This window comes from Malania oleifera, chromosome 9, assembly GCF_029873635.1.
Source record: "Malania oleifera isolate guangnan ecotype guangnan chromosome 9, ASM2987363v1, whole genome shotgun sequence".
NCBI lineage: Eukaryota > Viridiplantae > Streptophyta > Magnoliopsida > Santalales > Ximeniaceae > Malania > Malania oleifera.
Genome location: NC_080425.1, coordinates 43,673,647 through 43,817,825, shown reverse-complemented (window position 1 = coordinate 43,817,825; position 144,179 = coordinate 43,673,647). Strand labels below are relative to the sequence as shown.

The window sequence follows — 144,179 nt, the reverse complement described above, 5'->3', positions numbered from 1 at the left end:
AATGATTTTAGTAATCCTTTGGTGGTTTGCCAAAGGTGAGGAGGTAGGCTAGGTATAAGCCAGACCTCATAAAAGTCCCAGTCTCACTCTCTCTTTCCCTTACTCTTTATTTTCAGCACATATAAATTGCGTGGATGATTTAAATTTCTAAATCATATATAGTATGTATATTTGGAAATCAAGTAAACTTAAATTATAATTTTGATTTGGGTTGCAAAAACCGAAAGGGAGTACGTTGGTTAAGCCATACTTTGCGGAATCCATACGGGAATACTTTACTTGGTTGACGTCCCAAAGATAAATTAACTAAGAGTTTATTTGAATTCTAAATTTTGGGAAGAGTGTGAATGTTTTCTTGAAAATTATTTTGAGAAAGCTAACTCATTATCAAAGGGATTGCAATAACAACAGAGATGCACACAAGTTGAAAAAGCTAAGAATTTCTATTAAGTTGCAACGTATATATTGATTGAATGTTTTATGATTGATTGGTTTGAATAGTGTGGTTAATTGAAAGGTTGATTGGTTACTTAATTGTTTAAGTACTTGTGTTGTGGTTGTGGATTGAATTTTGTTTTAAATATTTATTGTCTATTTGATGAAACAACAAGAAAACAAGAATTCATTTAAAAAGACTTAAAAGAGGTTAAGGATTCTTGAAGAGAATTAAAAGAAATTTTAAAACCTAATTCAACCCCCTCTTCTTGGGACTACACCTTAGTTTCAATTGGTATCAGAGCGGGGTTATAGAAAATCTTAATTAGTAGCTAAAAAAAGATCTTAATGGCTCACATAGGCATAGCTCCCTTTGGAGAGGGACAATCTTCAACTAGGCCTCCTATCTTTTGTGGACATAACTACACTTTTTGGAAAAAAAAAAAAAAAAAAAAACGAATGCAAATATATCTTCAAACTATGAATTGGAAAGTTTGGGTGGTTGTCATGGATGGTGACCTAATTCCCCTTAAACTAGCTTCTAGATGGAAAACAAGTTCTTAAGGAGAAAAATGATATGACAAACTTAGATTATAAGATGTTGCAAGTTAATTCTAGTGCTATGAATGTTTTATATTGTGCTTTAGATGCTAATGAATTTAATAGAGTAATGGCTTGCAAATTGGCTAAGGAAATATAGGGCAAGCTAGAAGTCACTTACGAAGGCACTACAAATGTTAGGGATAATAGGATTGATATGCTTACAAGCAAATATGAAGCTTTTAAGATGAACCCAAATGAATCTATAACTAGCATGTACACTAGGTTCACTCACATAATAAATTTCCTAAATGCCTTAGGAAAAACCTATAGTACCTATGAGATGATAAGAAAAATTCTTAGAGGGCTGCCACCTATATGGGAACCAAAAGTCACTGCTATAACGGAAGGAAGAAATTTGAAAAATGAGCTAATAGGTTCTCTCCTTGCATACAAAATGACAATGAATGAAAGGAGTGGAAAAACCAAAGTCCAAGAATCAATAGCCTTTAAAACCTTAAAAGAAAACTCTAGTAGTGAGGAAGAAATAGATGAAGATGAACTAGCCTTCATATCTAAGAAACTTGCAAAAATCCTTAGAAGGAAAAACAAATTCAAAAGAAGAAACCAAGACTCCGAATCGAAAGAAGAAGAAATCAGCAAAAAGAAATCCAAAAATAAAATCCCCCACATGTTATAATTGCAACAAAGCTGGACATATAAAACCGGAATGTCCACTACTAAAGAAAGAGTTTAAGAAGAAAAATAAAAATGTCATGAAAGCCACTACTTGGGATAGTACAAGTAGTTCGGAATATGAATCAAGTGACCAAGAGGTTGCTTATACTTGCTTTATGGCTTGGGAAAATGAGGAAACCTCCTCATCCAAATCCTTAAATAATTCTTGTAGTGATTCATCAAATGAATCCAATGATGAGTATATGCCATTTTATGATGAATTACAAAATGATTTATTCAAAGTAAATAAGATGCTAATCAAAGTAAATAAACAAAACACATCATTGAAAAACAAGAATGATGAAATAATGAAAGAGCTAGAATCAAGTAAGATTGCTGAAAATGATAAAGATTCAAAACTCAAGAAAATAGAAAATAAGTATGATGCTACAATAAAAGAATTAGAAGTTAAAAATCTTGCTGAAAAAGAAAAGATTTGAAAATTAAGAAATTAAACAGCAAGAATGAAAAGATGATAGAAGACCTTCGATCCCTATCCTCTATAGAATATGAGAAAGATATATATATATATATATATATATATATATATATATATATATTTCTGAATTAGAGGATAACATTAGAAAATTATCTCAAGAATTATAGAAATCACTAAAGAAGGTTGATAACAAGAAAGACATTGAAATAAATGATCTCAAAAATCAAATTAAAGATAAAGAAAAAATCATTTACAACTTCACAAAAGGAAAGACAAACTTTGACAAAATGATAGGTTCACAAAGGATGAACTTAAATAAAGAAGGTATTGGTTTTAATGGGGTTGAAAATAAAAAGAAAAAGAATCTTTACATGGGATATTTTTCAAAAGCATTCAAAGATTATGCTAGCACATCTTCTAATGCCTACACTAACACCATATGCTATCAATGTAAGAAAAATGGACATATAAAGTTTAAATATCCATTGAAGAGGAAAGGTGTGAAAACAAAACAAATATGGAGAGTAAAAGAAACATCCCTTATGAAACCTTCTGGACCCAAGAATGTATGGGTACCTATATAAAAAGCCTTGTATGAGACAAATAAATAACATTGTTGGCCAAAATCATAGGACGAATCATACAAGCTTAAAATAGAGAGTTTTAAAATTTGGAAAGAAAATTCATATGAAAGCAAAAATCATACAAGCATATTACATGAATATTTTGATAAGAAACATTTTAAGAATGAGAGATACTTGAAGAGAACTTGAGCAATATGACAAAGCAAATGAAAATGAACTACATGTTGTGCTAATTTGCTATATACTATATGTATGATCATGACTTGACTCATATTAATAATGTATGACTCATTATATTGCAAACTTGAGCATGATTATGAAGCTAAATCTTGATATAAGAAGTATGGAGTTTGAGCATGAGATTATTGAGCATGAGCTTGAATATTGATATAAAATTAATTTTTGACTATGCATGCTAATAATGAATCAAGTGGATAAATTTGTCTTGTGCTGCTCTTTATATTGATATACATGAGCTATGAATGATATTTTTGATATCCATGAACTATGCATGATGTGATATTAGCTTTGGTATCTATAAAGTATTTTTGGTATCATATTTTAAAAATTTTAATTGGTATCACAATTTAAAAGGCTCAATTGGTATCACAAATTGATATTTAAGAATGATAAGCATAATGAACTCATGAGCATGTTATGATATTGATGATAACATGATATTGGTATTTGATGATTGTGTTCATGAGAACATACAGGATATGAATCAATATATGAAGCATGGATAATAAACTTAAAAGCATAATTGGTATCAAATCTAAATATATTAAATTCAGGGGGAGTATTATGACTTATTACTTGTATTATGTTTCTTCCCTAATTATTAAATTGGAATCATGGAATAAATAATTGGTATCATGAATTATTATGCTTGCTGAAGTTTAAAGTACTATACTCTTTATGGTTGCGCTCATAGCCTTAGCACTTAAAGTCTTACTCTTTTTTATTAATGTCGAAAGGGGGAGAAGTTTTGGGCAGCAAAAATTAAGCAAGATATTAAAAATTTATGAGTATGATATATATATATATATATATATATATATATATCAAAAGGAGTATAATTACTTGATGTTGATTGATATGGATATTGAATAATGTGATTTTGATATATGAGCATGATACGTGAAAATATTTTTGAAAATGACCTCAAGATTGAAAAAAAATTGTTAAGATGGTGCTTATTGAAAGAGGGAGCCTTTTTAAGGCTTACTCAAATTTTTGCTCCTTGTTTGTCATCATCAAAAAGGGGGAGACTGTTGGCCTTACAAGGTTAAAATCTTGTTATCTTGTTTTGATGCTAACAAACAAGTGGAACTTAACATATTTGTGTGAGTGATGTTATTTCAGGGCTTATATATGAGAACGCAAGGTCAAAGTACTCTCAAGGATCAAATGAAGTTTAAAAGAGTCAAAGTATGGATTTAAAGATGATATTTTAAAGCTTGAAGAAAATGAGGACATGGATGAATTGTTGAAAGCCAAAGAAAAGTTAGAAGTCAAAAGAGCCAAAGAAAAGCAAAGTGAGAGAGCTCAAAGAAAGACAAAGCATGAAGACTCAAGTATCTAGAATGTGAAAAGTCTTAGGAGTCTTTATGTAAGTACTTTAATGTTTAAATATCGTTTGAAATATTTTGAAGCTCTTTAGGGGATTATATGGACTTAGATACCTATTTTAAAAACCTCGGAAAATGTTTTATAAAAGTATAAATAAAAAGAGAAAACCATATTTTGAATTGGAAATGAAAAATCAGAAAACAAACTGTTTAGTAGATTGAAGTTTGTGCTCAGAAGCCTGAAGTGGCAACTTCATAAAACTGAACTTTAAGTTCAGTCATCTGAAGAATAAGTTCAGTTGTCTGAAGAATTTTTGGTGAAAGATAGAAACTGGTAGAAGCACCTCATAAGACTGAAGTCTAACTTCAGTCGTCTGAACTCAACACCTCAGTCGTCTGACCCTTGACCTTGGTCATCTGACCCTATATCCAATTCAAATTTTTCAAAGGCTAAGGAACTTCAGAAGACTAAACTCGAAGGTTCAGTCATCTGAACACTGTTAATAGGCAAATTTTTTAAAAGTTTTGATTTTTAAATATCAGTTGCTTGTGCTCCAAATTTTCTAAAAACTTGGGAAATACTCCAAGTAAACTTGGGCAACAAAAAAAAAAAACTCTTGAATGCCTATAAATACATGGTTTTCCAAATCAAAACTAACCAAGAATTGAAAAATCTAACTGAGAAGTTGAAAGCACTCTTGTTCTTACAAAGTTCTCTTGCCCACTCATTGCAAATCTCTTTTGCTGAGATATTTTGAAGTGCTTATCCTTCCTCCTCTGAATTCCTACCGCTAATCCTTATCTAAGAAGGATATTGGTGAATTCTACACTTGAGCTTCATTCTATTTCATATTAATATTTTACATTGAAGTATATAGTGATGAACTTATACTAACCTGCTCTTTTTAGAGAGTGTTTCTTGTACACATAAATTGTTTTTGTTTTTCTTGTAGATTGACGATTCCAAGGATTGTTTGGATCATTGGCTAAGCAAGGGGATATTGCTTAGAGATGCGGGCTCTAGCCTAATTGAAGGAGTGACTAAGCATGAGGATATTGCTTAGAGAGGTGGGCTCTAACCTATTTAAAGGAGTGACCGAATGAGGGTACATCGTTTGGAGAGGTGGACTTTAGCCTACCGAAGGAGTGTGTAAACGGTGTTGTTCTACCCGGCAAAGGAACTAATTTTAGTAATCCTTTGGTGGTTTGCCAAAGGCGAGGACATAGGCTGGGTATAAGCCAAACCTCGTAAAAGTCCCAGTCTCACTCTCTCTTTCCTTTACTCTTTAGTTTCAGCACATATAAATTGCGTGGATGATTTAAATTCCTAAATCATATATACTACGTATATTTGGAAATCAGATAAACTTAAAGTCTAGTTTTGATTTGGGTTGCGGAAACCGAAAGGGAGTACGTTGGTTAAACCATACTTTGCGAAAACCATACGGGAGTATGTTACTTGGTTAACATCCCAAAGATAAATTAACTAAGAGTTTATTTGAATTCTGAATTTTAGGAAGAGTGTGAATGTTTTGTTGAAAATTATTTTGAGAAAGCTAACTCATTATCAAAGGGATTGCATTAACAACAAGGCTAAATACAAGTTGAAAAAGTTGAGAATTTCCATTAAGTTGCAACATATATCTTGATTGAATGTTTTATGATTGATTGGTTTGAATAGTGTGGTTGATTGAAAGGTTGATTGGTTACTTAATTGTTTAAGTACTTGTGTTGTGGTTGTGGATTGAATTTTGTTTTAAATTTTTATTGTGCATTTGATAAAACAATAAGAAAACAAGAATTCATTTAAAAAGATTTAAAAGAGGTTAAGGATTCTTGAAGAGAATTAAAAGAAATTTTAAAACCCAATTCACCCCCCTCTTGGGACTACATCTTAGTTTTCAGCTTTTATCCATTAGTAGGACCCTGCTTATCGTTGTTTTATCCTTGAGGTAGTCGATTTGGTGCCCCTTTATAAAAGAATATGTTAATTTTCTAGGAGTACCTTAACCTCATTAGAGCCAAGTATATATATTCACAACCTAAAGTAGATAGGGGTAAGAGTAGTATCTAATATACTTAAGTGTAAAGCTTAATTTGTATCCAACTCCACCATCAAAAAGGGGAAGATAGTGGGTTGGACGTGGATTGATCTAAGAGCAAACTTTGAAGCCCACTTAAAGGATGAGGATCCCTATCAACACTGGATTCTTGTCTAAGGGCGTGCCAATAGATGGGAAAGTTAGGCATGGCGATCGCTCAAACAAGATAGTTAAATCAAGTGTGGAATATACTCAAAAATAATAATAATAATAAAAGATTAAAAGTTCAAATCCACAACTTGTATTATTTTTTTGTATGGGGAAAACAAAGGGAAAAAAAACCCTAAAAGGTCTATGATAAAGAAAACAAGGGTTCAGGAGTACAAAAGTGTGTAGGTAAGGTAGTAAACTAACCATTCTAATGCCGGTGATGAGTCTAGTAAGTTTTCAAAAACCTACCTTCTTTGTCAAGCATCTTTCCTCAAAATGGAAACTTTCCTTTTTTCGAAAATGTCAACTCTCTTTGATAAATGTTTATTGCCTTAAGTAAAATCAAGGGCGACCCTTTCCTTTGAAAATTAGGACTTCGAGAAAGTTAATATCAATATATCTTATTTCAATCTAGGACTAGATTAGGTAGATGGGATTATTGATTGAATTTTGAATTAATGGTAATTATGGCCCCAATCACATGATTAAAATTAGAGATTTCAATGCTGACAAGGTTGGAAATCTCCTTATTGACATCCATTTTACTAGAGACTTTAAGTCAATCAGCCATTAAAGTATTTTTTTTTTCTCTTAATTAGCAATCAAGGTTTTGATGGTCTGATTGAGTCAACTTATTAATTGAAGATCTACAAAATCTCTGATTGTCAATCAGGTTTTAATGCCCTAACTAAGTCCACTCTTAATTGAAGACTTTTAAAAAAAATCCTAATTGATAATTAGGTTCTAATGCTTTGATTGAGTTAACTCTTCGAAGACTTGGAAAATCCCTAATTGACAATTAGGGCTTTAATGCTTTGACTGAGTCAATCCTTATTGAAGATTTATAAAACCTCTTATTGTCAATCGAGTTTTAATGCGATGATTGACTTAACTCTTAATTGAGGACTTTGAAAATCCTTGATTAACAATCAGGTTTTAATGTTCGACATATGTTACTTTAGAACTATTGAGTAGGGGAAGGCCCATGCAAGAAGTTGCAAGGGACAACCGAATCGATAGTGCTACAAGGATATAGGGAGACATTCAAACTATGGTATCGATTAGGAAAGGAGCATATGGTCTACATAACCAGGGTACACAAAAAAAGGTGGTGGGACAAACTAGAAGAAACATGACCAAATGAACCCTCTCTTATTTTTCCTCACCTCTAGTACAATTTTCCTAAGCCAGAATGTTAACTCTGGTGTAATCCTAAGAGGGAGGGTGAATTGGGTTTATTTTACTTCTTTAAGATTATTTACCACTTAATCCCTATTTCTAAATTTAACAAATTAATTGCAGGGGTTTGAAATTGTTTCAAATTATTATCTCAATAAATTCGATTTTACCTAATTAATTATCAAGTGCGTGTGGGGTTATTCAACATACACACATGCGAGATAGGTAATGAAATGCATTGCGGAAATTAAAAAGAGTAAGGGAAGAGAGAAGGCAAACACAATTTTTACGAGGTTCAGCCAACTTGACTTACGTCCTCGCCTTGAGCAATCCACTTAAGGATTCCACTAAATCCCTGCTTCTTTAACCAAGATGAAGCTTCCCCTAAATCTGCTGCTTACAAGAGGCACAACTTCCTCCTCACCTAGTTCACAACTTGAACCGTGATTACAATATAGAATTTCAAATCTGCAAAACAACTCAATATTGCTTCTAACGAAGCTAGTGAGTACAATGGAAAACCTAACACATATCCATATGATAAAACTTGAAACTCAATATGTATGTAATGATGTAATCATTATATGAACGATATGCTTCACAAACTTTCCCTTTGATCAAATCTCCCAAAATAATTATATAAGTAAGTGCTTTGGAGAATTTAGGGTTTTAGTTCAACTTACTAGATGCAAGAATACCAAATGTGATCATATTAAAAAATTGGTCTTGAATATTATGAAGATCTAAGTCCTTGCTATCCAATAATTTGTGAAGTTGAATCTTTGAATAAATAAAAGACTTTGAGTATTGCAAAGATTTAAACACTACTTGTCACAACAATATTTCTTACAAATGTATATTGAGAACCTTTATACTTTTCAATCAGGTAGATTTCACAATAAAAAAATATTGAGTCTTTGAATGAAAATAAGAACTTGAAGATCACCAAATATTCGATGTTTAGAAAATCCTTTCACAAATAATTTATATGTAACAACACAAAGATTTTTCTTGTTCAATAAGAGTAATAGATGTATGAGTATGAGATATGAAAAATCTTCAAGATATCTATATATTAAAAAATGCAAATCAATCCCTTGTTTACCAAACCTCAATCACCAAAGCTTGCTATCAAGATGTGTAAATGAAATCCCTTCATTTTGCTGAGATGATTTGCCCAAACTTGATGAGTATAAGTTGGAGTGCAGGCAATCGTGTTGCAATATGTTCAAGTTTCTCAATTCTATTTCACAAATTGGGGAACTATGTTTAGAGATTGATTATATAGGTAGCCTTGGCCTTAGGATAAGTCTTGACCATTGGATCAACTTGATTAAAAAATAACTCGCGTGTTCTCTCACCAAAGATCAATTTTTTAAACTTCCTGTAGGTTCAGATGACTGAGGATTAGGGTTCAGACGACTGAAGTTCCTTAAAGCTTTGAAAAATTGAACTAGACACAGGGTCATTCATCTGAAGTTTGGGTTCAAACTTCTAAAGTTGTAGGTTCAGACAACTGAAGTCAAGGTTCAGTCTTCTGATGTGCTTCTACCTGTTTCTGTATTTCTCGAATAAATCTTTATACAAATGAACTTAATCTTCGATCTTCTGAAGAAATTCTTCAGACGACTAAGCCTACACTCCAGTCTTCTAAAGTTGAATCTTCAGATGACTAAGCATAGACTTCAGACTTCTGGGTAATAACTTCGGTCTTCTAAATAGTACATTTTCTAGTTTTTTCATTTTAGATTCAAAAATCTGTTTTTCGCTCTTTCTTTGCTTTTTTATAAAATATTTTTCGGGATTTTAAAAAAGGTCTCTAAGTCCATAAATATTTCCTAAAGATTTTCATGAGATACATGAGTCCTAGGGTCAGTCTAGGGTATATTTTGAGCTTTAAATTAAATCATATGAAATATGTAAATACATTCAGTTCTAAATACCCATTCTCATGAAGATCTTGAACTTGCCACTTGCATCTTCATTCTTCTACTCTTTTAGTTGCATGGATTGTGCCAAGTTATATATACTTTAATCTTAATGGCTTCTATGACTTTCTAGCCTTCCTTGCATGCTAAATATTGTTCTTGTTCACAATCTCAATGCACAGATCAAATACCAAGAGATTTGTCATTATCAAAATAGGATTGGACTCATAGAGTCAACACAGAATATATCATGTACTTAGGGGAGGAGTCAATGGTGGAGGAGTTGTCGTCTTGTTTGATGAGAGCTTGCGGTTCAAAGCCATTGAAGAGAAAATTTTCGCCTAGGGGGGTATTCATCTTATGGATGAGCGCCCACCAAATTGAAAAAAATGTTCTCTTTGCGTGAAAAAAAATAAAAGAAAAAGTTTGAGTAATGGTCATTTTTATTTATAATGGTTTTCCTAGTTTATTTTCCTTTTCCATGGTTTTCTCTAATGGCTTTGGGTGTGACTGTTGGATTTATTCTTTGTAAGCATGCCTCATTTCAAATAAATGATCTTCCACATTTTTCTTGTATTCATGTTAATTTTTTGTTATTAATTTTTTCTTATGTAAATGGAAAAATAAACTCATCACAAAAAACACAACCAACTAAGGAACAAAATAGAAATAATTGCAAAAATCCCCGCATTGATTCATTCCATGGAGGGTGAGGCAGAAGTAGGATTTTTCGTCAAACTTCTAAGGTTAATTAAGCAGAAGAATACAGAGACACATCATCATGAAGAAACTATGAAAACAATAAATGTGGGAACCCAAGACACCCCACAAGAACTAAAAATTAGGACTACAAAAGATAGCTAGTTGAGGGAAGCCTTAATCTCCTTACTCCATGAGTTTAAGGATGCATTTGCCTGGTCATATCAAGATATGCAAATTTTAGATTCATACATAGTGGTTCATCAAAGACCCATTAAGTCAGGATGTAAACGTGTGCATTAGAAGCTCAGAAGGATGAAACCGAAATGGAAAATGAAAATAAGGGACGAGGTTAAAATAAAGTTTGTTGAGGATAATTCAGGATCTCTCACTACTTGAAATGGGTAGCAAACATCATCCCTATACCCAAGGAGGAGGGACAGGTTCGGATGTGCATCAATTATAAAGACCTCAATAGAGTTAGCCCCAATTACAATTTCCCACTACGCACATCAACATGTTAGTGGACAATATGGCGAGGCAGGGGTTGTTTTTATTTATGGATGGGTTTTCAAAGTATAATAAGATAAAGATGGGCAAAGAAGATAAATAGAAAACAACATTCATCACACAATGGAACACTTTCTACTATAGGTTTATGCTGTTCGAGTTGAGGAATGCAGGGGCCACTTACTAAAGGGCTATGGTCACTCTGTTTCATGACATGATGTACAAGGAGTTAGAAGTATATGTAGATAACATGATAGCAAAGTCAAGGGATGGGTAAGAGTATATTGTGGTTCTAAGGAAGCTATTCGAATGGTTGAGAAAGTACAGGTCAAGGTTTAATCCAGCAACGTGTACTTTCGAAGCTAAGTTAGGAAAATTATTGGGATTCATGGTTAGGCAGAAGGAAATAGAGGTAGATCCAACCAAGATTGAGGCCATTAAGCGGATGGAACCGCCTACCACTCAAAAGAAAATTTTTGGGATCCTGGGAAGGCTGAATTACATTACATGATTCATTTTCTAGTTCACATCAACTTGTGAACCCATATTCAGATTATTGAAAAATAAAAATCTAAGGAGATGGGATAGAAAGTGCTAAGAGGCTTTTGAAAAAATAAAGCAGTATCTGAAGAATCCCTTGATATTGATGCACTTAGTTCCAAGAATACCTTTAATACTATACTTAACAACATTTAAGAAATCCATAGGGTATGTATTATGCCAACATGGTGAGCCCAAAGAAAGGATCAGCCATCTACTATTGAAGCAAGAAATTAGTTATGCATAAGCTAATTACTCATATGTAGACAAGGGCAACCCATCGATGAAGGTAGTACACGCTTTACCACACCACGTGGTTGAAATCCCAAATGGACCCTCTTAAGTGCATTTTTGAAAAACCAACATTATCTAGTCGAGTTGCCAGACGGAGCATGTTACTATCTAAATAGGACATTGAGCATAAAATGGCAGAAGTAGTAAATGGACAAGCCATCTCTAACTACTTGGCATACCTTTCTTTAAAGAATAGAGAATTCACAGACATAGAATTCCCAAATGAGAATGTGATGACCATGGAACAAGGGATCAGTAACTAGAGAATGTACTTTGATGGCATCATTAATATCTATGGGAATGGCATAAGGGCAATTTTGGTGTCTCCCCATGAAGACCAAATCCAAATCACCATAAAGTTTAACTTCTTATGCACGAATAATATGGCAGAATAGAAGGCATATATAGTAGGGCTACAAGCCGCATTGGAAAAAGGAATTAGTGATGTAGATGTGCTTAAGGACTCAAATCTTATCATTTGTCAACCTAAAGGAGAAAGGAAGACTAAGGATTAGAAACTGATACCCTCTTAAAGGTACATAGAACAATTGATAGACAAATTTGATTCAATCACCTTCAAACATTTCCCCGCACTAACAATCAGTTCCTTAATACGCTAGTTACACTAGTCTTCATAATATAATTATTTAGAGAAGAGAGATTCAACCCTTATGAGCAAATGTAGCAAAGAATTTGGGATATTTTATTGCCTTTGAAAAGGAAATTGATGGGAAACCCTGATACTAAGACATTAAGCAGTATATGGTAGAACAAAAGTACCCTACCTATGTCTCGAGGAATGGTAGGAGGACTATATAGTGCTTGGCCGTAGGGTATTTTTCTAAGTGTGAATGTCCTATAAAAGAAAAGTTCATATATGATCTTGCTTCATTGTGTAGATGTGCCTGAAGCCCAATAGTCATAGAGGAGGTACATGGAGGGGTATGTTCAACTCATCCTCATAGCCACATACTAGCTAGAAGGATACTTAGAGCAGGGTATTACTGGTTGGCAATGGAATTTGATTGTGTAGAATTTGAGTGAACATGTTACAAGTACCAAATGTATGCCAATAAAATTATGGCTCCACGTACTCATCTCCATGTCATGACTGCCCCATGGCCATTCTCGATGTGAGAGATGGACATTATCGGACAAATTGTGCCAAAAGCCACGAATGGCCACTGTTTCATTATAATAGATGTAGATTATTTCATGAAGTTGGTGGAGGTCACATCTTATGCTAGTATCACTAGGAAGGTGGTGGTCTGATTCACTCAAAGGTAGATCATCTATAGATAGGGGCTTCTTGAACATAGCATATCAGACAATGCCACCAATCTTAAGAATAAAAATTATAAAGGACCTATGCAAGCAGTTCAAAATTCAACATCTTAATTCAACCACATATCACCTGAGATTAATGGTGCAGTAATACATTAAGAAGATTTTTCAAAAGATGACAATCATTTACCAAGACTAGCATAAGATGTTTCCTTTTGCTTTACATGCATACAGGAGCAATATCAGAACCTCTACTGGAACTGCCCTTTATCCACTAGTATATGGTATGGACGTAGTACTACTACTAGAGATGGAAATCCCGTCTTTGTGAATTCTAAAAGAGGCTAAAATTTCTGAATAAAAGGGGATTCAGAGTCGAATGGACTAGTTGAACCTCATTGGTGAAAAAAGGATGTGAATCATATACCATGGACAACTATATTAGCAGAGGATCACCCAAGCGTATATCAAGAAAGTATGTGATCGACACATTAAGGAATATTATTTGGGGCTGGAGAGAATCCCAGTAAACCAAAATGATCCTATGGGCAAATTCACACGTAATTATAAGCGCCCATATGTCATAAAAAAGGTATTTTTTAGGGGGGGGGTAGTCATTTTAGCAGACACAGATGGGGAAACATTTCATTAATTGATCAATTAAGGCATCATCAAAAAAATCTATATGCGACGAATGAGATTCTTGTGATTAGAATAAAACATTCTACGTAAAATAACAATCAATGAAGGATGAATATGTCTTATTAGCTACTTCCTTTTACGTTGACCCTAATAAAAATTTTATCCCTTGTTAACCATTTAGCTTGAATATATATTTTATTTCAATGGTCCTTAATTGCAATTATTTTTCTTTTTTTTTATTCTGCAACTCGACTTTTTGTGATTATACTCTGATTGGAAAAGATGAAATTATAATGATAAAAGGCATTCATTTGAGCTTCCTATCATCAAAATATCTCATTGCATAAACCCTCCTGAGCCTGAAACTTATTTTATGAAACTTGGGTCAAGGATCATCGAACATTAGGACATCTTTTTCCAAAACCCCTCCCATATTGGGGCAAATTTGTTTCAAAAGAAAAAAAAAGGGAAGAAGAAAGAAATAAAATAAATAAATAAATAAATAAGCTGAGAAAATAAATGATCAAGAATGGAGAATAGGCCAAAAGTTGAAAAGAGAATGCAAGAGAAGATAAACAAAATAAATGTCCTGAAGGAGTAGAAGTAGAAGTGAACCTTGACCATTCAAGCCACCTCAGATATTCATTCTTGAGCCTGCTATATCCTTTCTTGTTTTAGACCAAACCTTTACCCCATTACAACCAAAATAAAGCCCTCTTGGATGGGATTTATTATCTTCTTTCCACTCAAATCAAAATAATAAACTACATAAAAATTTTATCCCTATATGGGGTATATAAACAACCCATGACTCAAATAGCAGGTGTTGGCCTTACAAGGCTTAATATCCTATTTTTATGCTAACAAACAAGTGGATATTAACATGCTATGTTAAGTGATGTATTTTTAGGACTAAATGAAGAATGCAAGGTTAAAGAGTTTATGAGAGCTTGTACCTCAGATAAGGATGATTATATCAAGCTTGAAGCATGGATTTAAAGATTAAAACTTGAAGATCATGAGAGCATTGATATTAAATAAAAAGCTTCAAGAATGAAATCCAAAGTGATCAACATGGAAAGCTCAAAGAAAGATGAAGCAAGCATAAAGACCTCAAGGAATTCTAGGATTGAAAATTTGAAAGAGTCTAGAAAATTTCATGTAAGTACTTCAAAGAATTTCAATATGGATGCATGAAACTCTTAGGTTAATTTATTAGACCTAGATACCTTTGAACATACTTGGAAAATATTTTTATAATGTCAAAAATTGTTTCAAAAATGATAGAATCGGTTTTGGAATAAAAAGCACCAAAAAGAGGATTTCTCAAATGCTGTCAATTTTTCTACATCTGCATTGTTGTACATTTTTCTCCATAAAAAAGTATTTATTTTAAAATGTGTGGATTTTATCTTAGATTTCATTTGACACCAAGAATGTCAAATTTAGAGTTATAGAAAAAAAGTTGTGATCAAAATACTGAAGGGTACTCAAAGCTGACAGCTTGATAAACGACTGTCAAGAACTGGATAGTCGACTGCCAATGTACTTTGAGACGTCTATGCGTGTTTGGATAGACAACTGACACCCTACTTCCCCTTTGTTTTAACTGGACAGATGACTGCCCAAAATGGACAGTCATCTGCCACGCGGCTGTTTTGAATTTTCTCATTACGGTCAAATTTTTAAATGGGGTTGTTTGTGGCTCAAAACTTATGGAAACTTGGGAAATATTTCAAGCCACTTGGGGACCAAGTTACATACTTTTTAAAATCTATAAATAAGCCTCAAAGATCATTGAATCAACACACCAAGAATTCAAATTCTGAAAAAAAAAATTCAAAGTCTTTCTCAAATTGCTCTCAAATTCTCAAGGCTCTCTTTTGCTCTCAAGCTCACATACTATGCACGAATTCAATTGAGATTTTGTTCATCTTCTTCCACCGGAATTGTGTTACAAATTCTAAATCTTTCAATCATTGAAAGAATTAATAGGTGATATACTTCATTAAGCTTCAAGTTAATTTCGATATTGTTGTTTACTTTGAAGTATATTAGTTGTGTTGTAATTGGTGTACTAACCAGCTCTTTGAGGAGCAGGTTCTTTGTACACATCTATTTGATTTGTATTTTGTAGATTGAAGATTCCAAGGGTTTTTTGGATCGTTGGTTAAGTAAGGAGATATTGCTTAGAGAGGCGGGCTTTAGCCTAGTTAAGGAGTGACCGGACGAGGGGATATCGTTTGGAGAAGGCGGGCTCTAGCCTTAACCAAGGAGTGTTGTAAAGGTTTGTTCCGCCTATTAAAGGAACAGGTTTAGTGAATCTTTTGGTGATTTACCAAAGGCGAGGACGTAGGCTAGGTATAAGCCGAACCTCATAAAAATCTCTATCTCACTCTTTATTTCCCTATTCTTTATTTTCAGTACATATTTAAATTGCGTGGATGGTTTAAATTTGAAAATCATATATACTATGTAAATTTGGAAATCAAACAAACTTAATGTTCAATTTTGATTTGGGTTGCGGAAAACGAAAAGGAAGTACGTTGGTTAAACCATATCTTGCAGAAACCATACGGGAGTACGTTTCTTGGTTAAACACTTAAAGATAAATTAACTGAAAGTTTATTTGAATTTTAAATATTTGGAAAGAGTGATTGAATGTTGTATTGAACATCATATTAAGAAAATCCATATATACAGGGCTTGATTCAAATTTATATCTAGGGCTGACAACAAAAGCTTTATTGTGTTTGTGAAAGGATTGTTGAATATTAAATTACATTCTTCACAAGGTTTTCAAATTCATAATCACAGGGCTTATATAAACAAACAAACTATCTTAAGATCTTATATTACCAAAGTGCTGAATACTTTATATCTTGGTTTGGTTGTTTGTTGTTTAACTTGTACTTGGCAAATAAATTGATTGTTTGGCTTGAAGATTGTGTTTAATTGGTTGGTTGTTTAATTGTGTTATTGATTGGATAAAAGAACTAAGTTCTTGATTGATTAAAGAATTAAACAAATAAGTCAAGAATTGGTTAAAAGAAATAAAAGAAGTTTAAGGTATCTTAAAAGGAATTAAAAGAAATTTTTAGAATCCAATTCACCCCCCCCCCCTCCTGGGAAGCTATTCCTAATTTCAGTAGGTTCAATCTAAATCATTGAAGTCAAATAGAATTAAAAAGGGTGGTTTTGAGCTTGTTAATCCATTTTTTAGAGTGCTTTGAAACCCATGACCACGTTTCGTCCCAAACAAAGTCCTTCCCAAGATTGTTGTTTTATTTATAAGTTTTGCTCTACTTAAAAAATCCTTTATATGCAACTCTTCTTACACAACTGAGTTTGATTGGCCTTCGATCTTGTCCCTAGAAAATGCCAACCTTGGGACAATACCTAAAGGAAGCCTAGAGGAGTTATAAATATCTTGGCAAAGGAAGTGGGGGAAAGACAAACGAGGTAAATATTATCGATACTGGGGCAATTTTTAGATAGGGTTATCAGTTTCATCTATTCCTTTTGCGAAGGTTATCAAGAGGTAGGCAGGCATCCTAGTTGAATCTTGTACTCTCCTAACATGATTAATGGGGGATGACATGCAATTATTTTTGAATCCTATATTGCAATTGGTTTCTTTTTATAATGTTTCAAATCTCATTAGGCATATTATTTTAATTTTATTCCATTAAAATTTGTTTGACTACTACTCTTACTTGGAAAAAGTGGTGTATGGAAAGTCCATGGCTCTAGAAAGGTTCTCATAACAATGTCTACTTTTCAATTTTGGAGGTAAAAGAATGAGAGCAATGGGAAAAAATGAGGAAATTTTGCTTGAGTCTATTTCATTTGTATTTTGATAACATTTGAAACATGAAAATCCTTGTGAATTCATACTTTGTTTGCATCTATAAATAAATCTTGCTTATGTACGCATTTTTTTTTTTAACCAATCCCCTTAATGTATTGGCTCACTCTATTATGAAAAGAAAAGAACAAGATCGTGTTTTTAACAAAACCCAAGTCCACAATTGAGTTCTATCCTCCTACTTTTCATAATTCAGGGTCATCAAACCCTTGAAGAAAACCAATTCGAGTTTGCTAGACCCTTGAGGACATGCTATTTGAGGTTGTCAAACTCTTGAGGACAAGTCAAATCGAGGGTTTCTAGCCTTTTCACAATCCTTTAGTATTTTTCATTCCACTTTTTACACTTTTCTACTTTTGCACACATGTATTGCCTTAATGCATGTAATGGCTCCTAATTTCTTTATTTTTACACCAAGTCTTACCCAAGTGCATCTAATGGCTCCTAACTTCCATTCTTTTGCACGCAAGTCTTGCTACAGTGCATGCTATGGCTTCTAATTCACACACTTTTGCATAAGATACTTGCCTTAATGCATTAATGGCTCCTGATTTCTAGATTTTTATACCATCATGCCTAAGCGCATTAGCAACAGCAACGAGCATAGCAACTTAGGGCCATGGTCTCGAATACAAAGGGAGACTGTGTTCAAGGACAATAAGGGTTTAAAGGTCAAATATTGAGGATTTCATGGCCATGGCAACAAAGGGTGAATTTGCTGAGAATTCATGGCCAAATCTGGAGCAATAGCTGCTATAAGTCGTAGTTGTTGTATGGCCTTGTTTACAGCTGGTGTGAGCCCCTATTCATAGCAACCAAAGGTCGTGTTTATGGTTAGCACAAACCTTTTTCATAGCTGGATTTCACTCATGGCCAACCTATGCAATAGGATAAAAAGGGGGTTGAAGGGTTGCTTAGGGCATCAAAGCACATAAAGCTACTATGGTGACTATGGTTAAGGTGGCTATTAAAGTTTTCTTATGAAACCATAATATGGAAAAAGGCACGACAAGGGCAAGGCTAGTCCATGCAAACCCACTCTTTTGGCCAATTCAATCGGCTTTAATGAATTTAAGTCATTAGGAAGATTTTTTTTAGCTTGAATTCCATTAAAGTATTGCATCAATGGTTGGAAAATTAGAGTACTAATACTCTGTCATACATTTTCTTTCTTATAGTTCATGGCTTTTAAATAGATTTCCCTTTTATCGATATTTGTTTTCTTGGCTAATTATATATGGTTTTGATATTTAGGAATGCATGAAAGAAGGCTGAATTTTTAACTTGGTCTTGATTGCTTGGTATTTTCATTGCTCCAATAGACTCCTTTCATCTTTTTATGTTTTGGTTTGAACAAGCTCTATTATAGATTCCCCCTAGAATGAATGAAAGTGACATCAATAGGGGAGGATGGTAATATATAGGGAAACTTGGTAGAATCATCTCCTTTGGGTAATATTGTAGCATGCATAGGTGTAATGATATATCGAAGGTCTTTCATGTTGCATTAAAGAACCTTATCAAGATAGAATGTGATCAACGTAAGCATTATCAATGATATATGGTCTAGCATAAAGTTGAAGGTATGATTGTTAGGGATGCCTAGATTGCTTATACATACTTGTTATTGATGTTCAAATTGTCCATGTATGCTCCTAAATTGCTTATATTCCTTGATATTGCATTTTGTGTGTCACCAAGGGTAGTTTAGGGCTTCTAAACCTGGCTAATGATAGGATAATAAGGGAGATCTCACTGTATGGTGACCTCTCCCTTCTTAACCCTAACCAAGGGATAAGTGCTCTCCCTTTAAGCCATTATGGGTGAATGGGAGCCAACACTTGCACCGTGAAACTGAGAAGTTAAAGAAAAATTTAAAATTTTCCCATTCCTTAATAACCTTCCTTTTTCAAAAACACATTTAAATTCTCTCTCTATGCCCAATGATGAAGTTAGCAAGTTTTCCAAAATATTGTATTTTTTGGTCAAGGTGTAGAGACCCGGTGAATTATATCAATTAAATTAAAGAAAGAGAGAAAAAGGAATTTTTAAAAGGGATTTCAGCAAGGTCTCGTCAACAAGTGTAGAGTACTCTTCGGCAATAAGGCCTCTTGGAATCGTTGACGGGGACACGTGTCTCGTCGACGAGAAATTAGCGAGAGGGCTATTTTCGAGGCCTGAAACTCTTCGACAAGGAGTAAGTTTTCATCGTCTACAAATCTATGTTTTATAAATATACTAAATTTGGGTTTTCGCAAAGGATTTACATGCAATTTTGTCTTTCTATCTCCAACTTCATCTCCCTCCCCTTCTTTCTAGAAATTCGGCCTCATTTCATATCGGTTCGATGATCTGAAACCGCCACGCTACTCATGGGAAGTTTCTCTTCATATCTATAGGAGTAGATCGTTGGTTAGGCCAACTTGGGCACCATCTCAAAGTCTGGTTAAGTTGGTTATTTTAATATTTTATAAGGTATTTGGTATTTCTAGACTAAGGAAAGGTAGTAGATGGGAATATACTGAAGTTGTATTTGGGGAAATGTTGATTTTAGGGTGTTGAGCTGGGAATGCCACAGGAGTAAATTTAGTTAAGTATGTGGGCTTTTCAGTAGCTAGGTAAGCGGATAAATTAAGTCAGTTTATTTTTATGAAAATTTATTATTTTAAAACAGCATGTATTTACAGTAATTATGTATGTTATATCAGAATATTTAAGAGTACTGCCGTTGAACAGGAAAACAATTTTAAATTATTTAATCAGAAATGTATTTAGCTTAGGTATTCAGTTTAATACTATTTAAAACTGTGTGGCATGAGTATCATTTTACGAATATTATGTTATGTCAGATTTTCAGTAAAAGTATGTTTACAACAATTTTTTAGGAAAACCATAAATAATACAGGAAATTATGGTTTCATAATTTTATGATAAATAGTACAAATTTCAGTTCAGTATGTTATAATATGCTCGGCACAAGGCTGTGATTGATAGCCGACACAAGGCCGTAATTATGTATGTTATTTGGCGTAAGGCTGTGAATATGTATGATATGTCAAAATCCAGAAAAATGTTATCAATCTAGTTTTATGATAATTCAGTATATGTAAACATACTATATGTTATCAGAACCCGAATGGTTTAGTTTAGATCAGTATTCAGGGCTCAGTACTGTAACTATTCAGTTTAGTTCAGATTAGTGCTACCACACTTGCCAGTAGAGAGTGTGGGAGATGGATAGTCAATGTGGCTTCAGTGTAGTGTTGTAGGCACCACTCTTGCAGTCCAAAACAAGGTGGGGCAGGCCTATCGTACTTACAGACACATTTGACTTGGCAGTGGTCGGCCATTCATTGTCAAGTCCTGCATTTGGGCTACATAACCCAGTCTTAGGGGTAATACATGACATCAGCTAGCTATCCATCCTAGGTAATATTTCAGTTCTATCAGTTATAGCAAATGATTTTATTATAATTGAAAGTTAGTATGATTTAACATAATCATGATTATGTATGTTTTACCCAGTATCATATCACTAGTTTTTATCCAGACATGTGTTATTATTGTTTATCTATTATAGTACAAATATACTCATACCGCCACACAACTGATATTAGTTTATTTCCCTTACTGAGAAGTGTCTTACCACAGCTTGCAAAATATTTCATGGAATCTAGATGGACAAGTGGACCGAGCTTCGCGTTAGTAGAGGCAATTCATACTACCCGAGAAGGAGGGTGACTTACTGAGCTAGGGTCAGATGGTTTTTGGATTATGATCCTAGTTTTTCCCTTTTTCTCTTTTGGAGGTTGTATATTTATATTTACAAAAATGTTATGGATTATAGAAAAACTTTGGTAGTGTTTGTTGTGAATGTAATCTATGTTTTCCGCTGCTTAGGTGTCTGTTGTGTATAATAGGTGCATCCTTGGCATACATGGCTTCTGGTTGATTTTGCTATATCGGTATCTGGGTTATTATTAAGCATGATATTTATGTATGTGAGGAAAAATAATTTTATGGTAAAATAGGCAGGTCGTTATAGTTTGGTATCAGAGCCTTGGTTGCTAGGTTCTGTAGACTTTAGAATGCAACGGAAACAATATTAGAGTATAGGACAAAGGAATTTGAGGTTTTGTTTTGTAGTCTGGATGCAGGACTTCTATGATGGTTTATACGTCTGTCCTGGGGTGATGATTTCAGGAAAGCCATAGCAAATTATTATTAGGTTGGGTGTCTAGGTTGTAGGATTGAACCTTGAATTAAGATCAGGAATTACAAATTAACTAAGGATATGATATACTAGTTAGATGAAATGTGTTGGATATGTTATGGTAATAGGGTCCTAAAGCTAAGTTTATTGTGTTTTCAGGATGGACTTTGGAGGTGGTAGCGCACATGCAAGTGGTAGTGAGGGTGTTGGGCCCTCGGGTGCTGCTAGTGGCAACTCAGACAAAATATTATGTAGCGTGACTCAGCAAGTCATGCTTGAAATTTCTGGAAACCCTAAGGAGCATGGAGGTCTGTTTGCAGGCCACGAATGTATGATTGAGAAGTTTACAAAGATGAATCCTTCAGCTTTCTCAGGAGGAACTGATCCTGCAATCATTGAGAACTGGATGAAGGAGATTGAAAAGGTGTTGGTAGTGTTGCAATGTACTGAGGAGCAGAGGGTTATATTTGCCACATATAAATTGACAAAAGAGACCGAGAGATGGTGGACGGTAGTGAAACTCCTAGAGCAGCAAAGGTCAGTGCCTATAGAGATGACATGGGACCGATTCAAAAAAATATTTTTTGACAGATACTTTCTAGCCTTGTCCAGAGAAGCCAAGGTAGAGGAGTTCCTAAATCTGAAGCAGGGACAATAGACAGTGCAGCAGTATGCGACGAGGTTCATTGAATTGTCTTGCTTCGCCTCGTACATTATCCCGGATGAGATGAAGAAAGTAAGACAGTTTGAAAAAGGTCTGAGGTGATAATTATATAAGCAAGTGGCAATATTGAAACTGCAGGACTTCTTTTGAGTTGGTAGACAGAGTAGCTGTGGCAGAAGCTAGAGAGCAGATGGATGCTGAGGAACAGAAACAAAAAAAGAGATCCATGCCTTCAGGTTTCCAATAGGGATCCAGTTAAGATTCGTGGAAGAAGGGTAGCTACTATAAGGATCAAAAGCAGGAGTTGGGGAGCCATGGGATTCAGGGTACACAATTATACCCAGCATGTCATATATGTGGAAAGAAACACCCTAGAGAGTGTCATACCGAGCGAGGCGTCTGCTACCAATACAGGAAGACAGGGCATATGATGACGGACTATCAGGCTCAGGCTGGAGCTGCTCCCACTCCTAGACCTGCTCGAGGAGGTTATCAGGCACCCCGTAGAGGTCAGCATAGGAATACAATTTCAGCGAGAGTTTACACCTTGACGTCAAGTGATGCTGAGACAGCTAGTGATGTGGTGAGATGTATGATTAGCATGCTATCATTTAAAGTTATTGTATTGTTGAATCAGGAGCCACACACACGTTCATGTTTATCAGGTGTATTAGATTATGTGAGGAAGAAATACAGTTGTCAAACACCGAACTTTTAGTAACTACACCGACAGGGTCAGTAGTGAGGTGTAGTAGAGTGCTCTGAGGCTGTTCAGTTGATATTCAAGGGAAAGTCTTGCTAGTTGACTTGATAGTGTTGGACATGCATGGATTCAATGTAATATTTGGTATGGACTGGCTAGCAGCTAACTATGCTAGTATAGATTGTTGTTTGAAAGAAGTGATATTGAGACTTCTAGGAGGACCAGAATTCAGGTTCATGGGGCTGCAAGTGCAATCCCCGCCTCAGTTAGTATCAGCCATACATGCGAGGAGATTACTCCTAGATGGTTGTCAGGGATTCATGGCATTTGTAAAGGAAATGTCAAAAAATGAATTAAAGCTTACTAATACACCAGTGGTGAAGGAGTTTTCAGATGTCTTTCCAGACGAGCTACCCGGTTGCCTCCTGATCGCGAGGTAGATTTCTCTATTGATCTACTTCCGGGGATGGCACTGATTTCTAAAGCTCCTTACAGAATGGCTCCAGTAGAGTTGGGAGAGCTAAAGGATTAGTTGCAAGACTTGTTGGATAAGGGTTTTATTCGGCCCAGTGTGTCATGGTGGGGAGCTCTAGTGTTATTTGTAAAGAAGAATGACGAGTCTATAAGGATGTGTATAGATTACAAGGAAATTAATAAGATGACAATTAAGAACAGGTATCCTCTACCCCATATAGACGTTTTATTTAATTAGCTTCAAGGTACGCAGGTGTATATGAAGATTGATCTGCGCTTTGGGTACCATCAAGTGAAAGTTAGAGCAGAGGACATCTCCAAGATAGCGTTTCAGACTCAATATGGCTATTATGAGTTTTTGGTCGTGCCATTCGGATTGACGAATACTCCTACTGTGTTCATAGACTTGATGAATAGAGTTTTTCATCAGTATTTAGACTAGTTCGTTGTAGTTTTCATTGATGACATACTAGTCTACTCAAGGAGTTTTGAGGAGCATGAGGCGCATTTGAGATAGGTACTGCAGAAGCTTAGAGAAAAGAAGTTGTACGCAAAGTTTAGTAAATGTGAATTCTGGCTTGAGAATGTTGCATTTCTGGGGCATGTTATATCTGATGATGGAATATCTATAGATCCTAGTAAGATAGAGGCAGTGGTAAATTGGGAAAGGTTGAGGAACATTCAGGAGATCAGAAGTTTCTTGGGACTGGCGGGATATTACCGTCGGTTTGTAAAGGGATTCTTAGGACTATTAGGGCCTTTGACGCCACTGACCAGGAAGAATTATAGATTTGTATGGGATGATGAATGCGAGTAGAGCTTCCAGGAATTAAAGCAACGGCTCGTAACTGCACCAGTACTGACGAATTCATCGGGGGGTGATGGCTATGTAATTTACAGTGACGCATCTTTAAAAAGGCTCAACTATGTATTGATGCAACATGCTAGGGTTGTAGCTTATGCCTCTCGATAGTTGAAAGAGTATGAAATTAACTATCCTACCCATGATCTGAAATTAGCTGTAGTGGTACACGCATTAAAGATTTGGAGGCATTACTTGTACAGTGAGAGATACGAAATATTCTTCGATCACAAAAGTTTGAAGTACTTTTTCACTCAAATGGAGCTAAACATGAGACAGAGGAGGTGGTTAGAACTTATTAAAGATTATGATTACACTATTAGTTACCACCTAGGGAAAGCAAACGTGGTTGCTGATGCTCTAAGCAGGAAATTAGTGGGATCAACACTGGCAGCTATGGAGGTTCAGCATCCAATCCAGATGGATCTAAAGAGTCTCGGTACAGAGTTGGTAGAGAGTCATCCTCAGGAATTTATTGCCAACTTAGTGGTGCAACCTACATTATAGGAAATGATTAAAGCTACTCAGAAAGAGGACCTAGAATTAACAGTGGTAATAGCCAGAGTACGGGATAGTCAGGGAGAGGAGTTCAGTATTTCGGATGACAGGGCTCTAAGGTTTCACACTAGATTGTGTGTGCCTACAGATGCTGATATCAGGAGAACGATTTTAGAGGAGGTTCACAGATCTCCATACGTGCTTCATCCTGGCAGTACAAAAATGTATACAGACCTTCAGAAATTTTTCTAGTGGAGCGGCATGAAGTGGGAGATCGCCGAGTTTGTAGCACTGTGCTTGACGTGCCAACAGGTTAAGGCTGAGCACTAGAGACCGGAGGGTCAGTTGCAGCCATTTTTCATTCCGGAGTGAAAGTGGGATCACATATCTATGGATTTTCTTACAGGCTACTGTCGGAATTACATGGTCAGAATGCAATATGAGTGATCGTGGATCGTCTAACGAAGACTGTCCATTTCCTTCTCATTAAAATCAACTACTCCATGGACAGACTGGTAGAGATTTATGTTTAGGATATAGTCCATTGTAATGGTGTGCAAGTGTCTATAGTATCAAATCGAGACCCACGTTTCACGTCATGGTTTTGGAGGAGCTCGTAGGAGGCTCTGGGGTCTCAGTTATCTTTCAACACGACCTTTCATCCTCTGACACATAGGCAGACTAAGAGGATGATCCAGATTCTTGAAGTTATGCTACAGGCTTGCATGCTAGAGTTTGGGGGTAGTTGGACCCAATATATGCCATTGGTGGAGTTTGCGTACAATAATAGCTACCAGACCAACATCAAGATGGCACCTTATGAAGCGTTGTATGGAAAAAGGTGCCATTCCCCATTATACTGGGATGAGATGGGTGAGTGGCAAGTGGTGAGTTATGGGGCTAGAGCTAGTGCAGCAGGCATATGATAAAGTTTGACTCATCAGATATAGGATCAGTGTAGCTTAGGGCCGGCAGAAGAGTTACGCTGATACTCACCGCAGAAAATTGGAATTTGATATGGAAGATCACGTATTTCTAAAAATAGCTCCATTATAAGGAGTTAAGAGATTTGGAAGGAAGGGTAAGCTTAACCCTAGGTTTATTGGCCCGTTTGAGATCCTTAAGAGAGTGGGGTTAGTTTCTTACAGGCTAGCCTTACCACTGGTTTTGTCTAGAATACACAACGTATTCCATGTTTTCATGTTAAGGAAATACATCCCATACTCCTCCCATGTAATCATGTTGACCTTATAGGTCACGCCCGGTTTTGATTATGACAAATACTCATTATATCTAATGGGTATTTGAGATTATGTGCAGGAACCTAAATTGTCAAGATCATAATGCACATGCACATGGAGCAAATGAAGATTGAAGACCAATTTATATTCAGTGTTGTAATATATATCTCATTTGCAAAATTGGTCTGTAATAGTTAATTAGGGTCTTTGGTTTGTAATAGGCACACACATCACATGCATGATATGTTATGTAAGCTCAAACCAAGTATAGCCTAAAGTGACCTTAGAAAGACCTTAGGGCTTCAGTCGACCGACACCGAATTTTTTTGGTGTCTTTAAAAGGACCCAAAAATGACTCTAAGACACTCACCATTGTACCTATGAATGTTAGGCACTCGAATAGGGTTTGTGTGAATCATAATAGAACCGAAATGCACACTTTGTGCACTTCGGTTGACCGACCTTGGCAGTTCATTCTGCCCCAGTTGACCAAACCCAGGTCTAGGTCAATGGTTGACCATGTCCTAGTCGACCGAGCTGAATAGTTCAAATAGCCCTCGGTTGACCGAAACCTCCTAGGGTCAACAATTTGACCGCCTGGTCGACCGAACCCAAATTTCATTGCAACTGTCTGGTCGACCGAGGGTCCTTAGAAGAAATCCCAACTATTTGGTCAATCAAATCGCCCAGTTCAAAAAGCCTGGTCGACCGAACCTCGAGAGAATGAAAAATCACCTTGAGTATGTACATTTCGGTCAACCAAGTCCCAAGTTCAAATATGCCTGGTTAACCGAACCATATGAACTTCGATCGACCAAAAAGGTTTCTAGTCGACCAGACCTCTTAGGTTGCCCTGATTTTTTACCGTGGTTAAAATATTTTAAACAGGGTTAAACTTGCTAAAATGTCATTTAACTTTTCTAACTATCCCAACTATGTCCCCATATATTTCAAAGGGTGTCTATATATACCCCTTCATTTGGGAAAATTAGAGAGAGATTAGAATATTTGATTAGGGAAAATTCTCTGAAAATTCAAAAACCTATAATACTCATTTTCATACCAAAACCACTGATACTTGCCTTCTTTTATTGCTCATACCCTTTGTAAGTTAATTGAGTGTTTATCTTCAGAGGTTTGCTCTCACATTTGTATTTGATTGATTCAATTTTCTTGAGAACTAAACCTAAGTGTTCTTAGGGAGCTTCGTTCATAAGCCTATCCTAAGAAGACATGCTTAAGCTTTTGAGTGTTGCATTTGTGTTGCAATATCTTAGGAAGCTTGTATTTGTTTTCAGGTTGCAAAATCATTTTCAAAACATACTCAAATATCTTGTGTGATTTATATTTGACATATTTGTGAGAAGATATTTGTGTTTGTGATATTAATCTTTGTTGTAACATTCATTGACCTACATATCATTTGCTGAATACAAAGATTGGATATCTTTTACAAACCAAGCATATACATTGTTTGATATTTACATGCTTGAGACATCCTACTGATTGAAATATTTAAGACTTGATATCTTTGGATAAACTCGATTGATTAAATATCTTGAGATACAAAGATTTCTTAATTGATACTCTCACGCACTCATTACACTGATAGTAAATATATATCTGAGAGTTGAAATACTAGACCACACTGAGCTTACATATTAAATCATCTTGTGGTGTATTTGACTGAGCGCATTTGGGTACATATCTGCTTTACACGAAAGCACAATCACTGTACCAAATATATTTATTGAGAAAATACTGTTTTATTTCTAGGCGTGGCCTAAAGAGGGAGACTAACCCTTTGAAATAGTCCCAGATTGGCTTAAACCCGCTTAGGAAAGCTATGTGCGTCATCCTGTTAAGGCACGTAGGTTAAAGTTAGCCCCGCTAATTGACCTGGTTATAAAGGTTGAGGTCAACCCTATGCTAATTGACCTAGTTTATATAGGTGTCGCTCCACCCGTTTAAGTGAGCAAGTTATTGTGGTAATCCTTGTACTTGTTAACCAAGGCGGGGATTAAACTGCATTACTTACTTTCTGGTATACATTTACTTTACCTTGCACTAGATTGGCCATAGGGTTATGAATATACTAGTGTTAGGAGATTAACCTATGGATGAAATTTTAAAAATACCAATTCACCCCCCGCCCCCTCTTGGGATCACAGTAAAGCTAACAAATCAGTTTTGGTGAAATCAAGCTCAAGGATATTCTGATGTATGAGGAGATACGAGTGCAGATTCTAGACAGGAAAGAACAGGAATTGCGCAATAAGAAGATTCCTTTAGTAAAAGTTCTATGTGAAAATCATGTGGTAGAGGAAGCTTCATGGGAGCTTGAGGAGCAGATATGATAGAAATACCTGCATTTATTCAGTAGGGTTTAGCAGTAATTAGGAAAAGATGCAAATAAGTATGTAATGTCCCTTTTTTAGGTTAATCAGTACATGTAATAATATTTTGGTAGTAGGTATTATTTTGGTTTTAGGAGAATTTTAGTTTATGTATTTGTAATCTCCCAGGGCCTTGAATGTAACCACAGTATTCCTCCGCCATAAGTGAGGGTAAGTAATAAAATAAGTAGACCATTTTTCTTTAAAGGATGTTGTTGATACAAATAGTAAATTTTGAGGACAAAATTTTTATAAGGAGGGGAGAATGTAGAGACCCAGTAAATTATATCAATTAAATAAAAGAAAAGATAAAGGAATTTTTAAAAGGGATTTTAGCAAGGTCTCGTCGACAAGTGCAGAGTGCTCGTCGACGAGGACATGTGTCTCATTGACGAGAAATTACCAAGAGGGCTGTTTTTTAGGCCTGAAACTCGTCAACGAGGAGTAAGTATTCGTCGACGAACTCCCTTCATAGACTCATCGACAAGGTGACGAGTCTCGTCTACGAATCTGTGCTTTATAAATATCGTAAATTCGAGTTTCAGTGAAGGATTTACATGCAATTTTTTCCTTCTCTCTCTAACTTCATCTCCCTCCCCTTCTCTCTAGTAATCCGGCCTCATTTCACGTCGGTCCGACAATCTGAAGCTGCCACGCTACTCCTAAGAAGTTTTTCTTCATATCCGTAGGAGCAGATTGTTGGTTAGGCCAACTTGGGCATCATCCCAAAGTCTGGGTAAGTTAGTTATTTTAATATTTTATAAAGTATTTGGTATTTCTGGACTAAGGAAAGGTAGTAGATGGAATATACTGAAGTTGTATTTGGGGAAATGTTGATTTCAGGGTGTTGAGCTGGAAATGCCACAGGAGTAAATTTAGTTAAATTTGTAGGCTTTTTAGTTGCCAGGTAAGAAGATAAATTAAGTCATTTTATTTTTATGAAAATTTATTATTTTAAAACAGCATGTATTTATAGTAATTATGTATGTTATATCAAAATCTTTTGGAATACTGCCGTTGAACAAGAAAACAATTTTGAATTATCTAATCAGAAATGTATTCAGCTTAGGCATTCAACTTTAATACTATTTAAAACTGTGTGGCATGAGTATCATTTTACGAATATTATTTATGTCATATTTTCAGTAAAAGCATGTTTACAATAGTTTTTTTAGGAAAACCATAAATAATACAGGAAATTATGGTTTCATAATTTTATGATAAATAGTACAAATTTCAATTCAGTATGTTATAATATGCTCGGCACAAGGCTGTGATTGATAGCCGACACAAGGCCGTAGTTATGTATGTTATTCGGTGTAAGGCTGTGATTATGTATGATATGTTAGAATTCATAAAAATGCTATCAATCTAGTTTCATGATAATTCAGTATATGTAAACATACTATATGTTATAAGAACCTGGATGGTTTAGTTTAGATCAGTATTCACGACTCGGTACCGTAACTATTCAGTTCAATTCAGATTAGTGCCACCACTAGAGAGTGTGGGAGATGGATAGTCAATGTGGCTTCAATGTAGGGTTGCCCCCCTTGCAGTCCAGACTAGGGTGGGGCAGGTCCATCGTACTTATAGACACATTTGACTTGACAGTGGTTGGCCAGCCGTTATTAGGTCCCGCATTTGGGCTGCACAACCCAGTCATGGGGGATAATACATGACATCAGATAGCTATCCATCCTAGGTAATATTTCAGTACTATCAGTTATAGTAGATGATTTTATTATAATTGAAATTCAGTATGATTTAACATGATCATGATTATGTATGTTTTACCCAGTATCATATCACCAATTTTTATCCAGACATGTGTTATGTATTGTTTAGCTATTATAGTACGAATATACTTATACCGCCACGCAACTGATATTAGTTTATTTCCCTTACTGAGAGGCGTCTCACCCCAGATTACAAAACATTTCAAGGAATCTAGATAGACAGACAGACCGAGCTCCGTGTCAGTAAAGACAGTTCATACTACCCTAGAAGGAGGGTGACTTACTGAGCTAGTGTCAAATGGTTTTTGGATTATGATCCTAGTTTTTCCCTTTTGGTATTTTGGAGGTTGTATATTTATATTTTACAGAAATGTTATGGATTGTAGTAAAACTCTGGTACTGTTTGTTGTGAATGTAATCTATGTTTTCTGTTGCTTAGGTGTCCACTGTGTATAACAGGTGCATCCTCACCCACGGCTTCGGGTTGATTTTGCTATATCGATATCGGGGTTATTATTAATAATGATATTTATGTATGTGAGGAAAAACAATTTTATGGTAAAATAGGCAGGTCGTTACACAAGCAGGTCCCCTAAAAAGTAAACCAAAAAGGTTAGATCTCCATTTCATAAATATTGATTTCCCCAATCAAAGAGAGTCAATCAACTATTAAAACTCTTGATTGACAATTAATGATTTTCAAATCTCCAATTAAAGGGTTGACTTTAATCAGTCATTAAGATCCTAGATTGATAGTCAATGATTTTCAAATTTCCAATTTGAGGGTTGACTCCAATCAGTCATTAAAACTCGGAAATGCGATCAAGGATTTTCAAATTTCCAATTAAAGGGTTGACCCCAATTAGTCATTAGAACCCCAGATTGACAATTAGTGATTTTCAAATTTCCAATTGGAGGGTTGACTCCAATCAACTATTAAGATTCTGATTGACAATCAGGAGAATTTTCAAATCCCCGATGAAAAAGTTGGCTCAATCACCCATTAAAACCCTAATTGTTAATTAAGAGATTATCAAACCTTCATCAATGATTGATTTTAATCACATTTAAACTCCAATTGTCAATTAAGAGGCTTTTTCAAATCCATTAATGACTAATTGACTTCAACTCACCATTAAGACCTAATGTCAATAAGGAGATTTCTAACCCTATAAGCATTAAGTTCTCTGACTTCCATCATAGGACTGTGACTACAATTTCTATCAATTGAAAATTTAATTAATAATCCCATATTCCTCATTTAATTCCTAATTAAACTAAGATATTTTGATGTTGACTTTCTCCAAATCTTAATTTTCAAGAATCATCTTTGAATTTACCCATGTCAATCAATCAAAACCCTTTTTTCCCCATCTTTTACTTCATATTTCCAAATTTTAGGGTTATCTGAGGCCAAGCGCCCCTTTCCCAACAAAAGCATAACACCCATGTTGTATAGCTTTTCTCAATTCCATTATCTAATAAATATGTTTTAACCAAATCAATGTGTCGAAATGTTATGTTTTAGCATTTCTTGCAAGGACACCTTATTCTACTAGATTTGTTTGCACGAGGACGCACAAACTCTATGAAATTGTAACGACCTGAAGAATAATGATATTTAAATAATAAAAGAAATGAAATTGGAAACCGGAAATAGAAGGAGGCAGTCGACTTCGTCGACGAACACGAAAGGATAAATCTCAGGAATTTTTCAACTCCTCGTCGACGAATACAGGGGACTCATCAACGAGGGTATAACAAGTGCTCGTCGACGAGGATGGGATTCCTCGACGAAAATATGATTGGGCCCGTCGACAAGGTGATGTGGCTCATTGACGAGGAAATACCGAGATGATGATTTTGGGGTTTCTGAATTTCATCGACGAAGGGGAGAGTTCGCCGACGAATTTTGTATTGACTTCGTCGACGAGGTGAGGTGGCTTGTCGACTAAAGCCACATATTAAATAGGTCTAAAACTCATTTTTGGCCAAAATTTCCTACGCAGAAGCTTTCTCTCTCTTACCCTTTGGTTTCTCCACCTTCTCTCTTCGATTTGGATTTCCGCCGGTTCGACAATCTAAAGCCACCATGACGCCCGTGGGAAAGTTCTTTGTAAGTATGCTGGAGCGGATCGTCGATGGGGCTGAGTTGGAAACGATCCCAAATCCAGGGTAAGGTTTTCTACTCAATATTTGGATTTTTGGCAATTGTAGAAAGTGTTACACGCTTGGAAATACAGAACTTTATTATGGGAAATTCTTTTTTCAGGGTGTTGAACGGGGAAACCTGCAGGTGCGGGACAGATTTTCTCAGGGGCTTTTTAGGAATCAGGTAAGGGGATAAACTAAGCTAGTATTTTATGAAAACAAGTATATTGTTATAGCATTCGATTTCGGAAAATAAATATATTTATATATGATTTATATATTTGGGAAAATGCTGTTGAAAATGATGGTATGTTGAATATGCGAAAAACCTGTTAGTGTGGCATAAGTAGAAATTTTTATGGGATACTGTATTATGGGAATGTGTTAATGATACGGATTTTTATAATGGAAAACCAGTGTATGGGTCGAGATTTTTATATGTTTTGCCGATGTACGGGTCGTGCTATGTGTATGATTTGCCAGCATTCGAGCTAAGCTATGGATATATTTTGCTGGCGTACAGGCCATGCTATGGATGTGATTTTCCAGCGTACGAGCTATGCTATGATATATTTGTCGGCGTACGGGCCGAGCTAGGAACGTGATTTGCCAGCGTACAGGCTGTGCTATGATTTGTCGGCGTACGGACCGAGCTATGGAAAAATGTGTAATATCAGCGTACAGGCTGATATTTTCATGATAAACATATATATGCAAAATGATATGATTGATTTGATAATTAATTATATGAGATATCCATGTATCACAGTTTCAGTATATGTTATATGGTATCAGAACCTGGTTGGCTTGGTCTAGGCTAGCACTTGCACGGTACCGTTGTTATGTGTCCATGGTCTTCATGATCATGATATTTGTGTTAACACCGCTGTACGGAGTGGTGTGAGATTGGATGGTCGATGTGGTTTTTAAGAAGTGTGTGATCGCTCCTGGTGTATGGACTAGATCTGGCAGACCCATTAGACTTACATACTATACTTTTGACTTTGCAGTGGTCGGCCAACCATTGTTAGGTCTCGCCTTTGGGTCACACAACCCAGTCATGTGGGGGTAATACATGACGACAACCAGCTAACCTACCAGGAATGTTTTTGTATTATTATTATTATATGAGATGAAATATGTTTATGAAAATGCAGTATGTTCTGTCATGTTTTGATGATATATCTATATATATGTTTTCCTAGATTGACAAAACAGTTACTGAATATGTTCTGTATGGTATATGTATAACACGGAATACTCATGTTGGCACACACTGGTATTAGTTTATTTTCCTTATTGAGAGGTGTCTCACCCCTAAATTTTATAAACATTTCAGGAACCCCTAATAGGAGAGCGGGTAAAGCCCCGCTAATCTACTATGGTAGATCTACCCTTCCAGAAGGGTAAGTATTTTGATAGGGTCGGATGTATTTTGTGGAAATGGCCCTAAGACATCTTTTGGGTTGAGTGTTGTGTATATATTTATACAACGATTGTAGTAACTCTGGTATTGTGATGTATGGTATAATGAGATGTATATGATTGTATGTTTCCTGCTGCTTAGGCTTCTGCTATATGTTCTGATGTATCCCTGGTACCCACGTGTCTAGGTTGATTATGATTGGCTGAGATTTATGTTGTTGATTTTATTATATTTTTTTTTAAATGTGGAAATTAAGCAGGTCGTCATAGAAATCATGTACCCTTTTCACGTATTCCGATAAAAACCTACCCCGAGCTTTCATCCAACTCTTATCCATGTTCATTAATTAGCCTACAACATGTTCAAGTAAATGAAGTTGATTATATTCTCATAATGTTTATGAGGCATGCATTGTGAATCCTAAAATCAACCACCTTTTGTCTAAAGGGTATGGATCCTATCCCATTCAGGAATGTTGCATTTACATTTAAGTCAATCGCTCAAATTCCTTGATCATAGTCATTCTAAATTTTGGCAGCATCTCCCCATGGCTCCCCAAGTACACGAGATAGGGGAAGTGAACATATTGCTAGTTTTTCATCACTAACAAATTGTCACGATACCCCACTATGCACTCAGAGAACACAAGGAGAGACTTTCTTGAAATATGTAATGATAATGAACAAAGCGTGAATGATGACATCAATATAAATACAACTTCCTAAACTGTCCATATTGGACAATTCAAGAATTGTTGAAATACAAACATCACTAATCATAAATAAAACAAATAATTAACATGTTCAATTTATTATTAGTCTACATATTATGACTAATAATCAATTGAATATTAATTGATTTGCCTCACATGGACGATAAGGCATGAATGTATAGTAACCATTCTTGAATGGGTCTAAGTTTCAATGAACACATGCATATAATGAATGACTAAAGAGAACAATGAAATGATAGCAATTAATTAGGTGTTCTAATCTCATTTAAGATGAAATAGGTTAGTGGAAACTTTGTGGATATACATTTACCATTATCTCACTATCTACTTCCAATTCACTCTCATATTAATTAAGTTTGCCCACTTGATCAAGGCAATTTAGAGGTTCACTCTCTTGCCCTCTTTCCCATACTTCAGATCTATGACGTTGCAGAGATCCTTGTTTTCTAATCCTTCAATATTTGTATACATCTAGGATACTAATTGCGTACTTGGGTGAAGATTACATGCTTGCAATTGTGTTAAGTTAGGTGAAGATCTAATTAAGGATTTTAGCATGTCTTTCTAATAAAATTAAGTTTTTAATCTGTATTATTTTTATAAATGTTAATTAAACAAATTAATGGTTTGTAATTTTTAGTTTCTATTTTTGATTTTTGATTTTTGTTTCTAACTTTTATTTTTCTGAATTTTAATAGTAACACCAAACAACCCCTTAATCTACCAAACAGTTACATCATGAATTGTTCATTAAAAAAGGTAAAATCTCTAAAAGCAATTTTTAACTTTCTGAAGTGCAAAAAATAATAAAATTTAAAATGATTATTTTTTAATTTTATAAAGTGAAAAATCATAAAACTTTTACGCACCATATATCAAATCAACTCAATCAATCACAAAAAATGACATATATAAACCATGGAACACCACAAAAAAATAAAACAAGAAAATTGTGCATCAAAGATAGTTAGCCATCGGTAATGAAGGAAGAGAGATATGTGAGTTTCATTAGACAGATGACACATGGAGTGTAGTAACCCAGCCCAAGAAAAGAAAAGAAATAACTAAATAAATGAATAAAATATAATTAATTAAATAAGAAAATAAATAAATAAATAAAATATAATTAATTAATTAGGTGATGAATTAAATAAGATAATAAAATAAAAAATGAAATGTAATATAAAACAAAAAGATAAAGTAAGATATTTATAAAGCAATAATATAATAATAATATTATATATATATATATATATATATGTAATTAAGTAAAGCTTCTTTAAGAAGCTTCAAAGCTACTTTTCAATTAGTATATATATATTGTTTAAAATGATAAAGTAATAAAGTAAATATATATATATAAAGGGATAAAGATATGAAGTATTATAATATATATATATATATATATATATATATATAATATTAATATAATAAAGTATTAGATATTTATGTAAAGGTTGAATCTTCTTAGGGAAGATTTCAATTTCACCTTTCCAATTCAATTGCCCCCAGCTCACCCACCTCACGCCTCCCTCTCTGTACTCTCCATTCTTACTCTCTCTCCTTCTCATTTCAGTATCTCTCTCCTCACCATTACTCTCTCTCTCTCTCTAGATTATTTATCAACCTTTAAGTCAAATTGAAAAATGAACACCACCACGAGATCCCGATTTTGATCTTGAGCAAATTGATTGAAGCAAATTTTAGGTTTGGATTTCCTAGGTACCAACCCAAGGCTAAGGTAAGGAGAATAAATTAAATCAGTTCTTTTCTAAATTCTATCGGTTAAAAATAAGTTTATACTTATATGTATATGTTTACAACTTTTGTTTCAAAATCCAACCGTTTAAAAAGGAGTATTTGAGCTTAGGGTTAGGTTATGGGTTATTATCTTTAAAACTAGCCGGTTAAACTCGAATACGAGACCATAGGATTAAAGTAGTGAGTTTTCTAAACATGTTGATCAATTGGAATATTAGCTTGGATTATCTTATAGATTATGTAAAGGATCAAAGTAAGTAGGGTTGACCAGCTCAGTTTTGTAAAGTACAGTTTAAATCATTAAATTGTGTGGCACGAGATTGACTTTTACTAATGAAATGGATATTGTGATTGTGGTGTATTTTCCTACTTGGTTGATGTGATATGTATATTACTAAGAAATGAGTGGTTGTGATTTGTAACTATGGGACCCTGTTGTGATATATCTGTGGGACTCTATTATAACATTGAAACGCTATCATGATGTACATATTGAGAATGATGGGGAGGGGTGTTCAGAATGTTGGGCACCATGCAATGAAAAGTAACTTGGGCACCATGAGTTGAAAACAAACTGGGCACCATGCGTCGAGAAGGAATCCGGGCACCATGTGAAATGAAGTGTTTTTGCATTATCACCTGTATGTGTATGTAGATACTGAGGTTTGCTTTATGGTAAATATGTGCCATCTACTTGTATCTGTTCAGTTTTTATTGTTTATCATACGATTATATTTTAGATATATACATTAAAACTCATCTGACACACACTATTATACTTTATTCGTCCTTACTGAGAAGTGTCTCACCCTAGCGATTTATTAACTTTTCAGGTTCTTCTGGTGATCAAGCTTAGCAAGCTCAGGGGCAGGGTTTAGTTTTTGTGGTTGTAAGTTAAAGTAAAATACTGGAATATATAGGTTTATGTTTTAAATGCTGGTATGTAATATCGACAGATGGAAATATCTTTTTGGTTATGTAATATGAATTCTAGAATACTTCTTTTTGGGATGATATATAGTACTCTGGTATTATTATTGAGGATGTATTATTATTATTTCCATTATGTGTATGAATAATATGGTATCATAGATTGATTTTTGGACACCTAACACCCCGAGCCCCACTTGGAGGGTTTGGAGCATTACAAGTGGTATCAGAGCTTTAGGTTGTTAGGTTCTGCAGACTCTAGGGTTGATTAATACCAGAGTATATGTTTGAATTAGGATAAGGATAGGAATAAGTAGATTAGGATACCGGTAAGAATTTTGAGTTTTGTTTCGTAACTTAGGCAAAAATCCCTTGACGGTCTTTTGTGAGTTTCTGGAGCCGACCAATTTCAAAAAATCATGGTAAATCCATCGACGACGATGTTTCTAAGCAGAGAGACTAGAACTTGAAATTAGAACTTGAGGAGTTATTTTGATTTGTGATAAGCTCGTTGTTTGATGTTTAAATTGGGAATTTGAATGTTAAACTGGTTTCATTGCTTTATAACTATACTAGTTGTGTTATGATATGAAAATTTTAAACTCACCTTTGTCTTGTCTTTAGGATGGATTCTAGGGGAAAGGACATCGTTGCTGAAGGGGATAATCATGTGGAGACTTCCAGTGAGGATGATGTCGATGCCTCAGTAGTGTTGCGAAGTATAGTGCGACAAGTTAGGAAGGAAAATCGGAGGGACTCAAGAGAGCAGGATCAACCACCAGATGATTGGGGCTGCACTTCTTAGTAGTTTACCTAGACGAGCCTGCCAACATTTGAGGGAGGAGCGAACCCAATTATAGCTGAAGATTGGGTTCAGGAGATAGAGGAACTACTAGACGTGCTACTATGTATAAAGGAGCAGAAGGTGTGGTACACCACTTTTAAATTAGTAGGGGAAGCGATGAGGTGGTGGAGATTGGAAAAGCTAGTGGAGGGACAGCGGTCAGGACCTATGGTTATTATTTGGGGCAATTTTAGGGAAGTTTTCTTCGGAAGGTAGTTTCCTACTGCTACCCGAGAGGCTAAGGCAGAAGAGTTCCTGAATCTGACTCAGGGGCACTTGATCGTACAACACTACATAGCCAAGTTCATGGAGCTATCCCACTTCGCTACATACATGATTTTGGACAAACCAAAGAAGGCCCAGAGGTTTGAGAGGTTTGAGGCAGGGAATACGAGCATAGGTGGTGGCATTGTTGACTTAGAGTTTTACTGAGCTTGTGGATAAGGCCATGGCAGTTGTGGCCAGTATTCAAGAGGATGAGAGAGAGACAAATCATAAGAAGAGGCTTATGTCTCCCAGTTTTCATACTTGACGTCAGATAGGGTGCATGGAGGAGAGATAGTGATGCTATAGGCCTGAGGTCGGATAGGAATGATCGAGATTATAAGGAAAATTCATTTCACCCTCACTATGCTAGATGTAACCAGAGGCATTGGGGAGAATGTCGGGAAGAGGGCACGGTATGTTATCAGTGCGGCAGGTATGACCACAAAGCCCGAGATTGTCGTGGACCGCCGGACAATGCACCCGCTCCTGATCAAAACTGAAGGAACAATCTGGGGCCTCGCGGTGGCCCAGTGCGTGTTTACACAATGATTCTTGTTGGCCCGATTGAGCATCTAGAGGGGGGTGAATAGACGTTTCTTGCGGATATGCAAATTTTCTACAAACATAAAAATCTTGCCAAGAACAAGTGCATAAAATCACAATGTAAAAGTGCAGTAAATCGTAATAACAGTATAAAAGAGATAGGAGAGAAGAGAGACTTAACACGAAGATATTTATGTGGTTCGGCACCCTACTTACGTCCACACCTTGAGACCAACTCAAGGATTCCCAAAATCCACTATATGTTCGTCCTTCAGGCAGAGAAGCCAATACACACAGCTGCTCACAAAGAGCTTTCAACAAGGTACTCACTTAGAGATACCCTACAATGGCTCACAAAGGGCCTTTCTACACAAGTAGTTGATGAGAGGTGAATACAATATTAAATGCTCCCTTTGAGCTAAGTATCACCACAATATCCTCACACAATGTCCTTTTTTCAATGGAGTAAAACAAGTGCAAGAGCAGCAAGAGGAGGGTAAGTGAGTATAAGGGAAACCCTAGAGTGAAAGCACAATAAATGATCTTAATGAATGAGCTTTCTTAGTGAGAAGTAAATGCAATAACCCTTATTTAAACGCCAAATAGGCAAGCTAGGTGTTGGAGAGCCGTTGGGCATTTATTGATGCAAGACAAGGGAAAAACTAGTCGTTCTACTACATTTAATGAACCCTGTAGCCCGACATTCGTCGATGAGGTCTGTACTTCGTCGATGAGCTCTTCAGTCAATTCACTGATGAAGCCCTGTGTTCATCAATGAGTTGCTGGTTCTGAATTTAGATAGGTTTCAGTTTCTTTTCATTGACGAGAACACTGTGTTCGTCGACGGGCTCTTCAATATATTCGTCGACGAAGCCCTATGTTCGTAGATGAGGTCTGATTCTAAATTAAGACAGGTCTCGGTTTCTTTTTGTCAACGAGAACCCTATGTTCGTCGACGAACTCTTCAATATATTCATCGACGAAGCCCTGTGTTCGTCGACGAGTCCCTTCTTACTTCTGAAAAAATCCTTTTAAGTTCTAAGAAAGGTTTTTGTTTGTTTTAAGGGTTTTTGTACACCTTAAGTAGATTTACTTGTTTTTGTTGTGTGTGTGTGTGATATGCCCATTTCTTGCTTTTTATTTGAGTCACTCCATATATAAGGGATTTACAAAAAAATCTCTCTCACTTTCACACTCAAACTTTAGAACACTTGCATATGATGTAGAGTCTATGAATGCTTTGAGTGGCTAAACATTTGGTCATGTCATGAGTTGGTTCTGACTTATTTGAAACTTATTTTCTTTGGTGCCATTTTTTGTAACTGAACATGACTAGAGAAAAAAGGTTAGTAGCCTTAAAAAACTGCTAATGGGTTGTTGTCATCAAAACATAGTTGGAATGAAAGACCCTTAACCACTTGGTTTAACAATGCCAACTGATGCAGATACTGCCCATGGTGCACGAGTAGGTAGTATGTTTTTGTTTGAGGCGAGCAATAGATTTAATTGACTCTAAGTAACATGTTTATGCATATCTGTTAATATATTAAAATTTGTGATATGAGGATGGCAGGGGTAATATTAGAGTTATGTAAAATAATTAATTAACAAATTTCGGGGACGAAGTTTTTATAAAGAGGGGAGAATGTAGTAACTCGACCCAAGAAAAGAAAAGAAAGAAATAAATAAATGAATAAAATATAATTAATTAATTAGGTGATGAATTAAATAAGATGATAAAATAAAGAATGTAATGTGATATAAAACAAAAAGATGTAGTAAGATATTTTTAAAGCAATAATATAATAATAATATTATATATATATATATACATATGTATATATATATATATGTGGGTGTGTGTGTGTGTGTAATAAAGTAAAGCTTCTTTAAGAAGCTTCAAAACTTCTTTTCAATTAGTATATATATGTTTAAAATGATAAAGTAATAAAGTATATATAAAGGGATAAAGATATGACGTATTATGATATTCATATATATAATATTAATACTCCTCAAGGGTAAAATCTTGAACCATTATCCAAGATGATCCAATCAGCGGACATTCAAATTCTCCCTCTTGGATACTTAGTCTAACAACCAAATTTTGTGGAGTTATGGAAAATAGTTTATTCATGACCTGAGTGGAGGTATAAGTTTCTCCCTTTATCATATTTTCATAAAATATCTTAACAAGATTTGGATATATGCCTGTAGCTTGATAAGTTATAAACCATTCCTAACCTAAAGCATTAAACAAGGATAAAATTTTTGGAAAATCTTCTCTAAAGAATTCGATGTCTAGAACCTTACCGAATATGGGTTTGGTAGCTAGAATGTGTTCTCAATAAATTTTCTTGGCATGAAGCGTCACCAGCCATCTCTCGATGTCGTTAGCATCATCTTTTCCGAAGGTGGATCCTCGATTTTCCGTTTGCTTGGTTCTAGGCATGATTCTTGGAAAGATAATTGGTGAAATCCTTGAAAATGAAATGAGAATGAAAGATGGAAGGATCTTTTGAAGTTTAATTGGTGGTATCTTCATGAAATAGGACTTGGAGACGAAGAAAAGAAACTTTGGGAGAGTGAAGAAACAAGGTTAAGAGACTGAAGTGTGAAAAATTAGGGTTTTAAAAATAGTATATATATATATATATATATATATATATAATGTTGCGGGTCAGTCAATTGTGCTTAAAGAGTTAGTTGCCTGACCTATGTATTTCTTTAAAATTTCCCAAGTCAGTAGTGAGTCAATCGACTGCACTCAAGGATTCAGTCGCCTGATGTGCTTGAACCTTAAATATATGTAAGTCAGTGTAAGTTAAGTCGACTGAGGGTATGTTGTCAGTCGCCTGACCTTCATGATTTTGACTTACACATTCTTTTCACTCAACCACTTATGCATCTTAATTTCTACTTCTCAATTTACCTCTCTACTGTGCAATAGACCCAATTCTCGTCATACAGAGATGAACCTATCCTCAGAAAGAGGTTTTGTATAAATATCTACTCATTGTTCATTTGTATGTATGAATTCAAGAATGACGTCTTCCTTCAGCACATGATCTCGAAGAAAGTGATGTATAATGTCAATGTGCTTAGTCCTAGAGTGAGAAATAGAATTTTTTAAAATATTTATGGCACTAGTATTATCACATTTATTCGGTGCAGTCGAATATTCCAAATTGAAATCCTTGAGTTGTTGTTTCATGTATAGATTTTGTGCACAACAACTACTTGCTGCTATGTATTCAGCCTCAGTAGTATACAATGCCACATAATTTTATTTCTTGGAAAACCAAGATACCAGAGATCATCCTAAGAAGTGGCAAGTACCACTCGTACTTTTGCAGTCTATCTTGCATCCGTCCAAATAGCTAATCATTTCAAAGGTTGTATTTTTAGGATACCATAGACCTAAGTCAATAGCACCTATCAAATACCTCAAGATCCTCTTGACAGCTATTTGGTGAGATTCTTTAGGAGCTACTTGAAAACAAGCACATATGCAGATGCTGAACATGATGTCAGGTCTACTAGCCATCAAATAAAGCAGACTTCCTATAATGCCTAGGTAGTATTTTACATCTACCGGCTTTCCTTGCTTATATTTTTCAAGACTAATAGAAGTACTCATTGGAGTCCCCAATGGCTTACCACCTTCTATATCAAATTTCTTGAGTAGGTCTCTTATATAGTTAAAAAATTAATTTATTAATGTGTCATTCTTATCTTGCTTGATCTGAAGACCAAGGAAATATGCCAACTCACCCATCATGCTCATTTCAAACTCGTCTTGCATGCATTTAGCAAAATCTTTTCATAAATTCTCATTTGTAGCACCAAAGATAATGTCATCAACATAAATTTGTATGGTGTGCATATCATTATTTTTAAACTGGATAAATAGGGTGTTATCCATTTTCCCTCTAGAAAAGTCATTTTCTAATAAAAAGCCACTTAGCCATTCATACCAAGCTCTAGGAGCTTGTTTTAATCCATATAGGGCTTTTGTTAGTCCAAATACATGATCAGGAAAATGAAAGTCTTCAAATCACCGAGGTTGTGCAACATATACATATTTATTTATGTATCCATTCAAAAATGCACTCTTCACATCCATTTGATAAAATTTAAAGTTCTCGTGAGATGCATAGGCTAGTAGCATTCTAATTGCCTCCATTCTAGCTAGAGGAGCAAAGGTCTCATCATAATCTATTCTTTCTTCATGATTGTAACCTTGAGCTACCAGTCTAGCCTTGTTACAGACTACAATGCCGTTCTCATCCTTCATATTCCTGAAAACCCATTTAGTGTCGATTATCGAATGATGAGCGAGTTTAGGAACTAGCTTCCAGACCTTATTTCTTTGAAATTGATTTAACTCCTTTTGCATGGCTACTATCCATAAATTATCATTTAACGCTTCGTTTATGTTCTTGGGTTCCTCTTGAGATAGGAACGCACAATGATTGCATTGATTCTTCAATGCATATCTAGCGGACACTCCTCATGAAGGTTCACCTATAATTTGATCCTTCGGGTGATTCCTTACGAACTTCCACTCTTTAGGCAAATCGAATTGATCTAGAGAGTTATCATTTGAAGGTGAGCTGGTTTCATGGCTCTCGTCTTTTACTTCTTGAGTTGTTAGGTCTTCTACTTCCTTAACATCAGTAGGTTTAGAAGAAAATGGATTAGCCTCATAAAATGCTTCATGAACTGATTTTACAACTGAAAGGATCCTTTTGTTCTAGACTCTAAAGGCTTTTCTATTCATAGCATATCCTAGAAAAATTCCCTCATCTGATTTAGCTTCAAATTTTCCTAGGTCCTCTTTATCATTTAAGATAAAGCACTTACATCCAAATACATGGAAGTAAGATATGTTTGGTCTCCTACCCTTCCAAAGTTCATATGGGGTCTTCTCTAGGCTGGTCCTAAGGGAAACTCTATTCATTACATAACATGCGGTGTTCACCGCTTCAACCCAAAAATATTTAGACTGGTTGTGCTCATTTAGCATGACTCTAGCCATTTCCTGAGCGGCCTATTCTTCCTTTCAACAACTCCATTTTGTTGGGGTGTACGAGGTGCTGAGAAGTTGTGAGATATTCCATGTTCATCACAATAGTTCTCAACATCTTTTTTTTTGAATTCTCTACCTTGATCACTCCTAATGTTTAGAATGTCATACCCCTTTTCATTTTGAAGCTTCTTGCATAAGTTTATCAATATCTTACACACTGTGTCCTTGGAGGATAAGAAAAATACCTAGGAAAACCTAGAGTAGTCATCAACTATGACGAATGCGTATTACTTTCCTCCTAAGCTTTGTGTTCTAGTGAGGCCAAACAGGTCTAGATGAATCACTTCTAGTGGCCTACCAGTAGAGATGTGCTTCTTCTTCTTAAAGCTTGTCTTGGTTTGCTTCCCAAGTTGACAGACATCACATACCTTGTCTTTTACAAACTTAGTGCTAGGTAGTCCCTTAAGTAAGTTTTTCTTAGCTAATTTGGACAACACGTCCATACTAGCATATTGTAGTCTCTTATGCCACACAGCCAACTAGCTTTCAAGGTTGTGCAATCCTAAATTTTAAGCACTTTAGCTCCCCAAACCCTATTCTTCTCTCACCCAAACCTGTGTCTTACCCTATTCGAACCTTCTACACTTCAATTTTGTTTCAAAAACTGATATCTAAGCTCCAATCTTGCTTCTAAACCTTAGATTTCTCAGTTTATCTGCACTCAAACTTTGAAAGCATGCCAAGGTCAAAGAATATTGCTCACAAAAATCCTTCTTTAGGACAAGACAACACCGAGCATATTCATTGCTAGCTTTTGACTCTAGGAACAAAGAAAATCTACAATGAACACCTTTGTTCTGTACAACCTATTTTGGGTAAGATTCTAGATATTCCCTTTATGCGAGAACACTTTCCCAATATTCTCTGTATTTTTGCTACATTAGGTTGGGATCGATTTGTATCTTATCAACTCAAAGGCATTTATCCAAATTTTGTACGCCTATTTTATGCTAACTTAGGAAAGGAAGGCACCATATACACAACTCAAATCATGAACAAATGTTTTTCACTCAACCCACAAAGCATTTTTTGCCTCGTATCTTAACCAAACCACCAATTCATTTTGGTCATCCTCATTTGTACAGGCAGTTAACCCTTGAGGCTAAGATCATTCACTTGATTATTACATGTAACATTCTACCTAGGAGTGGGTCACGAGACCACATTTCCTACTTAGACTATTTTTTTATATGGTGCATATATACTAACAAGCGTTTTGATCTTCCAACTCTTATACTCAAATGGATGATTACCAAGGAAGAAACTAGACGATTCATTCTCCCTTATGAAGGGGCTCTGAATCTCATTTTTTAATATCTTGGTATGGCTCATTCATTAACTCTATTTTTCAAATGAAAAAACTTTGATAAATTTTCATCGACCACCATAAAACTAATGGGATATGAGCATGCTGGTGTAGTTGGTTGGATCCCCAAATACCGACCAACTCTGACAGATAATTTAAATGTGCAAATGAAGAGGGACATGAACATGAACATCAGGATGATCCACACCATAAGCATCGATCTGCTCCAACTGGTACAACTGCTGCTCCTGATCATGCCACCATCCTTGGTACGCTTCGGGATTTTTTCCAGCATATGGAATTCTGAATTGATGGTATGCATCGAGATTTCCATTCAAACTTTCACTCAATCAATGAGTGCCTTGTCACAATTGAGAGTCACATGAGTATTGCTTCCTCATCTAAAGGGAAAGCACCCATGGAGGAAAGCTTGAGCAAAGAAAAGGATGAAGAGGGTCATGGGGTGAGAGCTCTTTAGGCGATGATGATATAGATGAGGATTAGTTGAGCGCTTGATGGGGATCTACATGCCATACCCCTTTCTTTTGCGTATATGGTGACATGTGGACGACCTCCCCATGTCCACTCCTTTGCCGATACAGTGACACATGGACGACCTCTAGATGTCCACATCAGTTCATGATTATTTTGTAGGATTGTTTGAAGACTTTATTTGAGGACTTTATTATTATTATTTTTTCTTGTATTTGAATTTGCCTTGGACATTTTGTTTCAAGATTATTAGGTGCTTCAAGACTCAAAGTGAAGTGTTGAAGCAAGATGACCCATGTGGGCCTCACGCGGTCTTATGGGCCCCACACAGCTCCATTGGACCCCACATGGATTGGGCCTCCCTTTTACTTATGTTTTGTATTTAATTTGTAATGTTGCAAGACAACCAAACTTGCTTGCATGTGAGAGTGTTTAATGTGTGTGTTAGTAAGTTGTGATAGAATTAAATATGTTAGTAAGTTGTGTTAATATTTGATTTTTTTAGCAATTTGTGTGTATTTATTTCCTTTGTCTCCCATGATTATGTAGGGATTGTTAGTTGTTTATTACTTTGTCCCCCCATGCTAGCTATGTGTATCCTTTCATTGTAAGAACAAAAGTTTAGCTAAGATTTGATTATTGAATATTGAATGGAATTTCCTTTGCTAAATGAAAAGTTTTGTCCAATATTTCGATTAAGTAGTGTGAGGCTACGTTCTCTCTGAAGATCAGGTAGTGAGATACCACTATCTATCCAGCAACTTCATCGCCATATCCTCCCTCCCTCACCCTCATGGCCTACCATCTAAGACCCACATGGCTATACCCAAAATACACCCACATGGCCACTTTTTCTTCATTTCATTGTTGCATTCATTTTGGTGACTCAAAGCTTGTACAAAAAGAATTAAGGCATGGTTTATATATTGTTGAACAACTTTAAAGTCATCCAAACAATTCTCTTGGTAACTTTAGTACTTGTGTTGAATCCTTGTTATATTTTGTGAACCCTTGTTGTTAGATTAACATCACATCTTTGAATGACCCCTTGAATCCATAAATTGCAACATTGGTACTTGCTAGCTTTAAATCAATTAGATGAATATCAGCTTGCTCACATAGAACTTATATTCTTGAATCTTTGAAATAACAACTTTTCAGCAAATAACTTGATTTCTTTGTGAAAGAACCAATTGGGTCTTATTTTCTAGACAAATACATACACCTCAAAATTCAAACAACATGTGAATTGAAGCATGCTTTATGGTGTTTACGCTTAGTTAATTTAATTCTTAATCCATAGTGTTTTAGTGTATGTGTTTGTGAGGGTTGAACCATAGGACTAGGTCAACCCATCCCGTCCTACATCATCTTGGTATCATGGCCTAGGTTGAATTAGGCAAACCCTCTAAGTCCCAACATCTTTATTTTTTTCTACTACCGAATTGATGTGCAATTTTATCTATCAAAACCTTCCTATCTTCAAAAATGTTAAACATAAAAGTTGTGGAAAATTTTCTTAACTCTTTTTTTATACCAAAAGCACCCTATTTGGAGTTATCTAGAAAAAGTTATGCCCCAAATACTGAAAGGCGTTCGCAGGTGAAATTGTCCATCCATTGGTAGCTCGCAAGATTTCAGTACTGACTGAAACTGTCAATGGTTTCAGGAAAATCATCTACGGTTTTTACCCATAACAGCCCACCTATCTTTTGAGTTTTGGATATTTGGAACTTAGTAGGTTAGGTTTAGCCTTGATTGATTCTACTCTGTGTGATGAAAGACCATTCTAAAGGACTGCCCTAGTGTTGGTTGAGTCCTTCCCCAACCCCTAGGATGTCTACTCAAGTCAAGAATCCTTATCGTGGTCATAAGACTAATGTTGAGAGAGAAAGACCTCCCCTCCCTCCACAAAGGCAAGTGAATCACCAAGATGACTTTGCTAGGAGACCCCCACGTCATAAGCCCTATGCCCAACATTGGGATGATGAGGACTATGACGTTGATGACCTTTATATTAGGAGATCTTACCAAAGGGACCATCGTGATCCTTACAAGGATGTAATGAGACAAGTAAAGATAGAGGCCCCCACCTATGATGGGTAGATGGACCTTAAAGTCTTCCAAGATTGGTTGACTGGGATGGATTCCTGTTTTGATTTGTATAAGATAACTAACCCTCATCGGGTTAAGTTTGCAAAAATGACGTTAATGGGGCAAGCCAAGCTCCATTGGATGAATGTCGAAAGGTAGGAAGCGAGGTTAGATCATCAACCCATTGAACATTGGGATCTAATAAAGGATAGGTTAAAGGAGAAGTATGTACCCCTTAGCTATAGAAAGCGCCTTATGGATTAGTTTTACAGCTTATGCCAGGGTAGCATGACTGTTATAGAATACATGAGTCAATTTAATGAGCTATCTATAAGATGTGGTGTCGATGAGATTGTTAGTCAACAAATCTCATAATTTCGCATAGGATTAAATCTTGAACTAAGGAGAGAACTGTTTCCCCATCACATTGAGTCCCTTGAACAAGCCTATAATTTATCTCATGACTTTGGGCAAATGAATAAAAGGCCTCTAGGAAAACGGTTCCCCCCCCCCCTCTTCAAATGAGCTATGCTCTCAAAGGGTATAGAGTTATAATAAGTCTCGACCAGCACAATCATGTCAAGTTGCCTCTTGAGGGAGCAATCCCACAATCTAACAACCAGTGTACAAAGGAAAAGCACCCATAACTGGATCTTCTCACTAGAGTTCTGGTAGTACAGTGTGCTTCACGTGCCATAAACAAGGACACTTTTCCAAATAATATCCCACCAAGAACTTGGCCCTTGATAGGGAAGATTGTGAGAAAAAGAAGAAGGAAAAGAAAGAAACTAGTGGAGAATCATTGACTAAGAATCAATTTGAGTAGGAAAGTCAAGATATATAGGTAGTGTCAATGATTGTAACTAAGGAGACTGAAATACCCCTTCCTGAGAAGGAAACACCACTAGAAGTATCATCCATATCTTTTGAGTTTAAGGATGTCATCTCTAAGCCACCTAGTGAGTTACCTCTTAGGAGAAAAATTTCAAATGTCATTGACCTTGTTCCTAGTTCATCTCTACCTAAATTACCACATCATAGAGTGAACCCGAGAACATGAGATGTTGATGAAACAAGTGAATAGGAGCCTTAGGGACCTATTGAGATGTTTGGTAGGTGATAACATTATAGCTTGGGATTTATGCCTTTCTATGGCCGATTTTGCACTCTATAGTTCCGTGAATCGAACCACAAGAGTAAGCCATTTTAAGTTGTCACAAGATATAGCCCTAGGAAGTTTTCAAATCTTAATCCACTACCATCTAAGTCTAGAGTGAGTGACAAACTGATACATTTTCAAAGCACATACATGATCTACACTCTAAAATAAGAATGAAAATTAACTTGAATAATGAGCATTATAAATCTAGTGCTAACATACGTCACAGGTTGCAAGAATTTTCAGAGGGTGATATGGTTATGGTCCGTATTCGTCCCTAGCGGGATCCTATAGGAAAGGTAAGAAAGTTGCATGCTAAAAATGTGGGTCCTTTCAAAGTTTTAAAGAAAATTAGTTATAATGCTTATATGCTTAATATTCCTGTCAATTTTGGTATAAGCAATGTATTTAATATTGAGGATCTAACACCTTTTCTTGAAATTTCATCTTTTGTGGAGCCATCAAATACTAACCTTGCAAGAGATCCTACTCTATTTTCCACTCCTCATGAACTTAAAAACCCGAAATTTCCTTTGCCTCCATCTTTACCCGTACCAAAGAACCTTGATGAAATCGAAGAGATCTTGGATGAAAAGACAACGTTCACACGAGCAGCAGAGGTAAGTGGAGAGGTAAGCCACTTTCTGAGCATAGCTGGATTTTGAAAGAAGACCTCCTTCGTCTCAACCTGGAGTAGTACTCGCAGTACATCACTTTTAATTCTTCGAAGAAGAATTCTTTTGGGCCCAAGAGAGATGATGGGGATCCACATGTCATAACCCTTTCTTTTTCTGATTTGGTGACACGTGGACAACCTCCCGATGTCCACTTCTTTGCCGACAAGGTGACATATGGATGACCTCAAGATGTCCGCATCAGTTCATGATTATGTAGGATTGTTTGAGGACTTTGTTTGAGGACTTTATTATTATTATTTTGCTTGGATTTGTATTTTCTAGGACATTTCATTTCAATATTATTAGGTGCTTCAAGACTCAAAGTGAAGTGTTGAAGCAAGAAGACCCATGTGGGCCCCACACAAATTGGGCCTCCCTTTTACTTATGTTTTGTATTTAATTTGTAATGTTGCAAGACAACCAAGCTTGCTTGCATGTAAGAGTGTTTAATGTGTGTGCTAGTATGTTGTGATAGAATTAAATATGTTAGTAAGTTGTGTTAGTATTTAATTTTGTTAGTAAGTTGTGTGTATTTATTTCCTTTGTCTCTCATGCTTATGTGGGGTTTGTTAGTTGTTTATTACTTTGTCCCCCTATGCTAGCTTATCTTATCCCCCATGCTAGTTATATGTATCCTTTCAATGTAAGAACAAAAGTTTAGCTAAGTTTGAATATTGAATAATGAAAGGAATTTACTTTGCTAAAGCTTGAAAAGCTTTGTCCAATCTTCCGATTGAGTAGTGTGAGGCTACACCTTCTCTTCAGAGACTAGGTGGTGAGATACCACTATCTATCCAACGACTTCATCACCATATCCTCCCTCCCTCACCCTCACGATTTATCATCTAACACCTACAAGGCCACACCCAAAATACACTTACACAGCCACTCTTTCTTCATTACATTACTGCATTCATTTTGGTGACTCAAAGCTTGTATGAAAGGACTTAAGGTGTGGTTTATCTCGTGTCAAACAACGTCAAAGTCATCCAAACAATTATCTTGGTAACTTCAGTACTTGTGTTGAATCCTTGTTATATTTTGTGAACCCTTGTTGTTAGATTAAAATCACATCTTTGAATAACCCCATTGAATCCATAGATTGCAACATTGGTACTTGCTAGCTTTAAATCAATTAGATGAATATTAGTTTGCTAACATATAACTTATATTCTTGAATCATTGAAATAACAAATTTTCAGCATATAACTTGATTCCTTTGTGAAAGAACCAATTGGAACTTATTTGTTGGACAAATACATACACCTTCTCAAAATTCAAACAACATGTGAATTGAAGCATGCTTTATGGTGTTTATGCTTAGTTAATTAAATTCTTAATCCATAGTGTTCTAGTGTATGTGTTGGTGAGGGTTGAATCGTAGGACTAAGTCGATCCATCCCGTCCTACATAAGCGTTTCTGTTAGATATTGAGAGAGAGATTTTTTATCCTTGTATCGGGTTGTACCTTGTTGGTGCTTGCTTTGCATTTTCATTTGAAAAATAGCTTTCTGATGTTTACTTGTTTTTTTATCTAAATCTATTGAAAACAACTTTTTATGTATGCTTAATGATGTATATATATGTTCTATTAGGAATATTTATGAATTTTATCCTGGATATGACGAATGAATATGTATGTTGAACTACTGAATATTGATTGTGACCTTTTGCCGATGGTCATGTCTTTGTGGACCGCATGTTGATTGTTGGCTTTTGCTGTCTATTTGCAAGATTGTTATGTCCTGCTTAATCTTTATTGAATTTTTTTTTTTTGTTGATGTCCAAAGGGGGAGAATAAGCAAAATGAATGTTATTCTTATATTTGTATTGTCCAAGTATTTTCCAAAGGGGGAGAATAACTTGTATTTGTATTTCCCAAAGGGGGAGAAGGCAAAATAGCATTTTCAATTATAAAATACCTTTTGAGTTATATGTCAAAAGGAACAATCTTTAAAAGGAGAGAAGCTTAATTACAATTAAGCTTGAACAAATATGTCAACATTGATTATTTTATATGTTTTATGCTTATTGTGAGGGGGAGCCTTATCAAGGTTACCTCATTTTGATCCTTGTTTGTCATCATCAAAAAGGAAGAGATTATTGGCCTAACAAGACTTAATCTCATTTTGATAATGACAAACCAAGGTATCTGATTGTGCTTTCAAGTGTACTTACAGGTATTATATCTTACAAGCACAATGGACTATATTTAAATTTGAAGCCATGAAGAACACAGGTAAAATGAAGATTGACTATTGATATTGAAGAAGAGCTTGGATGAAGACGAAGCTTAAAGACATGAAGACTTAGATGGTACTCCTTGTTTATTGTAACATAAGTTTCATGTAAGTACTTCTCAAATTAGTATTTGTTTGTGAAGCACTTAGGATTACTTATTGGACCTAGAGACTTATTTAATAACTTGGAAAATATTTTTACTAAGTCGAAATATTATTTCAAATGGATACAAATAAGTTTTGGAATCAAAAATAAAAGGAACATTGAATTTCAGAGTGTTCAGGAACCTGAGGCTTATGCTCAGTCGATCGAATGCAGGAATCTGAATGAAATAGTCTAGCATCAAAGATTTCGGGCGACCGATCCTATAGTTCAATCGACCAAATGGCTATTTCCATTGTTAAAGTCTAGATAGTGTTGGTTCAGGCGACAGAACTGAGAGTTCAGTCGACTGAATAGGTTTAGGCAACCGAATGTGGAGTTCAATCGACTAAAAGGCTACTGCCTATTTCAAAATTCATGATTTTAATTAGTTCAGGTGACCAAACTCCCATTTCAATTGACCGAAGCACACGATATGTTCTACAAACTACGTAATATCTTTCCGATTTTGAAATATATTGTTACCAAAACTTGCACAAATGATTAGATTTCTACCCTAACTATAAAAGGCTAACCCTAATCACATTAGGGAAACCATATAACATGAAAAAACATTGATTTTATCTTTGAAAAGTTGATGTGCGCTGTTCCCTTTCTTTAAAAATATTTTATGGTTTTATACTTCAACTTTCAAGTTTTCAAACCCATAAAAAATCAACAAATCTCTTAAGTTTCGTTGCAAATATATTTTGAGAGCATAACTGTGATTTTCACGTGTACAAATCTACTCTTTAAGAGAATTTTCTTCTTGTACAAAATCTGCTATTATTCTATTTTTGAACTGACAGTTTGGTTGTGAATTGTTGACAAGCAAAAGGGTTGTTCTTACTTGAGAGGTGCTCCACCTATTGAAAGGAGAGAGGTTTTCCACCTATTGAATGGAGAGAGGTGCTCCACCTATTGAATGGAGGGATTAGTAAAATCCTCATTGCGGGTTGCATAAGGTAAGGACATAGGCACATTGCCGAACCTTGTAAAAAATACCGATGTCATTTTTCCCCTTATCTCATTTACTTTTATAGCATATTTATTTTAAATTATATCTATTGTGTATGTTATGAATGATTTGTTTTTATTTGTGAAAGTTGTTTATGTCGTGAATGATTTGAGTATTCTTGTTGATCAAAATTTGTTGTACCTACAAATATAAATATTGTGATCTAACTACTGGAAATAGTATTATGTTTGTACATGATTCAGTTAAGCTAATATTGAAATTATTTGGTGGCTAAGTAAATTCTTGTTAATATTGATTTGCTGCAAGTACTATTGATAAAGTGTAGTTGATTCCATATTCATACATATGGTTGAGTTCTCTTATATTTAGGATTATTGTTATCAGTATGGTTGTTTGCTGAATATATTTCTATGATAGTTAAAATATTTAGAGCACGTGTTTAAAAAATTTAAAATATCCAATTCACTCCCCTTTTAAATTTACACCTTAACTTACATCAGCCTTTTGATTTTGGCAGAGTTTCCTTCTCATCTTCTCTCTCTCTTTCTCTAGTTTGGCCATATCTCCCCTTTCTGTGTTGAACATATTCTCTTCTTTACCTCCAATATTCTCTCTTATGTTGAATCTATGTTCTCAACTTGCAACTCCCTTTTGGAGGAGACATAAATTCTCATTTATGGAGAAGCAAGGGAGCTTGTCCTAATCTTCCAATCCCGAAAATGACCTTTTAGAGTAAGGAAACCCTTTTCTTGTCCTAAATAGGACTTTTGGCAACAAGAGAAAGTTCTCCCAAGGATAGGAGCTTATCCTTATTTGTGATAACTCCTCAATTAACTTAATCGAGGCTTAATTAAGCCTTAAAGTGTAATTTAGGGTATAAGGATGTTAAATTCCTTAGCTACTTTTGGAAGGTTTTGTGGGGAAATTAGGTACTAGACTTTTATTTTCCACTACTTGTCATTCACAGATTGACGAACAGACTAAAGTAGTCAACAGGACTCTAACTTAACTCTTACGCGTTGTCATTCAAAATAGTTTTAAAACTTGGGAGGACAGTTTGCCATTTATAGAGTTTTCATATAATAGAACTATGCATACTACTACTTTTTATTCTCCCTTTGAAATTGTTTATGGTTTTAATCCACTTACTCCTTTAGATTTGGTGCCTTTACCTAATGATGAAAGGAGTGGTTTGAATGCACACAAGAAGGCCGAATTGGTGAAGTCAATTTATGACAGGGTACGACTTCAAATTGTGTAGAAGAATGAAAATTTTGCTTCCCAAGCCAATAAAGTGTGAAGGCATGTCATCTTTGAACTAGAAGATTGGGTTTGGGTTCACATGCACAAAGAAAGATTCCCAACCCATAGAAGGACTAAATTGCATCCTCAAGGAGACGAGCCTTTCCAAATCCTTGAGAAAATTAATGATAATGCTTATAAAGTGGATCTTCTAGGTGAGTATAATGTCTCTGCTACTTTCAATGTTTCTAATCTTTCTCCCTTTGACGTAGATGACGATTCGAGGTCGAATCCTTTTGAGGAGAGGAGGAATGATGGGCATCATGGTGGATCGAGTCTTAAAGGTGGTGGATTGAGTCTTAAAGATCCCTTGCAAGTTCCAAATGAGAATCACAAGGTCAAGAGCTAAGAAGATCAAGGAAGCAATGCAAGGATTGGTGCAATCCACTTGGTCCGAGTTTGCAAATTTATCAAGCAAGACCTCAACATTCAAGATGGGTTTGAAAGAATAAGAACCACCTTTAATCCATGTGATACAAGATACAGAGGGGGGCAACATAGTCTAGTGGTTTAGTGTATACTCTTTATTTCATTAAGTATAGGTGTGTGGGTCTATTTTATGTTTCTATGGTTGTAGGTGTTTGGGCCTATTTAATTCATTAAGTGGACTTCTTTTATTAGCTATAGGCATGTAGTTTAGGGTGTTTTGGGCTTGAGATGTTCAACCCATGTCTTTTATGATGTAGGCCTTAGTCGGCCTTAGGGTTTCATGGAGGGGTTTAAAAACAACCTTGTAGCTGCATTCTCCATAAGTTGAACATGAATGAAGTTTTCTTCATTAAGAATTTTTAGTTTTCTCTACTTGTTCTTGATTGAACTAAGAACTTATCAAAGGCAAACCCTTTGTGTCATTGTCACCGAATCTAGGTTCTTGAAACAATATTTCAATGGGTTAAGATCATCTTGACTTGGTTCTTGGCTTTCTTGGATAAGTTTTCAATTTGTTTGTGGGTTCAAGGGATTCCGATACCACGGGTTCACATCACCTAGGGTCCAAGGAATCAATACTCTCTAGTCTAAGTTCCAAAGTCATGTTTGAGAGTTCATTTATGTGTGGAGAAGGTATTGGGCACCCCCTACACACTATCCTTTTGAATGGTATCGTGATAAGTTTAAGATGTTCAAACATTAATCAAGATCAATCTTGGAATCTTTCTTTATTTAGGTTACCTTTCCTTTAAATATTTTTCCACCTCACAATCATCAGACAACCCATTAGTGTTGCAAAACTTCTCTCACCTCAAGAACCAACCAAATAACAACAACATTTTTCTTGAGGATCCATCATTAGATACATTAATTTAGTTTCATAACATTGGCAAGTATAGTTTTATCACAAAAAACACACAACATCTATAATTATGTTCAATCTTAAGTTGATACTAAATATATGCAATCATATTCATACAATTCTATATAGTTGAGGAGGAGTATTTAATGTGTTTATACACCATGCCATTAAGTATTGTTCAACCTACAACCATCGGGCAACCCGTTAGTATTGTAAGGCTACACTAACCTCAAGAACAGCACAAAGAACAATAACTTGTTTTTCGAGGATTCGTTATTAGATTCATCAAGCATTTTAAGGGATTTTTATATTACTCATTCATTTAGACCGTTCATCATTTACATAAAGATTCAATCATTATTTTTTTAACTAGTCACATTTAACTCATAATAAAGAAGAACCACATATTATTAAATCATAAGCAATTCAAACCATCATTAGCGCTACCAAACATCATAGGAGTGTCTGATCACTGAATTTGGCACCATTCAAGCATCCAAATATTGGCTAATCAATAAACGCACAAAACACAATGTATCAAGGGTCGAAAAAGTTTAGTTTCATACACTCTTTGACACTTAGACTCAAATAAGATGCAAAGGAGTTAAAAACACTTCGAAAATATTACAAATAGAATGAGAACCGCTCGAAATGTTTTGGTATTTTAAAGAAAATTTATGTAATTTTTATGAATTTTTATTAGTTTATAAAAGATTAAAAAAAACACAAGAAAATAAAATTTAATATAAGATACCTAAGAGGTCTAAAAATTAACCTAAAAATAATATATTATACTTGGACCATGCACTAGGTGAAGGGGAGCTTCGGGGTGCCCTTGTAGGTCCTTGAATAAAGCGTCGTTCTATTTCCAAAATGACGTCATTTTTGCACTCGTTTTTCAAGTTTTTTCCCATTTTATTATTATTTTATAATAATATATTAAATAATATCATGTTCAGGAAAAATATTCCCAAAATGATGCTCATGTAATCTCACAGCTTGGTCCAATAAGATTTAAATAATAAGGGTGACCGAAGATTGACACGTGGTTGGTAAATCTCACTAGTTGGCCCAACGAGTTTAAGCGAAATCCTCAAATATTGTTACTTCATGTAGCGAAATTTGCACGTTCCCACAACAACATCTCTCTAGCCAGGATCAAGTGGATGGAGTTGCAGAACTGGGTTCTGACTCACTCGAAAAATGAGCAGCTCGGAAGCTATCCCAAGTATAGGAGTTCTATCGTGTAATATTAAGCCCAAGGGCTAGATCGTCTCCTCAGGGAATGCGTTTTAATCTCAGATTTTACTTTCTTCCAATCGAAATTAAAAAGGTACTGAACTTAGTTCAGATTTGGGTTTTCAAGATTGTGGAGACTTAAATGAAAACACAAATTAAAGTCCTAAAACTAACATGCACGAAATTAAATAATAATGAAAACCCTAGTCTACTTAAGGAAACACTAGATCATACTAACTAAAAATGAAAACTTTAAACATGGAATTAAAATAACAATAATGAAAACCCTAGTCTACTTAAGGAAACACTGGGACACGCGTTAATTAAAAATGGCAACCTAGAACATGGAATTAAAAACACACAACGGAAACTAAACTAGACACATACTAAAAAAAAAACTGAACCTACTAAAAATCGAACCTTTAGCACAATTAAGAGATCAAATCAAGACTCACAATTTAAATGCAAACATGAATTCAACGGAAATTTAAAAAAACGTAAACAATAACGGAACACAATAAAAACACAACCTTTACTAATCATAGACCCTAACTAAATCGAATTTCGACAAAAAAAAAATATCTGAATTTAATTAAGAATGCTAAATTAAAATAACTATCAATTAGATAAAAAAAGAGATTAATTTAACAATAATGAAATACCCAACATTACTCAACTTAAACAAAAAGAAAGAAAACTCCAATAACATTAAAAAAAAACTAAACTTTCTTCAATATTCCAAGATTCAAAGAAAAGTAAATAAAAGAAAGAAAGAAAGGAAAAGAGAGAGAGAGAGAGAGAAACAAATCCACGGAGCCGTGAAGTTGCTGCTGTGCTGGAGAAGTTGCTACTGCGCTTTGGTGGTCCTGCTATGGAGTCGGCTAGTGTTCTGCTGTGCTTGGGGACTGCTAAAGATGGTGGAGGAGGCTGGCCGTACTGCAAGAGGGCAGAGGAGGCCAAGAGGAACAGAGGAAAGGGGGAGAGTGAGGGAGGAAAGACAAAGGGAAGGAAGAGAGACAAGGGGAGAGAAGCAGAATTGAAAAGAACAAAAAAAAAAAAACAAACTAAAGAAGAAGAAGCAGAAGAAGAAGGAAAAGAGGAGAATGGTGAGCCATGGGGGCTGCCTACGCAGGAAGAGAAAGAGAAGGGTTAAATAGGATAGGGGGGGAAAGCCCTAGACCCGAATAGGAAACCCGAATTGCTATATTTTTTTATTTTTTTCATTCTCTGTTCATCGCAAATATGACTCTTTTGGAGTCCGTATTTCACAAAACTCAAAACAGGAAAGTTGTAGATAATCCTTTCCTCTTTCTCTATAAATTTGAATCGTCTCGATCAGAGTTTGGACGGAAAAGTTATGTACAAAATACGAACAGGTATCGGTTTTGATTCCCGGGAATTTTCCTGCGACAAAAAATTACCAAAACTTCATAAATAGTGCAATAAAGTTCAAGAATGATGATTTTGGCATTTTATTAAAATATTTGACAATTTTAGATATTGAATTAAAAATATAAATCGTAAAGCTCGGATTAAATGTCCAATTACGCAGTTTCGATGCGTAATCACACCCCCCAACTAATGTTTTGCTAGTCTCTAGCAAATGACGTGAATGAATCTCAGGATGATGTCTACAACTACATACTCCAGTAATCATGAAATCAATGCACATGCGGCAATAGTATACCATTTCACATACAAGAACATAACTGAATTTCACACAAACTCGTTCATATTCAATGCACACGACTCCAAAGCACGTCACTCATGCAAGTTTCATCGTTTATATGTGATTTGAGAGTAGGATACTCACATGAAGTTAATCAGTGGCACATTTAGAGTTAATGCAATCATATAAGTTCGAGTATAAACAGGTAAACTCTCGAGGTGTGTGTGATGTGTGTGACTCAGTACACCTAGGACGCCAGTGGACACCTACAGAACGGTCGCTTTAACTCGGCCTTACTGGTATACCCTCAAGAACACTCAAAGAAAATGGGTTCACTCGTCATATGTGAGGAGGAGTGTCGCGATCAAACATCCCACATATTAAAAGGAACAACGCTAAGTATATGGAGTGGACTAGTCTGGAAAGGATCTAGCCTATCTATGAGGTGTCGGGTCCTTCACCTTAGCATCTTCTCACTTACTCGCCATATCCAACTGAGACCACCCTAGATCAACTCATTCACAAACTTGTCGTGAATACATCTGAGGCATTAACCGGTTGAAGCATCTTCATACGTGGAAAATATGTGTCGTCCTTGACTTTTTGTGATATGTATTTGGGCCGGCATTGACATTTCATTTCATGCGCATGTGTATTGCTTATTCTTTTTTTCTGCTCATTCTTTATTTTTTGTCTTTTCTTGAGCAATAAGGACAATATTAACACTTCTTTTGTAATCTTCATACCATCAATGGGAATTGAACTCGAATAGAAGTTCATGAATTAAGTCTATCTCTAGGGGTGGCTCAGCCTTCACATTTTGAGTAGGCTACAAGACCTAGGTTTCTATCTCCCCACTAGGTGTCACCTCTAGGCTAGCAAATAAAAAACAAAGACTAGCACACAAGGAATCATCCAAAAAAATAGAATTGAGTTCTGTGAACTCTAATTTGATATTGATGCTCAAAAGGACGATAAATAGCTCAAGGATATCTCACAAGGTGTCATAGTCGCCACAGGTGCTCTCTCAGTGCTCACAAGAAACCCTAAGTGCAATGAATTACGTGAATGTGTTTATTCAGTCTCGTGAGATGCCGTGTAAATACAGGAAATTATATAGTCAAATTAACACGAATGTACTACCAATCGATTCTTCATGGAGTCATAAAGTCATATAAAGAGAAACTATGCATGATTGACTCAAGTGTGTCATTCTTAAGTTATATGCAAGCATGCAAAAGGTATGAGTTAGTGTTAAGCATGACATAATACAATGTAATCCTTCAGTGCTCCTCCTTTCTTTCTCTCTTTCTTTTTGATTTTTTTTTTATTTTTTGATTTTTTTGTTTTTTGTTTTGTTTTTAAAACCCAGTACGTGTACATGCACAGTGTCACATGCGAATGCTCATCCTCCACAACTAAAGTGGAACGTTGTCCTCAATGTGAAAGCATAGGGGAAATAGAAAATACTGTGCATGAGAAAAGTAAGGCGTACCTGAGTGGCGAAATGATGGAAAACAAAGATCGAACTACGAGAAAATAAACCTAAAAACTAACTAAAAATAAAATAAGATAAAATAAAAGGAAAATAAGGAAAAGAAAAACATCACAATTGTCTTGGCGGAGGCTCAGGAGGAATTTCGTCTGGTGGTCGCAGGTCTATAAATTGCATCGGCGGGTCTCCAAATTTGAGCCGCCACAGTGAATTAGTCTTCATACCTGCACGAAAATCAACCTCAGATAAATTAATGCGTGTCAAAATATCAAACAATTTGTGTGCAGGTCGACCCTCTTGTGTTGACAAGAAAGGGTCTTTATTCAACATCGTTTCCAGGAAATTTGCTTCTTTACGAACTAATGGTTGAGAGAAAGTGATCGGAATAATTACCTGCAGTTCTTCAGAAGCATTAACATTAAAGGTTTTACCTGGTTCTTTGAAAATTATATGCTCACCAGACTGGTCACCCTCTTTATCGGGTGTACATATTATCATACCACTGCAAGAGTCTGCCTCCACACTAGGCTCCTTAACATCTGATTCAGGCGAGAGTGACGGTTCCATGGTTTCTGAGCTAGGAGTATGAGGTACCACAGGTTGGTACTCCGTATGAGTATCAGTCTCCTCATGAACTAACTGCTCCGCTTCTAGCCCCGTTTTCTCTGATTTTTCTTTGACCTCTTCTGGTTCAGCCTTGACTTCTAGTGCTAGGACAACTGGTTGTTCGACGATGAGCATCTCAGGTTGGGGAAATTCTTTCTCGCTTCTAGAAGTAGTGGTGGCCTCTGCTATCTCAAGAGAAACATCGTGTATTTGTTGGTGTGGTGGCTAGTACTCTTGAAAACTAGGTTGAGGTTCCACGGGCAATTCTTCGTTTTCTAAAATGTCCAACTGTGTGCTTATCGCATTAATGGTGTCCCGCAATTCATTATTATGATCGACTTGAGTTTGCATGAACTGCTGGAGCATGTTCGCCATCTGTGTTATGTTATCCTCGAAAAGGTCTGATGACGTACAGCTCGAAGAGATCTGTTGTGGCTGATATTGAGGCGGAGGGTTGTTTAGGCAGTTTGGTGGCTCGTATACATCTCCACCACCGATTGTGCTGATAGGGTGTACAGTTATGGGTGCCTGAGTGCATCGTGTGTTCCACTGTGGGACATTGTCAGCCAAGTAATCAAAGAATGATAATACCTGATCTGGATCCTCGCTGTCCATTAGATATAGTCTGGACAAAACACTTGCAATCAGGGGTAAGAGCACTATAAAAATAATCAGCTAACCTCCATGAGTCGAACCCGTGATGTGGACAAGTGCGTAGTAAATCCTTGAATCGCTCCCAGCAAGCCCTAAATGTCTCGTCATCTTGCTACACAAAATTAAGAATCTGTTCCTGCAGAAATTGAGTTTTCTGTGAGGGACAAAATGCATGTAGGAATTCACGCTCCATATCAACCCAATTAATGATAGAGTGAGGTCTCAAGGAATGAAACCAGATCAGTGCCCTATCCTGCAAAGTAGCAAGAAATAAATTTAGTCGAATAGAGTCATCAGTTTTAGCATGAGAAAAAAACATATTGCAGGTTAATTCAAACTCTGCTAAGTGCTGATATAGGCACTCAGATTCCGTCCCATAGAACTCGGGTAGCAGTGACGTCCTCCCACTCTGCATCATGAAATTAAGCTCATCATAAGGCAAAATAGTAGAAGAGGATGCAGTGACATATTCAAGCTGCATAAAATTCATTATCGTGCGCGGTACAGGTGCAGCCATTTTTCAAAACTTGAAAATTTTTCTTTTTTTGTTTTTTCTTTTTTTTTTTCTTAAAACTAATAAAGATGACCGGAAAAACACAAATTTGAGACTAAGAACAACATTCCCCGGCAACGGCGCCAAAAACTTGACTCACTCGAAAAATGAGCAGCTCGGAAGTTATCCCAAGTATAGGAGTTCTATCGTGTAATATTAAGCCCAAGGGCTAGATCGTCTCCTCAGGGAATGCGTTTTAATCTCAGATTTTACTTTCTTCCAATCGAAATTAAAAAGGTACTGAACTCAGTTCAGATTCGGGTTTTCAAGATTGTGGAGACTTAAATGAAAACACAAATTAAAGTCCTAAAACTAACACGCACGAAATTAAATAATAATGAAAACCCTAGTCTACTTAAGGAAACACTAGATCATACTAACTAAAAATGGAAACTTTAAACAGGGAATTAAAATAACAATAATGAAAACCGTAGTCTACTTAAGGAAACACTGGGACACGCGTTAATTAAAAATGGCAACCTAGAACATGGAATTAAAAACACACAATGGAAACTAAACTAGACACATACTAAAAAAAAAACTGAACCTACTAAAAATCGAACCTTTAGCACAATTAAGAGATCAAATCAAGACTCACAATTTAAATGCAAACATGAATTCAACGAAAATTTAAAAAAACATAAACAATAACGGAACACAATAAAAACACAACCTTTACTAATCATAGATCCTAACTAAATCGAATTTCGATAAAAAAAAATATCTGAATTTAATTAAGAATGCTAAATTAAAATAACTATCAATTAGATAAAAAAAAGAGATTAATTTAATAATAATGAAATACCCAACATTACTCAACTTAAACAAAAAGAAAGAAAACTCCAATAACATTAAAAAAAAAAACTAAACTTTCTTCAATATTCCAAGATTCAAAGAAAAGTAAATAAAAGAAAGAAAGAAAGGAAAAGAGAGAGAGAGAGAGAGAAACAAATCCACGGAGCCGTGAAGTTGCTGCTGTGCTGGAGAAGTTGCTGCTGCGCTTTGGTGGTCCTGCTATGGAGTCGGCTAGTGTTCTGCTGTGCTTGGGGACTGCTGAAGATGGTGGAGGAGGCTGACCGTACTGCAAGAGGGCAGAGGAGGCCAAGAGAAACAGAGGAAAGGGGGAGAGTGAGGGAGGAAAGACAAAGGGAAGGAAGAGAGACAAGGGGAGAGAAGCAGAATTGAAAAGAACAAAAAAAAAAAAAACAAACTAAAGAAGAAGAAGCAGAAGAAGAAGGAAAAGAGGAGGGTTAAATAGGATAGGGGGAGAAGAAAGAGAAGGGTTAAATAGGATAGGGGGGGAAAGCCCTAGACCCGAATAGGAAACCCGAATTGCTATATTTTTTCATTTTTTTCATTCTCTGTTCATCGCAAATATGACTCTTTTGGAGCCCGTATCCCACAAAACTCAAAATACAAAAGTTGTAGATAATACTTTCCTCTTTCTCTAGAAATTTGAATCGTCTCGATCGGAGCTCGGACGGAAAAGTTATGCACAAAATACAAACAGGTATCGGTTTTGATTCCCGGGAATTTTCCTGTGACAAAAAATTACCAAAACTTCATAAATAGTGCAATAAAGTTCAAGAATGATGATTTTGGCATTTTATTAAAATATTGGACAATTTTAGATATTGAATTAAAAATATAAACCGTAAAGCTCGGATTAAATGTCCAATTACGCAGTTTCGGCGCGTAATCAGGTTCCCTCCCTCCTCGTCTTCGCTGTGAATGTTGATTTGCCTATGGTGGACCATATTTAGTTTTTGATCTCTATTAAACCTAACTCAATGGGGCCACCTCCCTCCTTTCCTCCTCATCTTCACTAGGAATGTTGAAGCCATTGATCACTAGTGGAACCAGCACGGGCTCGGTGGCGACAACATGAGCAGGAGTTGTCGATCGTTGCACTCTGGGGCGGTGAGGTGCTTGCGATTTTTTTGAAATCAATCAGAGAAAATTAGCACAAATTAAATTCTCAAGATTTTCATCCCTCCGCCACCGCCCCACCACAACCTCTAAACTCTGCAACTAAAAATAGAGCAAAAAAACAAAAAGATTTCATGTCTCATTTTAATTACAAATTTCTAAATATTTAAATAAATCAAAGTTGTGAAAAAAGAAAAAGAAAAAGCATCCTTTAAGTTTTAAGATGGCGATCTACCTTCTACTTCTTGATAATGAATTGTTTCAAAATTCAGGCTACATTGATTATTTTTGTTGTTTATGTGTGTTGTGATTATGGAAAGTCTGAGAAAATGGAACACAAGAAAATAGGATGATATCTGAGGACATTCTTAAGGGTGCTTTTTCTACAACAGAGGATGGATTTTTATCTCTTGTGCGTAGAGCATGTGGAATAAAACCTTTAATTGTTGCAATTGGCTCTTGTTGCTCTATTTTTAGTGGAGGAGGTTGACAGCAGCGACTCGGTCTCGAGTGTTAACTCGATGGGCTTCTTCCAGGTTAACGCCTCTAGTTGAGGTTGTTGTGGGTCTTCCATTAATGCCTCGTCTGTGGAGACTCCTCTAGAGTAGCAAGAGAGGGGTGTGTTGGAATTGGTATAGTTGTTCTTCTCTTCTTTGTACTCGTCTTCTTCTTCTTCCTCTTCATCATTGTCTTCAAACTGTACTTTGTATCTTGTGCTGTCTGCATCTGCTTCCAGGTTGCGAGTTGTAGGGGGCAATTTGATTTTTAGATGGAAGGTAGGTTCTCGGATTTGGTGTTTGTTGCTCACCTGAAGTTGTTGAAATCTTTCTAAAACAAGAAATCACATTTTTAGGAGGAAGGAAATAGAACATCTGTAGGAAGAGAAACCTTACTTCTGAGAGTGACTATGCAAATCTCACTATTTGGTGCAGCGAGATTTGTCCGTTACATGTGATTTAATGGCCACCCCATCGTTTAAATCTTACTGACGCTCCAATATTATTTATTTAAATCTCGTTGGACCAAATAACGAAATTACGTGAACGTGATTGTGAAAATATTTTTCACAATATTATTTAATATATTATTTAAAATAATAATAAAATGGGAAAAAAAACTCCTTCTTCCATCGAGACCCATAATACGCAAGAACAAGGGTCGAGCTTTCGGAATCAGAGGAAACCCTCCTTCATCTTCCAGCTTTATTCCGATAGATACGAGCTAGGGTTACTTTGGTTTTTCAATATTTTCCCGGAAATTAGTTTCTTCATTACGGCTTTCGGGATTGAAAATTTTCCCCCAATTCCGTCTGTCTGAAGAAAATAGTTTCTGTAAAACGAGGAAGCTTGTTGACGGTAAGAAAGTGAGATCATGAAGCGCAGGCGCGGCCAAAAGAAAGGCAATCCAAAGAGGCCCTCTGTCGTCGCGGGCACAGATGAGGCATTGCCAAATGCTGCCAGTCGAAATGCCGAGGATATTTCTGGGTTGGGTGATTTTGATCATGCCGGGTTTGATTCTGATTCTGGGATGGAGGCTGAAACACCGTCCCCAAGAGTATCCGATCATCGACCTGACAAGTTCGCAAATATTAATTCTGACGGGTTGATTGGCAAGCCAGCAGAGAAATCGGGTTATGGGCGTGTTAAGGTGAAGCTCAGGACTTCAAAAACGTTAGACTCTCACCCTGCTTCATCAGATGCCCCCACGCAAAGTGATACTGATAGGAGCAGCTTGCAAGTGGGCTTAGACAAACAAGGAGTAGTTACTGAGAAGATGGAAGATAGTGCCAACTCATTGTCTGATTTGAAAATACCTGTTTTGGGGACGTCGAAGAAATCAGGAAGCATAAAGATTAAAACGTCAAGGGGAATGGGATCTTCCAGTGTAAACAAAAGTACTAGTGCCTTACTGCCGCAGGGCGATAATACCCTGCAAAGAGATATAAGATCACCTCACTTGAATCCTTGCTACAACAAGGCTGAATTAGATGCTGCCCTTGTGGTACATTGCAAATTTACTGAAGGTTTTGAACTTGTAGAACCTGACATTCCCTTGACTGATTGAGGCAAGAATTTTTTTGTCCTCTTGTAGGTGATTAAGAAGGTTATGAAAATGGATGCAGCTGAGCCCTTCAATGTTCCAGTGAATCCTATAGCACTTGGGATACCTGTGAGTTTTAATTCCTGTGTAATGTTACATAATCTTGCTGTGTGCTAAAATACCGCTATGGTCTCTATAGTAAAATAGTTTGGAATCTCTTCCTCTATCTTTTCTTCGCTTTTCTCTCTCTGATTTTTATTTTTATTTTTTTTGCGGAAAGAGGGAAGTCCCCCTATTCCAGAAAGGCTGTATAGAGCTCTTTGGATGGCATATTGTGAAGTGTAAAGTTCTTGTAATTTCTTGGGTATTGTCTATTGTGTGGAACTTCTGTACGTCAGGGCTGTTACCTTTTTTTCACTTATACTTATTCTGTTTATTTGGCATTTTGTGCATTATTTAGGGTTCTTACTAGTCTTATTATTCTGTGGTTTGTTGTGGTGTCTTGGATGATAAAGGTACTCGAGTTATGCCAGTTGTAACAATATTATCTTCCTCACTTTTCTTCTTCTTTTAAATATTTTTTTTAATAAATGTTATATGGGCTAATATGTTTCTCTCTCTGGCTGGAACTAGGATTATTTTGATGTAATTGATACACCGATGGATTTTGGTACAATATGCAGCAATCTTGAAAATGGAGTTAAGTACATTAATTCGGAGGATGTCTATAAGGATGTACAGTTTATTTGGGATAATTGTTATAAGTATAACAACAAGGGTGATTATATTTTGGAACTACTGAAGCGGGTTAAGAAGAACTTCACAAAATATTGGACAACAGCTGGGCTGTACAGCGGACATCCAAGGAGACTTGAGGGTGAGGGTTTCAGTAATCTCCTCCATGTGTATTTTGATTTTCTTAGATTTTCTTCTAGCTATTTTGATTGTTTGATGGAAAGTAAAATAAATTTATTTTATCAAACATTGTGTGTTCTAGGCAAATAACTTTCCTTTTTGTTGTCCGTGTATTAAGTTTTCTATGAGAAATTCTTCATTTAAAAAGTTTGAAAAATATGTGGTATGTAATAACTTTCCTTTTTGTTGTCTGTGTATTAAGTTTTCTATGAGAAATTCTTCATTTAAAAAATTTGAAAAATCTGTGGTATGTTAATCAAACAAGAAATCAAATTCAATGATTGGTCAATATCCTAACTCCTAGATGGCAATGGTTTAATTCATGACTTCTTGCTGATCAGGCATCAGGAATATGTTGAAGCAAATGAGTCAACATTTTTGAAAATTGAAAATTGGATTTCTTTTAGTTGAGCCTGAACCCCAAAAAGGCATTTTTGACAACATGTGTTTCATTATCTTCTGGCATCAATTCTGGGTCTGGAGCATTGAAGATGATCCTACTTTCCTCCCAAAGATATTACATTAATGAGAAAAGGGAAAGAAATTCATGTCATGTTTCTCTTGATGCCCAAAACACCACGCACCCTGAAACCTGCAAAACAACATAAATTCATGTCATGTTTCTCAATTATGCTTTTTAAGGCCTGATAGACACTGTTGGCCCATAACCTAACAGGTTAAGGTTTTAGCTAAAGTGGTAATCTAGAGCTGGTTACCATGAGGTCTAGTCTTGTTGCCCGCGTTTATTGTATGGTATTTAAAATTATTGTATTCCCTGTAATGAGTGTTTTTTATCATTTGTTTATCTCTTCAAGTGCAGTTGGGGTGCATGCGCAGGGAAGTGTTAAGGCTTGATATACATTGTTGGTCTACAAGCTAACAACTTAAGTTTTTAGGTAAAGTGGTAGTCTAACACTGTTAAATCATAGCTTTTTGCTCTTATGACTAATGGTTCCTTCCAGACGGATGGATACACCACATTCCTGCCAGAGAAAGGCATGATATATCTTTGTTTATCTTACTATGGCCTTAATTTTTTTTGACAATAATTACAAAGAGCTAAAAAATGACATTAGTAGGCAGTACAAGTTAGCAATAAACATGTTTAAAAGAGATGACTATTGAAGCAGGCAGAATCAGAATCAATGTATAGTTGGCTTGTCCTTTGTCCTTCTGCAGTTGCTATATATGTGATTCTTTTTGGAGAACTGTCCCCTCCTATACTACATAAAAGATGATCAATAGAGAAAATATTTTCCCAGCAGCAGTCTGAGCATCATATTATTAGATAATCAGCCATCCCAAAAGCTTAAGCTGTTAGGAATTGGAGTTAGCATCTTATCTCAGGCCATCCAACACTTACCTTCACTTGCATCATCATTTTGCATGTGAGGAGGTTAGGTGCTCAAATACAAGCAGAACAAAGTGCACTGCAATGAACATAACAGGGGGAAAACTTAAATCATGAGACTTAAACCCTGATCAGATCATCAATCAACACAAATGCTTAAGCTATTAGGGGTTTGGCTCAACATCCGACAAACATGATACATGGAACTGACATCTTGGTGCAAGATCTTAGTTTTTTAGGGGCCTTGCGTACTTGTTGACGATCCTCCAAAATAACGGCGATGTCATTCTGCAGCTAGGACTTGGAAGCTTGTAAGACCATGGTTTATAATTAGACGATCATAATTTTGTTGTCTCATACTCAATAGTTTGGTTTATGGTTTTAAAATCTGGACTGGACTGGCTGGTCCATCCAGATTCAACTGGAACTGATCAACAGGCTAGTCCGGGCAAGTTCCCAAACCTTGAGATGGCACAAACCAGTACTGACCCAGCTGACCTGGTCAGAACCAGACCAAACCGGGGTCAGCAGGGGTTCAAACCAGTCCTTTAAAAAATATAAGGCAAATGAGATTGCAGTAGGACTTGCATTTGAGTTTCCAATTTCTATTGAGTATCAGGTTACCACTATTACCAACTTACCTCATTTGTTTAATTCCCAAGTGAAAGGTATGTAGAATTAAGTAAATTGTTAATTAATTAATTATATATATATATATATAACACATTAAATTAATTAAATTATTAATTGAATCAAACACTTTCTTTTATTCTATTTTCATTATTTGTTTCCTAATATAATGATTAAATAATAATTCTAATGATAATAAAAATAAAATTTTTTTTATTAAATAGTATTAATTTTATTTATAATGTATTAGACTATTAGTAAATATTTTTTACTTTAATTAGCTAATAGGTTATTATTACTAGCATAATATTGTCTTAGATTAGTGTTATATTATAATTGTAGTATATATACACGCTAATAAATTGTAAATAAAATTTGTACTGTTTTATAAAAAATATGTGTATACTTTTTAATATTATGGTGACATCACAGGTTCAACCACTAGGCTGACCCACTGATCCAACTGATTTGACAGGCCTAGTGTCCTTCCTTGGTTGGACATGGTTTTTGGATGGAAGATTTTTGTTTTGAGATCTATATCACACATTTCTAGTAGGAGCTTGAAAGGGAAAGAACTATGTGGGTTCACATTCTGCAAACTTGTAAGAAGTGCCCAGATTAGCGCCATTGTCATGTTCTATTAGTAATGTTCCAATAAATTTTCTGACCATGCGTACTTTGTCCTCAGGTACTTGTAATGATTGATATTACTTCTTACAGATATGTAAAATAAGAGCCAGTTTTGAACTGTAGCTACTGCTGTTAATCGAGATTGTGTCATAGAAGGCTTGCCTGTGGAAGTTGATTCTGTAAGAGAGAAATCTTTTGAAGCAGCTGTAAGAAAGACAAAGATGATGATGTCCAAGGAGGAAAAAGTTGGAACTTTGAGCATTAGTGGTGTGAATATGAATAAACGTGTGGATGTTGATAGAGCTGATAGTTCAATTTAAAAATTTATTGGGGTTCCACTATTTGCACTAAAAAAGATGAAAAATGGGAAAGCTATGGGACCAGATAACATCCCAATTGAAGTTTGGAAATGCTTGGGTGATAACGGAATTATATGGTTAACTAATTTATTTAATACAATTGTAAAAACTAAGAAAATGCCAGATGAATGGAGGAAAAGTACTTTAATACCTATATACAAAAATAAAGGAGATATTCAAAATTGTAATAACTATCGTGGAATTAAACTTATGAGTCATACGATGAAACTATGGGAAAGAATAGTTGAACAAAGATTAAGGTTAGAAACGAAGATCTCAGAAAATCAATTTGGTTTCTGGGAGATCTACCACAGAAGCTATTTATCTTTTAAGAAGATTAATGGAAAAGTTTAGAGAAAAGAAGAGGGACTTGCATATGATATTTATTGACCTTGAGAAAGCATATGATAGGATACCTAGGGAAGTTCTATGGTGGGTTTTAGAAAAAAAGGGTGTATGTTGTAAGTATACCGATGTCATTAAGGATATGTACGATGGAGTAATGACTAGTGTAAAGACTATAGATGGAGAAACTAGAGAATTTCCAATTACCATAGGTGTACATCAAGGATCTGCTTTGAGTCCTTATCTTTTTGCTTTAGTGATGGACCAATTGACTAAGAGTATTCAAAAGGAGGTTCCATGGTGTATGTTGTTTGCAGATGATATTGTATTAATTGACGAAACTAGGGATGGAGTAGAGGCTGAGTTAGAATTATGGAGAGAAGCTTTGAAATCTAGAGGCTTTAAGATAAGTAGAAATAAAACAGAATATATGAAATGTAATTTTAGTAATGATAGGAGGAATATTGGAGACAAAGTTAAACTTGATGATGAAGAAATAAATAGCACTTGTAGATTTCGATACCTTGGATCTATTATGCAAGCTGAAGGAGAAATTGAAGTTGATGTAATGCATAGAGTTAAAGCAGGTTGGGTAAAATGGAGAAGTTCTTCAAGTGTTTTATGTGATCGTAGAATACCCTTAAAATTGAAAGGGAAGTTTTATAGGACAGCTATAAGACCAGTTATGCTATATGGATCAGAATGTTGGGCGACGAAGAAACATAATATCCAAAAAGTAAAAGTTGCCGAGATGAGGATGCTTAGATGGATGAGTGGTATAACATTGAAAGATAAATTAAGGAATGAACATATTCGTGGTAAGTTAGGTGTAGCTCCTATAGAAGATAAGATAAGGGAAGGACGACTCAGATGGTATGGACACTTGCAACGTAGGCCCTATAGTGCACCTGTGAGGAAGAGTGACTTAGTTACTGTGGGGGGCAGTAGAAGGGGTAGGGGTAGACCTAAAATAACTTGGGAGGAGATAGTGAGTAAGGATTTAATATCTTTGAATCTATCAAAAGAAATGGTTCATGATCGCATAAATTGGCGGAAAAGGATTCATATAGCCGACCCCACTTAGTGGGACTAAGGCTTGGTTTTGTTGTTGTTGTTGTTGTATTGATTTGGCTGTAAAATCACTCTCTACCCCCCAGGGAGAAAAGGAGTGGGGGGGGGGGGGTGTTTCATAGAAATTTATCTCTACTCTTATAACTGGTGCAATTCTTAGAAGTTTCTTCTTGTGTCAGTGTAGATTATGTTGTTGTACTCATAGGATGTACATTTGATTTTCACTGGTGTGGATGATCTTTCTGGCTGTGCCAGCTCTTTCAACTAATTTTTCTAAGGCTTTAAATGCCACACTTGTTTAAAGGAAAAGGGAAATTGAAGGGTGTAGTTCTATAGAGTATATAATTTGATTATCCAATTACAGCCTAAATTTGATCTAAGATTTCATTCTTGGTCTTGTTGTATTGATTGTAAGCTGAAGGGTAACTTACCAATTTGCATTCTCAAATATCACATAAATCTTTAGAAGGTCTATTAGGGTTAGGGATTTGAGGCCTACTAGTTGACTAATGAGTGTTTTTAAAACTGTGACTAAAGTCCCATCTAACAGACCCGCCAGAGTGTTAATGGACACTTTTCATCTCATAGTGCTTTTATTTTGGCCATTGGATTTTAAATTTAGCTTTGGAGGCAAATGAGGTTGCAACTGATGCTAATAGAAGAGGGAGGAAATACATTATTTTATAATTAAATTTTGAGAAGGCGTATGGCCATGTTTGTTGGAATAGTTTGGATATGGTTGTAGAGAGGAAAGGTTTTGGGAGTGTTGGACAAGGGGTTCTGCTTTCTCTGATTCTTTTCATTCATGTGATTGACAGTTTGACTAGGATGATTGGTAGAAGGGTGGAGAGAGGCTTAGCTTTGTGGAAGGGATTGGGCTGGGGTTCAAGAGAAATTATCTATCTCGCATTTTTAGCATCCTTTTCTTGTTGAATTATGTGGTTGCTTCCTTAATGTGTTGACCATTTTTCATATTTTTGAGAAAAAGTCAGGTTGTAGATTAACTTGTTTGAGAGTGGTAGAGGGCGATTTTGCATAGTTTAATGTTCTTTCTCAATATGCTAGTGTGGCAGGGTGTGTTCTCTTGAATTGGCCTATTACTGACTTAGGTGTCCCTTTTGGGGTACTCATACAACCTATTCTTGTGGAGGCCCAGTTTATGAGTAGTTTCTAGGTGGTTTTTATTGCGTGGAGGAGGGGGGGCGGGGGGCTGCTTTTTGTTTAAAAATGTTTAGGGTCAAACTACTCTTCAATACCCCAAAGTTCTTAAAATACACAAAATAAACCTAAACTAACTAATCTCTAAAATAGCTAGAAAATTTCGAAACTAAAATAAAAATCTACGCTACAATATAAACATCTAAAGCATGGTTTTTAATAGCGGTAGCAGGTAGTGTAACATAATGATAATGGGTGTAGCAGGAAGCAGGAGTAGTGGATGTTACATAACGAAGAGGGTTAGGCCATGAATTTTCAGGCGTGCACTTTGTTATGTTGATTGGTATATTTACATGTTTTAAGTTTTAACTCTTCTTAAAAAGAGTTTAATGCTTGTTGGATCCTTCAGTTCAACTAACATTATTTAATAAGGGCAATAAAATTTTACATTTGTTTTAAACCATTATGGATAGAAAAATTACACACACACACACACACTTTTATCTTTTTCATTAATCATATGTTTGATAAATTAATTAATAAAACAAAATCCACTATGCACTCCGCTAATCTATTAGATGCATAAGACATACAAATAATATAATAAATTAATCAAGTTCTATTATTTAACTTGTTAAAGTAATAAAAATCTAATAAATATAAACTAACATGTTATACTGTACAATTATATCCTAAACTTTAAAACTATAATACATAATAATAAATTTTATCATTAAATAAATATAGTAACAACTTGAACAAGAAAAAATATCCATCTGTTGTGAACATTAAAAAAATAAATTATGTATATAATTACCCTCATTATAATCTCCCCCCTCCCTCCCACATAGCTTATGGAGAATAATTTTTTGAAGGGGAAAAGAAAAATGAAATGAGAAGAAAAAGTTAGAAAATAAAAAATAAAAAAATTTGGGTATAACAGTAGTGGTCATCACGTAATGATAGGTGCTCTGTAACAGTCACTATGGCTGTGATTTTTCTTCCCACCGACTTAGTAGTATGTAATGTTATCAGGAGCCCAAAAAACTGTTATGTAACACTCAACCATGATTTAAAGTTCTCCATTGGTGGTTCTCCATCTATTTGGAATAATTTAATTGGTGTTTTGGGGGAGCTTTGGGTTTGGCCATTTCTTTGGATAGTCTGTCTTCCTTTTAGGAGTTTCGAGAAGGAAAAGAAGAAGAAATCTCTGTAGGTGACCTGGTTGTAACAGAAGCTGCAAGCTTCAAGTGTATTGTTATTTCTCCTACTTTGGTTTGGACTGAGGTATTTTTCCTTGCATCACATTGGTCCTCTGTGAATGGCCACTTCGGAGGTATCCTTTTATTTGACATGCAGCATGACTGAGCTGCTTTGCTTCATTAGCTTTGCACTGTTGATTGTTTCCTTTTTTAATTTTCTTTTTTTATATTTCCACACCCCCCCCCCCCTTTTTTTCTTGTTTGGTTGGAGGATGTTATTCCTCTATATTGTATCTTTATTTTCTCTCTATAAATTTCTTTGTTTATCAAAAACTTGCAGCTGCCCCTTACCCCACAAAACTAAGGGGGGAGGGAAAAATTCAGAAGGGAAAAAGTAAGAAAAATGAACTGAGGATATTGCTAAGAGTTACGGACCTGCTGTGTTATCATCATGCTCTTGTTTCATTCATTCTCATGGGTTGGTTTGATTTTTCAGTTGAATTTCAAATATGGCATCATGAATATACATTTATATTTCTCATAGGTGTTCAAATCATTCAAGTGGAGGATGATGCCACACAGTCTGTTCAGGGAAAAGTTCATATTAAGGGTGCTCACTCAAAACACAAGAAACGAAGGCGGCATGGGTATGTTTCTACAGATTTTCATGTATATTTTTTTTCGGTAATAATAATATGACACAATTTTTAATTGGAATCATTTTTTTTTCCCTTCTTGCTTGTACTTTCGGGTTGAAGAATTTGACGGAGTTGATATCAGAATTGCAGTCAAAATCTCAGAATTGTGAAATGGGAAAATATCCTTGTCCATACTGATAATTTCTTGTATAATGAATTATGATAACCAGTTTTCTTGCTCGATTTGTAGAGAGATTAGCATTTGAATGATGCTAGTGGGTTAGGGTGAATTAGCAATCTGAGATGAAGTTATACTATAGAGATAATTTTCTTCCTCTGTTCATCTTTAATGTCGAGCCTTGCTTTATCAAAACTGAAAACTGTCTGTACACTGACATTCCAATTAAAACGTAAAATCTCAAATGGTGAGCCTTGCTTCATCTTTAATGGCAAGCCTTCCATAACATGTGCAATCATACATCTGCATCCATTTTTGTAAAATCCACTATTCCTTTTTTTTTTTTGCTGCAATTATTACTGTTATGCTACACTACCCTTTACTGCTATTTAAAATCTTGTTGTTGCTCACTTCCTTTAGGGGTTTTGAGAGTGATAAGGATGCTGTGATGGATTTGTCTAGTTGTCTCGTGTTTTCTTGATTAATAGAGAGGAATGCTTGAATCTTTGAGCACCATTGTTTGTCTTTGCATTTGCTTTGGAAGAAATTCCTTGTGGGCTTATCCATCTTGAGCCTAGTGGCCTTTAATAATTCCCAGCATGTTTGGAAATCTTTGCCGCACTAATGGCTGCTTCTTTTTATTTATTTATTTGTTGTCCTGAGTATTGTTGGAGGATGTTTTTCCTTCACTTCGTATTTCTCACCACTTTTCTTCAAATATTTTTTTCTGTAAAAAATTGAAAAATAAGAATATACAGAAAAATTAAATAAATGCACTGATTTGACTGCAAAGACATACTAATTGCCATGTATTATTCTTTTGGATCTCCCGTGTGTTAAGTTTTAGCATTATACACTGCCTACTTTTTTTATCCTTAAAGTTGTATTATAGAGTTGATTCATGAAATGTTGGAGTGTTCAATTTTATAGCTGTTAAAGCACTCTTTAAGCTGCGTCCATAATACTAATGGTTGAATTTTCTTAGTCCTTTCGATGACAATAGGCACATTATAGGACAGTAGTACTACACAGTTCTATTTTGATTGCATGCTTGATTTATTTCTTTTTAAATTTCTGCTAGATCTTGTCATTCTGTCACACTTCCATGTGTTTAACCAACACAACCCCTGCACAATCCCCCTTCCCCCCTCCCAAAACATAATTAAAGAAAAATCTGACTGAAGAATCTCCATGTTAGGACTTCATGGTTTGGACCCACCTCTATACCTGTTTAATGATTTTCTTTTGTGGTCCTTTCATGCTGCAATCTAATTGTTTCCTCTTTTTTGTACTTTATTTTGGTCCTTTACAGAATCAAGCGCCATAAAGATGACTGTCTGTGTGCTATATGTGTTGTAAGACGCCGCAGGCTGGAACGCAAGGACAATGCTCAAATTGTTGAGGATCAGATTGGTAGCTGTGATGGTAATCTGGCTTCAGAGTTCAAACAAGAGGTATACAATCTTTTCCCCTAATTCTTGGTGACTGCTGACTACAGATTCAACCTTTGCTTTAATATTCATATTTCTGCAAGCATGAAGAAAAAGAAATTGTAAACAAATCCCTCAGGTATAGCACGAAGTATTTAGACTAATGATGAGGCTAAGTTTTGTCCTATCTTGAAAGAATGCTGCATTTATCATTGCTCAGATATTTATTTAAAATAGTATTGCAGAATTTTTATATTGATTGCAGCTGTTATTCCTAACCCCTTTTTACACCAAACATGGGCTGTCTTCCTTGTAAATCAAAAACTATATATCTATATACTGAATTCTTTTAATCCATGATTAACAGGGTATTCTAGCACCCTGTATTAAATTGTTTTGAATCAGAATTTTGCACGGTAAAATTGAGTTTTAGAAGGGTTGGACAGAACGTGGATATGGGACCTAAGGTTTATTTTTAATTCAATCTATCTCATCCTAGACTGGCAAAAGGATTCATATCTAATGAATGATGCTTATTTAGGATTTTTTTGGGACTTTGTCTAAGTCTTGATTTAGATGGTAGACTTGTATGTTTGTTTTTGTTTTTGTTTTTATTTCTATGTGTTTGGTTATGACTCATATTGTTTCAAAAAATTGGTTTTTGTTCTTTCAACAAAGGAATGGACACAATTGTAGTTCGCATTACTCAGAAAAAAAGGGAAGGGTGGTTAGGATATTTTTTGCCCTTGCCACATAGACCAGGTAGCAAAGAGAGTGACCTAATTGACAAAAGAACACTCCAACTTTAGGAAGACACCACCCTGGATTGCTTACAGTGTCATAAAAGGATTTGTATGCATTACTCCACCTAGTGACACTAGGGGTTCTAATTGTTCTTGTTGCTGCTATCGCTGTTGTTCGCAAATATGGGAATTTGATTTGGATTCCGTTTATTGAGAGAACTCAATTGTAGTAGTACTTGTCATTGCAGTAGTGACTAAATAAATATAACTTTTGAACCAACTAAGGATAATATAATGACAATAGTACTTGTTTAACATAAGAATAATAGGAAATAATAATAATTTTTATTATTAATACAGGCTTTGAATTGACTGAGAAACTGAATTTGCTCAAGGGCAAATTGGGATTTTGACATTGCCCAGTTGAATTTATTATTATTATTGATAAAAAAATTATTCCAGTTGAATTAATTATTATTATTATTATTATTATTATTAAAGCAGGCTTTGAATGGACTGGGAAACTGAATTTGCTCAAGGGCAAATTGGGATTTTGACTTTGCTCTAGGCAACTAGCATACAATAACGATCTTTTTCTCTGGAAACTGATTTACTTACAAACTGTTTGCATGCTTCAGTTGAAGTGAAAACTAGGTGAGTCCATATGGATGTATAATGCTGCATGCCAAATGATTTTGTTGTTTGAGTTGAATTTTATACAACTTTATAAGATTCTTGTGAACCTTGTTTTGGTTATTTATAAAAAAAAATTCCTGTTGCAGGGAATATCCCTTGTAGAGAGTCCTTGTGGGGAGGATACCTCATCAAATATGGACAATTCACTTGACCAAGATGCAGATGCTGACTTGGATGAAAAGGGAGAGGTGATGAAAGTGGATAGTAGCGAGCAGCAATATAGCACCCAGTTGGAGAAGTTGGAGGAGAAAGAGAATCAGATAGACATCGAAAGGAGAGGTGAGGGTGGGACTTCAGAGCTGTCACTCCTTGGTGATAGATCAGGCAAGGAGTCCACATCAGAGTCTCTGGCACAAATTCCAGAGGATATAGGTGGTGGATTCCAAACTAATGCTGAAAAAGAAGAAATATCAGGGCATCATGGGGAAGAAGCTGCACCTATTCGGCAGCAGAAGTATAAGGTATTTGACTTTGTTCTGTTGATTTATTCTGATGCAGTCAATTTTGTCATGTTCTAACTTGTGCAGTTTGCATATATATTCATGATATAGGTCTTTATCTCCTTTCCCCTTTACCCTCTTTATTATGATACGATTAAAAGTCGCAAATTTTTACATTGAGGTAATTAAGTCTTTTCCAAATGAAAGGACCCTAAGGTTTCACGAGTTTTCTGTAGAATGGTAGAATCTGGGTTGCTTGGATTTATGTACATTAGCTTATGCTTTACATCTGTATACCTTGTCCATATTAAAGAATTTTGATGCAGTTCTTCTTCCAAATATTGGAGAGGAAGGACCTTGAATAGGAACTAGGAAGAACAAAATTTGATATCTGGAGATCTGCACTCTGATTGTTGGTTAGATGTCAAAGCTCAGTTTAAAATATTTATGTCGCACTGAATGTCTTTTAATACTTCCATTATGTGGCCCTGTGTGTGTTGTGTCCCATCTTGCATACAAAGCAAGTTCTCTACGAAGGAAACCAGAAACAATCAAACTCCTAAACACAAACCCCACACACACTGCTGAAAATGGAACATAACCTTGTCGCTAATGGCCACCTCTAAGACTACCCTAGCACCAGATTCATTCATCTTACTCTTTTCAGCCATGTTTACCTTGTCCTGTTTTACATTTTCAGTGTGGTTAAACATGATTACATTCAAAGCAATCAAAGAAAGAAACCAAGATGCTGCTAGCTCAAAATTTTAGACCATTCTTCCATTCATGAACACATTTTGTTATGCTGGACAGGAGATATGTCTTGAGGCCTTAACCCCAAGGGGATAGCTTAGTGGTGGGGCAAGCTAGGAAAAGTGCTTTGAGAGGTGTAGAAACTTGGTTTGAACCCTATTGCGTGCAAATGACTTTTTGGAGCTGTTCTAAGGTTTGTAGCTGGGTTCAACCTGTGCTGCAGGTTGGGTACTATGGTACCCAGAGTAACTGGGTAGTTCATAGTCATCATCTCCATTTATTATTATTAGTTTTTATTTTTATTTTTTTATAAAAAACTGCGATATTCTTGACCAGTTCTGAGGCGTTCAGACTGTTCAAGCAATAGCTATGATAGGATCAACCATGTAATTAGTTCTAACATCTGTACATGCATAACGTTATTGGGTGGTTGATGAAAAAGTTTCTGATCCTGAGCTTATTGAACCCTTTAATCAGCCATTTGGTATTTATGCTCTCAATGCACCAACCCATCATATGGCGGAGAATATTCACCCCTCACATGTAGAAATTGGAATATTGAATGAGCACTTGATTATCCAGGACAACTATTCCCTGTAATCCACATGCTATTGGTCTGAATCCACATTAGCTATCCTTTGATTGATGACCTGACTTATAACTATCTATATGATCCAATCTGCAACAATTTATGAGATATATTCTGCATTCTGCTGTAGAACTAAGGTCTGAGCTAAACTGCTCCAGCTACATTAAAATGCCAGAAAAGATGTTTCAAAGTTCATCCTTTTTAAGACAAACCAGGTATTCTGTTGAAACATTGAAGCATCACCTCTTTAAGGTCTTTTCTGATGCCTAGAGTACCAATACAAAGCTTCCACACAAATAACTTCAGTTTTGAAATTAAATTTGGATTCTATTGCTTCCAGAATGGTGAGTTGGTCCAATTAGAGCTAATAGATATGTTTGAGGATTCTACAGCAATCAGTATGCCCTGAGAAAAAACAGGAAAGTGCTTTGCCTTACTAGTAATGGTTTGATGTGCATGGGAAGTGTCCACACACTCATCCATCCATGCCCTGTAGCATTTGGATGGATTTTTAGTATGCTTGGCATTTAGTGATTTTTTTGTAAGAACTATATTTTTTTATAAGTGTTATTGTGAGCTCTATGCAAGTTGATATGGTTTTCATTCAAGAAGAATTTGTTCCAACAATAAATATTACATACTGAATTTTAGTATCCATAGAGCAATTGGTGCACCCTTTTACATTTCTGTTATATGCAAATCAAGTTTTTTTTTCGCTTTGAAGTATAATTTTATTATGGTTTCTTGATGTTCCAGGAGTCTTTGGAGAAGAGACAAAAAACTAGAGTGTTTGAAGAGTTGCTTCGTTTTGAAAATCCTATGCTTCTAAAGCTATGTGGAACCCTCTTTTCAGACAACCCTAAATCTGTCTGGAATGGACCTCATTCACTAGTACAACATCACGGTTCTGTGCGCAGTAGTTCCATCCATGCAGCTATATCAACATTTATGAAATAGATTTTGGTTGCATTGTTCTTATTGCAATTGTCATCCTGTTATGTGTGAGAAGGCAGGGAAATGGAGTTTTTGATGGCTTGGGTGGAGGGTGAGCCTGTCACCACTGCCCAGGAACTCAAAGAAGTCGAAAAGAGCACAGATGCTTTACTGTGTGCAGTCACTTGCCAATGGGTTGTCTAGGAGATTGTATGGATAAACACGGTTTTTCGCTTTCTCAAAAAATGTTTTTCTAGTAGATAGTATTGCACTTTTATGATCGAAATCATGATTATTTATTGCCCATCCATTTTTTTTCTTTTGTGTTCTGTTTGCTGGAATTTCAGATTGCATCTGTGAAGGCATTTGCAAGGTTAAATAATAATAATAATAATAATAATAAGAAAAAATTATTACTGAAGGGTGAAATCCGTTGAAGTTTCTAACACTAATGGCGCTTAAAATCAAATGGGCAAAAAATTATCTGGTGAGATTCTTGCCAAGTCATGTTTAGATGATTTTCCATTATATGGTTCATGTAGAAGTGGGAAAAAAAAAAGAGAGATGGTGTTTGGTCGACAAGGCTCCCATTTTATGAAGGTAAGGGAAGCATCCTCAAAGTGTGAGTTTCACTTTCACCCTAATTTTTATATATAGGGATTATTTTCTTTACCATTAATTTAAGGCCAATTTTCAATCATGTGGAGCTATTCTTTAAAAAAAGTACTTTTAATTTTATTTTTATTTTGTTTATACTATTTGAGTTTCTGTCCTCGAGGAAGAGATTTTCTACTTCAAATCAAAGTGTATGATCAAGAAACTTGTGCTCTGCTTTCCCTGTTTCACTGTCTAAAATGATATCATCTGTTGACAATTGTTGTATCTATTTTTTGATTTCTTGTTGAAAAAAATTGTATTCAGTTGCAGAACACATGCATGGATCATAAATTAAGGTAAAAAATTGCATTCTTTCTTGTGTAAAATGGATCATTTTCGAAACTGGTAAAGTGGTGGACTTGGGGGCAAATCTTGATTTTAAAAATGAAGCAAAGAAGGCGGCATTCTTTTTATTGCAATAGAAAATGTCTAAGTTAATAACGAAATTGTTAAAATATAGACAGATAATGCCTTTAATCAAACACGTGATCATAAAAAAAAATAATTATACAAAATTTTTTATGAATCCGGAAATAAGAAATCATCATTTTCAAATTTGATTATGAGAATTCATAACCCTATTTACTTTCATCTATTCTATGTTGGAAGATATAATATAAGGTCTATTATGTGCTTTTTTTTTTTTTTTATAAATTATTATATCCATATACAATTATCATTCTATTCCCACTTGTGTGTAATTCAGCTCACTGCTAATTTTATTTTCAGATTTTAATCAAAGCATCAACTACAATCACACCTAAACGAAAACCTGTTTATTTTAATGTGTGCGTGTATGCTAAGCCTGATCAAGAAAAATATATGTTCACCAATCCAATACTTAGCAAAACATAAACATGCCACAATCACAACCCACAAGAACATATTTACGTGGTTCGGCCCAAAAATTGGCCTACATCTATGGTAGAAACTCACATTCTGAGATACTATATTAAATCCGGCGGAAATAAATATACATACAAAGATTTACCCTTTCTTGGTTTACCAATCTCCTCTGGAAATCAGCCCAAGAATGACCCAAGAAAGCTTTCGTACCTACGAAGAACCCTAGGCTTCTTCCTATCCGTCTCCCTAATTTTCCTAAAAGAAATCCCTCCCAAGAAATAGATCTGTGCATTACCTCCTCTTTACCTGAGCGTGCACCTTCACTGGAGATCCCCAACGCCAAATGCCCTCCTGCCGTCTCCTTCTCTCGCGCTGGTGAAGACTCGTGGCTGAAGAGAGGGAGACTTGTTGCAGCTGTGGAAGAAGAAGACGTCTTGCGCTCGGGTGAAGAAGACTCTTGCGCTACAATCTTTCGGCTGTGGGAAAAACCCTCGATTCTAAAGTTGCCCAAAACTGAACTAAAAAATTTCCCTCATGCCCCCTGTTGTTTTATTTCATTTACAATATATTTCAGGTAAAATTACATCACTGTCCCTCATAACAAAAGAAAAACAGCAGCAACCGTTTGATCTTTCCATCAAATGAATGGCCAGGATTTTTCTTCAGCTTGACACTCCAACAATTCTCCACCTTGGCAAGTTTGTGACCCTTGCACCTCCTTAGCATCTCCTATGGCGGTTCCTGCAAAACAAAAACTAGAAACTTCCAAGGTTAACTAAGTTCGAACAATGTTCAAACTTAGATTTAGGTACTGCTTTAGTCATCATATCAGAAGGATTATCCTCCATTGGAATTTTCCTTACTTCTATTTCTCCATTAGAAATAATATCCCTCACAAAATGCAGTCTAACATCTATATGTTTGGACCTATCATAACAAACATGATTCCTAACCAAATGAATAGTGCTTTGATTGTCACAATAAATTGTAACGGTTCCACTATACATTCCTAACTCTAGGCATAGTCCTTTTATCCATATAACCTCCTTAAAGACTTTAGTCATGGTAATATATTCAGCCTCCATGGTAGACAAGGCTACCACCGACTGCATGTGAGATTTCCAAGTAATAGCACTACCTAAAAGAGAAAAGATCATACCAAACAAAGACTTCCTGGTATCTAGATTTTCAGCATAGTCGAATCTACATATCCTTTTTAACCTTATTTCACAATGCATATCCCTTTTTCCAAATATTAATCCTTACTGTTTTGTTTTAGACAAGTATTGAAAAATTTGTTTCAAAGCATGCCAATGTGGTTTTCCAGGTTTGCTCATAAATTTACTCACTTGACTTACAGCATAAGATAGATCAGGTCTAGAACATATCATAGCATACATTACACTATCAACCATACTAGCATAAGGAATTCTATTCATAAATAGAAACTCATTTTCAGTTTCAGGACACTATTTTCTAGACAATTTAACATATTGTGCAACAGGAATAGAAGTAGATTTAACATGACTCATTCCAAATCTTTTTAACACCTTTGAAATATAAGACTTTTGAGACAAGTAGAGAAGCTTTTTATTCCTTTCTCTAGTTATTACCATACTAAGTATTCTTTTAATAGGTCCCAAGTCTTTCATTTCAAATTCAGATTTAAGCATGCACTTAACTTGATTTAACATATCCATGTCTCCACAAGCAACCAACATGTCATCAACATACAATAGCAAATATATGACATTTATCACATGATTTAAAATAAACACAGCCATCATAATTGCTTCTATAGAAATCCTTTTGAATCATGTAAGAATCAAATCGTTTATACCATTGTCTAGGTGATTGTTTAAGCCCATATAAAGATTTATTTAATAAACATACATGATTTTTATTCATTTTCATATCAAAGCCCTCGGGAGGTTGCATACAAACTGTCTCTTCTAAAGTACCATGCAAGAAAGCAGTTTTAATATCAAGTTGTTCCAAATGCAAGTCATGTACAGCAACAAAAGATAATAGAATTCTAATTGAACTATGCCTTACAACAGGGGAAAATATTTCATTATAGTCTACCCCTTCCCTTTGTGTAAATCCCTTAGCCACTAACCTAGCTTTATACCTAGGTGGTTCAACTCCAGGGATTCCCTCTTTCCTCTTAAAGATCCACTTGGATCCTATGAGTTTCTATTTTTCCGGTCTAGGTACCATCACCCATGTCTCATTCTTATTTAGAGATTCCATTTCTTCTTGTATTGTAAAAATCTATTTTTCAGCCACTTTACTATCCATGGCCTCTCTAAAAGTCCTAGGCTTCACCTCAATTTTTGTTTCAGCAACAGAAAGAGCAAAAGTTGTCATATTAACTTCCCCATACCTTTGAGGAGGTCTTATGACCCTCATCTCCCTATCCCGTGCTAGAAGGTAGGTTTTGCTTAATTCAAAGGTTTCTGTTTCTGAGTTTTGCTCCTCAAAATCAGCAGTATCTGTTTCTAAATGGCTACGAGAAGTGGAGGGTTGCTCCACCTCAAGTTGTGGGTCATTAGTATCAAAATGCCTAACACTTTTATCTGAATTTTCTGATTTTCCCCCTATTTTAGTTTCATTAAAAACTACATCCCTGCTAATAATACATTTTTGTTTTCCAGGTTTTACAACCCAGAGCTTATAGCCTTTAACCCCCTTTGGGTATCATACAAAAATGCATTTAATAGCTCTAGGCTCTAATTTATCAGTTCTAATGTGGGCATAGGCGACGCACTCAAAAACTTTTAAACCCTGATAATCAGCAGGCTTACCTGACCAAATTTCTCAAGGGGTTTTAAAATTTAGAGTTGTGGAAGGACACCTATTAATAAGGTATACAGCAGTGGTCACCGCCTCTGCCCAAAAGGTCTTGGGCAGACCTGAAGTGACTAACATGCATCTTACCCTTTCCAGAATAGTCCTATTCATCCTTTCAGCTAGTCCATTCTGTTGGGGAGTATCCCTAACAATCCTATGTCTAGTAATGCCCTCAACTTTACAAAATTCAGAAAATACATTTGACAAGTATTCTAATTCATTGTCTATTCTCAGTGTTTTAACTTTTCTGCCAACTTGAGTTTCAACTACGGTTTTCCATTCTTTAAACTTTTCAAAAGTATCACTTTTATGTTTTAGAATATAAACTCAATACTTTCCTAGAAAAGTCATATATATTTGACAGAAAATGCCTAGAACCACCATGAGAACTAACCATAGCAAGCCCCCACAAGTCTGAATGTATGTAATCAAGAGTCTGTTTCGTGGTGTGAGTGGACTTCTTAAAACTAACCCTAGTAGACTTACCCAAGACACACTCCTCACAGAATGACAATTCCTCAAGTTTCCTATCTCCAAGGAGCCCCTGTTTCTCCAGCTCCTTTAGGCCTTGTTGGCTAACATGTCCTAACCTCTTATGTCACAAGAAAACCTGATTTTCTACCTTGTGATTGATAGGTGAAGTCTCACCAATCACTGTCTTTCCTACTAAGGTGTACAGCCCATTCTTTAGCACCTCTTTCATCACTACCAGTGAACCTCTACAAACTCTTAGGCTACCTCCTTCAAACTTGAACGTATACCCTGTCTTATCTAAGCTACCAAGAGAAATCAAGTTTCTTTTCAGTTCAGGTATGTACCTCACATCTCTTAACACTCTTTCAATCCCATCATGCATTAGAAGTCTCACAATCCCAATACCCTATATTTTACATGACTTATTGTTTCCTAGGATAACATGACCTCCTTCTAAGCATGTAAAGGACTCAAACCAGTTTTTCAATGGACACATGTGGAAGGAATATCCTGAATCTAATATCCATTCTTTTCCCGAATCTTTATCAGATACGTTCAACGCTTCCGCACTCTCATACCCATCCAAAACTACAGCTACCTTACCCTTTGATTCAGAGGTGGTGGCATTTGCACCATTTTTCCTCTCAGGGCAGTCCCTCTTAAAATGTCCTTCCTTGTGGCATGCAAAACACTTTAGTGCTTTGCTCTTAGACTTTGATCTAGACCTCTTGCCTTTTCCTTTCTTATCCTTCTTTTCGGACTTACCTCTCACATTTAACCCTTTCCCTGACCTTGATTTAGATTCAAACTTAGTGTGCAATTCCCTAGAGTGCAAAACGGCTTGCACATCTTCAAAAGTCAGCCTCTCTCTCCCATACATCATAGTTTCTTTAATATTTTCATATGTGGAATCAAGAGAACTCAATAAAAGAATTGTCTGGTCTTCTTCATCTATACTAATATCAATATTAGCAAGATCCAAAAGAATTTTATTAAATTCATTTAAATGTTCATCAATCGATGTTCCAAGGGTCATTCTAAAGGTGTAGAGTCTAGTCTTCTTATGGAGTCTATTTGCTAGGGATTTTGTCATTTACAAACTTTCTAGTTTTGACCAAACTCCAGTTACCGTAACCTCATTGGCAACTTCCCTAAGCACTTTGTCTCCTAAGGACAAGATAATGGCACTATGTGTCTTTTGGAGGATTTCGGGTTTCACTTTGTTAGCAGAGGGTAAACTTAGTTTCCCCTCTTGTGAAGTGGAAGCTCCCTTCTTTTCTCCAAGAAGAGCCTCCTCAAGCCCCTACTGTACCAAGATGGCACGCATCTTGATCCTCCATAAACCAAAGTCATTTTTTCCCGTAAATTTTTCTATTTCAAACCTAGCGGTCCCCATCACATAACCAGGCTCTGATACCACTTGTTGTGTGTAATTCAGTTGACTGCTAATTCTATTTTCAGATTTTAATCAAAGCATCAACTACAATCACACCTAAACGAAAACCTGTTTATTTTAATGTGTGCATGTATGTTAAGTCTGGACAAGAAAAATATATGTTCACCAATCCAATATTCAGCAAAACATAAACATGCCACAATCACAATCCACAAGAACACATTTACGTGGTTCGGCCTAAAAATTGGCCTACATCCACGGCAGAAACTCATCTTCTGAGATACTATATTAAATCTGGCGGAAATAAATATACATACACAGATTTACCCTTTCTTGGCTTACCAATCTCCTCTGGAAATCAGCCCAAGAACGACCTAAGAAAGCCTTCGCACTTGCAAAGAACCCTTGACTTCTTCCAATCCTTCTCCCTAATTTCCCTAAAAGAAATCCCTCCCAAGAAATAGATTTGAGCATTACCTCCTCTTTACCTGAGCGTGCACCTCCGCTAGAGATCCCCAACGCCGAACGCCCTCCTGCCGTCTCCTTCTCTTGCGTTGGTGAATACTCGCGGCTGAAGAGAGGGGGACTTGCTGCAGCTGTGGAAGAACAAGACGTCCTGCGCTTGGGTGAAGAAGACTCCTGCGCTGCAATCTCTCGACTGTGGAAAAAACCCTTCGTTCTGAAGCTGCCCAAAACTGAACTAAAAAATCCCCCTCATGCCCCCTGCTGTTTTATTTCATTTACAATATATTTCAGGTAAAATTACATCACTGCCACTCATAACAAACTAAAAACAGCAGCAGCCCTTTGATCTTTCCATCAAATGAACACCCCAACACCACCCTGTTGATTTGAAGAATGAAACATAACCTACGTTTCTAACCAAACCCCAGACACAACCATAACGTCAACCCAGAATTCCTGCACAATTGATTAAACCTTTGGCGTGCGATCCAATTTTGTTACTGGAACTAGAAAGGTGGCCAAACTCTTGTAAGGTTCTTGATTAAAAATAAACAGCTAGCTGACAATGGGTGAGTGATGTATGAGACTTTCATTATGAACTGTCCCAAATTTTAACCTTTAGAAACGGAAAGGATTTGGAACGGAGAATGTAACTCGGGTCATTGACATTCCAATGAACCAAACCCACTAAAACAATCTACCTTCATAAATGGATCCATGCTGCTAGAACACAACGGCAACAATCGTCAACCCCACCTCTCTCTCTCTCTCTCCCCCTCTCCTCTCTCTCATTGGAGTGCATTACTTTAATAATTGAATGCAGCTTATAAATTAAAACGTGTGACAATTTCCTGGGTTTTGACACACAACTCAAAAGGAGAATTACATTGATATATAAGGCAGGATTACAACTTGTTTCATCCAATCAGTAACACTAGCATCTAAACTTAGAAAAGGACTACTGTTAAACTAGATGGTACAATTGTCCTCTCTGGTCCAACCAGCAATGGGATTACTTGCCTAAAAACATGAGAAAACCACAATCAAATTGGAAAATTGCCATCAAGATGTTCATAATAAGCATTTTGATATTCCCGATGAGCTGGAAAACTTCCTTTCGACCGATCGTGAAAGAGGCACAGTGGATGAACCATGGGGCACTAGGGCTGGTGCCATAAATCTTAGGGAAGTAGAAACGATCCCCAGTGCTGGGGTCTTCTAAGATGCTCAAGGCAGATCATATTTCACATTTCCAAGGTATAGACCACATGCAGGAGCCATGGGACTTGCCGCAGTCACAGTCCTTGCATCCAGTATTCTTTGAACTGGGCATGAGGAATTTAAATTAGAAAAAGGAAAAAAAAAATATGAAGAAACAGAGCTAACATAAAACAACTCCTATTACATGTATTAAAAAATGCAGGACAACAAAGCTAGAGAACAGTATGCATACCATCTGATATTGTTAAGTCCCCAGTGCCTACAGATTTGAGAACACCAACAAGCAGCCTAACCTGGTAAAAAAGAAATTCAATTTAACTTTTTGAAAGCAGATCAAGTACAAATACTACATATGAAAGCACAAGACACTGCAATGAAACAGCTGAGAACAAATCATGAAGCATTCAATCCATGTTTCAAATGCAAACAGAAAGTCAAAGCATCCTTACTGTCAACCTGCCATCCTAACCAGTTCAGTCTGGTCATGTTCTTCAGTGCATACTAATGTGTCTTTTTCCAACTACAAATTGCATGTATTCCCAGTTTTTTCGATTGTCAAACGAGGCAATTTTTTTCTTCAAATTTGCTTGTAAAAAATTGTCCTGGTAGATAAAACCATATACGAGAAAGCTTTTTAGTTAAGGTGTGGTCCAATTTACAAATCATTGTCAACAGTATTCTATTGGATTTTATCTGTTGATAAGTATGGAATGAGGCATTATTGTCAACCCCAAAAATAAAAAATATCTTGGGAGTTTGAAGGGGGAAAAGAAGACAGGCAGACACTTCTAAAACTACTCTGCATGGGCCTAGAGAACGCATCCCCGTGTTAGAGAGAGAAGCTCTCTTCCCTCTCTAAGGGATGCACGGTTGTGGCTGGTTTGGCTGCTCTCTCCGTCACTTTTGTTGGATATTTTAAAAAAAACCAAAGACTAAGGATAATGAGAGAAGCTGATTTAGAGATTGCAGAATGCTAATTTTTATTGAGCAACAAACTATTTATTTATAAAGCATATTGACAACTGAATTGCAGAAAAATCTGCCTAAAAATCAGCATGAAGAAATTGTTATATTCCTAAAGAATAGCAATATATAAAACTTATTCAGCTCCTAAAGAATAACAACAAATAAAACTAATTCAGCTCCTAAAGAATAGCAACAAATAAAACTGATTCAGCTTCATGCGTCACGCCAGTCAACACTCCTCGACTCTGAAGCTGCATACACCAAGCTTTTGCCTCAAGAATTCATATCTAATCTTCAGAAGTGCCTTTGTTAGGATGTCAACACTTTGATTTTCTGTTTTGCAGTAGATCAGCACTTCTCCTTCCCTTTGTACCTTTCTTAGAAGATAAAATTTTATTTTGAAGCGTTTTGTTTTGCCATGGAACACTGGATTATTAGCAATTGAAATTGCAGCTTAGTTGTCCACAAATAATTGTGTGCCTTCTTGTTGTTTCATATGCAAATTTGTCTAAGAATTCTTTTTGCTGCTTGAAAATGAATTTCACTAGCACAGTGCGTATACCTTGATAGCAAACTTACTGCATGCATAATATCTGGCCCGGTTGCAGTTAAATACATTAGGCAGCCTATTAGGCTCTTGTACAGCCTTTCATCCACCTTTTCAGCTCCATCTTCTTTGCAAAACTTCTCCTTTTGATTCATTGGAGTTGCAGTTGGTTTGCACTCTTCCATGTTGAATTTATTGAGGACTTCCTTTGTATATTTATGCTGGCATATAAATATTTCATTTTGCTTTTGATGTACCTGCATACCAAGGAAGAAGGTCATCTTCCCAAGGTCTGTCATTTCAAAGACATCTTTCATTTCTTCTTTAAACTTGTCAATCAGCTCCTTGCTACTTTTTGTAACGAGTAGATCATCAACATACAGAGATACCACAAGTATTTCATCATCAGTCTTCTTGATATATAAAGTAGATTCACTCAGACTTTTTTCAAAGCCTAAGTTCACTAAGCGTGCATCAATTCTGCTATACTAGGACCTTGGTGCCTGTTTTAAACCATACAAGGCTTTTTTCAGTCGATATACCTTCTCCTCATGTCCTTGAAAAACAAACCCTTGAGGTTGCTCCACAAAGATTTCTTCCTCCAAGAATCCATTCAAAAAGGCTGACTTAACATCCATTTGGTGTATGAACCAGCCTTTTTGTGCAGCAAGAGCCAACAACATCCTTATGGTATCCAACCTGAAAATTAGGACAAAAGTTTCAGAAAAATCTACCCCAAACATCTGGGCATATCCCTTGACAACAAGTCTTGCCTTCTACTCGTTTACAAAACCATCAGGATTGAGCTTGGTCTTGTAAACCCACTTGACTCCTGTAGCTTTCTTGTGTTTAGGTCTGTCTACCAACTCCCATGTCTGGTTCTTTTCAATCATCTTTAGCTCCTCCTTCATTGCAGCTATCCACTTCTAATCAGTTGCAGCTTCTTCATACCCTGCAGGCTCCATTATTACACCTCTGATAAATGTCAGAGAGTGATATGGTTCCTCTAACAGGTTCATCATCCATATCATCATTCTCCTCCTAAACCTCAAGCTTCTTGTCATTCTCCCAACTCCAATTATCTAACTCAAGGAATTGAACATCCCTGCTGACAATTATTTTGTTGCTTTGTGGTATGTAGATCCTTTAGGCCTTTGAAATTGAGTTGTAGCCTACAAAGATCCTAGATTCTGCTTTTTTGTCCAATTTGTCTCTCTTAACTTGAGGGATGTAAGAGAAACATAGGCAACCAAATGTCTTCAGATTAAGCAAAGTTTATAGTCATACCATGCTTCAAATGGAGTCTTTTTCAGCAAAGCTTTTGTTGGCAATCTATTTAGTAGAAAAACTGTTGTATTTACAGTCTCGGCCCGCAACACCATTCTGTTGAGGAGTGTAAGGTGCTGTCAGCTGATGTTCGATGCCTGCATCTTCACAAAACTTGTTAAATTTTTCAGCGGTATATTCAATTCCATTATCAGACCTGATCACCTGCATTTTGCATCCGCTTTGAGTCTCAACCCAAGCTTTAAACTTCCCGAAGATGTCAGCAACCTCAGATTTAAGCTTCATAAAATAAATCCAGCATATTCTAGAGTAATCATCAATGAAAGCAATATAATACTTACTGCCATTCAATGATGGTGTTTTCATTGGTCCTCCCACATCTGTGTGTATTAATTGCAGCCTCTGTGTAGCCCTTCAAGCCTTGTTTTGTTGAGAAGGAAGCCCGGTTTGCTTCCTATATTGACAAGCGGCACATTTAGGAGGCACCTCCTCTAATTCGGGCAAGCCTTTCACCAGATTGTTCTTCTTCATGAAAAGTAGAGCGACAAGATGGAAATGCCCCAATCTCTTGTGCCAAAGCACTATATTGCTATCTTCTTTGTGAATAGCAGCCTGCTCCTCTTTCATCAAATCCAAGGCAAAGCTTTTGCCTTTCATTTGAACTTTGAACGCCTCTATGCCTTTTGAATCTTTAATCACACATTTTTTGTCTTCAAACAACACCTTATAGCCTTTCTCCAACAACTGAGTAACACTCAAAAGGTTTTGATTAATTTCAGGAACATATAAAACATCAAAAATTAATTTTAGACCTGTGTGGCCTTCAATCGCTACTATTCCTTTGCCTTTTACTGCAATGTGTGCTCCATTTCCAATTTTGACTTTAGAAATAACAGTCTTGTCAAGCTTTTTGAAGAGCTCTCGATCATAAGTCATGTGGTTTGTACAACCACTATCTATAAGCCAACTTTCTATGGAGCTGTTGGTGGCAAAACATGATACTACAAACAACTGCTCCTCTTGAGGTTGATCCTCAGCAGCCTTGGCTTCTCCTTGTTGCTGTTGAGTCTTGCATATCCTTTCCATGTGCCCTAACTGACCACACTTGTGACATCTTGCATTTGGCCTTCACCAACACTTATTCTATGGAAGATTGGTTTTTTTGCAGTAGGAGCAAGGTGGAAAGACTTGAGTGTTGCTGCTTTGGCTATTTTTATTGTTGCTTGCATAACCTCCAAGCTTGTTGTTTTTGTTTTTTTTTTTTTTTGGATTTTGCCACCATTGTTGTTCTGTGATTTGGCTTGAAAAGCACCCTCCACAGATCCTTCTTGCCTCATAGGCCTCCTTTGTTCTTGTGCCTGCAGTGCACATTCAACAATTCTGCCAAGGTAACGCTTAACAGATCTTGAGTTTTCCAAAGATGAAATTGTAGCCTCAAACTTTTCAAGAATTGTGACTTGGACTTTTTGAACAATTCTAGAATCAGAAAAATCAGTACCAAGGAGTCTTGCCTTGTTGACAATGCCAAGAAGTCTGTCAAAATATTCCTTGACTGGTTTTGATTCTTTTATCTTTTGCATCTCAAATTCTCAGATCAAATTTAGCTCTTGCATCCCTTTGACCCTTTCATTTCCTTCGTATTCTTGCTTCAAAAAATCCCAAATTTCCTTGGCTGTTTTCAGTGTCATTATTCTAGTAAAAATGGTGGATGAGACTGCTGCAAATAAGGTTGCTCTTGCTTTTGATTTTCTTTGCTTCATCTCCTTTTGATTTTTGATTTGTGCAAGAGTTGGATTGTTTCGCGTACTTTGCATTCTATTGTTGGGAATGTGTTATTGTGATAAACTGGGATATACTTTTGGTCGTCTAGTTGAACAAGAGTGCTTTAACTAGTTCATGGTCCTTTATAAGATGTAAAGTGTTTAGCTCATGACAATAAGGGTAATACAACCCCCTAAAGCAAAGAATGCTCCTTTCCACCCATCCAGTCCCTTAGTCACTCTTAAAAATAAAGTCCCAAAAAGAATCTGCACCGGGATTACCACCTAGGAGAACACCTAAATAAGTAACAGGCCAAGTCAAAACAACATAACCAGCTAACCTAGAAAAAGGATCCACATTAATACCCAAATACACCAGACCGCTATTAGAGAAATTAATTTCAGCCCAGACACCTCCTCAAACACTTGTGCTATAGTCGACAAAATTAGAGAAACTTATGTTATCTAATAAGAAGAGAATAGTATCATCTATGAACTGAAGGTGTGAAGCCTACCTTAATCCCCTTCACCAACCCTTTATCTACACCTTTCTTAACATCCTACTCGAGACATCAACCAAAACAGTAAAGAGAAAGAAAGAGAATCTCCCTATCTTAAAGCCCTAGGCGACCAAGACTTGGCCTCGCTATACTAAAAGATAGAAAAGATCATAGAAGATAGACACCCACTAATCCATTTCCTCCACCTCAGGCCGAAACCTTTTCTAGCCATAATTTTGTCCAAAAAGCTCTAGCTCACCCTACCATAACCTTTCTCAAAATCCAATTTCAACACATGACCCCTGTTATTTCAACATCCCACTTTTTCAATACACCTTTCAACTGCTTAAGTTTTTTCATGAACTAAAAACCCTCCCAACCTCTAACATACACTTTGCTCTAAGCACTTTTAACTGGAGAATGAAAAGATTTATGATCCAACCACATGTTTTCAAACCTAAAATGAGAAGCTCCCAACTACTCCTTGCTAGACTCTAACAAAAGAGAGTAGTAATATGGCACTGGTCTAGGTAAAGTAATTTGAGAGATAAGGAAAAGAATCCTCTTACTCATACTAATCAAGAATCTATCTAGACCACTAGCAATAGATCTCTCTCCTCCCATATATCAAGAACAAACAACGTTATCCAAATAAAGATCTCTCAACCCACACTCCCTAATCAATTTATCAAAATTCTGCATACTCGACGTAAACCTTCCTTCCCTTTCGTCTCACTCAGAAATCTTGCTACATAAAAAATCTCCCTTCACAATCCACCTAGGGGAACAAAACACAAACACTACATATTGAACTCCTCCCAAATAAAAAAAAAATAAAGAACAAGGAATTACCACAAACAGAAGGGAACCACCATCATCCCCTATCTTTTATCTCCAACATAGACAAAGAAAGAAACCATTAAAACTTGATATACAATGTTGGTCCACAACATAATCTAACATGGTATCTAACATGCCAATTTGTTTGTTAAAAAGCATCTTTTCCCTGTAGTGGGTGTTTTTTTTATTCATTTCTCTCTCCACGTGCAACTAGACTGCACATGCAGGGGAGTGTTAAGGCTTGGCATACAATGTTGGCGCACAACCTAACTACTTAAGCTTTTAGATAAAGTGGTGATCTAACAAAAACCTACCAAACTACAATTCAAGAGAAAATGGGAATTCCACAAAATAAGAATATCCCCCGTCGCACCCTAATTCAAGTTTAGTTTCTTGTAGGAAAACAATATTAGGAGACTTTTTAGATAAAACTTCCTTAATCAGCCTCCTCTTCTTAATATCCTCTAAACGCCTCACATTCATTCTAAATAATTACCTTCATTACTTAACCACTCCCTCCCCCCCCCCCCCCCCCAAAATACCTCGACATATTGATCCTCCATAATTAACAGATGATACTAGTTTATTTAGTTTTTATTTTAACCCTCATTTTTTATCCTCTCATATGTTTTTGGAGACACACCCACCCTCAGCTCCTTGCCTAAAGGACTCACCAACCTAACCTCTATAAGGGCCTCTGGGTCTCGTTTATCTCTCACCCCTTAATGGCATTAGGCCAAGATTCCACCCCTGTCAAATTCCTCCCTCTGGCATGAAGATATGTCAGTAATTAAAAGCTTATTCACATAGGAAGAACACTTGATTGAGAAATAAAGTCCAACTGATGGTCTTCTATTTTATTTTTTATTTTTTATTTTTTGCTCTTGTATAGAACCACTTGACTCAATATGTAGAATTGGATCGATCAAAGAATCATTAAAAGAACAATCACAAGCAGGAACAATAGCCAAAGTCTCCTCCTCAATCAGACTATCTATCCTGCCAGCCTCATTCTTCAAATGGTGCACACCAACCTGTGCTTCTTTAGAGGACTCCACTAGGTCACCATCTCCCACTTTTTGCTGCCCAAATACATCACATTCTCAAAAATTCATTTGGTAATTGGTACTTGGTACTCTGCACATTCCTCCAATATATTCAAGATAGGTAAGGATCGGTCTCATCCTCAAAAACATCCTCTGCCATCAGCTGGAACAACAAAAGTTCATTCTCCAATTCGTCTAAACTCTTCAAATTCTCTTCTGAATGGAGATAACACGTCCCCCATCATCTCCTCCTCACTACAGAATTCAGAAATCAAAGAGAGCATCGAGAGAATAATGGGAGAGAGAAAGAGAAAGAAGAGAAGAAGAGGAGAAGAAGAACCGAGAAGGGCAGGAAGATAGGCTTCTGACAGCAGAGTGAACAGAGAAGAGCATAACAGAGAAAGAACAGAAGAGAGTTAGAGAATAACAGAACCAGAGGGAGACTAGACAGGCAGAACAAAGGAGGAGGAGGAGGAGGAAGAAGGAGAAGATGGGAAGGCTGCATGAGAGAGAGAGAGAGAGAGAGGGAAACAGTCTGCAATCTTATTTCTAATGATTACTGTCAAAATAACTTATATGCCCAGTATTTATACCCACTACAACTAACACATTTACAAAATGTTTTAAAAGGCTTAATTGAGGCTCGCCTTGAGGCTTAATCTAAAATACCAAATCCCAAAAAGGCTAATGCATTACACACTAAGGCTTACGCATTTGCACAAAAGGCACGCCTTTTGTGCCTTTTTACTTGAGGCTTACGCATTTTGGGTGCGTGATTCTCAAGTAAGATTTAGCTAGAAAATATTGACTCCATTTTTATATTAAAGGAATGCCATAATATGAGTTGATTTCAAAAACTCTTGACCCTCAACCTTTCCAAAACAATTTTATTGTATCTTAGATCTTGAAAAATAATCTGAACTTTGTAATGTTATAGCTATCTCTTGTCATTTACATAATGAATTTAAGTTAGCAATTCTTTTGAATGGCCAACAAGTAGTTTGCAAATTATATTAGATTTTTTTTACATTATATTTGTGATTTTCTTAATTTATCTTTATTTTTAAAATATGTGATTTATTTACATATTTTTATTTAAAAATAAAATCTCAAAAGGCTTATGCCCCAACGCCTTAAGGCTTACGCCTTGCCTCTTAAGGGTTAGAGCGCCTTGCCTTACGCCTTTGCCTTTTAAAACAATGCATTTAGATACAAACCCCAACAAAGCAGGAAATTACACAATACAAAGAAAGTCAACTACAAAATACAGAAGGAAAGCCCTATACAAGCAAAATTTGTTATATCTATATGCCTAAATTAGGTGTACCGAATGGGCTGCCTAAATGATGGTGCCGGTCCTCCATCAGCTTCCTTCAGTGAAGAACTGGCACGCTTCACTGGGATTAAGGTCTCTAAATTGGGGCATGGGAGATCTGACTTTGATTGAAGACCTTCCCCTTGCTTCATTAGCTTACTCTGAGGTGTCTCCCAATCATTCTTCTGTAGCTGAGTCGTTAGCAGCTTGTTCAATTGATGTATCCCTCTTCTGTAGTTTGCTTATGTCTTCCATTCCTCCTCCTTCCTCTTGGGCTTTAAGATTACTGATTCCTGAATCTCCTTTTTCTTCAGGTTCTGAACTACCTAGGCATATAATACCCTACTATTGCATCTTCAACTCTTATACATGGTTGGGCTGCTAAACCAAACAATGTTCGGCTGTGGGTGCTGGTGACACTTGTTTTCAATAGCCCATCTGAAAGAGGCCCTTGGCTGTAAAGAACAGAGCTCCATGGGAGTCGACCCAAAATGAATGGACCCAAGTCTCTTAGACTCATTTAAAAAAATTAAATTCAAAGCCTTCTGCCTATTATTGTGCTCCTTGCACCACTCCTTCCCTATGTGGACCCTATTTCTAGGAAAAACTTCTTTTTCTTTTGGGATCTGATATCTGCTGTTATTATTTCTGATTATTTACACAAGAGATTGCAGCCCGCTTTGACGGAAAATTCCCAAGAGCCACTTTCTCCTCCAGAATCTTCTGAAGAACTTCAGTGAAAGACATGTACATTGAACTTTCCAACTCTCAGGTTCTACCTTGATCTTGAATCGTTCGAACATTTCTTGATCCACAGTTGCCACAGCAGAGACCAAATGCATCCACCTCCTCAATTTTATCATCGGTTCTTGAGATTTTCTTCAAAGCCATGAGGAGCATCACCAACCTAATGCCTCTTCCCCTTCTGGGCCTCCTTGCTCGCGGGCCTATTTGAGTAATTTGTTTTGAGCCTTGTTAATGGGCTTAGGGGAGTTATAAAATTTTGATTTTAAGTATTTCATTCAGTTTTCAGTTCAGCCTTAACAGTTTAGCTTAAAATCGAGCCGAGCCTGAGCCCAGCTCGAGCTAATAATTGAAATTACAAGCCAAGCTTGAGCCCAATTTTCTGAACTCTATCCGAGCCAAGCCTGAGCCCGAGCCCAAGCCCAAACATGTTGAAGCTTGGCTCGGCTTGGCTCAGCTTGTTTGCAGCCATAAATGAGGTGGTGGGGAGTTAGAAAGCAGCACATAGGATGCCCACAGAACAAGGGAACGACAAGAACCAATACACTTGCTTCACCACAATAAGTGTTGCATCCAGGCAACAGAATGAAAGCCACAACAATGAAATATATTAGATAAGATAATTGCAACAATCTAGCAAATAGATGTTTAAAAATTATTTGAACTATCTATTCCTGCAAAAATTATATGCCATATGCAACACTTTTATTTTTAAATCAGACATATGATGACAATCTAGGTTGTAGGCACACCTAGGGAAATCAACTAGTCATATTAAATGGATTACTTCTGGACCACATCCATCCAAATGGCAAAGCACAAAAATTACAATAAAATCAAAACACTGACCTCAAAAACCCCAAAGAAAGTAGATAGTAGTAGACCTAAATAAATGGAGGGAACAAAAAGCATAGGGCTAACCTGGTGATAAAGAAAAGAGCGGGCACGTGCTGTTATCACATAGCAACGGTGCCTTTTTCTTATACCAAATTCATTTGTTCCAAACTTGGAAATTCCAATTCCATTAAGATAAGTAATTGACGAACCAACAGGCTCACTATTTTCAGGCTTGTCATCATACAAAAGAGAATCTTCAACCATATAATTGTCCTTTTGCCTTTCCATGATTGATGGAAAATATGGAGTTGAAACTACCTCAGAAACATGGAGTTCATCCAAAGTTCTGATAGGTGAGTTTGCCTGTTGATCATTAACAAATCACGCAGCAACATATACGGTTTAGATCAGTGGATATCAAGAAATGTAAGCTAAATATCATGCAAGTATTAGAAGAATATTCTTAAACGTAGCTAACTAGGATACTATTATCTACTTCTTGATAGTGAACTAAACAGCAAATATGAGATTAAAAAACTGCCAAATAAAAATATTGAAACCACTCAAGTTATTTCAGAAACTAGCAAGGAAAGCATGGACAATAAAAAAAAAAAAAAAATCAAACAAGGAACCTGAATTAATTGTGTAGTAAGTGAACAAATGGAAAGACTGGATTTGAAATCACGCTCGCATTTGGAATTTGCTGCATTTAAGTATGGTGATTTAACAGGGAATGCAGGATATTTTTTTTTTTATTTTAGAAAGAATATACATTCAACATAGGTCAATTGGCACTGCAGCCTTCTTGTCCTCCTTGCTTTTCTTTGCAAAAACAAGCTACATCAACTCTTCAAAACTGGATTCGGTGAACAAAAAAGTGTATCTAGTTCTAGATTCTCTTTCCTGCTTTACTCCAAAGTAGAACATCAGAAAACCACATTAATTATAGAAAGGAAAAAGATAAGCCACCACCATCCAAACAATATATAAACAGACAAAATGCATGTGAAAATAGGAGCTGTTTTGCAACTCCATGTGTGGTCTGTTGTGAGTAATGCAAGTCTTAATGTGTCATATTTTGTTTTAGCTGGTTGCAGAAGTCTTGATTGGCCTTTAGCTTACTTAAGGTTCCCATTGAATGGTAATCTAGGAAGCACAGATACCAGCATGTGACACAGATATGACACGATACAGACACGCCAATATGCTGATTTTGTAAAAACAAGCATACAACATGACACAGATACATTACTTAATTAAAAAAAATACATATTTAGGCATTTTTTCCTTTCAAATGAAAAATATCGATGTAGAGGCATCATTCATGCTCAATTATGAATTGCATAATCATTAGCTGTTCTTGGAAGCCATAACAGTCATAGAATATGCACTAATTCAGTACACTCTAATCTCAAGAAAATAAGCAATTAAACAAATGAAAACAAACTAATATTCTAATACTTAGTAACTAATACCGTATTATGATCCATTTATCAAGTTAACTAAGTCAAGCACCTAGAAACTAAGCAAGAGAGCAGTGACAGCGACAGCAGTCCAAGCATAGTTTTCAAACCCAGACCAGACCAGTTGGGCTGATTGGGTTCAATAAGAACTGGCCACCAATCCATCTGGTCAGCCTTATAGAACGGGTTTTCATGCGAACAAGGGTTGATCTGGCGAACCCAGCCCAAACTGAACAAAACCAATCTGAGCCAGAGTCGAAAGCAGGTGAACCGACCTCTTTCTTTAAAGAGAGAAAATAGAACTGTGAAGAAATGTGATGGTATTAGGACTCGAACCCAGGATCTATTGTTGCAATCATACACCAAGGGGGGATGTTTATGTGTGGAATTACTTTTATATAACATACTCAACAGAACCTAAAAGGCCACTACAGTTTTCAAATATTATTGTGTTCTTGACTAAAAAGTACAGGGTACAAATATAAACTTAAATAAATTTTTTATAACATAATACAAAATTTTATTTAGATGGCTGTCAGAATTTACTTTTTCATTTTTTCTCTAATTTGCTGACATATGTGGTTTTAATCAAACATTTTTATAAAATATTTTATATGTAATTGTATACTTTTACTTTATAATAATATTTATTACATTGAATATTTATAAATACGCATAAAAATATAAATTAATATACATTTATATCATACTGACCTCAACGGTTCGACCACCGATTTGGCCAACTTGGGAGCTTTACTGGGTTAGATACCGATCTGGGTTTTAAAACCATGGTTCCACATTTCCATAGTTCTATACTATGATAACAATATTAATATTCATACAACAATAACAAGCTTTAAGTCCTACTAGGTGAGGATGGCTACATGAATCCTTCTCCGCCACTTCACCCGATTGAATGTAGCTTCCTCTATTAGATTAAGGGCTATTAAATTTCCCTCACTACCTCATTTTAAGTTATTTTAGGCCTAACCCTACACCTTTACATGTCAGACACAATAACTAAACTCACTCCTTCTCATAGGTGCTCTACTAGACCTACGTTTCTAATGGGCCCCATGGTGGACAAAGTCTTAAAGATCCCTTGCAAGTTCCAAATAGGCCAATCACAAGGTCAATAGCTAAGAAGATCAAGGAAGCAATACAAGGATTGGTGCAATCTACTTGGGCAGAGTTTGCAAATTTATCAAGCAATACCCCAACATTCAAGATGGGTTTGAAAGAAGAAGAACCGACTTTAATCCATGTGAAAGCTACAGAGGGGGGCGGCATAGCCTAGTGGTTTAGTGTAGACTCTTTATTTCATTAAGTATAGGCATGTGGACCTATTTTATGTTTCTATGGTTGTAAGCGTTTGGGCCTATTTAATTTATTAGGTGGGCTTCTTTTGTTAGTTATAGGCATGTAGTTTAGGGTGTTTTGGGCTTGAGATGTTCAGCCCATGTCTTTTAATTGTTGTAGGCCTTAGTTGGCCCTAGGGTTTCATGGACGGGTTTAAAAACAGACTTGCAGCCGCATTCTACACAAGTTGAGCGTGAATGAAGTTTTCTTCATAGAGAATTTTCATTTTTCTCTACTTGTTCTTGAATGAACTAAGAACCTATCAAAGGCCAAACCTTTGTGGCGTTCTCACCGAATCTAGGTTCTTGAAACGAGATTTCGACGGGTCTAGATCATCTTGACTTAATTCTTGGCATTCTTGGGTAGGTTTTCAATTTATTTGTGGGTTTAAGGAATTCCAATCTCACAGGTTCACATCAATTTCAAATGCTCAAACCATCTAAGCCGCCCCTCCCTTATCTTGTTTTCTACAAGTTTTATGTCATTATTGTGGTATATGCTTGTTCCCCTTAGTGTATCTTTCAATGTTATACCACTCATCCACCTTAATATTCGCATTTCGACAATTTTTATTTTGTGTACATGTTTTTAGATGTCCAACATTCCGAACCATAAGGAATAGCATGTCTTATAAAACTTTCTTTTTAATTTTAAGGGTATTTTCCAATACACAACATGTCTAACACTCTTCCATTTTACCTAACCTATTTTAATTCTATGTATTACGTCTTCTTCAGTTTCCCCTTCTACTAGCATAAGAAATCCAAGATATTGAAATTTATTAGTGCTATTAATTTCTTGATTATCAAGTTTAATATTCTCTCCATTACTTCTCCTTATGTTACTGAAATTACATTTCATATAATCTATTTTATTCCTACTTACCCTAAAACCTTTAGACTCTAAAGCAGTTTTCCAAATTTTTAGCTTAGTTTCCACTCCACTTCTACTTTCATCAATCAACACAATGTCATCTGCAAACAATATATACCAAGAAATCTCTTTTTGGATATTCCTAGTAATTGCATCCATCACTAAAGTAAAAGGATAAGGACTCCTTGATGTACACCTATTGTGATTGGAAAATCTCTAGATTCCCCTCCTATAGTCCTAACGCTTGTCACTACTCCATCATGCATATCCTTAATGACCTCAATATATCTACTACATACACCCTTCATTACTAAGACCTGCCAAAAACTTCCCTAGGTACTCTATCAATACCATCATCCATAAATTTTAAAAAACAAAACAAAACAAAAAACGAATATACAAAAAATTGGCAGCCCTCCTTTTAACTTTTGATTTTTGAACACTGAAATATTAACATCAACTTTGTATTTAACCAAAACATCATTTTTTTCTTGGGCAGTTCAGTTACGAACTAGTAAACGTGACAAACGTGAAGAGGAGGCCTGGGACATTGAGCAAAGAAGAGCCATCAAGCCTTCATGAGAGAAGAGGCTGGCAGGATGGGCTCACGAGGACTTGTGCCTTGTGGTTCTGGAGGATCCAGCTACAGGAAACCAGAAAGGGGCCTTGAGCCTTTGGCGGAAAGCCAAGATCGCAATCAGTGAAGGATGAGATGTCCTGCAAAGAAGGCTAGGGGGCTGGGACAGGTTTGAATGCTGGAGAATGGGGTTGCAAGTGCTGCTAGGGTGTGAGACTTCTAGTTGTTCGATGAAGGTGCACTGGAACTGTCCGTCTCTTCTGTTTTATCTGACTCTTTTTCTTCTTTTTTTTCCTCTTTTTTTTTGGTTTTGTATACAGTGGCTAGAGAAGCTAAAAACAGCTCAAATGTGTCCCATGCTTGTGTATCCCATGTCTGGACATGTCTGAACATGTCCAAAATTAATTTCTGACGCATGTCGTACATGTATCCAATCGAGTCGGGGCTGTTTCCATGGAGACAAACACTTCCCTTTTGAACTGAAATAACCAGTGAACTTCTCTGATAAGCTCTCAGAAGATTTGGGAAAGTAGAAAATGATTAAATGAATCATCATGTAGTTTTTAACTTTATAAAATATTATGATCAGCCAGAACAAAAAGAAAGAAAATACAATAATACAAAACAAGAGAAAAAAAAAAAATCTGTAACTATCAGAAAATAAGGAACAACCTGACAACCAGAAGCCCTGAAGGAACTGAAATCATGACATCCAACAAGAACTTTGCATGCTCTCTGTATGAAATTAAATGATAAATAAATGCTTTGCCAAGAACAGTCGAGGCATAAAACTAGACCTGGTAAACATAATTAGTTCAAAGTAATAATTAACCTGCATGGCAAGAAGATCTAGCTCCTCAGTCACATGCCATGCCCGTTCCTTCTCAAAGGCTGACAAAGGCTCTGGCCCAGAAAGCAAGCGATAGAAATATCTAAAGGAAAATCTCTATCATCATAATTCAAAATCTTATCCAGAGGGCAAGTTAATGAAAATACAAACAAACCCAGTGGTAAAAAATAATTAAATTTTAAGCTATTATCTGTTTTGCGTATATTGACCACTTTTTGGAAGTCAGGGGTGTAGGCTAACCAAATATGCATCTGATATTCGATCCAAAGTTGAATGGCATTCAGCTGAAAACCCTACTTGAAATTGATTAATATAACTCAAAACTAGGAAAACTATATAGTCTTGCCACAATATAGCAATCACTTATGTTAAAACACCACCGTACTAGGCAGAATATTAGCTAGAAGCAATCTAGGTGCGTATATTAGAAATGAAAATACAAGAGACGCCATGTTTTAAGATAATCATATACATGTTTTAATTTATGTGCTGATATACATAGCTCATTGTTATAATGAGCTCTACCAACATTATCAGAATTTGTTGATACCTACGTCCGCTCTTGAGCTTTGTATCTAGCATGAAAATCTGCTGGAACACACCGAACATCAATCACCATCATGTCACCTTCCCTCTGCCACAAATCAAACCCAGAAATGTATTAACTTCCGTATCTTTGAAGCAAGAACACATGAGTGATGAAAAGGATAAGAATACAAAGATCTAAAAGAAGCCATGATGGCATGCAAATTGGGCAATGATTTTAATAATGAAGTTCCAATAGTTCTGAAAACCTATCCATAACCAAATGTTTATATCAAACTACATCGAGTGATTTCTCCCTGAAAACTGATTCACACCTGAAAATGCAAGTTTATATTATAATCCATCAAGTGATTTCTCGCTTGTCCAGCTGTATAAACTAAGGAGCCATGGTATCAGTGACAAAAATTATGGAAAAGAAAACCAGAAACAAAAACTAAACACAAGACACAGAAAATTGAAACTATCAACTTGTTTAGTTAATATTCCCAAAACTAAAACAAACTAAAAACCTAAATGAATGTTAAATAAAAATAAGAATTAAACGAAATATGTTGAAAATAATAATAACTGAAAAAAATACAAACTCGAAAATATTATGATAAAAAATAAAAACTAATTATAATTATTTACTTAATTTTTATATTTTTAAACCCACTTTTTAGTGCTCCAAGAACAATCCTATTTCATATAACAATTGAAAATTTGTAAAATATTTTCTGAATGACCTTTTTTTTTCAGTTTTTTAGAAAACTTATTGACATTTCTTTTAATTATATTTTAAATTCACATGGTCATTTCATTTCAATTTGTTTATTAAAAATTGTGTATATAGTGATTTAATCCACAAAAGTTGAATACAATGATTTAATCCACAAAAGTGAATTTCTGATTCCTAAAGTACTGCCGCAACAGCTTGCTACAACAATAAAGTCTGCTTCACAATTTTTGCCAAAACAGCTGAAAATAGAGAGTAGAAAAAGGAAACTAGAAATACAAACAAACGCCCCTGTTTCTTCACTGTATTGCAATAAAAAAAGAAAACACAACCAAACAGCCCCTAAGCACCTAACTTCTGCAGTCACAATTTTTTGACCAGTTCAGCAACCAATCAACTCATTTGACACTATATCATCCAAATGCTGTAAGCATGCATTTACATCAAACCCATGCCACACTCAGCTATGTTCAACACCTAACACTATTTAGCATACATCAAACTAACAATCAAGATTTAACTAGCACAGCTAAATCCTGCAGAGGTGAAATTGAAGCTGTTGACACTTATTCTTGTACGGGCTAACTTCAGACCCAATTGCCCCATACCGGGGAACCAACCAACTTTTGTTGGTCTCAGAGGTCAAATTTGGGCTACCTTTAGCAAATTGTGCTCAAGGTCTTAAATTTCAAATTCAACTAAAATTTTGAAGCTCTAAAAGTATGGAAATTTTGATTTCGATGTCAATTTCAATTTTGATTTGAAATAACAATGGAAATTAACAGTCCTGTAGCGGTTACATAATGATCGCAGTCCATAATGGCTGCTACAGCTGTGGTTTTTCTTTCCACCGATTTTGCTGTGTGTGACGGTATCGGTAACTCAAAAAACCGTTACGTAACTAACAGTCGCAGCCATTATTTAAACCATGTCCCTTTGACAAGAATGGCTAGTTGCCTCCTCATTTTCCATTCCTTATCGTGTTAGCCCTTCCATGATGTTGGAAAGCAAAATGGTAAAAAATAGCAACAAAGAAAACAGGTATTTATGCAAGCATCCTCATTTCCATGGTTAAACATTGAATGCCATTTGATGCCTTTGTTTGGGTAACCTTATTTTCCATACTAGTGCCATCCATTTTTTTGTGAAACACAGGGTTACGTATACACAGAAAATTTAAAAAAAAAAAAAAAAGAAAAGAAAAGAAAACAAGAACACTTTGATTTACATGGTTCAGCACTGTGCCATCCACGGAGTCTGCGCTAATGAAAACTGCCTCATGGTTTCAACCCTTGTTATGTGAGTGTGAGTGCATGTGCGTGCAAGTGTATATTGCACAGACAGCAAGGAGGCATGAAACCTCCCACTTGTTTACAAACTTCATGTGAATAACCGTTCTACATGTGTTAACCAAAACTCAACACATCTAATTTAGCTGAGTAGTCATTTTGCATACCTCTAGACATGAAAACAGACCAAGAAAGATATTCTGTTGCAGGTGTTTTATCCACTTGGATAATGATAAAAATAAATATAACCAGAATGCTTTCCAAAGTAGAGTCCAAATACAATGCCAACAAAAGTACACTCAAACATAATGCTGATTTCAATCAAAGTTGTTAACAATGTTAATGAATGTCTAGAAAGCAAGATAACCTAAGAAGCATTAAACAAAAAATTGAAGCAAATATACTGAAAATGAAATAAGGATTATGTGTGCACTGGGGCACCAATCCCCATAGTTCACCAGCTACACATATGGCAAAGCTCATAGAAACCTCACCTGTAAATAATGATTCACAGCTCTTCTAACCACTATAGGTTCATGAGGCGGCAACTGCATTTTAACAAAAGTCAAAGCTTTCAGCCGGTATCTCAAATATTACATAAGTAATTCAATAGATATACCAATTATAATTGTTAATCCACCATTAATTTTTTAAATAAATATAGTGTAATACGCATACTAAATATATAAATTAAATACCTAATATAAAATCATGATTACAAACATAACATGAGTTCTACTTATAGTTAAATGAGTAAATGACGGTGAATCCTTAACCTACACCATTCTTTGCAGAAAATTCTGCGCTGCAGCCATTGAGATATTCACTACTTCAGATGATGGGGAACTTGCATAAATACAAGGATCAAATGAAGCTAAAAGCGGGTTGAGGTGAAGGCTACCCTTGAAGGACTGAATTTGACATAAATTTTTTTTTTTGGGATAAAAGACAATTTCATTAAAGCAATAAACAAAGTACTTAATAGAGGACAAGCAGTCACTCCTGTACACTCAAAAGATACAAAAAACTAAAAACTACTGAAGGAACCAGGAAAAACAGTACAAGTATCAATTACAAGAGCACTGCCCTCCAGTCTCTCATGAAGTTGGACAGTGGCAATCCCCGAAAAAAATTCAAGAGAGTACACTCAAAGGGATGCAAGGAAAGTCGCTCCATCCCAAAGTAACTGTGCATAGGTTGAGCAACCTTTAAAAATCCTAGCGTTCCTCTCAATCCACAGGGTCCAAAGGATGGAAAAGACAGCCGCAAACCAAAGAGTTCTTCCATTTCTGTTCTTTATATAACCCCAGAAGTTGACCAATAACAAGTCTCCCGCCTTTCTTGGGGCCACCCACCGCTCCTCCGCAAGAGAAAGAGGGCATTCCAAAGCTCCGATGCAACTCTGCAGGGCACAAGAAGATGGGCATTTGTTTTGTTGCTTGCATAACACATGAAGCACATGTTAGGACTGAAATCTTTATGAGGCCTTCTCCTCTAAAGCAAATCCTGCTTGACAATCCTTTCCAAGATCACGGTCTAACCAAAAGCCTGAGTCTTTCCAGGGACCTTAGCCCACCAAAGAATGTGGTTCCAAGGAAAAGGGTTGGGGGAGGGATGTTTTAAAAGGTGAGATAGAAAGGATCTAGAAGTGAAAGTACCCAAGTAATCACCCTCCGACACTTTTCCGTCCTCATGAGTGGTAAGAACATGATGGTCCAATAAAGAAAGAACAATAATGATATTTTCAACCTCTCTTTTATTGAGATTCCTAAAGAAATGGAAATCCCAAGAAGGACCACCCCATAAGAAATCAAGGAGCTGATAAGAATGTTATGAAGCAATGAAATCTTGAATGAACAAGGAAATTTCAACTCCAACTAAGACCCCCCCTCCCCACCAAACTTTTTTGTCATTACCCATTTTAAACCGGATAACAGGAAAGAACAGACAAGCTACCAGGGACATGAATTTCCAGGGATAGTTGTGAGAGGAAATGCCACTGCATCTTGTCTCCCACCCATTTCCATTTAATCCCATTCTTGCTCTTAATCACCTTATGTGGTCATGCCATAGAGAGTCAACTTCCAGACAGAACCTTCAAAGCCACTTGCCTATGAGGAAGATGTTTTTGGATACCACATTCCCAATGCCCAAACCCCCCTCAGACTTACATCAGCTGACCACATCCCAGCTAACTAGATGGTCTGCCCTAACCTTCCAAAGAATTTGATAAAATTATTACAGAAGCTCATAATCAATTACTAATTCTTCTTTCCTTTGCTGGTTATTTTGAAACAATACTAACAAGGCTTGATAGCTGGATAGTTAATACACTGAAACTGAACAATATATATACATGTATGCTGTTTTATACTTCCATGTGACTACATGTCATTATTTGCAGGAATGCACAAAACTTCTATGTATGCTTTTTGATTCTAAAATAATGCATGAATTGAGTGGGGAGTAACGGCTACTTTCAAGTAAATAAATAACTGTTTAAGTGGTTGTATTCATGATAAGTTATTGATAATTTCGTAGTATGAGTTATGACATTGCCTAGTATGTACCATGACCTCAATTCCCTATCTTATTACATGTTTGAGCATATTCTATACTTGACTAAAATAATAATAGTGTGACATGATTGATCGCAATGAAATATTTTGTGCATACTTTTTTTTGAATTTTCAATTACAAAGCACATAATTAATATTAGCTGCATAAAGATAATTAAAACAATCACTATGAATTTGGGTTGATTCCTTTTTTGTTATTTGTTTAATACACACACACGAGGGGCTGATTACAGAAAAGTATCATGTTAATTCTTATTTTGGATATACAAATAATTTTATTAGAGAGGGAGAGAGAGAGAGAGAAAGAGAGAAGAAGAAGAAGAAGAAGAAGAAGAGGAAGAAGAAGAGTGTAACAAGAAAAAATAAGGAAAATATGGAGGATAAGGTATCCTCCTGATACAACAGAAAAAATAACAAACAAGAAAACCAGAGAACAAAGATTGCAGAACAGCTCTACTCTGCAAAGCAACCCAGTCTCACTACAGATCTGACAGAGGTAAATACCGAAAGCGAGAAAGAACACTCTACTCCAAACCAAGTAAAGAGGAGTATCCAAGTTCTTAAATATTCTGGCATTTCTCTCAAACCAAATACTTCATAAAAAGCCAAGAGAAATGACAATGTGAGAAAAAATGTAAACAGGTATCTGCACTTTAAAAACAGAGAACACATCAAGTGAAAAAACTTGTTAGGTCCCCATTTCTGAAGCGTGTCATCGGTATTAATCTTTTCCAACATCGCTGTCGAAAAAAAGGCCATAACCTTAGAAGGGCCTTTGGCAAGTGAAAGAATGAGGGGCAAAAGGAGTAGTATTAGGAGCATGAGTCAAATGAGAGAGGAAGAATTTACAAGAAAATTCCCCACAAGAATTTAATCTCCACACACTTCTGTCACTCCCCAATTGGAGCTGAACAGAATGAAGCTTATTGTCATGTTATTAATCATATTTTATTGAACCATGCTTATAGAAGAGGCATATAAATGTAATATTTGGTGACTTCACCCATAAAATGCATCAGCAGACTTGCCTGAGTCAGAATGAGGAACAGTCTAAGACATCTCATGACAAGACCATAGAATAAGTGAATAATCAGGTTAACATGAGATCTAGACTCCTCAACCTGACTGCCAAAACAAGTTAGGAAATAGTTTCAGACAACTCACTAACTAAACAGACAAAAATGCTAGAACTACAGAAAGTTCTAAATAAATAAAGGAAAATTCCATACTTTTAAGGCATAAAAATTTTTGTAGAAATCAAAACTTTAAACCTCATGTGTATGATATGCTTTTGATATAATTTTCTATTAATCCTAAAATTCCGCACTTTTGAATCCTACAAATTTTAGTTGAAATCAAAATCTAAATCTCACCTATATGATTTGATATAATTTTCCATTAATCCTTTGATGATGGAGGACCACCAATGCAGAACGTTAGATGCACTTATTGTATCTACAGGTTTAGAAATTAGGAATTTTTATTTTAGTCCGGAATGGTTATTCATAATTTTACTTAATTAGGGTTATTTTGTGCATTTTAAGTATTTTGGGACTATATTTGGTAGTTATTTGTTTCAGTTGCAATGTTGGGTGTATACGTACTTTCATTGGGTACAAAACTAAACAGTTATCCCTCTCTTACATGCGGTGCTTTCCCTCTCCTTCTCTCTTCATTCTCCTCACTTCTTCTACTTCTTCTTCTTCTTCTTCCCTCCCCTCCTTTATTTCTCCCTTACGGCTGTTTATGCTTCAGCCTTACTGCTGCTGCTTCATTCTTCCTCTCTTTTTATTCTTTCTGCTCCTCTCCCTTAATTCCCCCTGCCTCAATTTGGTATTACAGCAAACCCCAATCACCCACAATCGTCCTTCGTTATCATCTGTAACTGATCCACCATGAATGTTCTATCCAACAATTTCCATTGAATAATCATCCAAAATTTCGAACCACAACCACAAAACTATAGCAATTCACTTGCACAGGCTTCAGGTGCTGCAACAACAAAGTTCTCATAGAGTTTGCAAAAGCAGATTCAAACACTGCAACACAAAAAGTTTCCACAAAATTACAGTCATGCCTCTACCCTAAAATTTCATCAGCATCTGACCCGGGAGCTGCCACACACTGGCTAAATATTTTCAGGTCACCCTTGAAAATCCCTGAAGTCCTGGTATTTTTCTCTTCACACCACCACCACCACTGCAACTTACAGAATCAAAGAAATCAGTTCCAACAACAAGATTTGGATTTTTCTTGAGATTTTGAAGTTGTTTGATAGAACACTGTTTGATTGTGCTTGGTTCACTTCTTGACTTATATTTTGCAAAATATTATGCTGTCATTGTACCATTGAAATTTTGGAGTGAGGGCCTGCACTGCCTACACCGTATTTCAGTTTATTAGTGGAGTTACTTTGGACCATCTGCAAAAAATTGAACTATCAGAAAAATCTCTTGAGACTACTAAGTCAGCATAGGTCCTTTCATTGTCACCACATGAGCTTACTTACACTACTCGACTCCACACAAATTGATTTAGTGTTATTTATCTGCTGGCACTTGTTTGTATTTAAATTAAATTGGCCCATATTTGCTCTCCAGTTGGGAAAAAAAATGATGAGTCAGTTCCACATATCTAATTCCTACTTAGTTCGCATTTCTCAACAACTGATCAAATCTATGTGTCCTGATTTTGATGGTTGTTCAAGTCCTCATTTTTTCCTAGTTGGGTTGGATGCATAGAGAATTATTTTAATTTGTATATCTACTTTTCCAAATAAAAACTTATTGGTTTGGCGAAGCAATACTAGAAAAGAGTTGAAAGGGACAAAAACCTAATGCAAATAATGCATATTACAAGTTCCAAGAGTGAACAAAACAATTACATGAAGATCATATGCAATTTCATTAATCCAAACATATTCAGCACACTTGCAACCAACACACTTAAGAAAAAGAAAATATATGTTAATTTTGTACATTTCTTACCACTTCGCCAGGTTTCCTTTTGCTAATGCGTTCAACATCAACATGGCAAACATTTGATAAGGCATGCACTCCTGCATCCTACAGTTGTCAAACACCAAACATCCACATAATGTCCAAAATCAAGTACCCTGTGCTAAAAGATAGCCAAGGAATACAATAAATACTATAAACAACATTCATTTTGCAAGCAAAAATGGTTAATTTCTGCAACAAAGTTAAAGAGAGCAACTACGGGAAACTACAATAGCCATCAGTTCTTAAATGCAGTTCACTGCTGCGTTGCAAAGTACAGCTCGGTTTCAAGTATTCACAACAACATTTTCATCACCTTGATTGAAGCAAAATCATAAGCTACAGCTCAAAAGAAGCAGATTACCAATTATTTAAGCATTTGACTGCAATAGGTGGGGACCATTCTCTTAAATACCAGGATGCAAGGAAAAGAAAAGGGGCGCAAAAAAAGTATTTTTCCAGGACCCATCAGAACCTGCATAAATTGGAATGGTGAAACAGCTAGAGACTTCTTTATGCTTACTCTACTTCTTAGCCAAAATGGAAACTGGAAAGTAAGCTGACTCTGCTAAGCCTTCATTCAGTTTTCCAGGCAATGAATTCCTTGTTTAACTGTTAATAGATCTTTTTTATTGCAATCTAGTATACTCAAACAGTGTAAGGGGTAAAGCAACATGGAAATTTTTTAGGATTCATCGTCAATGGTTAGAAAGTTTTCACATTTTACAATGGCTGTCCACATGCGCATAGTGCTACTCCCCAGTCCCCAGTCTCCAGGACAAACCAACTAGGTAAGAGATAAGATGGTAAACAAAGGGTGGTAAAGTCAAAAGGAAGCTTGGGCCCAAAGTCTGGCGCACAACCTCCCACTGCTCTCAATAAAACTCTTCTTTCATGTTAAGTAATCAAAATAATAATAAATGGAACATAGCATCATACAAGTATGATCACTACTTTTAAGGCCATACCATATAACTACTTTTACTAACTCATTATTCTCATCTAAGGCCATGCAAGTATGATCACTTCAATAAAATACCATCACCATATAACTACTTTTACTAACTCATTATTCTCATATAAGGCCATGCAAATATGATCACTTCAATATTTCAGCAGCCAAAACATAGCATCATACATCACAAATTGTGGGAGATTTGCCTTCACAATCCTTCAAGCAATTTCAAAGAAGGGATTTATCATACTTTATTGTTAGAAATTCACTGAGACAGATGAAGAAAAACAAGGCTGGACTTTCCAACAGTACACTTGTAAAATGGCTTTAATTCCCACAGCCAGTACAATACTATATTCCTTAATTACCAAAAAGAAATAAAATTATTTTATTTTAAAAAACTGAATTAGATCTCAAATTCAACGCAACCCTCCCCCCTGGGTAAGTTGGTTATTTTTCCTCAGGTATGCATACAGGTTGGAGCAGGATTACATCTCAATATTGATAAACACTTGGACCCTTGTCCATGCATCCCTCAAATATTCCTTAGCATCCTAAGTCATTAGCATGATCTTGACTGATAGAAAATAGAAAAACTTTCTCCATGACTTTGCCGAAAATGGAAAAACAAGGTCCGACATGGGCAGAAACAGGAGTGCTGCTGAAAATAATATCCGAAATTTTAGGCTACAATAGAACAACTCAGAGACAAAATTATACGCACTTTAAAGTACACTTAGAATAAGCTAAACCTTATCATTAGAAAAGTTTAGAGCAAAACAGTTTGCAAGATTAGCAAACTCTTTTTATCAGAATTTGCATGATTAACAAATGTATACTTAAAATATAAAAGATTTAAGTACAAATAAATATGAATCGTCGAGATATATTAAATTTAAGTAGAAGAACCTTAAAATAGCCAAGATAATGGACAAACCAAACAAGATGTCCTTTACATTCTGAATAAAAAAAAAAAATTAAGGGTGCATGTTGAACAACAATGCTAAAAGAGATTCCAAAGGTAAAATCCCTTGAGAGTCGGGAAGTAAGCAAACTTACAACAACTGATTCAGGAAGTGACCTTGATCTAAAATCTGCTTTCAAGGAAGCTTTAACAAAACTTCAATTTAGGTCAACTTTCAAACGCTGACAATTCAAGCTCAAAAACTAAAATAGACAAGATAATGGAACAAACATCCAACTGACCAACCAAAATGTCCTGCTTAGCATATCACGCGTAAATAAATTAAGGGCCCATTTGGCATAAATTTTCGGTAAAAGAGATTCAAAAATGTAAAATTTCTCATTAGCTAACTTAGAACAACTTAGTTGGCAAGTGATCCTTGATCTTAAATCTGTCTAGGAGAAGCTTTAATAACCAACTTTTGTCTTAAATGATTTTCCATTCAAAATCTATTTCCAGCGAAATAAATATAATTTCCCAGCTAAAATGATGAAAGACAAAGTAAAAATAATTTTGCATTCCAAGATCCCTTTTAGTTGACAGCAGAGCCCTATACAAGCCCTAAGATACAATTAAGCGCCTGAATAAATGCGGCAATATAAATATATGAACAGCTGATGATGTCATAAATAATTAAACTACAGGAGGCATGGCAATAGCTATGGGCACCTGTTTTTCCAAAAGGTGAATAAAAGAAGCATGATGTGATAGGAAGAACCCAATTCTTGGAAACTTACGATGTGTTCACAAGGAAGAGAATGGAGGGGATAGGAGGGAAGGGATACCCAGTAATTTGAAAATTCATTTTGTTGAGTGAATGAAGGCAAACCAAGGTACCCATAGGAAGAACCCAATTCTTGGAAACTTACGATGTGTTCGCAAGGAGATTGGAGAGGATATGAGTGAAGGGATACCTAGTAATTTGAAAATTCATTTTGTTGAGTGAATGAAGGCAAACCAAGGTACCCATTCCTCTCTTCATGCCTAATCCCATCAAAATGCTTGTACAAATTGGAGGATTTCAGAAGGAAAGGTAAAAAGTTCTATAATTCCAAGTCTTGGGTATCCTCTCACTCCAAACTCCTACACAACATCCATATCATAGTTATTTCAGTATGTTTCGGGTCATGGTATGGGTACGGACACTTGAACCACTTATTTGGGCCGATGAGCTGGTACAATATGTCAAATTGCGGTAATTTTTCAATTATTTACTAAGGATGGAATATAGAACATAAAAAAGCATCCCCGGTATTCTCACTCGATTAAATTTCCCCTCTCCCCTTTTTGTGCAGACTATAATTAAAAAATTTACATATTAATTTACATTAAAAATAATAATAACTAATTTATCTACCTATCCATCTATCTATCTATGTTGGATCCATGCAAGTTTTGAATTATTTACTTAGGATGGAATATATACTATAGAAAAACATCTCCATTATTCTTAATTAAATTATATAAAATATAAATAAACAATTATTTAGTAATTCAATTTTGAATGTAAATTAATATATTAATTTTTTAATAATAATCCGCACAACAAAAGGGGGAGGGGGATAGAGGCTAAACTGCTCAGTCATTCATTTTTTCTGCACAAAATAAATAGGGTGGACGTCAAGTTGTCAGTCAAACAGCTCTCTATCTCTCTTTCACTCCCTCATCAATCCACATCTTACAGTAAACCTAACCCTTGCCGGAGTCTCACCCAGCAACAGGTTGACCCCTTCTCTCCCCCATCCCAGGATTTGAAACCCTTTTCTCTCACCATCGCCATTGTCTCAAGCTTCACAGCCCTCTGCTCTCACCATTACATGCTTTGAATAGTTCTTCACTGACAAATCTGGGTCCCCACATTCGGCAATCTGGATCTCGACCCCCATGGATCTGGACAGCATCGACCCTTGAACTGGTACATGCAATTCGTATGGGGAGGGAGGGGAGGAGCGACCCAGGTAGTACAATCATACCATTTGAAATATCCAAAGGGAGGGTAAAAGTACAACTTCACTTCGGGATTGGCTCACCTGCTCTGCTCCACCCATTGTGTGACATCAGGAAAGGGACAAAACGAATGGAAAATGGCTATGATGACATGATATCCTCAAATAAATTTACTTGAGGAGAACAATTTTTACGATTTTCACGAGGGGCTGCACCATCTCTGATCCCACATTACAGGACTGGATTATCTTTTTGCACAATGTACCATCAACCAAATTTTATTCAATTTATAACATGTCTCTGTTTTCAAGAGTGGTTCAAACAAGAATATCCAAATATCCACATATCCATTTACAATCCCCAAAAGATGCAATTTTCTGTCTCACACATGGAGCATGTGATTGCTTCATACCTTCCTAATCATGTAAACAAGTGTCCAACAGCATACGAGCTCAACCCAGGTCTTCTTTCACTTTGCAGGCTCACCACCTATTGCTGGACAGGCCACTTAAGTGGCCACATCCCCAGAACATACTCATAGTTGCAGAGGAGACCATCAAGGAATTTCAAAGACTACTTCATTTGCAGAGGTTCAAGATGTTTTGAGAAAGTGGGTAATTCTCATAATTTCTCAGAATTGGATTAATGAGGCCATGAATTCCCACTCTCCAAAGACAGTCGAGAGCTTTGAAAAGAATAAAGCGTACAGGAGGAGATGGATCCTTTCCCTCGGAGGAGCCAAATTCTTTCTTACACGTTGCACTTGATATTAGCATTATTAGCTGGGTGAAATGACTGTGTTTTCAGGATGCCCAATGATTAGCTGCCCATCATAGCCATTCACCAAGCCCTCTCAGGTGTTCAGAGTCTTAAATTTCCATGAGATTGTTGAAATTTTCATCAAAAATTCCATGAATCACCAGAAATTCATTGAAATATCAAATTTGAAGCAAATATTTGTCAAAATTTTAACTATAAAATGAAATTTCCTTGAAATTCAAATTCATTCCAATTGAGATTCAAAACACAAATTGAAATTACAACAAATGATATGAATAGCTTTAAAAATTTTGAAATTAAATGAAAATTTTAACTTAGATATTAGCTACAACATTTTTTTGACCATTAATGTCTATGCTATCTGAATTTGTATAATAAATAATATTTAACTACTTAATCAACTTCATTTATATTGAATATGTAGAATACAATTATTATAGTACAGTTATTGCACCTTATACACCACATATCTGTCCTAGATGTATTTTATTTATAATATTTTACTTCTAAATCTTGCATTATTATGTCTATATAGTTTTTAAAGTTTCCTAAAAAGAATTCCATGCTTTACTCTTAATTCCAATCATTTCTTAACATCAATATTGAAATTGACATCAAAATTAAAATTTCCATCGAACTTTCCACACTATTGAAGCCTCAAAATTTAAGACCTTGCAGCTGTCACGTGATAGGAGGGGCAGAGCAAGCCAAACTCTGCACACTTCCAAAGTATAAGAGCCAAAACCCCAGTTGTTAAATTCCCCCCCTCCCATTGCCTTCCTTAATATTCCCTTCCCTTCCCTTCCCTATCTTCTAGACTCCCAAGCAAAAAGTTAACATTTTGAATCTCAACAACTTAAACAAACTAAAGCCACATGATGCTGATCAAAAAATACTTGAATATAAGCAGCGCAAATTAATTATTGAGAGGCACTACTGTCAACCTAATAAAAATGAAAGCTACTGGTGGATAATGCATTTGTTAAAATCAAAAATCATTATCAGGAGTGACCTTTCACACACGTGCATGTGAATGCATCAGCAAAATTTCAACTTACTGTTCGACTTGAGCAAAATACTGAAACTGGCTGTCCAATAAATTTATGAAAAGCCTCCTGCATGACCATTAAGAGCCCATAGTTAGATCAACCAATCCATTTCTTCCCAATAAGAGCATAACCATTAAATTTGAGTTATATATTTTAATTTGTCCTCAAAGTGAGTGAGTTAACCAATTTAGACCTCAATGTTTTAATCTGCATCAATTTGCTCCCTTATGTCAGAAAATAGAACAAATAATTGACAAGTTACCATAAAAGGTGTCATATTGAGCCAAAGCCCAAAAAGGTCAAGAAAACTCAAACCAAAAAAAACCAAACTCAAACCAATTATTTATATTATTTTTTTGGTCATGGGCTTTTATTGTAAGATCAATACAAGCCAGACTTGCCCAAACTTGGAAGGACCAATGGGCCTCCCAAAAATAGATCAAAATTACATCCATCCATTTGGACCGCTCAAAATTGAAGAGAAAAAATAAAATAAAATAAAAAATGGAAACTCCGAAACCTCTTTACAGGCTTCATACCCTCTTATTAGTTTCTCAATTCTCGCTATTGCAATTTTTATAATAAGTTTTTATTTCAATAGTAAAAGCTCATGGATTAAGTCTATATGTGCACAGTTCTTAAATTAATAAGAAATGTAATTCCTAAAGTTAGTTGGCTAAGTTTGTTGCCCTGGATTTGGATGCTTACTTTAATTAGCATGAATGGATAAAAGCCATTAGCCATTGAACCATGCTGCAATGAGAATGCCAAAAACTACTAGAAAATAGTTTTTAAAAAAAAAACAAAAAAAAAACAAAACAAAACAAATGAAATTAATTAAAGATATAAGAAAGTACAAAAGAGGAAAGAAGTTCAAAAAAAAAAATTATATACTAAATAAAATAACATAAAAAGTCACTTGTTAAGAGAGCCCCTCTTTAATGCTCCTCCTTCATAATCAATAAAGCTTTTCAAATTGTTTGATTCCCTCTTCCAATTCTTCTTCCTAGCCATGGTTTTCATCTAGGACAGGCATTGAATTCTTGTACACTAGGAGCAACCAATATCAATCCCATGCTGTCCAAAATATCGATAGCATCATCACCCAACACCATCATTACCCATTATACCTTGATTCTTAACAGAAACACGAACCATTCTCAAGCTAGGTTTGGTAACAAACCATATCTAAATCCTTATACTTTGGCTCTCTATTTTCCGGGCTGCTTTTCGATGGAAGACAAACAACCTCTTCTTGAGCTAGTGGAGGGTAACAAACTATAGGGTAACAAACTATCTTTTAAATCCATGTTCTTCTGCTCCCTATTTCTCTCACTATTTGAACAGAAGTTTTCCTTAGGTTCATATACACGCCCTTCTCATCCGTTAATGTCTCAAACACATGATAAATGCTGTCCAAGGAGAGTCCATATTATAAACATAATATAAATGTAAATCATCTGACAAGAATCCATCCACACATCCAAAAATGATATCAAACTCACTCCCTCAACTGACACATCACCCCAACTTCAATACCTTTAACCCTTTTTTAGAACCACTTTCTTTACTTAGTTGAATCCCCCTCAAAAAAAAAGTGCCCCTCACCAATCCCTTTCATGGGATAAGTCCATCAGCATTCCATTATACTCATATATCTTTCTTTTTTTTTATACTATAGTTAGATTTTAATAAAATATATAAAAGAATGGCAATATGACAGCTTCTAGTCAACATGTATTAGCTCTCATCACATGATTTGTGCAAAAACAGACAAAAAAAAAGTTTAGAGAAACTATATAGAAATAGAAGTCAAGAGTAAATAATTTCAATTGAAAATTCTAGAAAATTAGAAGTAAATATATATTGTTTTCAACAGCATGCTCTATTTGATTGCATTTAAAAGAATTATATTTTAGATAAGATTTAACAAGTTGCAATTAGATGTGCAGCGGACAGCGCAAACGAAATCTAACGAAACCTAAATGCATATCCCTTTGAACACTGCAACCTTTATATTGAAACCTAAATTTATTCATTCCATTTAATATTGACCTTGTCCTAAAATCTTTCAATGCTCTTTTCTTGATTCCTACCTATATTCTTACCCAGTAGATGCTTAATCTGAACCCATATGGCCCTCAAAAATAGGGTATCATCTTTCTTTCAAGGCAGAAAGAAATACTTTCAATTTTGACAAACTAGAAAGTAATTCAACTTTTATAACTGAGTTCTTGGGTGGCTGAGTGAACTTAATCTGAACCCAATATGGCCCTCAAAAATAGGGTATCATCTTTCTTTCATATGATGTGATTGGGCTTTTAACATATTGCCTCCTCCAACATAAGGATTGGAGGGCATTAAACGCATGGAATTTTGCCTTCCCCCATAGGTGAGTTTTCTAGGAAGAATCTTCAAGTTTTGTTGGATAAATTGGGTTTACACATATCAAGCTGTGGAGGAATAAAAATTTGGTTAGATGGTGGTAAAAATAAGGCTAAGAAGGATCAAATGAACTAGCAAATTGTGTTAGGTGAATTATGGTGGTAAGGGTTAAGAGGAAATTTCTTAGTCAATTTTTGTGTTGTTTTATTTTTATTTTTTGTTTGTTTTGTTTTGTTCTTTGGGATTTTATACTCTGGCTTAGAATGTAAGCAGGGACTTAAATTTCGGTCGAAATGTCGAAATTTCAACTGAAATTTCGAATTTCGAGGGGTCCCAAAAGGAAATTGAGAAACATATTCAGTTTTGAAAAAATTCGACCGAAATTTCGAGCTTTCGGAAAATTTCAGCTGTTCTTCCTAAATTTTCCGGAAATCATGTGGAAAAAAAAAAATTTAGAGGGAGGAATTTCAACGCTGTTCTGAGTATTCTCAGATTTTATTTTGCTTTTCCCACGTGATTGTGCACGTGGTGCAACCCGTGAGTGTATACAGTGAAAAGCAAAAATCTCGCAGAGATACTCTGCAGATCCATCATTGAACCCAATAATTCCACCGCTACCACTACACAATTTATTTGTATAAATTAACATCATGCAGCATTTTGATACATACCTCAAACTCTCAAAGCCTTCTTCTTCTTCCATCTTCAAACTTCAAAAAAAAAAAAAAAAACCTAGATTCCACCTTCGAAGTTCGAACTCCGAAAGGCCCTAGCCTTCGAATCCCCTCCTGCTCTGACCCTTCGAGCCTCTGCCTCTAGCCTTCGGCTTCACCCTCCACCTCCATCGTTGTCACACACTTGCAGTCGCAGCCAGCAGCAAGAACTCCAGCCTGCAATCTTCCTTTTTGCTGAGGCTCTTGTAGAGCTGCGAGCAAGAAACCAAGAGAAGAGAGACGAGAGTCGAGAGTCCACCGTCGCCCCTCCCTCCACGAGCAGCAGCCAGCTCCACGAAATAAAAGGGCTAAAAACTAAAGGCAATTTGTGGGGTATGTTTTAAATAACATGTTTTAAGTTTTTTAATTTACTCAAAATCTCCCTTGCCCCCAATATATTTACGACAATGCCCTCCTCTCCCATTTACGGTATTTACCCCTTAATCAGTTAATGTTACTACTTTGCTAGTATAGTAAATAATAAGTTAATAACTAGTAAATTTAGTAACTAAATAAAATTAGGATAATTTACTATTATTGTCTTATTATAGTATAAATTAATAAATTATTTCATTTATTTAAATATATTCATTTTAAAAATTTATTACTTAATAATAATTTTGTAATTTTAATTTAATAATTTAATATTTCTCTTAGTTATTAATTTATCTTTATTTAGCCTCTAAATATTTTTATTTTAAAATTGTAGAGTAACATCCAAATAATTTTTTTTTTTACAAATTTAGAGTAATTTAACACCTAATCATTATAGCCTAGTAATTAAATAAATTAAAGTACTTATTAGCTTAATATAGTTTAAATTATTTCATTTATTTGACTAATTTAATTTCCATAATTTATTAGTAATTTTGTACATTATCATTAAATTTTGTAAATTTAATTTAATATTTTAATGTTAGTCTTATCTATTAATATTATATTGATAATAAAACATCTCAAATAATTTTATTTTAAAATTGTTGACTAATTTAACACCTAATTTTTGATTCATTGTTACCTTGTAGGAAAATTAAATTATCTACAAAAATGTCTGAAAGAACAAAACAAGATCCAGCATGGGAACATGGGTACCCGATGCCCAATGTAAATAATGGATTTATTTGCAAATACTGCGGAATACAAATGACGAGTGGTGGTGCAACAAGATTAAAAATGCACCTAGCAAATTACAACCCGTGGCATAATATAAAATTCTGCGACAAAGTACCTCCAAAAGTTAAGCAGGAAATGAGAATTGTTTTAGAAAGAAAAACAACAGCTAAGGCCAAAAAAATAGAAAGAATTAATCAAATAAAAAATGAATTGCGTGGGAACTTGATGCAACCACAACAAATTGATGAAGTTGATGATGTTGACGATATTGCATACCCGCCTGACGTTTCTTCTTATAAAAGGTCTGCATATCATCAAGCATTCTATGCTTCAAAACAGACGGAATGGGAAAGAGACCAATCTCGTAGGTTTGCACATAGCCAATAAGGAGGCAGTTCAGGGGCTGATAGTAGTGGAGGGCAACCTCTAATGAGGCTATCTCAAAGTGTGAGAGAGCCAGAAATAGAGCCATATATTTCAAAGTCTTCTCAATATTACAAGTCATGCGCAGCAAAACAAAAAAGCTTGAAAAATTTATTCAAATAAGGTAAAATAAAAGAAGAAATAAATAGGTTGATTTCAAAGTTTTTTATATATGATAATGTTCTACCTGAGAAGGTAAAATCACCTCATTTTAAAAACATGGTATGGGGTTGCCAATCAGCTCAAACGGGAGTCGATCCACCGACACCCTCTAAAATCATAACAAAATACCTTGATTTAGAGGTAAAAGAAATGGAAGGCCGCGTAAAAGGAGTGAAGAAAAAGTGGGCCACGTATGGCTGCACTATAATGTGTGATGGATGGACAGGCCCTACAAAATTATCCATCATAAATTTCATGGTTTACTCGAAAGGAAGCACAATTTTTCTAAAGTCGGTAGATGCTTTTGACAAAATAAAAGACCATGAATACATATATTCCCTATTAAAACATGTTGTGCAAGAGGTAGGAAAGCAACATGTTGTCCAAGTGGTGATCGATAATGTTAGTGCCTACAAGAAAGCAGGTCTAAAATTAATGAAAAATTCAACTTGTATTGGACTCCTTGCGCCACCCATTGTATTGATCTCATTTTTGAAGAGATCGGAAAAAGAGATGCAATAAGCATAGCGATCTTGCAGGGGAGACAGATCACTAATTTTATATATAATCATGGATGGTTGCTTGCTAAAATGAAGGAGCACTGTCAAGGAGATATTGTGCGTCTAGGGGCCACACGATTTGCTACAAACTACATTGCACTTGATAGCCTACCAAAAAAAAAAGTAGGCTTAAAATCTCTATTCACATCTGATGAATGGGCTGAGCATGCTCTTAGTCAAACAAAAATGGGTAGAGAAATTGAAAGTATAGTTCTTAACCATCAATTTTGGGATAGAGTGGCAAAAGTTTGTAACATTTATGAGTCTATATATCGAGTATTGCGTATAGTTGATAGTGAAGTGTAGCCAACATTAGGAGTTGTGTTTGAAGCAATAAGGGTAATGAAAGAGGCCATTGAAGTAGGTGCAAGAAGTGCAAGATGGGTTCTCAAAGTAATCAATGACCAGTGGGAAAGAACCCTTAAACATCCTCTTCATGCAGCAGGTATAAAATATTTATAAATTTCAAAAAATTCATACATCAAAATACTTATTACATATTTATATTTTACTTTATTTGATTGACAACTTATTTCTTAAATCCAAAATATCAATACAAAGAAGGTGTTGGGGAAGATCCTTATTTTCTTGAAGCAGTTCACAAAGTTTTTAACACCCTTGAGCCACATTCCTCGGGTCTGGATCAATTTGGAAATGAGGTATATTGTTAAAATAAAATTTAAATAAAATAAGTCTTAATCCATGTTTAATTATTCAATAACAATTTTTTTTTTAGATTATTATATTTAGGGATGCTAAAAGAAGCTTTGAAGAAGCAGCTGCTAAAGCAACTAGGGCAACCATGGGACCAGGTAAGTATTTATATATAAATGTACAATACAAAGTTACAAACTTCAAGTACAATCTACTAAGTACTAACTTGTGTTCTTAAAACATCTTGTACAGCTGATTGGTGGATGATGTATGGATCAAGTGCTCCAATTCTAAGAAAGCTAGCATTGTGCATTTTGTCACAAACCGCATGCATCTTCATCAACTTGTGAACGAAATTGGAGCACATTTGCACTTATTCACACAAAGCAAAGAAATAGACTAGCCCATACCAGACTTCAGCAGTTTGTTTTTTGTTATTACAACATGAAGCTTCAAATAAGTGATATGGAGGCCGAAATGGACAAAGTGGCTGAACAAGATCCCCTGGACCTTCTTGACATATCAGTTGAATTGGGTGATGAGAATGAGTATCCACTTTTTCAATGGATTAGACCATCCCATCTTGATGAATGAGACGGAAGTTTCCATCCACAAATGGCCAAGCATGCATGAGATGACTTTGGCATTGATGTTAATCAGGTAATGGTAGAAGAAGTAATATCTAGTAGTGATGATTCACAAATGAATTTTGGGTCTAGATATGGAACTTCATCCACTATGCCCTCTGGTGATGATGATGATAATGACGACGATGATGCTAGTGGTGACGGATCTAATCCCGGCGGTAGCAGTGGACAAGGTGGTGATGGTGGGGACTATGGAGGAAATGAAGGATGGCAAGATTATAGACCAAAAGTGGAATATACACGTCCTTCCCAACTAGAAGATGAGGGTCCACAAAGAGAAACACGTCCAGTTGATAAGCAGTACAGTCGTAGAAAGGGAAAAGGGAAGATGCATCAAATAGAAGAGGATACCTTTTCCCTTAGTATGGAATCTAAGAGTGTAGGAACAGAGCATGACTCTAATAGTTATGGTGGTTATGAATCTACACAAAACAGCTCCTCACAATCTACATATGGTCAACCGTTTTCATATGCAAATGAGCAGGCACAATAATATGGAAATTGGCAACCACATGCCTATGGGTATGGACAAACAGGCCAAGAATAAGGGTATGAGTATGACCAGTATGCAAATGCAAAACAATCCTATGGACATACACAACAAGTAGAACCTGCAAGAAGAAATCCTAGTACACGAAGATCTTCTGGCCGAGTAGAAACTGCTAAGAACCAGATAACTACAGAGAAGTATGAACAACACATGTACACCTATACTCAATATTTTGGAAATTATATGACATAGAGTGATTATTGCAAACAATATATGTCATCTCGAAATCCTAATGATTGGGATAGAAGAGATGACTTTGAGCCACCAAGAAAGTCCATGTGGTATTAGATCATTAAATGTATAATTTTTATTGAAAATGTAGTTGTTTAAATGATAATTTGTTGCCTTAAATCTTAAAGGAATAGCTTCAAAATTTTATAATCATTTGAATGTTCTTTAGTTCATAGTTTGTTTCGCGATATGTAGTTTAATATCCTACACACTAAAAACTTGTCATATATGCATTTTTTTTTTTAATGTATTTTGATACCATATTAAGCATAATCATCTATTCTAATATTTCCTAAAGTTTTATTGTAAATTTCCATCATTTACTATAAATTTCCGAAATTTCTTTAAATTGAAATTGAAATCGAAATTGAAATCGAAATCGAAATCGAAATTTCCATCAAAATTTCCGTAAATTGAGACCATCGAAATTTCCATCGAAATCGAAATTTAAGTCTTGGGACATAGTTTCTGCCTCTCTTAATATATCTTCTTTTTTATCAAAAGAATTTATATTTTATTTCAGGTCTTGATGGTAAGACAAACCTCTAATTCATATTAAAAAACATATGGAAAAAATAGAAAATTTACTTCCAGACAAAATCAGTGCTTTACAAATCAACACAAATTGCCATGATCATAAACCATAAGGCGTGGGGAAAACTTTATTTGGTTGCTTAACTTGCTTAAGAGATATAAGGAAAATATCAAAAAAAAGGAAATGAAAGAAACAAAAAAAAAAATTTATTATTAAAAGAAAGGATTAAAAAAAAAACCTCTCGCCAGATAGTTAAATTATTTCAAAATAAGCATAACGAGGGAAAAAAGGATAAAGGCACGAAGCGATTGGACTTTTTAGCAAGTGCATTTCTTGCTGGAAGACAGAAGGCAGCATAGATTTTGCCTCTTAAAAGCATTAGAAGTTTTTTTTCAAAATGAAAAACCAGCGGTTTACGTAAACTTTCGATTCATTATTCTTTTCCTTACTTCTTATCAACCAAACAGACAACACAAGAAGAGAAAGAGCGAGAGTATAGATTACTTCGAGAACGCCAACGACAGTTCGGCAGTTGAGCTGCCTCTGGGAGCCAAAGAAACGAGTTCCAATGTACTCGATTGCCACCAAGTACCTCTGTAATCTAGGGTTTTGGCTCATTGCTTGGGGAATGGAGGATTGCAGTGGTTCCTCGTCGTCTCTGAGATCTCCTACCGTCCTCAAGCTCTTTGCAGGCTTTTGGGGAGATACAGACCGTTGATGGCAAGAGCGCTTCGGAAATTGGGCATTACCAGAGATCGACGAAGACGATGTAATATCGTCTGCCATGGAGTTTCAGCTATTTTCAAATGGTGTTTGGAGGGGTTTAGGGTTTTTCCGTTATTTTCTGGTTAAACATTTTAAATGGCTGGGGGGAGGGGCAGGAGTTTAGGGCCATGGGCTGTTTGTTAGATTGAGGTGAGCCCCCAAACCCATTTTTGGGCCCCTAATTGTAATAACCGTTTAAACGTCAAAAATAGAGCACTCACTTTCCGAGTTTTTTTTTTTTTTTTTTTTAAATTTTAATTTTACTTTAATTAATATTATTAGATTATAGTTTGGATGAAACTTTATTTCTAAAATTGATGTGTCCAAATTTGCATGACCCATACAAGTGTCAAATGGCCTTACGATTGCTCCTTTCTATTAATAATATTTTATTATATTATTGAAATAAGATTTTTTCTATTTTATTCAAATTAAGGGGTAAGATTTCATCAGTGATACGAGAGAAGTAAATCGACATAGTCAATTTATACTTCAATAATGAACTTTCATTACCAATTTACTTAGATTTTGCTAGTCCTTGGGAACAGCATAGCAACGAGTAATTCAGAATCAAAATAGGTCCAGACCAGAGGACAAATCAATAGGAAATGTTATTTGCTTCGTAAGAATAAGAATTAACTTATATGAAATGAAAAAATTTCACAAGAATTGTCTTGATCATCGGATACAGGCTGAATTGACTAACCTAGCCCTTAAGGAGGCCTTGCCATAGTTAGGTGCTCTGTTTTAGTGTGATTAACGAAGTTGGTAATGTTGGATTATATCCCAAAAGATATGTCCCACATGAATAATACATGAAATATAAGTGCACCATATGATAAAGGAAATGAAATGACTTATGATAAGGGAAATGAAAGGTCTTATCTAAAATGGAAAGTCTTATCTATGGATTATAATACTAATGTGAGATATAATGGCTGAAAGTTGAAGAGTTTCCTATGAATCTATATATATATTGTTATTGTTATGGGGAGTAGTATGATGGTTAAGATATTCTGCAAAGTAATAGAACAGATTAAAAGTAAGGCATATGGGAATTGTGTAACGACCTGCCTATTTTACTGTAATCATTTTTTTTTATAACATTTAATATAATAATCCTGATATCCTATGAATTGAATAACAAAATCAATCTCGACCCATGGGTACCAGGGATATACCCAAAACACAACTCTAATACCTAAGCAGAAGGAAATGTCATTTACATCATGTCATACAACCAACCACAATATAAGAGTCTTACTAAAACTATTATATACATACAACCATCCACTAAAAAGACCAAAAGTAGCCTAGGGTCACTTCCCCAAAAATAAATCCAACCCTAGCTCTACAACTCACCCTTCTATTAGGGTAACTCGGTCGGACTCTACTGTCGCGAAGCTCTATCTGCTCCTCTACCTAGATTCCTTGAAATGTTTATATATAGTTGGGGTGAGACACCTCTTAGTAAGGGAAATAAACTAATATCAGTGTGTGATGTGGTGTTATGAGCATTTTTCGTGTTATACATATAAACAGTATGATAAGCATATTTGGTAAAATCTATCTGTAACAGAACTGAGTAAAATATGATCGTCATATCATAATAAATCAAACTAGATTTATACATGAAAATCATCTTATATAATTGTACAATACTGAAATAACACTTAGGATGGATAGCTAACTGATGTCATGTCTTACCCCCACATGACTAGGTTGTGCAGCTTGAATGGGGACCTAACAATGGTTGGCCGACCATGCTAGATCAAACATAAGTTTGTAAGTACAATGGGGCTGTCCCTTTTGGTCCCGAACTGCTATGGGGACTACTCCACTCTACATTGAAGCCACATTGACTGCCATCTCCCACAATACAAGACCCTTACTAAAACTATTATATACATACAACCATCCACTAAAAAGACCAAAAGTAGCCTAGGGTCACTTCCCCAAAAATAAATCCAATCCTAGCTCTACAACTCACCCTTCTATTAGGGTAACTCGGTCGGACTCTACTGTCGCGAAGCTCTATCTGCTCCTCTATCTAGATTCCTTGAAATGTTTATATATAGTTGGGGTGAGACACCTCTTAGTAAGGGAAATAAACTAATATCAGTGTGTGGCGTGGCGTTATGAGCATTTTCGTTTTATACATATAAATAGTATGATAAGCATATTTGGTAAAATCTATCTGTAACAGAACTGAGTAAAATATGATCGTCATATCATAATAAATCAAACTAGATTTATACATGAAAATCATCTTATATAATTGTACAATACTGAAATAACACTTAGATGGATAGCAAACTGATGTCATGTCTTACCCCCATATAACTAGGTTGTGCAGCTTGAAGGGGGACCTAACAATGGTTGGCCGACCATGTTAGATCAAACATAAGTCTGTAAGTATGATGGGGCTGTCCCTTCTGGTCCCGGACTGCTAGGGGGACTACTCCACTCTACATTGAAGCCACATTAACTGCCATCTCCCACACTATCAGTCGTGTGGTAGCACTATCATAATTTTGAACATATAGCTACAGTACCGTGCTCTTGAAACTGAACTAAACCATACCATCCGGGTTCTAATAACATATACTATATTTCATGTACTGAACATAGTTGTTGTGTATATCCTAATAATATCTTACATGATAATATTTTATGAATTCTATCTTATCATACATGATTATGGCATCTGCGCCAACATGAATCACGACATCTGCGCTGGCATATCTTAATATACTAAACATAATTTTTCTATATTGTTTAATATGCAAAATCATGGTTCCTATATTGTTTCATAATTGCCTTGAAAACTATCATGTCATGCTTGATCTTGGAAAAACATATTATTCTAACACACATAATTATATGAAAATTTAAACTCATGCCATATAGAAATGGGTAACCTACTGAATGTAAAATCTGTTCCTAAAACCATATTTTTTGATAAAACACGTTTAAAACATATCCTTGTTCATAATAGTATTTCCCAAACATAATTATATCTTATACGTATTTTCCTAAAAATTTAATGGTGTAAAATAATAAATAATTTCATTGAAATTTCTGACTTAGTTTTTCCCCTTACCTGGCTTATTGGGAAGCCCACAAAATATCCAATCTTACACCTGCAGTGCTCCCAGCACAACACCCTGAAATTAACATTTTTCTGAACAAAATTTCACTATTATCTTCCCTATCATATTCCCCTCAGTCTAGAAATACCAAATACCCAATAAAACAGAAATCAACTAACTTACCCAAATTTTGGGATGGTTCCCAAGTTAGCCTGACCTACAAATCACTCTAACAGATGTGAAGAGAATCTTCCCAGGAGTGATGTGGCAGCTTCGAATCGCCAAACTAGTGAAGAACCAACCCAAAATCCTAGAGAGAAGGTGGGGAGACCAAAGTGAGAGAGAGAAGAGAGATTTGCATGGGATTTTCTCGCTGAAAATCCGGGTTAGAGCTATTTATACACCTACCTTTGTCGACGAGACATGTCACTTCGTCGACGAGGCCAAGTAGAGTGTTCGTCGATGAACATTTATTCATCGTCAATGAACTTCAGGCCCTGCAAAACAATCCTCTCGGTAGTTTCTCATTGACGAGACAAGTGTCCTCGTCGACAATCCCAATAAGCCGCTTTAAAATTTTCCTTTTCTCCCACTCTAATTATTTAAATACTATAATTCTTCAGGTCTCTACATTCTCCTCCCCCCCTTATAAAAATTTTGTCCTTGAAATTTACTATTTGAGCAATTCTTCATCCCATAAATAAAATGGGCTACTTATTTTATTACTTACCCTCACTTATGGCGGAAGAATACCATGGTTACATTCAGGGTTCTGGGAGATTACAAATACACATAAAATAAAATTCTCCCACAACCAAAATACTATCTACTACCAAAAAGACTATTACATGCACTAACTAACCTGCAAAAGAAACATTACATATCTACTTGTATCTCTTCCTGATCACTGCTATTCCCCACTGAAAAGATGTGGGTATTTCTGTTGTATCTCTTTTTTGAGCTCCTAAGAAGCTTATTCCACCGCATGATTTCTCCACGAGACTTTAACTAATGGTATTTTCTTACTGCGTAATTCTTAGTCCTTCTTGTCCAGTATCTGCACTAGTATTTCTTCATAAGCTAGTGAATCTCCAAGCTCTAACTCTGCATAATTGACTACGTGGGAGGGATCTGGAATGTACTTTCTTAACATAGAAACATGAAATATATCATGTATTTTGAACAAAAGTGGTGGTAAAGCAAGCCGATAGGCAACTGACCCAACCTTGTCAAGTATCTCAAATGGGCCAATAAACCTAGGGCTGAACTTACCCTTTGTCCCCAACGTCATGAATCCTTTTAGTGGTGCTATTTTTAGAAACACATGGTCACCCACTTCAAATTCCAACTCCCGGTGGCGATTATCTATGTAGCTTTTATGTCAGCTCTGAGTTGCACTGATTCTTTCTCTAATAAACCAGACTTTATCATACGCCTGCTACACAATTTCTAGTCCCAAAACTCACCTCTCCCTAATCTCATCACAGTAAAGAGGAGAATGAAATCTCCTACCATAGAGCGCCTTATAAGGTGCCATGTCAATGTTGGCCTAATAGTTGTTATTGTATGTGAACCATACCAATGGCATATATTGGGTCTAACTACCCCCAAAATCCGCAAGGTTCATCGACGAAGGGTGAGTCAGGACCTAAGATCAGGCCGAAAGGCGTAGTCAATGGACAACAGGTGAATATTCCTGTGCTACCCCTTGTTGGTCCCGAGGGACGGAGGAGGCTAGGTTAGCCGAAAGACGGTTATTGGTTCAAGGAGGTAAGGTGACTCTACTTTTTCAGGGTAAGAAGGGGTAGAGAAATGCCTCGAGCCAGTTCGAGTTGCTCGAAGAATATCCTCTAATATCTGAATCATCCTCTTAGTTTGCCCGTCCGCCTAAGGATGAAACTTCGTGTTGAAATATAACTGAGACCCCAGAGCCTCCTATATGCTCCTCCAAAACCGTGACCTGAAACGTGGGTCTCGATCTGATACTATAGACACTAGGACACCATGTGAGCGTACTATCTCCTGAATATATAATTTTGCTAGTCTATCCATGGAGTAGTTGACTTTAATAGGGATAAGGTGAGCGGTCTTCATTAGTCGATCAACGACCACCCAAATAGCATTCTATCCCTATCGCGCCAATGGTAAACCCGTCACAAAATCCATTAAAATATAATCCCACTTCCACTCTGGGATATAAAGTGGCTACAACTGACCTGCTGGTCTCTGGTTCTCAACTTTAACCTACTGGCACGTCAGGCATTGCTGCACAAACTCACTAATCTCCCTTTTCATGTCCCTCCACCAGAAATACTCTCGCAAATCCCTATACATTTTAGTACTACCTGGATGAACCATGTACAAGGACCTGTGAGCCTCCTCTAAAATCATCCTCCTGATATCACCATCTGTAAGCACACATAATCTGGTGCGGAACTGCCAAGCTCCATCATCTGAAATACTAAACTCTTCCCCCTGTCCATCCTACGCCTTCTCGATCAACTCCACCAACTCCACGTCATTATTCTTCCTTTCTTGTAGAGTAGGTTGCACTACCAAGCTACAAATAAATGCTTGAGGATCACTCTCTATCAATTCTACACTGAGTCTCTTCAGATCCATCCGGATCAGATGCTGAACCTCCATAGTTGCTAGTACTGGTTCTACCAATTTCCTGTTCGGAGCATCAACTTCCACATTTGCTTTCCCTTTGTGGTAACTAATAGTGCAGTCATAATCTTTAATAAGTTCTAACCACTGTCCATGTTTCATGTTCAGCTCTTTTTGAGTGAAGAAGTACTTCAAACTTTTGTGATCAGAGAATATCTTGCATATCTCACCGTACAAGTAATGCCTCTAAATCTTTAACATGTGCACCACTACGGCCAATTACAGATCATGGGTAGGGTAGTTCTTTTCTTACTCTTTCAACTGTTGGGAGGCATAAGCTACAACCCTACCATGTTGCATCAATACACAGTCGAGCCCTTTCAAAGACGCATCACTATAAATGACATAACCATCACCCCCTGATGGAATAATCAGCACTAGAATAGTGACAAGCCTCTTTTTCGGTTCCTAGAAGCTCTACTCGCAATCATCATCCCATTCAAGCCCAACATTCTTCCTTGTCAGACATGTGAGAGGCCCTAATAAAGCTGAAAATCCCTCAACAAACCGACGGTAATATCCCGCCAGTCCCAAGAAACTCCTAATTTCATGAACGTTCTTTGGCCTTTCCTAATTCAAAACTGTCTCAATCTTGCTAGGATCCATTGCAATACCATCCCCTGAAATAAAATGCCCCGAGAATGGCACTTTCTTCAACCAAAACTCATACTTGGCATACAATCTCTTTTCTCTGAGCATCTAAAGTACCAGCCGCAAGTGTGTCTCATGCTCCTCAAAACTCCTTGAATACACCAGTATATCATCAATGAAAATCACAACAAACAGGTCAAAATATTGATGAAAGATTCTATTCATCAAATCCACGAATATTGCAGGAGCATTCATCAAGCCAAAAGGCATAACAAGGAATTCATAATGCCCATACCTGGTCTTGAAGGCTGTTTTCAAGACATCTTCTGCTTTTACTTTCACCTAGTGGTAGCCTGATCAGAGGTCAATCTTGGAATAGACCTGCGTACCCTAAAGCTAGTCAAAAAGATCGTCTATACAAGGTAGAGGATACTTGTTCTTGATTGTCACTTTATTAATTTCCCTATAATCTATGCATATCCTTATAGACCCGTCCTTCTTCTTTGCAAATAACACTAGAGCTCCTCACAGTGATACACAGGGTCGAATGAAACCCTTATCCTGCAAGTCTTGCATCTAATCCTTTAGCTCTCTCAACTCTACTAGAGCCATTCTGAAGGAACTTTAGAGATTGGTGTCGTCCCGTGAGGTAGATCAATAGGGAAATCTACCTCGAAGTTAGGAAGCAATCCTGGCAATTCTTCTAGGAAAACATATGAAAACGTCTTAACCACTAGTGTATTGCTAAGCTTCAACTCATTTCCTGACACCTCCTTCACAAAAGCTATAAATCCCTGACAATCATCCAGGAGTCGCCTTCTCGCTTACATGGTTGACACTAATTGAGGCGAGGAACACACCTGCGCTTCAAAAACCTAAATTCTTGCTTACCTGGTGGTTTGAAGATCATCTCTTTCAAATGGTAGTCAATGTTAGCATAGTTAACTGCCAGCTAATCCATACCTAGTATTACATCAAACCCATGCATGCCCAGTACAATTAAATCAGTAGGTAGTACTCTTCCCTGAATTTCTATGGAATAACCTCTGAGCACCCTATGACACTTTACCACTAAACCAACCGGTGAAGCTACTGACATTTCTACATCTAATAACTGGGTCTCGCTTCTAGACAATTTAATGAAATTCACGTACACAAAAGAATGAGTAGCACTCAAATCAAATAAAACAATAGCATGGCATGACAAAACAATGATGGTACCAATCACGATGTCTGCGGCCACCTCAGCATCTCCTGGAGTCAGAGCCTAAACCTTCACTGGGGCTGCATTCCTCTGCTGACCTCCACGAGGTGCCTGGTAACCTCCCCTGAACTGCCTAGGAGCAAGAGCAATACCAATAGGTGTAGGAAAATCTCGTGCCAGATGCCCTGATACTCCATAGCGGTAACATATACCTCTCCCTGCTCGGCACTCCCCCAGATGCCTCTTCCCACAAAGCTGACATACAGGGTAGGTTTGAGCACCCTAAACCTCATGGCCCCCAGTCTCCTGCCTCTAACCCCTGTCGTAGTTTCCTCTCCTCCACTAACCATGACCAAAGCCCTGCTCAAAGCTTGAAGGCGTGGACCTCTTCTTCTGTCCCTATTCTTCTGCACCCAATCGCTCACCGGTTTCAGCCAAAACTGCTCTATCAACTAACTCAGAAAAGTCCTGTATTTTCAACACCATAACTTGCATGTAGATCTTACATCTCAAGCCCCTTTCAAACTACCTTGCTTTCTTTGCTTCATCGAGTATGATAAACGGGGCGAAGTGAGACAACTCGATAAACCTCGCCGCGTACTATTGGACCGTCAGCTGTCCTCACTTCAAATTTAGGAACTCTTCCACTTTAACTTCCCTGATAGTAGCTGGGAAATATTTGTCAAAGAATAATTCTTTAAATCCGTCCCATGTCATAACTATCGACATTGTCGTCTGTTGCTTTAGAAGTTTCACTGCAGTCCACCACCTCTCGGCCTCCCCTGTTAGTTTATAGGTGGTGAAGAGGACCCTCTGCTTCTCCGTGCATTGTAATACTGCAAAAATGTTCTCGATCTCTTGTATCCAATTCTCAGCAGTGGTAGGATCAACTCCTCCTGAAAAATGTTGGGGGACTCATCTAGGTATATTTCTCTATTGTGCATCCATGGCTTACAGATGGGCCACCCTGCTCTCTGGAGCTCCTAACGATCTCAGTCATAACCTATTGAGCCACAATGCGTAATACCGCATCAAAATTAGCCCCGCCTACACTCAAGGGCCCTGCACCGTTACTACCGCTCACATGGGTGCTACCTCGTCTAGCGCCCATCCTAAAAAGATAATAAACATGACTTAGCAACCTTATCCTTATAACTTACACATCTAACCAAAATCCCCTATCTTGACATCCTTATCTTATTTCAGGATCCAATCATACACTCTAGAAACACAACCTGACAATAGTTTACTATGACTTTCCTGAAATTGTCATCCCAGGAAAAACACAGAAACCACAACGGAAGTCCTACCTCTAAACTACAAAACAAAATCTCAAATCCTCTTCCTATACTCTGGTATTGTTTCACTGCACTTTAGAGTCTACATAACCTAGCAACCTACGCTTTGATACCAAACTGTAATGACCTACCAATTTTACTGTAATCATTTTTTTATAACATTTAATATAATAATCCTGATATCCTTTGAACTAAATAACAAAATCAACCTAGACCCATGGGCACCAAGGATATACCCAAAACACAACTCTGATACCTAAGCAGCAGGAAACATAATTTACATCATGTCATACAACCAACCACAATACCAAAGTCTTACTAAAACTATTATATACATACAACCATCCACTAAAAAGACCAAAAGTAGCCTAGGGTCACTTCCCCAAAAATAAATCTAACCCTAGTTCTACAACTCACCCCTTTGTCAGGGTAACTCGGTCGGACTCTACTGCCGCGGAACTCTATCTGCTCCTCTACCTAGATTCCTTGAAATGTTTATATATATCTAGGGCGAGACACCTCTCAGTAAAGGAAATAAACTAATATCAATGTGTGGAGTTGTGAGCATTTTCGTGTTATACATATAAACAGTATGATAAGCATATTTGGTAAAATCTATCTGTAACAAAACTGAGTAAAATATGATTGTCATATAATAATAAATCATACTAGATTTTTATACATGAAAATCATCGTATATAACTATACAATACTGAAATAACACTCAGGATGGATAGCAAGCTGATGTCATGTCTTACCCCCATATGAATAGGTTGTGCAACTCGAAGGCGGGACCTACCAATGGTTGGCTGACCATGCTAGATCAAACATAAGTCTGTAAGTATGATGGGCCTGTCCCTCCTGGTCCCGAACTGCTAGGGGGACTACTCTACTCTACACTGAAGCCACATCGACTGCCATCTCCCATACTACTGGTCATGTAGTAGCATTATCATAATTCTGAACATATAGCTACAGTACCGTGCTCCTGAAACTAAACTAAACCATACCATCCAGGTTTTGATAACATATACTATATTTCATATACTGAACATGGTTGTTTCATATTTCATAATAATATATAACATGATAATATTTCATGAATTCTATCTTATTATACATGATTATGGCATCTGCGCCAACATGAATCATGACATCTGCGCCGGCATAACATAACATGAGTCACGGCATCTACACAAGCATATCTTAATATACTGAACATTATTTTTATATACTATTTAATATGTAAAATCATGGTTCCTATATTGTTTCATAATTGCCTTGAAAACTATAATATCATGCTTGATCTAGGAAGAACATATTATTCTGACATACATAATTATATGGAAATTTAAACTCATGCCACACAGAAATGAGTAACCTACTGAATGTAAAATCTGTTCCCAAAACCATATTTTCTGATAAAACTTATTTAAAACATATCCCTGTTCATAACAGTATTTTGCAAACATAATTATATAATATATGTATTTTCTTGAAAATTTAATGCTGTAAAATAATAAATAATTTCATAGAAATTTCTAACTTAGTTTATCCCCTTACTCGGCTTACCGGGAAGCCCACAAAACACCCAATCTTACACCTGCAGTGCTCCTAGCACAACACCCTGAAATTAACATTTTTTCCAACAAAACTTCAATATTATCTTCCCTATCATATTCCCCTCAGTCCAGAAACACCAAATACCCAATAAAACAAAAATCAACTAATTTACCCAAAATTTGGGATGGTTCTCAAGTTAGCCTGACCTACAAATCACTCCAGCAGATGTGAAGAGAATCTTCCCAGGAGTGACGTTGCAGCTTCGGATAGTCAAACTGTCAAAGAACCAACCCAAAATCCTAGAGAGAAGGTGGGGAGACCGAAGTGAGAGAGAGAAAGAGAGAAAAAGAGATTTGCATGGGATTTTCTCGCTGAAAATTTGGGTTAGAGCTATTTATACACCTACCTTCATCAACGATACACGTCACTTTGTCGACGAGGCCAAGTAGAGTGTTCGTTGATGGACATTTATTCATCATCGATGAACTTCAAGCCCTGAAAAATAGTCCTCTCGGTAGTTTCTCATCGATGAGACACGTGTCCCCGTTGACGATCCCAATAAACCGTTTCGTCGACGAACGTGGCCCCCTTAAAAATTTTTATTTTCTCCCTATTTAATTATTTAAATATTATAATTATTTGAGTCTTTGCAAATTGACCTCTCTGCCTTAGCTCTCTGTTCATTAGTCATATTCCCATAAATCTAGTGGAGTACGGAAAGAGATCACGGTGAAGCGAGAGAAACGATTTCTACAGTTTCTACAAGCATTCTTATCAGTTTGTATTCACCATGAACGATCCAGGTATGTATATTGTATGTTTTCCACATTATAGATTATATACGTATGTGAAGGTCATGATGATGATGATCCTGTGTTTATCTAATTGTAGCATTTAGATTTCTTACATATGGTATCAGAGCCATGTTGGAATTATTGTGATCTTCCTTGCATGATAAAGATTGTTTTTGTTAACCCCTTACGACCTCGTTATTGTTTCGTATAAAAATTTGTGTTCATGATATATTTCTGGAATCGAAAAAATAATAATAATATATGATTATTAAAAAAAATTATATGATATTTTCTGGATTTATGGGATTTTATGTGCTTAATATCATGATTCTAGATCTTGCTACCCGAGATGTAAAGTGATTGCTGGGTGTTTATTTTCTGGCAGATTTAAATTTTTAATTCATAGTAATTTCAATACTTATGGATGGATTCTACTAGTATTTTGGGGAGTAAATTAATTTAGTTGTGAATTGAACAAAAGATATGATCAATTGCTTAGTAAAGTCTTATTGCTGAATCACATGCTTTAATGCGAGAATTTTGGGGAAAAAAAAAAGAGAAAAAGATGCATGGTTATTGGCTTTGGGTCACTTACATATTTATATTGGGTGATCATTTGTATTTATGCATGCATGAATTGTCGAATTTTACATAAAAGTAAGCATTTAAAATTCTTATACTTGGGTGAATAATTGTATTTAAGCGTGTATGATTAATTATCTACTTTTAAAGACTTGTTTACGTTATGGCCGATAGTTTATGTTATGGCCGATTCGATGGTATATTGTGCTAATTACGTATCAAAGGAAAATTTTATCTAGGAAAGTGGGACTTAAGCGGTCCATTGTGACTACCAACTTACCTAAGAATTGACCTGGTATAATTTAACACAATCATCACTGGGCCCCATTGCCACGTCATCAGCGTCACCTCAGCAAAAGGCGTTATCATAGTATGAGAATTGTTGAAACTGGTAATTCAAAGTTCCTTGAGAATGATGAAATTAGTGGAGTAATATATCACGTAATGTGGTCATTAAAGAGTTTCGGGTTCTTATTTCGATATCTAGACCTTTAACAGATATTATTGTTCCATCAGTTATTGAATAGTATGATAACGTTGAACAAAAATCTGGTGATCTGTCACTTCATAATGAAAATATCACCATTGAACCAATTGCATAACAATTACAAGAAAATTTCCCGATGCAGCTCGTCTCCAAATTTATTTTATGTGCACTGTGTTTAATTTTGTTCTGCCATGATACTTCTTTAAAAAAAATTATGTAATAATAATGATGACACAAAATGTATGATGTGATAGTAAATATATAGAATGATATTAACATGTTTACGTTACTCACAATATTTTAACATTTTGATGTTATAAAGTATTTTGATTTCAATCACCAAAGTGATTAAATCATTAAGTAAAGTACTTATATATTTGATGTTAGAATGATATTAAATTATTATAAGGTATCAAGAATCACCCAAAGGTTGATTAATTGTTCTTATAATATAAGGATAATGTTTTGGTATTATTATTATTATTATTATTATTATTATTATTATTATTATTATTATTATTATTATTATTATTATTATTATTATATCTATTTATCCAAAGATAATAGATACTTATAATGAGTGCATATAATGTTACCAAAGTAATGTTAAAAATTTAAAATTTAATTAGCATCATTTTAAAGCTCTTTACATTAGTGTTTTCCCAAAGGAAAATGTTAATATATTTATGTTTGTGATCTTATAAATGTTTCATTCAAAGCATTAAGTATGGTTAATTTTTGCAATATTTGTGCCTAGATCGTTACATTTGCATGCTTCATCTATTCCAATGTTTAATGGGTTGAATTTTGCTGATTGGAGTGAACAAGTTCAATTTCACCTCGGTGTATTGGATCTTGATTTGGCACTCTTAAGTGATCAACCTGCTACTATTACTGATTCTAGTAGTGCTAAAGAAATAACCTATTATAATAATTGGGAAAGATCAAACAAGTTAAGTTTGATGTTTATGCAAATGAGTGTTTCAAATAACATCAAGACAACTATTCCCAAAACTGAAAGTGCTAAAAAGTTTTTAAAGTTTGTGGGAGAGCATTCCCAAACAGCAGATAAGTCTCTTGTTGGGACATTAATGGGTACATTAACCACCATGAAGTTTGATGATTCACATACTGTGCATGAGCATGTTGTTGAAAAAACAAATATTGCAGCAAAACTTAAGACTTTAGGAATGGATGTGAATGAAAATTTTCTTGTTCAGTTCATTTTAAACTCATTACCGACTGAGTATGGACCATTTCAAATGAACTATAACACCATGAAAGATAAATGGAATGTGCATGAGTTGCACAGTATGCTAATTCAAAAGGAAATAGGATTGAACAATAAAGGAATTCACTCTATTCATTATGTGAACAATCAAGGAGTTGAAAAGAAAGCAAAGAAGTATGGAAAGGGGAAAGGATCTTTGAAGGATAATGAATCCTCTTCTCATATCCAAAAGAAGGTATCAAGTAAGGACAAATGTCGTTTCTATGAAAAACCTGGACATTACTAGAAGTACTACTTGAAATGGAAAGTTTGGTTCGAAAGGAAGGGTAAGCCTAGATCTTATGTATGTTTCAAATCGAATTTAGCTGAAATTCCTTATAATACTTGGTAGATTGATTATGTATGTACAACTCATATTTCTAATATGATGCAGGGATTTCTTACAATTCGAAACATAAACCCGAATGAGAAGTTTATCTTCATGGGGAATAAAATAAAGTGCTAGCTGAAGTTGTCGGGGCTTATTGTTTAATCCTAGACACTAGTTATTGTTTGGATTTATATGAGACTTTTTATGTTCCTAGTATTTCTATGAATTTAGTTTCATTATCTAAATTGAATGTTTCTGGGTACACTTGTAATTTTAATGAAGTTTTTTTTTTTTTTTTCCAGTTTATTTAAGGATACTTGTATAGTTGGTTGTGGTATGTTTTGTGATGGATTATATAAGTTAAAACTTGATAATCATTATGTTGAAACACTTTTAACCACACGTCATAGTATTGGCACTAAACGAAGTTTAGTGAATGAACGATCTGCTTACTTGTGGCATAAATGGTTAGGTCATATTTCCAAAGAAAGACTGGAAAGATTAGTAAAGAGTGAAATTCTTTAAAATTTGGATTTCACTGACTTTGACATTTTGTAGATTGTATTAAAGGAAATTAGACAAGACACACAAAGAAAGGAGCCACAAGGAGCACTCAACTTCTAGAAATTATACACACTGATATATGTGGACCCTTTGACGTAAATACCTTCAGTAATGATAGATATTTCATCACCTTTATCAATGATTTTTTACGTTATGGATATGTCTACTTGCTACATGATAAATCTCAAGTGGTAAACACTTTGGAGATTTATGTAAATGAAGTTGAAAGGCAATTAGACGGAAAGGTGAAAATTGTTAGAATTGATAGACACATGGAGCTCATATATTTGGCTGTTAAGGAGGAAGTTCAGAAAAAAAAAAACTATGGTTATAGAACATATTAGGACTGAGCTCATGATAGCAGATCCTTTTACTAACGGGTTGGCACCAAAGACATTTAGGGAACATGCTGATCACATGGGTCTTTGTTGTAATCCCTGATATATAATTGTGAATCTTTATATTTTGTTTTATAACATGTATGTTGATATCACTAATGGTGTTTCTAAACATTGTTTCCTGTTTACCATCAATTACGTAATTATGGAGATGGATCATCGTTGACAGGAATGGTCTTTGACAAAGACATTACAGGTACATTATGGTTACTTCCTATTATGGATTATAGTTAAATGATTTGCTAGCATAGTAGTACAAGGAAGGGAAGATGTCACTTTAATGATATTTACTGCCATGACTCATGTTAGAAGGTTGTTTAATTATGATATTATGGTAATCTCACTAAAAGTATGTATAAGCTGACAATTGTGCACATATTATGGTTATATGGTTAATCCAAATTAAAGTCATTTATATGGGTCAACTGGGAGAATGTTGGATTATATCCCAAAGGATATGTCCCACATGAATAACACATGAAAGATAAGTGCACCATATGATAAGGAAAATGAAATGACTTATGATAAGGGAAATGAAAGATTTTATCTAAAATGAATAGTCTTATCTATGGATTAACTAATGTGAGATATAATGGCTGGAAGTTGAAGAGTTTCCTATGAATCTATATATATTGCTATTGCTATGGGAAGTAGTATGATGGTTAAGATATTCTGCAAAGTAATAGAATAAATTAAAAGTAAGGCATATAGGAATTGTCCTCTCTCTGCCTTAGCTCTCTGTTCATCAATCATATTTCCATAAATCTGGTAGAGTATGGAAAGAGATCGAGGTGAAGCGAGAGAAACGATTTCTACGGTTTCTACAAGTGTTCTTATTAGTTTGTATTCACTATAAACGATCCCGGTGCGTATAATTTTATGTTTTCCGCATTATAGATTATACACGTATGTGAAGATCATAACGATGAAATCTTGTGTTTATCTAATAGCAACATTTAGATTTCTTACAGGTAATACCCAAAACAAATGGAAAGGCATCAGGGTCGATAGTTGGCAAGGACTTGATCCCCCCCCCCCCCCAAAAGGGGGCAGCTGCGATTGAACTCACATTCTGGAAATAAGTCGATGCCCTTTAACTTCGAGTTCCGTCAAGTCTATATGCATAGGTGAGAATCTAAATATCTGTGAGATCCAGATTTATGCTTTCAATTAAAATGCATGCCAATTCACACCAGGAGTGATCCACAGGTCGCTTTTTAAAAGACGAAAACTACCACCCGCCTCGGATCACTTTTTGTTTGATTCCATGACTGTAGTGGGTTGCAGTCCATTCAGACCTCTATGAGGCTTCTTGGTGCTCTTTTTGCTAGACAACGGTTCTTTCTTTTACAGATGTTACAAGATAAATGCTTTTTGAATGGGTTGTGACAGTGCCAAGGGTTGGTTTAAGCGAGTGCCCCAAGGCTTTCTAAGGAATGGTTCTAATAGGTTGTTAAGGAACTTCTTGCACATGGGGAAAGGAAGCGTAAAAGATGGGAAAATAGAAATAAGCTGGGAATCGCAAGATTGAGAAGTCTTCCATTGAGGAGTGGGAAAGATAGGTTTGAAAATGGTCGGATTAGCAGGAGGAAGAGCCCTGAAACAAAGGTGTATATACATAAATAAAGAGGCTGGTCCTTTTGATCGTTTCATACAGAATGATAAGTTGCTGGAGAGAGGCCGGGATGGAGTTGGAAGCTACCCTAAAAAGAAAGTAATGAGATATATGTGGAGGACAAAGAGAGGGATTCGAAGGTCAACACCTCAAACTGAACACTGATGGGGCTGCTGCCCTTGGAAGCCCGCACTATAGCGGTCGCCACAACCTTCTAGCCTGACTTCGTGAAATTCGGCTCGAGTCGTGGGTCCCACTATTTTTTACATTATGAAATACCCCTCAGGGAGTTCGAGGGAAGAACCTAGAACCCGATCTATGGCTGAATAGAAACTCGCACGTAAGCATATATCTTGCACTTCGAGCAGAACTCAAAGTGATCATAGTGTGCTTGCATTCTATTCTAGTAGTGTACGTTTGTGGCAAGAAAGAAGGCATTGGAAAAATACTAGACCATACTAAAGTAAAGAGGCATTCGGAAAGCGACTGGTCGCTTCTGGCAAAGCTTCTAGAAAGCCAACCACTACATAGAGAGATCCATATACCAGTCATGAACTATCGCTCATGCCTAGAGAGGCGCAAGGTAGGTTCGAAGAGCTTAGTGTGAAACACTCGGGAAAGGAGTAGATAAGGATTAATCTACAAAGGCCAACCCAATCAAAGCATAAAAAGGAAAGGTCTAATGCCACGAGAAGTCACCACTAGTCATATAAATTACGAGCATATGTTACTATAAAATTTTAAAAGTATAGAAGTAGTTTGTGTATTTGAATTGTTGATGCATGCTTTGCGGTGACTTTACTACCATGTTTTTCTATATATGTAAGATTTGTTCTAATTCAATAGAGAATGAGTTTTAACTTTCCAATTGGGGGGTGACTGTCAACTTAATCCCTAATGAGCTGCATGTTATTATGTGCTAAGAAGACAATCATATTTGTGGATCCTACCAGACTGGTGGTCTTCAGAAGGGCACGTTTGATGAGTTTGGTCTCTCTATCTCTTAGGTACATCTTACCTTTCAGTATGCCCATAAATATTACATGCTACCATAGTATTTATAGAATTCTTTAAGGATGTTTAGTAGTTGAAAACAATATACGTTTTTTATTTTCAGTGAATTTAAAAGGATAGAAACCATGGTTTCGTAAACACTCTCATGTATCATAGTAATTTAGTAAGATTATTTAAATTGTAAATGACTAAGTACAACATGACATACTTACTTCTACGTTCAAAATGAATATTATGTTTAACAGTTATGCAAATTGAAGTAAAATTTGCACATTCATCAATTACATACTCAAATTCATAGAAGATGAAATAAAAACCTTGAAATTAGGAATAACTTCCCAAGAGGGGGGGTGAATTGGATTCTTTTTTATTTTAATAATTTTTAAGCTTTTGCTTATGATACCAAGAAAAACACAATTAATAACTGATAATCACACTTGAAAATAGTGAAATTTAAATTCACAAGCCAATCAATGAAATCAAAACAATTCAACCACTCAACCAAGAATATTAGTACTTTTGTCAATTTCCCTGTGATTGTTTACCACCTTCTTTGAGTAACCTCTTCGTATGCACTTCTCTTGATCAAGATTTCCATAGATTAACCAACGTACTCCCTTTTGGATTTCCACAAACGATTAATCAAAATGTACTTTCTAAATATCAAGAGTCTTTGTTTATGTCTAACTTTTGAAACCTGCAACATACACTTTAAATCACATAACAACAGCAAGTATAGAAAATAGAAAGTAAAGAAGAGAGAAACACACAAGGTTTTTACGAGGTTCAGCTTCAACACAGCCTATATCCTCGCCCTTGGCAAAACACTGAAGGGTTCCACTATAGCAGTTCCGTTATCGGGTGGAACGACACTTGTTTACAATCACTCCTTGGCTAAGGCTAGAGCCTGCCTTCTCCAAACAATATACCCTTGTTTGGTCAACGATCCAATAGCCTGGAATCATCCAAAATCTACGAGAGAGATATCAAAAAGCTGGTGTACAAGGGATGCTCACACAAAGAGCAGATTAGTACAAATTGAAACTATGTACTTCAAGAGATAAATATCAAGAAAGAAATACACTTTTGAAGCTTAACAAGGATTTCACCAAATTCCTTTTCTTCAGATGAGAAATTAGTAATCTTTCTTCAGGAATTGATAAGCAAAAATATCAGAATCACAGCACTTTCAGATTGCAAAAGATTGAACAAGGTGAGACTTTAAGAGTAAGAGAGCTTGAGAGATTTTCAATGCTTGGTATATTTTTGATTTACAAAAACAATGTATTTATAGGCTTTCA

At 35.9% G+C, this 144,179-nt stretch overlaps 3 protein-coding genes across 4 annotated transcripts; 2 read left to right on the top strand and 1 right to left on the bottom strand.

The window, feature by feature from the left end:
* The first annotated feature begins 64,991 nt into the window (after window positions 1-64,991).
* LOC131164611 (uncharacterized) lies at window positions 64,992-80,278 on the top strand. The gene is made up of 7 exons (XM_058121916.1): window positions 64,992-65,868; window positions 65,959-66,036; window positions 66,541-66,784; window positions 74,113-74,215; window positions 75,697-75,838; window positions 77,340-77,714; window positions 79,792-80,278. Exons 1-7 carry the CDS (start codon window positions 65,239-65,241, stop codon window positions 79,990-79,992), a joined length of 1,773 nt encoding a protein of 590 aa, XP_057977899.1. The 5' UTR covers window positions 64,992-65,238; the 3' UTR covers window positions 79,993-80,278.
* Window positions 80,279-87,515: 7,237 nt separating this feature from the next.
* Window positions 87,516-125,566, bottom strand: LOC131164798 (uncharacterized). Of its 2 annotated transcripts, XM_058122256.1 has the most exons (10): window positions 125,145-125,566; window positions 116,677-116,733; window positions 110,961-111,038; window positions 105,889-105,942; window positions 103,399-103,478; window positions 102,827-102,926; window positions 102,667-102,729; window positions 97,807-98,085; window positions 88,113-88,173; window positions 87,516-87,984 (listed from the first exon to the last, which is right to left on the bottom strand). In XM_058122256.1, exons 1-10 carry the CDS (start codon window positions 125,424-125,426, stop codon window positions 87,887-87,889), a joined length of 1,152 nt encoding a protein of 383 aa, XP_057978239.1. In that variant the 5' UTR covers window positions 125,427-125,566; the 3' UTR covers window positions 87,516-87,886. The 2 variants fall into 2 exon arrangements, with proteins under 2 accessions (XP_057978239.1, XP_057978240.1); XM_058122257.1 differs by lacking the exon at window positions 116,677-116,733 and having other exon boundaries at window positions 125,145-125,560.
* A 12,908-nt stretch (window positions 125,567-138,474) lies between these two features.
* Window positions 138,475-139,203, top strand: LOC131163439 (uncharacterized). Its single transcript, XM_058120026.1, has one exon. The coding sequence runs from the start codon at window positions 138,475-138,477 to the stop codon at window positions 139,201-139,203; it is 729 nt and encodes a 242-aa protein (XP_057976009.1).
* The last annotated feature ends 4,976 nt before the right edge of the window (window positions 139,204-144,179 follow it).

Coding starts and splice junctions, on each gene's coding strand:
- LOC131164611 (XM_058121916.1), top strand. CDS start 65,239: ATGAAGCGCAGGCGCGGCCAAAAGAAAGGCAATCCAAAGAGGCCCTCT. Junction 74,216..75,696: donor AAGAAACGAAGGCGGCATGG/GTATGTTTCTAC, acceptor GGTCCTTTACAG/AATCAAGCGCCATAAAGATG. Junction 77,715..79,791: donor TTCGGCAGCAGAAGTATAAG/GTATTTGACTTT, acceptor TTGATGTTCCAG/GAGTCTTTGGAGAAGAGACA.
- LOC131163439 (XM_058120026.1), top strand. CDS start 138,475: ATGTTTAATGGGTTGAATTTTGCTGATTGGAGTGAACAAGTTCAATTT.
- LOC131164798 (XM_058122256.1), bottom strand. CDS start 125,426: ATGGCAGACGATATTACATCGTCTTCGTCGATCTCTGGTAATGCCCAA. Junction 102,730..102,826: donor TAGATCTTCTTGCCATGCAG/GTTAATTATTAC, acceptor AATTTCATACAG/AGAGCATGCAAAGTTCTTGT. Junction 88,174..97,806: donor GCTCTTTTCTTTATCACCAG/GTTAGCCCTATG, acceptor CTTTTTTACCAG/GTTAGGCTGCTTGTTGGTGT.